The following is a 144,179-nucleotide window of genomic DNA, read 5'->3' on the forward strand; positions in this document are numbered from 1 at the left end:
ACTAAGTTCTTTACTGTTTATTTTACAACAATATTTTAAGGCTAGGTTTTGTTGGACAAGGATCTTTTTAAAAATATCAAGAATAATCCCTGCCTCAAGCAACTTATTCTGCAACGCATCTAAAGTAAGCAAGACTGAGTACCAGGTATGCCCTTATATCAGCTTCTGCTAGATACTAAACCTTTTTTTGAGGTAGCCTTACCTTAATCTCTTGTTTAGCCCGCAGAGCTTTAGTGAAGAAGCCAGTCTCTACCACGTTGGCATATCAGCTAGTTACTAGAGAGCCCACAGGCAGCAATATGAAAAAACAACTTGGTAGCTACTAATTAGAGCACACAAGGCAGCCCAGTCTGCTGTATGGACACCTGTGTGAGTCTCTTCCTAGACTAGATCTGCGTGTTAACCATCACACAGATTCAACACAGAAAGGACAAGGATTTTACTTCAAATGAGGTTTGATGAATCCTTTTTGATAGAATTTGCACAGTCTTCTGAGCATTCTGAACGCACAACTGAAATTGCGTGGATACAAAACAAACACTCCAAAAATACAGAACTTAAGAAGGGAGAAGAGAGACCAGGAAAAGGCAACACTATCACTTAGGAGCACTAGGATGCTCCACATAGCCCAAGAAGGAAGACAGCGTGTTTATCATCAAGATGATCTAGTTTTCTTCTGGAGTGGAAGTCTCTGTTCTGAAATTTAGCATTTTTTTAGAACTTGCTTTTTGCACATGCTATTTTTTTCCTACAGATGTCTAGGTGCAGAAATAGCAGAACTGATTCCTCACAGAAAAATAGTTTTGGTGCACTGTTTTATAACCATTTCCTTTTACCTTAAAGAAAGGAAGCTACAGAGCATACCACAACCTGAACCATTTTGGTTTGTTCATTTAACAATTGTCCTTTTACTATTTTACAGCATAACTCATGAATAAGTGTAAAATTTGACCTTTTCTACTTCTCCATTAACTCTAAATGGGTTTCTGATCAGATAGAAGGTCTCTGTAAGATGAAATGAAACTTCTTCTACAGGCAAACTTCACCTTTGCACATAGAAGCTCTTTTGCACAGAGCTAACTCTATGCATGGACTATTTTTACTTTTATTCTAGTGCTGTTTTGTAGGTGTTCCTCAGAAAGCATGAAACCAAAAGGTGAAATACTTACATTTGCTCTTGGACTTCTGTTGCCTCCAGGACAAAGACCTGTTGGTGGTCCTAAAAAAAAAGTCCTCCACGGAAAAAGATGTACGAAACGTAGTCACTAAATTATACATGCCTGTCATAAAATGTTAAAGGCTCATTGAATGACTGCTCCAAAAGTTAACAACTGACATTTTAAGTTAATGCTCAGATTCAATATGCCCCCTGATGGAACAGCACAGAGAAACAACTGCAGAAAGAAGTTGCAAAACCCATTTCAAAACAACTTCTAAAAACCCTTATATGCCTGTGGAGAAAGAAAGTCACTTCATCAACAGGCATCCACTCTTTCTAAGAAGATACATCTTGGGCATGTTCAGACCACACCATATCAACTTCCCCCTCCTCCACAGAAGGCAGCCATAGAGACTGCAGACACTTAATTGTTACCATCTGTTGGCAGTTAAGGGGAACATTAGTGGACATTACCAGACACCTGAACTCCATTTCCTGCTTTTAGGAAACTCAAGAAAGGGAAATCTGAAATGACCCTGTGTATTTTATTTCTAAAAGCTCTGAGCTTTGGTGTTAACCAGAGTCTCTGGAAGACTGCAGGATAAGCAGAAGGCAAACTTTTTTTTTTTAGTTTTTATTAGAAAAAATGAGAATAGTAATCCGGTCAATGTTAACATGAACAGCTTCCATAATGAATTATCTTAGAGAGCCCTAATTCAACATCCAAATTAGAGCTCAACTGGTGATTCTTTAAAAGCTATTCTAATGCATTTTTAGCACATATAAAACATGTTATATGCAAACAGTTATTTATTGAGCATTCACTGCAGAAGGAATACAGGTTTTATACTGGGTAGTCATTCAGCATAATTTCATATTTGGACCTTCTTCGTGGAATATGTAGATGTCTCAATTAGATAAATATCAGGTCAAATTAGTACACGCAAACTGGTGACCTGGTTCAGACCAAGGGCCCATCTAGTTCCATATGCTGTTTCCAGGAGTGCTTTAAGTGACTGCTGAGGGGAGAAAAAGAATAGGACAAGCATGTGTGATGCTTCTACAACATACTTTCCTAGCTTTCAGCTATTTTCAGCTAAAAATTTTTAAATGAAATGTTCATGTTTTCTGTAAATAGATGAAGTGTCTTAATGCATGAAAACAAATAATGTTGTTAAATAACGTGCATGAATTTATACTTCCTGTCCTGAAAAGCGTTAGTTTGACTTAAATAATGTATAACAAAGACTGCTCTTTCTTTCATTTAAGAATAACAGGTTTGTACTACATTTGGAAAAGTGCATATTATGCATCCTTTTTCTGCATTGTCTATCACTAAATTTCAGGAATCCATTTATTGTTCTTCGACAGGTTGTTTTAGTGCAAGAAGCATCCAAAAAGAGCTCAGCTCCTCTCCGTCTGATAATTCTCAGAAGATTCTGTAGTTTGAGCTAGATTTTTTTTTTTAAAAGGGACTCTAGCAATAGCACTGATGCTCTAATTTGAAAAGACTGCAGTATAAAGAGTTAGTATAAAGCTGCCACAGTAAAAACGTGTAGGTTTTCCAAAATTCCATAGGATCTGTGCACAACTGAAGTGATATCCCAGATTTACTTGGCCAGCAGAAAGAACATTTATCACACCTGCAAGAGTCCTTTGAAGGTCTTACAACCAAGCTAAAGGCAAATTCAGAGGATGTAGTTATATTTAGATTTTCAAAAGCATTTGACAAGAGATTTCAATTAAAGAAACAGAAGGCATAATGGAATATGGGGTAAAAAGGCTGACTGAAGAACAAAAGGCAAGGCCTCATAGCTGGAAGCTTTTCAGTTTGGTAGAGATGGCTCCTTTCCCCACATCCTTTCTACCCTCCTGGGCGGGGGGTATCTGGGAGCTAGTTAAAGATTGCCCACAGATAAAAAGCCAGCAGTTTCGACTAATAACAGGCTTTTTAAGAAACAAAGAGCCCATAACGCAATAACATAAGGAAATTCTATTAAATTTCAAGTAAAATTTCAGCATTTCCATGGCAACTGCTGCATGGTGACTCATGAAATCTTTATTTGCCCCATTTATGAGCTGTAAAAGAATTCATATATTATATACATTCTAAATGCTTAACTTCAATAAATCCTTGTCTCATATTCCTTTTGGGACAACGAACATCTTAGCATAAATGAAGATGTATTAAATAAGAACTGCAAACCCTGGGCTAAACTGGAGTGGGAGGAGTTATGCTTTCTGGCAATTGATTACCAGGATGAAGATAGAAAGAAGCCTGCATACACAACGCTGGAATAGACAAGCTACTGAAGACAAACAGAACTGTACTGATGAAGTTAATAGTAATCCAACTGGGTAACTTGCTGTGAAGCAGTATTCGTAGAAGTAACATTAAGAAAACAATACTATGAACAGAGAGATGTGCATTTGCCATACTAAGTGAGAAATGCTGAATCACAAAGAACTAAACTTGTAATTTAGTTCTGTGGTAATTTCTATTCAATTTGTCAACTATGTAGCACGACATAATTTGTTCTAGAAAAGAAAGAAATATGAAAAGAGAATCTGATGTTTGATGTTAGGGAACTTGTTTGTAATTCTCTAGAGAAGAGGGGAAAACAGATCAGAAATAACAGATGAGCATGAGAGCTGAAGGAAAAAAGAGAATATTACTGCCAAGCTTGCAAAGGATGTCGTCACAAGACGTGTGGGTGATTTGCTTTCCTGTAATTAAACTGATTTCAGTTTTGCTATTAAAAACAGATTTGAAAAAATCCACACGACTACTGACCCCTCTTATGTGATCATACTTTTGGCTGGTAGCTTTTGCAAAAGTTGAGATGTGTTCAAGCATCCGAGTCTCATATAAACTGTGGTCAGAAATCCTTAATAAAAGGAACAGTCCTGGCCAGAGTGCAACAGTAAAACCCGAAACAAAACTAACTTCCCCAAAACAGAGCAACTCAACATGAAAACCCAATGAAGCAACAGATAAACAGATGTCACTACAGAGATAGAAAGCATGTTGGCTGCAAAGCTGAGGGCAGACGAAAAGGGAGAGTTGGTGAAGCAAGAATCAGGGTCAGCCAAAGATACAGTTAACAGCAAGACAGAGTGGAGACTCCATGACACAGAAAAAAACCCTGATTCTTGGGAGTGATATTTAATAGAAGGGATGGAGTGGAGAAAGAAAATGAGTGTGAAAACACATCAAATCATATCCCGCAGAAGCCTTGCAAGCAGTGAGGGAGCAGAGGCAGGGTGGTGCACCGTTTAACTCGCACTTTGTCAAAGAGCTGGAAAGAGAGCAAACATCTCAAAAATCCTTTGCAAAGCCTATCTTCTTGAACTATCACAGCTGCCCAAAGAGATAAAGCATTAAGGAGCATGAGCAGCAGAACACGGCAGTCGAAAATGGTACATTTACCATTTTGGAAACTCTTGGGTGGACAAGGTCCCACTTTCAGAAGAAAAACCAGGCAGATGGCCCTGTGTCTCAGAATATGTTGAGGGGGTCAGAGTCTGCAGAGCCCCACGTAGCTGCCAGGCAGGCAGTCCTGCTGTATAGATGCCAGCGCTGCTGCCTGCATAGCTGCTGGGGATGGAGCAGGACAGTATGCGGGCTGCAACGCTCTGCAGCCTGCAAGCAAACAGCACAACACATCTGCCACATTTTAGGCAGGTGGTGATATCGTAAAACTAATCGTCTGAGAAATATAGAAATCAGCTTTGTATACACTTGTGCTAGTATAAAGGCAATTAAAACATGAAACCAGTTCCTGTCATTTTTACCACTGCAAAGCAAAGGATAGAAATTCCAATATATATGGCATTCTGTCTTTGTCTCTGACCATTAATAATAACTCTATGAAGATGCTTTCTTAGGAAGTAGTAGAATAATTTGATGAAGAGCATGATGTGACAGAAAGGTGGAATGAGATGACCTAAAAATGACAGCGCTAAGTAATTTTTAGAACTATACTTCTACTGCAAATCTACTTCATAAGGAAAATTTCAAATTGTTAAGACAGCAATTAAACATTAACTGTATTTAAGAGAGGTTTTTTTTCTTCCTTCAAGGCAAGACAAAATTAAAAATTGGGATGAAATAAATGGCATACATGTCATGAAGTGATAGCTTCACCAAACAGTAATTTTCTGTTCCGAAAATGTGATCGAAATAAACAGATGTCCTTGTTCCACACTATTAGAAGCTTGTTTCCTAGAACAAGCACTTTGTCATCTGAAAAGTTTTGTGATGGAAATTCTTGCTAACAGCAGATGCTTATTTACCCCTTGCCCCTCCATCTTATCCAACAATTCTTGAGGCAGGATTTGTCCTCAGAAACTAAACACTGGGCTGAGGCTCAAGTTCCTGAAAGAGTTACTTGCCTTTGCACTATTTCCGACCGCTGTTTCTATGGTTTAAGGTAGATAATTTTTTCAAGAGCATTTAGAAAATGTCTTGCCTGTATAGTACTGATACATCCTATCCTTAACAACCTGCAATTCCTAAACTTCTTACTAAATCAAAGTAAGCAATGGTTTCTATATTCTAAGCAGGCAAAGGAAAGCTTACATCTTTCAAACCAATCACCATCTGTTTCATTCCCAGCAAATATAATGTTTAACAAAATATATATAATTATTTCTGTTGTTATTAGCTTCCGATTGCATTTGGATAAGAGATCACAGCAGCGGATTCCAGAATGCCAATCTGAAAAAAATCTGAATCAAGACAAACTCCTGAACACTTATACCTCAAGTGGAGCTGTCAAATGGAGTGTTTTATTTCAGAAATAGATAAACCTGGAGATTTTTGTTGTTTTTATGATTTGTTTATAAAGTAGCCAAACAATCATTAATTAGGCAACTGTAACCCCATAGAGGCCACGGAACAAGTACCACATGGTACCTGCTGTTTTTACCCATACTGTTTATTTACTCTTTCTTAGCAGTGAGGAGAGGAAAAGGCCCGTAAAACAAACAAGCAATTGAAACCCCTACAATATTCAGTTCCTAAATCCATACAGAGTTGATAGAACTTCCGATGAAGACAAACCACAGATGATGCAAAATCTGGATACACTTCAAGAAACAGCTCACCTGGCACTGCAAATTTTCCATTTCTTTTGACATCTCTCAATTGACTCGCTACGACGCTTATTTTTGCCATTTGACAAATGCATTAGTTTCTTCAGAGTGCCCAAAGGGTTAGAGGAGGGTAAGCATCCTGGTCTATCACACCTGCAGTGTAGGACCAATCGATAGAAGAGAAAGAATCAGCAAGGAAGGCATATTATATGGTATCATTATCCTACATTGCCTGGTAAGGGATTATCTTTAATGTTTTAAAACACAGCACTATTCACATACTGGGCTACTCTTCAGAGTTACTATAAGAGAGGCTTTGTCTTATACAATAGATCCTTCTCTGAATGCATTCTGTATCGTTCCTCTTAAAATCGAATGACAAAACAGGCATTACTAATTTTAGCTGTTAGCTCTAGAGAGCGTATACTGCTCGGAGAAAGGCCCTGGATGTACACTAGAACTTTTTACTATATCTGCAAAACCTGCCAATTGTTAAGTGCACAGAATGCAGGTAAAATCCACTTTCTCTAAAAGATTATGCTAAAACCATGCAGGCAGAACAAAGCACAAATGTTAAGAGCCTAGCTGGAAGCCAGAGCCAGCAGCTTCTCCCTGTTGCTTAATTCTTTCTGTAGCACAATCCGAAGCAAGGTGTCATTTTAAAATTTCTTTACAAAGTCACTTTTCAGAGTAGAACGGTACCAGGGGGAGTACAGGTCCCCAAAATGTTTTCCTATCCTCTGTCCAAAGAAAAGGGTTCGCACCTCCACGGACATTAAACCAGGATGCATGTCTACACTGCTTCCCCAGCATAACCAGGTTTTTGTTGAGATCCCATTGCTGGTTGACTCTCACTCATATATACATTTGCTCTCACCAGAATGAGGCTTTGGGAACTAAAATTGTAAACATAATAGAAAGAGTTAAGTTCACTATTAGGCTGGGCCCAATAGCAGCAATCAACTGCAAATGTTTGCCAGAGATGATCAAAAAAATGTACTACCAGTTGATCACCAGAGCGAACTTTTCCTAGGGAACTAGCTGATAATTCTGGCTTGTCTTATGCAAAAAGATGCCGAATATTTTATTCTCTATAGCTATGTAGATACGTCCGTAATAATACACAGTAACACGATCACAAACATAAAAAGTCATTCAGCCTTTGCTTTCTACACATACTTTTACTGGGTCTGCTTGATTATTGTAGCAATGCTGAAGGGAGCTAGTGAGGGAACTTCATCAAAAGGACTCTACTGATGAATTGAAAGGTTGATTTTTTCCTAAGTCCTCAAGATTTTAGTACAAGTCCATATACCCCCTAGAGGCTCTGCTTTATACACGTAAGGACGATGTTTGAACTTTCCACATACGGCACATATCGGTGGGGGGAGGGCAGGAGAGAAGAACCAAAGCAATTGCCACATTACTGTAAACGTGGGGCCTAACGTCTAGCCCTGTCCCACGTTTCTTGTGGATGCTGTGTTTAACTGCATTCTTCATGCCCCTTTGCCAACTGTTCCTTGAAGCTTTTATAAACGTAATGTATTCAGAGAAATTCAAGCAAATGTTTGCTTTTTTAAATGGCAGCTTTTCGAAGTAGCCTGTCACAGAGGTGCTTTCTTTTCATATTCCCTAAACTAACTCCAGATCCCACGCTGGGTAGTGTTCAGGAGAGAGGAAATGACAGGACTTGAAGTGTAATAGATGATGGCCCATCCGCAGCAGGAGTGACTGAATCCTGCTGTCATCCTTCTTATTAAAAAGTCAGGAACGGGGCCCACAAATCCTACTGGAAGACAAAATGTGGCACTGTAGAAATGACATGATGTATGAAGAACTAGCTTAAGTAGTTCCAAAACTTTTCTGAGAGTAATGTCCCTAACTGGCATCACATTACTAAGGAAAATAGCATGTATCATTTCATACCTGGTATGTACTGAAGCTCAGTAAGTAAAATATTGCCATTGCTAATAACAAACCACTGGCTTTGTGCTGAGTTTGCAAGGCCTCAGGACAGCGAGTTGTCAACCCTACTTTGTCCAAACTTCTCTTGATGTGCCTGGAGCTTTCCCCCATGACAGCTTAACTGTAACAGCAACTCGTGTAATGATCAGGCGGTTGTGCTCGATTTGCTTTATTTTTACTTATCTTTGCATGGTATAACCATAGTTTTATATAGAGAGTTGTTATTTTTAGAAGATATGGTGTGATAGCAGAGTCCTTGAACAAGGGGACACAGGGCATGGCCTAGAAAAGTGCCACGGGATGGTAAGGGATGGGGCATAGGACATATGGGTAAGGGATGGGGGACACTGGAGGCCCCGGGACTAGAAAAAACTCACCAGTGGTTAGGTAAAGAAACGTAGACCTGGAGCTAGGTAAAATCACTTTTAGAGGTAACAAAGAGAACAAAGAGCAAGTATCCAACTTGCAAAAAATTCACCATATAAAGGAAATTCAGTTGCAATGTGAAGTAACCAAGAAAAGGACAAGGTGTAAAGCATGGTATCAAGCACACAAAAATTACCTCAGGCAGATCTTATAGTAAGGAAAAAGAAATCATCAACATTATATACCTCCTGGCTAAGAGTTTGAGCCGTATGCTCCCCACTAAAGCCAAGGGGCAGTGGAAGGGTGAGCATAGCGTCAGGAAAAGGAGCAGAAAGTAGGAAGTGTGTCGAGGACAATTTTAACTGTATTATTAGTAGCAGTATTGAGACTTTTCTTTAGAGCAGTATTGTGAAGCTGTCATTTTCCTCCCTTATCCTCTCTCCCCACCAGCACCCTCCTAAAAAGGCCTAACGTGATTTTTTGTTTCCCAGTAGTGTTTGTTGTTGAGTTTCTATAAGCTTACTGATCAGCTAGCAGCAGTTTGAAGGTACATACTGTTTTGGTACCCATTCGGTCAAAACTAACCTAATTTGTTCTTTCATAGAGCATGTTGTGTGACTTAAGCAGTAACGAAGTAGGCAGAATATTTTCTAAATATTAGTAATCATTGTGCTTTCTATGTTACAGAAGTCAGTACTTCTCTAATTATCAGTTAAGAAATGACTAACCAATAGAACTGCTTACAAAATGACATATTATGACTAAGCATGGCAAATAATTGAATATAAATATATTAAATACACACTTCTGGCTTTTCTTCCCACGCCATTGAATTCTAATACTTTTAGTAAGCAGTCACAGAAATATGCAGAGCTGTGTGTTTTTATGGAAGAAGCAGCTCTAGATGGCTTCAGGTCCAGCTAGCTTTCTGTCCCCCTGGGTTTTGCTTCAGAAGGTGCTCAGGGGAAGTTTTAGGACTTTTTTTTTATTGTTTTTATTTTTTTTAAAGACATCATGCATTGCAGAGGTTGCAACCTGGCATACTACTTGGAAGCAGAGCAGCATGAGGTTCAGATGAGCTAAAGCAAACATTGGCAAGCTCTGTTAGTTCAGTAGTTTGCGTGTGTCGCAGTGGGGACTTCCTGGCACTAAACCAGGATAAGCAGTAAGTGCTGTTGCTCATGTAAGTGAAAGATTTAGTTCTGCTATAACTGTTTTGCAGTCTTCAGTGTATGAAGATACATACCTAATAGGGAAAGAAAATTAGCTGATATTTTGGACTCTACATGAAAAAAAGTATATCTGAGATAGATAAATTTCAAATTGCATATACCATCTGCACATTTTCCTTTTTTAATTCTAAAGGCAAATTAAATGTCATGTTCCTTGCTCTTACTGTTATTACTAGTAGTCTTCCTCACGAGAGCAGACAACTTAATCAAGAAAATACTGTATTTCAGAGCCATTGAGGTGAAAAACCTTTTTACAGGAGCTTTCCCATAAAGAAACCTCTTATTAAGCTTTTGACATGGAGCACTTGGCCCTGCAGTTCTTCAGAGTGACTTGGGTTGCACTTGTTTAATTGCACCATGATAAACTGAGACATGGGATCACTTTCATGTTAGAAAGTCAGAAGCTCATGCTGGCATCCTGTGCGTAAAATCCTTATTTTACAGATGGCCTGGAAGTTGAGAGAGAAAAAAATTGAAAATTACACCAGAATCAAACTGGCAAGATCCCTCTCCACAGGATACTGCTGACATGAAGAGCACAACAAAACCAAAAACAACCTTGTCAGCTGGCCAGCTTGAGACTTGGTCTTTCCAGGCTGTAAAGCATATAGGATTCAGCCTTGTATGCCCCTGGTACGCAAGGAAGGAAGAGTGAGCAGATTTAAAATGGGAGCACACTACTATATGCTAATACTTGTAAAAAGAGTTTAGTGAGTTAATGCAAATAATGGTTAAGCTACAGGCTCATACTGAAAGGTTTGCCTCAGTTCCTTTTCTTTGAAATAATAATCAGGACTACTACAACGCACCAAATTGCTGTTTGAAGAATCTCATGAATCTCATGTTTCTTTAGGAACGACTAAACAAAAACGGATGAAAATGAAATCAGTTACAAAGTGTTGACATATTCTTTAGGCATAATGCAACAAATCAATGTTAAGAAGTAGTGTGTAGTATGTGTAGAAAGAAGCAAATGAAAGCATAACAGTGTATTGTCAAGGTGCGGGAACTAGCCGAAATAAAGGTGTTTTTTTTCAATGACTTTTTCTGGTATTATCCTGCTAAATCCCAGCTCTGTTTCACTCTCTATAGTTGCAATTATACTGGCTTAACACCCTGAGAAACGAGGGGCACTTTTGCTGCCTGCCTTCATTTGTAACGAGTTGCCTCTGCAGGTGTCACAGGCGTTCGGCGCTTAAATAACTAAACAGGCTCCAGAGCAAAGCTATCCCCTTTCGTCTTAAAAATTATACAGCCAAAGCTATCCTGTGCAGAGCAATACATTTAACTAATTTGCCCTGTTTGCAGTTCAAGAATGTATATCAGGGAAGCAAATCTTTTTTGCTCTATCAAGAATCCCAAGTGGGTAGGAAGGTAACCAAAGCAAGCAGCTGTGGCCTGAGTGATGTTGCACTGCCTTGAAAAAGATCTTTCCTTTTCTGAAAAGGCCTCTGCCTCCTTTCAGTTGACCACCTACCTGATATAAGGGTTGCAGTGAGGATTACCTCATCTTTGTGAAGTCCTCTGAAAATATAAAGGTGTTAAATGGATAGGAAGTAGATCTTCATTAAGCTTTAGGTAAATTATGAACTCCTGCATGGCAAAAATTTGGAGACACTATTGAAGTGCTCACTGCACAAAGATGTGCAGTTATGGGAGCGCACTGCAGAAATTAATTGTTTTTACTTACCAAAATTTTTTGACATGTCACCTGTTCGAAAGAAGCAACTGTGCTTAAATACTTTTCAAAACGCCATTCCCACCTGCCAAAAAACAAAATACAGCTGTAGTAAAAGAACAGATGTTAGCATCTATTTGTAAAATATACTCCCTAAAAAGATTCCAGTGCTGTTGAAGCTTTCTAACTATACTTAACTAAACTATTTTTTCCAAGGCTGAATGTACTGCAATATCCTGCTAAGAAAAACTGTGACAGAGCAGGCAAAGTTTCCAAACACAAAGGCCTTTAAGTTCTAAACACTTTACTAAAGCATACAAAATCAATTTATAGGAGTGCTCGTCAGTTTAAGAGAAATGCCATTATCAAAAGCAAATAATAGTGGAGCCCTTAAATTATTTAGTTGCTTTTGTATTTTTAATTTTAGGGTCTAAAATTCTACAGATTTTCTAAATCTACAGATTTAGAAACTTACTCATTGGCATCTAGATTTGAAAAATAAATTTTTGAAAATATAAAGGTCACAGGAAACCAGGAAAACTGACTTACCATTTCTTTATGCAAGCTCTGAGCAACACTCCCACAGAAGTAGAAGTATATGAATATATAATCAGAGTAAAAGAACCCACAACCCAAAGAAATCCACAAAGAATAAACAAAAATAAAAAGCACATTATAAACAAATAATAGAAAGAGCTATTTGGGTCATTCTGGCTTTTTTCAAGATGTTATTAAAACAACTTCTGTCATATTTCTTGTTCAAAAAGAAAAAAAAGAAAAGAAAAAGAAAAGAAAACTGCAATGTTCACATGTCCAGATCTGTTTCCATGAAAGTCTCAATATATTTTCAAGTTCAACTTTTTTTTTTAATACAGAAAAAACGGAATCAAAATCAGCCTGTCACAAGTAAGTACAAATAAGCCTATAGCATCTTTTGATTCTGTTGACTGTTGGCAGCATTGGCACTTCTGTATATACTAGATTTTCCCATTAGGTATGACTCTGATATGGTTCAACAAAAACAGCATTTGTAATATAAAGCTCAAGGAAAGATTCCTCACTTTTGGTAGTATGAAACCTGAAATAACTGATCTTTTCTCCATCTCCCCTTTCTGAACACCAAAGCTGGATCATCCGATTCTAGGTTCCCAGAACTGTTGCAAATAGCAACAAATGCTTACACAACGCTCTTACCTTAAGGGTATTGAGATTATTGCATCATGGGACTGGTCTAAAATATGTGAACATACAATAATTATGGTTGACATGATGAGTAAGGATAATAATGAAAAGGCCTGAAGTTTTCTTTGCCTTTCTCTTCCAAGTCAAATATCAAAGTTCTTAGCACTGTGTACTAGTGAATTTTATAGCCCATCTCATCCCACTCAGCACTAGGCAGTCACTACTTACATCATACAGGGAACAGCTCCCACTTTTCTTCTACCCCAAACAAAGTCAAGTGATGGAAGGAAAAATCCATAGAAGTGTGAGAGTCGTGGGGAAGAACTGCAAGAACTATGAAACTTCAAATGAAACTTTAAAAAAAAAAAAAGCTAAAGGATGTATTTTTTCATGCAAGGGTTAAGCTAGGATACTCCTTTCTGCAGACTGCCTTGGATGCCGAAGCTGTGCAGGAATTCAAAGGCATTTGGACGAACTGATGAAAGGAACCTCCTGAAAAGGCCATTCAGCACAAACATGCTGCCTCTGCTCAGGCACAACCTGAGCCGTAAGTCACAAGAGGCTACGAGAATGGTCTGGGGAACCCATCCTTATAGACCCGAGCTTATACTCTGCCCTAACTATCTGTTCTTGGCCACTGGTATGGCCACTCGGCGTGTCCACACGGGTCAACTGATGCAACTGTAAATGGAGGTAAATGCAAGCTACCTCACACTGGAAACATATATAAAAGGAATGTGGTGCCCTCCTCGTGCTCAAAACATGGAAAATTAGAGCCCTACGGACAGGAGAACAAGCAGCATAGAAAAAGAGGCCATATTGCTGCACACTGTAGGGATAGTGAGTGAGTAAACCTAAAATGGACCGCATGCTGATGAAACTAAAACATGCAAATACTGTAGTCACATTGGTTTGTCCTGGGGGGATGAGAAATATAACAACAACTTGGGGAAAGACTGCAATATTTTTTTAAAGAGATGACAGGGCACAGAGAAGAAAGTCATCATAGCTGAAAGGAGAAAGAAGGAGGAGTTGGCTAAAACCGAGCTGAAACAGTTGTGTATAAGGGCAGTAACATCAAAAAATACAGAGCTAAAAAAACCTCCAGAAGTGATTTCTGGCCCTCTCATTGTGCCCCACACAATTTGTCTCTGACAAATGGAGAGACTCTTGTATTTTGATGAAGCAGGCAGAGGGCACAGTACAGGAAGAAGTAGTAAAAGTCTGTGGTGCACATACGTGTAACTTATTTTCTTACTCTAGATCTGAAGCTTAGTGGAAGTTGGGGGAAGCGCTCTGATGCTCCTGGGTGAGCAGGCCTGAAGACTAAATGTTCCGTTATCTGCATGTCACCATGTCCAGTTATCTGCATGTACAGTTTATGTTCAGTACAGAAAGTGCACAATTACAGAGCAGCATAATGGGATGAAGACAGAAAGGAAAGCTGAAGTCTCATCTGAAAGCGGGGATGCCTTCCCTTGTTATTGCCACCCTTGCACATTGCGACCGCAGAAAAACTGGCAATCCAATACCTTGATCCAGTTCGTCTTCTCTTATTCACCGCCTCTAACATCTGACCACCATGTGCTTCAAATACATCTTTAGAAGCAAGAAGTCTGCTTCATTTTATGCTCCGCCAGAGCCAAATTCAAATTGCCTTTCATGCGCTCCATGTGACTTGGGAACTACCATCACTTTTCTAAATTTCATAAACAACAAGCCGTAGCACCCCAGCAGTAGATACTGGCAGCCTAAAATGTCAAGCGGCACCGTATTCTCCTCTGCGCCGCATTACTGACATCCCAGCATGTCCTTGTCCCGTACTTCCAGTCTCTCGAGTGATGTCCAGAGCTGTGGGAAGCAAGTCGCTGAAGGACAGCTTCTCATGCACTGTACGTGAAAACGGCCTTCACAGCTACTGCGGACCCAAAAGCTCAGGTAAACCAAGTTAGAACAAGTGGTTTATTTATATCTAAACACATCTAAATTAAATGCCACCAGAAATAAAAATACCAATGGAAACAAGAAAGAAGGAAAGTCCCATAAAATACTCTAAGAAGTCAAATCTACCGCTCCCATTATACAGAAGATCAACTGCTGGCTTCACTTCATGCTTGGATGACTCCTCATTTTCGAAAATAAGTAAGCAGATACCCCATTTAACTTTACGAGTAGCCATTCATACACTGAAGGGCTAGGAGTATTTTATTCTTTCTACCCTTCCTCCTCAGCTAGTGCTGAGGCCAAGGCAATAATAATTGTCTTTTCTTCCAGAGCCACACTAACAGACGAATCCAGCAAAGAAGGGAAAGATAGTTAGCCAGAGACAGACAGGGATTGTATTTAACACATGGAATCAGAAATGTGGAGTCTTAAGTCTATCAGTATATTTCCAGGGATGAGTATAATAATAGCAGTTGAGAGCTTTTATAGCTACACAAATCTGTCAAACAGCACTTCAGCAACATTTCAGGAGGGAATTGGGCAAAAAGCTTTTAGCAGAGAGTTAGGGGAGTTCTGTCGCACCTGATCTATTTGATACTACTTTTAAGTATTGCAACAGCACCTACACGCCCAAGATAGAAAAGGGAGTGCTATCAGGCAAATACAAGTTGAATTACAAAAGACAGCAACTCTTCTGAGGCAGCCTAAAACCCCTCCCCCCACCCAAAATCACACTTTTGGTAGTAGTGTTGGATGAGGAAACCAGACTTGGAAAGAAGCAGCGTTGAATGACACAAGACAGCTCAAACCATGAAAAAAACCCTCTAAAACAGAAGAAATTTCCCTTTTTTGAAGTGACAAATTCATGTTTATATTGAAAAAAATGACTGCCTTCAAAACAGAACCTAATTATTGCAGCCACCAGCACAGAACTGAGGACTTAAAGACCCTGAACAAAGCAGGGTAGCATGTTTTATTTATAAGAAAGCCATACTGAGATTGTTTATTACTTTCAATACTGAATTTTTATGAAAAAAGCTCAGGTTTTATTCACACTGCATGTATTTTGTAATACACCCTGGAATTACAAAATTCTACAAAAAGCAGATCACAGTTTTTAAAACATTGCTTTAACTTGGGTGCACCACGGGTCTCACCTAATTTGCATGTACGTGTAGGCATATTTTATTCAAAGATTTACATATTTTTGTGTGCCTTTTCTTTCTTCTCTCTTTGCTAGTGAAACAGAAATGGCTTGAGTACACTTACTAAAACCTTGGTGGGGGCAGTCCTTTCTCTCACCCTGGGCTTCACCTATTTCTTGAGCTGAGGAAGTGCGTAGACAGGCTGCCCTTTAGGATGACTTGGCTTCAGCATCACTCTGCAGCTAGCTGCCCATTTAGTCTTGTACTTGCTTATCCCAGTTCTGCTGCTTCTTGAACTAAACACTGTTTATGTCAAAAATAAGCTGGCTGACCAGCAAATGACCTTGCTGAGATCCCACTTTAGCTTTTGAATCCCCAAGATCGATCTATAACATGTGCCTCTTAAGAGGTGTTAGGGCACTTACTGATCTTTGTTCCCACATATGCTCCCAGACAAAGTGACAGCTGCACAGCAAGTGCATCAGTTATGTGGTTACCTTTTATTCTCAGCATGCAAAAAGTCTCCAGAAACTTTCTGATCTGTGGCCACTCCCTGTGCTCCCCCTCTGCTTCACCAAGTATATTTGATGGATTAGCAATGACATCCAGAAAGAAAAAAAATGCCATGAAAGAACAAAAAACAAACAAACCCTGTTCAGCTGGGCTAAGCAGCGCAGGCTTGCTTACTCCTGCCTCTTTCCAACACTGGACCAAACAACATCGCATGGATGCCAGTAAGTGGTTACATTCCCAACAATACCCGGTTTATTGTAAGTTGGCCTCATTACTTCTAAAGGGGCATCCACTGTACCCACTGCACCAGCACCAGATCTGCAGAAAAAAGAAAAATCAAACCCCAAAGCACTTTGAGCAACAAATAAGACAACAGGTTTGCCTGCAGTTGCACTTGACCTAATTTGCAAATGAGCACTAAACATCTAATTGAGAGGTATATAATACAAATCTTGTAGGATTGTGACAACGTGGCAAATCAGACAGGATGAAGCATAACTTAACTTGAAGCATAGTTAAACTTAGTTTAACTTGGTGTAGTTAAGATATACCTCGAACATTGATTTCAAGACCCTGAAAACAAGTCACAAATGAGAAAGGAAGAGACCTCAGAGTCTGTAAGCGTAACAGAGCTGTTACTCCAGCTGTTAAATTGCCCAGGCAAAAACTCCAACACAAAATAACTGAAGGGTTACATCTTTATAGGCAGGATGACTCGGAAAAAAGCAGGACTAAATGTCGAATAAGTTAATTCTTCCTTATCTCAGGAACAGCACTCCCACAGTAACAACAGTGTTCAGTCAGGGCATATATTTTAGGTTCCCAAATGCCAATAGAGGTCTTGCTCCCATCCAGAATTGTCGTTTCCTTGAGAACCATGTACAAGAAGAAGTTCTAAGCTAGGTCTTTTTTTAAAAAAATTAAAGAATATTTACTAAGATCCTGACTTCTCTTTGGGTTCTTATTTTTCACACGTTCTGATCAAGCGGCCACTGCTATAAATGAATTATCCATCCAGCCATTCTTTGACTTTCTTAATATTCTAGGTTGTGAAAAATGAACAGGCTGTTACTTTTCTATTTTTTAAATACTTAACATATTGCCAGCTTAATGGCCATTACCAAGCTGCACTTGGAAAGTGTTTGGTCACTGAAACTGATCTGTTGTAAATGACAAAATAATAGCAAAATCACCAAAAAATTGTACAAATTAATTCTCTCAGAAAACAAAAACAGACAAGGACTTCTGAATACTGGCATCTCATATAGTGAATATGAGATGCAAAATAATTTCCTACAGAAATCATCAAGATTAGGACACAAATCACTTTGCTTAAAAAAAGAAAGTAGAATTTTTGATAGATAATCGAGGTAACTTTAATTTTCAGGAGTTCTACTAAAGGACACAAAACCGCAGCTTTTTGAGAAGGAGACAAAATGATGCAGAATACTTACAGAACCTACCTACCTACAAAATACCTTCTACAGAATACTCGTTTCCCCAGGAACTATTTCCAATAATATCTTAGAGCTATTCTGAACGTGTTCAGACCAAGGAAGACAGCCAGAATCTGTATTCCCTTCTCACCTCCCAAAAGAATACCTGGAGTGGATAGACAAGAAAGCAGTTATTCCTAAATGAGGGATTATGAACCAAATTGTTTTAAATGAAAATCACAAAGAAGCAACTGAAGTCTGCTCTCAGAAACCATTGCAGGAAAATACTAGCTGGAATCTGAGAGCAGAATGTTCCTCTTGAAAAACAGAGTTTTATAGACTACCAACAGTCTCACCTCTTGTGCACTTGCCTTCCTGAGTGGCTCCGCTACAGGTATGGGCTCCAAAACTCCTGGCTTGATGTGGGGTTGATTTCATCTACTAGGAATAGAAGAGATTTTTCTCTAACATTTCTAACAAAGGGAACTGACGTTTTAGATATAGTTTTCACATACGCATTACAATCTCCTACAGTGTTTCTTCTGTCTTTTAAATACGGGATCCGTCCTTTGTATATCTTGTGTTGCGCCTTTTTTTCTCTCCAAGGATCTAACATGTTCTTTCTGCATTTGCCTGAGCATTCAGTAATACAACTTGAGCAGGCAATTTCATCGGGGAAAGAAGAGGAAAAATCAGAATAACTTTGCATCAGGTAAAGCAGAGCAAACTACATCCTCTTGCGAAGAAGAAAATAGGGTAGATCTCCTGCTGCTTCCAAAGCTGTCCCTTAATCTGAGAGCTGACTTGATGCTTCTACTTAATATTTGCACACTGGAAACTGAATCTGAGTAAGTTTAAAAGGTGGATAAGCCTTCACTCCCACAGGTTAGCAGAGGAGATGGTGCTGAAGGTAACAGCAGGATACTCAAACACTAGCCTCTTGAAGTGCTTTACTCTTTCACTTTCCCCAGAGGCACAATAAAAGTACAAAAGTCCTGCGAGATGAGAAAAACAAAAAAATCCCTGGGTTTGATAAGTAAGAATAAAACAAACAGGGGAACATGGATATCAACAGCAGACCCCTTCCAAATACTAGAAAATGTGCACACTGTCAAAATAATAACTAAAAAAGAAATTTAAGTTCAATGGTTAGTACCTTACCTACCTGCATCTGCTGCATCTCTTCCACATTTTTATTACCTTGGCAAGGTTGTATATATTTCCAGAGAGAAAGAGCCTTGCCATAACGACCCCTCAGAGAAATTACAGAGAATTCAAGTCTATGCACATGTAAAGAGGCAGAAGATTGTGGAAAGAAATAAACAGGAAAAAACATGTATTTGTTTTCTCCCACAGTACAATTGCTTTAAACATAAAGGAAGTATAAACAATACTGAATGTGTAAACTTAGGGAAGTATAATCAGCTAAATTGCTTAAAAAATCTTTTCTTGGAGGAGTAATAGAATTTAATACTAAAGCTACTAAGTACTTCCTCCTTGGTAACAGTAAATATGTAATTAACAGCAAGCAGTTTAGCTGATCTTCGCTATTGTCTAATGCTACCAGTGGGATAATTTTCAAAAGCCTTTCATTCAGTTTGTCCTTAACTTGGTCTGCAACAATTACATTAAAAATAAACTGGGTAGTTTTCCAAAAAACACAGCACTGTTGTTTTTCTACAGGGGTACCCTGGGTCCTATAAACCAGGTGTTGTTATAGCATATTGGAAATAAAAAGCAACATTTCTGAATTTGTTTAAGAGATATTATGTATGCTACAGTACCTCGCTGAGTTCATGCAAGAAAGCTTCTTCCCAATGTTTTAATTGGCACTTAGCTTCTTTTACAGCTTGTTCGGCTAGACGGCATACACAAAGTAGTTACTTAAAGTGTAGCTTAGAGTATTATAAAACACATCTTTACAGGAAATAAGAATATTTATTTGATAATTGCCATGACAACTTGGCCACGTTTTGCAGTCCTGAGACGCTGAGTGCTTTCCACCTGCGAGTGTGCGGAGCAGCAAGGAGCTTGCAGAGCCCCTTCAAGTTGCCCGCTATGGGTGCCCCGTGCCGCTGCAGCCCCCATAGTGTGTGCAGGGGGTGCAGAGCCTGCATCCCTGGAGGGGGCTCGGTCACACATCTCGAGTCACCTTTGGGACACTCACAAAAATTATTCAGAGCAGATTTGTCAGCCTGAGGTTTCTTGGGCTGAACGCCCACTGATGTTACAAGGAAGCCCACAGTAAGCCCAATTTGGCTGAAAAAATGCAAGTCAATTACAGACCGGAGTATGCGGGAAGAATAGAGAATAACCTAAACTGCAACAACCAGAAAATACTTATTCAACAGACCCAAAATATCCTATAGGAACATGCTGACTGTTGGCTCTTGTTGACAAAACTAAGAGGGGAAGCAGGACGCAGTCTTGAAGCTGTACAGATAAAAGGATGGCTGCTTCCCACGGTTAGGACTTCATAGCTCCCAGATGGCCAAGGAATAACTAAGATGTAATTTGGTTAGCCTCAAATTAAGTCTCCCTTCCAGGAAACCTGGAAATTTTGATCCCTTATGATAATTTTGCAGTAACAATATGTTTGTAATTAGTACATTCAGGTTTTGGGAAGAGTGTATTTTCAGGAGATGAGGAAGACGATAAGGAAAAAGAGAAGGAAACAAACATTCTTTCACAGAAAGGAGAATTTCCTTTTTTAAAGTAGTTTTTCACTGCTGCTATTAAAACTCAGGTCCATTGCCATGCAGAAATCAGATGATTCAATTAGAAAGTTTGCATACGTTTTTTTTTAACTCAAGACATATAGAACTGAATATATTAACAGGCTAATTTATTTGAGAATGTTTCTTTACACTGCTGATAGCCTACTCAGAACCACTCCCTCCTTAGTCCTCTTGTGTTTGCCAATCCTGAGGGCAATTAACGCCACTGTCTTCCTTGACAAGAGAGATTTTTCTTTAAAATGAGGTAACACTTCCATCCCTGACACTTTATGCTGTTTCTAAAAAGTCTTAAGACCTTGCAAGTTTAGAGAAAGTTTATGACAAAGTTGAACAATAAAAAATACTTCTTTTTATTGGCAAATAAGCCTTAGCACTCTGTAAACCACAAGCGCGTACTAAAAAGCACGCACACAGTTCAGCAAAATAGAGCCAGCAGGTTGATATTGCATACCAATCCTGAGCTATGCTTTTGTTGTTTAACTATATTCATTGCGGCATTTTTTTCACTGACAATGAGATGAAGGGATACATGCAATGGAGTACAACAAATCACTATAAGCTTTTCTTCAAAGGGTGGATTTTACACCTCTCAAGACAGTTACAAGCACATCCAGTGTTTTTTTAATACATTGAAGGCCATGTAATGACAGAGCAATAATACCTGGGTCTGCAACGCTCAGCACCTTGCTAACAGTAAATCTAAATAGGTTTCTTGAAAAACGATCTGCCATCCAAAACTAGCGTAGAATCTAAAAGTCATCTTTGACGCTCATCTTTGCAGTATTGCTTTCAGAAGTCCCACTGATGTGCTTTTGAATTTCAGGAGACCAAAGGAAAAAACCGTAACTTCTGCATCCAGGGTATCCAGCACGTATACCTAACAGATACCATGATGCCACAGCCACGGGCTGCTCTTTGATTCATCTAAATGGATTTCTGTAACTCAAGGTGACTACTCAACTGATTAGACAAAGTCTCTTGGATAACACTCGTGCTGGTAGTAACATTTGCCAAGTGGGACAGCTGCATTTTAAGCTGAAACTGAGCACGCAGTTGCAGATCCTTAGAGACTGTGGAAAAACTTGTACAAGAGTTAACAAGAAAAATAAAAAATTTTATAAAAAACTTGCGGTTTTCTCATTGCCGGTAGAGCACACAACTCAGCTTTCTGCATCCTTCGCACCCGGCTCCACACCACCTTCCTGCCTAAGAGAGTGGGCAAGGCCCGAGGACGCAGCTGTGGCACCTGAGAGCCTGGTACTGAAGGGCAGCAGCGGCAAAGGAGAACTTCATGTTAGGAAGGAACTCCCAGATCAAATAAAAGAACCCAAAAGCGAGGAAAAAAGGTTGTAAACTACTGGTTAATATCATACTTGGTGAAAAGATGTCACTGGCTCTCTATCAAAGCAGCTTCTGGAATGAAAAGGAGCCAAACTCAAGTCTGGAGCGTTTCTGACGCGCGCCTTGAGTGTTTAGCTGCAACTGCCAAGAGCCGGAAAGCACTTACACTGCTCAAGGGAGAACGCTAAGATGAAAGGAGGTATCATTAAGATAATTTTGCATACAAGAGATCATTGCAAGACAGCTCTTCCTCTAAAAAGAAATAGCAATTTTGCGATCTTTCAAATTAATTTGGATACTCTGGTTGCTTTTACAGAAAGCTTTCCAGAGAAAATTGAGATGGGAAAGGGTTCTTAAGAATTGAGAACGTTTTAAGACGACGGGACAATGCTCAAACGATACTGTAACGTTTGAAGAGTGAATTAGTCTCATTACCAGGCTCTTGTTTTCCCCACTAGCACTGAATTTTTATGAGCAATTTTGCAAAAATTACCAGAAATGTCCATTTATCTAATAGTGCTCTTTTAAAAAGCTTTCATTGACAGCATACAGTGTAAATTACTCATGAACATGAAAACTAACAATTGTCAGTAGATTTGTTATGATATTAAAGTTGAAAACAATTAATGAGATGAGTCCATGAATTCTCGACTGCTTCAAAGAGTCTGTTTCAAACTGGAGACTAGCAAGATGAGCAAAATGAACTAAAACAGAGATGATTTATTTTCAAAGTCTCAAATTTTAAAATTAAGCATAAACATGTTTTGTGTCCTATTGAGCAGTAGAGAGCAGCCATCCAAGAGCTGAAGAGTTTGTATTAGAAACAGAGATTGCTTGCTTCTCTCAGCTAGCAGATCGAGCGTAGAACTTTAGATTCCTTCTCACATGCAGTTTCAAAAGGATGCAGAATGCCAGCTTGTATTAAACAGATAAATATGTGCAGTGCTGGGAACCCAAAGTTAACGCTTGTCAGTGCACCCACAATGTTGCATCTTAGATAAGGGAAAATTTAAGCAGATGTTACAGCTCCACCTACTGAACCAAGAAGAAAGGATCAGAAGGGGTATAATTAGTCACTGTGACAAACTGGAGAAACTGAGGCTCTATGCAGACCCTGAATTTTGTCATTTTTTGTCATAGCCATCTGATCTGCACTTAGACTCAAGATCATGCAGTGTCAGATACCCTCAGCCATACTGAAAAAAAGAGGAAGGCAATCAGCTTGCCCTACTAGAAGCAGCAACCTGCTTTTGAAACTCCCAGACTCATTCTGCATTTACTTACAGTTCCTGGTTAGCATGAAAGCCAAGTTTTGCATGCGCAGCCTTTGCTTCAGATGGATGCTGCCACTCTGGTGATTTTGATGAAGTAACAGATGCTCTGCCTGTTCAAGGACGGTGGAGTAAATAGCCATTTTGCAGCCTTCTTCTGCCATTTTTTGTGTATGAAAAAACTAGAGAAAAGGCTGGCCAGCACCAAGTTCACATTAAACTAGAGGAACATTTGGGAGGTTAAAAGAAAATCAGTCTTGTAAAGAAAAATAAACATGTAGCTACAGATTTAGCAAATAGACAGCTCTACTCCTTAATCTGCCAGCAGTAATCATAGGTCAAAAAATGCTATTTCAATGAAAGTTACTCTCAAAGATATACCTCATATGTTCAAAAAGTGGCTCAGCCAGAAATTAGGCTTAGTGCAGACTTCTAAGACAACAGCAGACCAACCAAGTATTTCCTACACATTGACACTGTGGTGACTAGGGAGAAATAGCTGACAGATGCAGGAACATTACTTCTTAATCAATAACTAGTCTTCAGTACTTACTAAGCAAAATACAAAGGAAGGTGGTAACACAGTAGAATAAGAAAAGAGCAGTACAGATAGCTTAACTCTTTCTGATCTCGTGAAAGATCCCTGCAATGGGCAGAAAGTACTATTCAAGTCTGAAAGACAGGAAATTTAAATATTACCCCTGAAGCGGTGGAGTGCTTAACAGTATGATAGATATAATAGACTAATGATTGGACATTTGGTCCAAATGATTACCAGAGTCCAGATACCTAGAGGATACTGACAATAACGTAAGAGCAAACATGCAGAACCTGAAACATCAAAAAGAAATTCAAAAAATAATCTGGATCAGATACGAACCAAACAAAAAGTGACACTGATGACACGGGAGCTTGAACATGTGCCTGATGTTTACTCGTAATAATTAACCAACCTAAATTGCTAGAAAGATGATAGATAAAAGAAAAACACTTAAATCAATGGGTAAAGAGTTCGGCGTGAGGCTCCTTGAAAGATGGACTCAGGTGTGTGCTTCTTTGCCCCCCCTACAGAGTGTTTTACTTGCCATTTTTCTGTATAAAGGAACTTTCTTGACAAACCCAGTCTGAAGGGCAGTTTTGATCTCAATCCAGCAGAAAAGGTAGACAGAGGAGGAAACTAGCTAGTAAGGAGCCAATCCTGAAAAAGCCAAGAGTGGATGAAGACGGCAGTTTCCATAAACACAAAGAGACAAGAATTATGAATTGAAGATTTGTAGCATAAATAATTCCTCTTCATCTTTGACTCTTAAGAGCTCTGTGGATAAGAAAAAGAGGTTTAAAACCTGTGATCTCATAAAAGAAAAAAATCAAAGAAACCCAAACATCCACATTAAGGTTGTTGAACGGTGATGACATCAGCATTCAGTCTGAAGTGAAGAACCAACTTATTCACAGCAGAAAATGAAGACAAAAAACTTATTTCCTTCCTGATTTCAAGAGGCTGAAATTCCCCAGCACAGAATGGCATAATCAAATTGACTGTTTACTCCATTTCTATGACTGTAAAGGGGTACCAAACCAATACACAAACTAAAGGCAGTGCTATCCGGAATCACTCAGATGATTGATCTTTCTTTGCCATCTTTCAGCCACCTTCCACATCCCCCACCTCCAAATAAAAAAAAAGATTTTGGAACAGCAAAAATTGGTAGGGGGAGTATAAAGGAGCATTTATACACCATTTGCATGACACACTCGTCTCTTGGGTGAGAAAGCTATTGTATGGAATTGATTAGACTTCATTATACTCTAATTTCACATTCGCAATTTGTAACAAATTTAAGAATGTGGCAGCACATTATAAGATCTGAAGAGATTTGGATTTCACAGGAAAAAAAGGAGCAAGAGCAAATATAATGCATTAACAAAAAGAAATGGCAACTGGTACTTAAAATAGAACAAATCACAGAAAGGTCCATTAAATATAACTGAGAACCAAGATAACGGGCTTAATATTTAGAAGTGATTGGACAAAGAAGGGACACGCAAATGAAATGAATGTAGCACTAAAAGGTGATAAGACACTGAAAATGATAGGAAAAGTGAGTATTATCACTAAACACAAATTTAGAACAATAGAATAGTCATAGTTTATTTTCAGAAGGTGTGATATTTTTAGCCCCTCAGAAACAATTTTAGTATTTGTCTAGCATCTGCAACGCAGATGGCATTACACAGTTATTAATGTTACAGGAGATTCCAGTCACAACGTGGTGCATACTGCGGCACTGCAGCAACGCTGTGTCCCACAGCCTCTCCCTTCTCAACACTAAAGAATTGCAAGTGACTTCCAAAGTTTGCTTATAAGATAGCAGTTGACTTGCAGCAGGTATGCTTTTTGCAGAAGAAACTAGAAAGCTTATATTCCTGCAACCCTTTCTGATCTAGAGCACTTTCTAATCTAAAACAGGAAACCTGCAGCAAGTGATTTCTTGACACTACTTAACAGACAGCCACCTTTCTGGTTCAGCATAGTGTCTTGAGGCTTCAGGTAACAGCAAGGGACTCCTGAGAGCAGAAGCTAAAGACTTCACTGTGTTAATACTACAACACTGCCACATTTACTTTCCTTCAAGTCAGCACTCTTTAGCATCTCCTTATTCCTCTTAACTTTGTGCTTAGCATTTTACAGGATGTCACCCCCACTTTGATATCTTTTCCCCTACCAAGTGTCCCTTTCCAGTTCTATGCATAGCGCCTTCTACTATGCTCAGTAGTTCACTATATATATATACACATATATATCTATTTCAGCTTAAATGTTTACAAAATTCATGCAAATACTTCGTTAGGTAATGAATTGGCTTAAAAACTTGTAGTGACAAAACAAACTGCTCACAATAAGATTTGAAAACTTTGCCTAGGAGGATCAGTTATTTTACTCGCGCTGAACAGTTATCACAATTAGAAAAAGAAGTAGGAGAAATGGTTATAGCAGTGGAAAGTAAATTGTTATCATGATCCCAAACACCTTAGTACAGCTTAAGAAAAGTGAATTACTTAAGAGAACCCTTAGAAAAATGAATTACTTAAGAGAACCCTTAGAAAAGTGAATTACTTAAGAGAACCCTTAGAACCCTTTAGCAGGATACTGAAACAAAGGCATAGAGAGCAAGGGTTACTGGGGACAGGATAAGTCAGCCACTGTGCAAGTCTGTAACAACTCCATCGGTAGAGAAAAGCCACAAGGCTGTGGTCCACAGTTTCAGAAAGCTGAACTGAAGCACCTGATTCAGTGATATTAAAATTTTGTATTAAGGAAAGGTAAGGTCGTCATCTGACGCATGCAGCAGACCCCCGGTCCTGTCCTATTTAGGTTGTTCTTTGTAGCTGCTTGCTGAGTTTATAAAGAACTTACTACAAAGCCTTTTCCAAAAAGAACCCTCTTTTAAAAACAGTTGTGAATCATTTATGACATCCAGCTGTGTGTATGACAGGTAAAATCCGCATCTTACCCTGTGGCAAACAAGCACATTACAAGCAACAGGTAGAGAGAGGTTTTCAGGAGCACTCTGCTGGCCAAATGCTGTTATTTGAGAAGACAGGTAAGGCCAAGGTTAAGCACTTCTGAAAAATCTACTTTTAGACGCCGTACTGCAATGCCACAAAGGAAACAAGACAAGAAAAACTGCAGCTAAGTAGTAGTAAACTTAAATCTGATAGAATTGCAGAAAGACAGACCAGAGCAAAATGAAAAACACAGGTTTTCATCCAGGGAACATCAGCCATGGAACAGCATGCCAAAATTTGTAACTCATCAGTGCCAACAGTTTAAGAGGACTGGAACCAAATATTGCCAAAGCCTTGCTTAAAGCTCCTATACCCACAGGAGCTGCAGCCCCAGCATCGACCTGCCACAGCCACCAGCTGTAATGCAAGATGATCTCAGATAACACTTTTTTTTGTGCTGGACTCAAGTCTATCACATGTAGGCTGAATACCAGGGAAACCCTAGATTGCTCTATGCCAATCATTAGTGCTTGGTAATTCCAATATCTTTATTCAGAAGAGCTGTATTTCACATGCTGGAAGGATGCTGTACCAGAGCCCTTGTACCCACAGCTCACCTACAACACCGGTCAAGAAATATGACTCAGCAGTCTTTTATGTATTATCACCTGTAACACAGACTACAGAGCCAATGATCAATTGTTCCATAAAGATCCTGTGTTAACAACTTAGCTGCTAAATAATTGATTGCTTCAGCTTGTACATTTGGTAGGAGTTTCTTTGCTGATATTTGAGAAAGTTGGATCAGGTCCCCACATGAGTGGGAACTTGTCCACTAATTAGGCATGGAAAGATTTACTTTAGGAGCAATTCTGTGTAAATGATGTGTTAAAAGATTAAGGGTCCATTAAAAAAGAGCTGCATAAGTGACCTATAATCTTATATTGCAACTTTTGTACACTTTGGAGACACTCAAGAAAAAAAAAAACCAAAAGGACCTTTTAAGGTGATTATATTTTGTACCCTGTCTGCTGCCCTGGGTTGCAGTGACTGCCAAGCTTTTGTCACAGATGATTACACTAAAGCAGGCTTGCTTGCCAACGTGATTTGAACTTTGCTTAAATTATAAGTCACCCTGCCATCTAAGTCAATTTCCCACCATGACAAAAAGGTTATTTAGGCTTTTAAGTGCATTGGTTTGAAAATGAAAATATCTAAGAGTGCAACAATAATGCAGCCTTGCTCACCTGGGTCTATAAAAGAAATAAGGCATGTGTGTTGTCTCTGTCTTCTCAGCCTGAATAAATACTCCCATCCACAGGTCAAAACACAATATACTCCCTAAGCTCCTTGTGACCATCATCCTGGAAGGCTGAAATATTTGACACATAAGTAAGTTTATTTGCAGACCACAAAATATGAACTTTACTATATGGAGAAAATCAGATGCATAATAAGCAAAGAACACACAACTAACCCAAAGTCACTAGACTAAAGTGTCCCAGATTCCCACAGTGAGCTTCATAGGAAATTAAAGGATTTTGCGGATTTTCTTTGGAGTAAGTTTGTCAGATCTTTGCAAATAAGCTTCGGTTTGGGCATTTCCACTGGACTTGAAGCTAATGGAACTATACACCCATGATATTTGGCTATAAACAATTTTTATAATGGGTTACTGTGGCCATGCAGGATGAAAATTTAACCGTCAGTGTTATTTAATGAAACGCAGGTGTAGGCCCAAGACACGACTGTCCAGCAAAGTTACTAAATCACACACACCCCCCCTAGAGCATATAGGTAGTATAGACAGAAACTCTTTCTTGTTTGAAAAAAAAATCAGAACTAAGAGCAAGGTGGAAGTAAGCCTGAGCAGCTCGGAAAAATAGAGGCAGTCTTGCTTCTCTACCCTGATTATGTTACTTTATTAGTTCTTCCCTTTCCTGGCTCACAGCTTCCAGCCAAAGCCCTCAGAAGACTCCCAATGAAGGAAAACAGCCATGGTGTCTCCCTCTGGTGTCTCCAGAGGAGGTAAAGAAAAGGGCCTTTCCATAGATGGTCTTGGTGCCCTCCCTGCCTAATCTGAGACAGCAAACCCTTGCTTAGGTCAAAGAAAAGAAGAAAGCTGGGTAGCCCAGCATAGGGAGAGGACATTTAACTAACAGGAGGAAGGCTGCCTTCTCTGTATGAACCCATTAGCATAGCATGTAGCATTACTGAAGATACACCAGTACCTAAGGTACGCAAAAGCTATTTTGGAAATATTTCCACGTGCCAAACAAAATTTGAGTAGCTCAATCTGATAGCCATTGAGCTGACCTGAAAGTGGTAAAAAATAATGGTGTCTTCAGCCTGTTCTTCCTTCTCCCTTTTGCTGGGAGCTCTGCTTCGTGATCAAAAATTCAGCTCCTCCATTTTCCCAGTGCTTTGCTCTCACCGGTCCTTGCTGCTGAATACTGCACAAAAGCATGAGGGATTAAAAATGGAGACATTGTGCTCAGAGACCACCACCAGCTATCTTAGTTTCTCTGCAAGATTCTTCTTTCGTAACTTCTATTCCTTCTGGGTTTTCATACCTTCCCTTGGCCTCCAGATACCTTCTTTCTGTTTTGCCCATTTCTGCTCCCTGGAGGATCAAAATTTCTAAAGCATCTCGTCTAGGAATTCAGTAGCAGGATTTATTGTCATACCGGACATTCTCCCTGGCTAAATGGCAAAAAAAAAAAAAAAAAAAAAGGCAAAACAAACAAACAAAAAAATCCTATAAAATCCCAGCAAGTTTAAACGCTCTTTTAAAAATGTCACTGAATGATACATATGACAGAAGTTAATGATGCTCTACAAAAATTAACTGAAACCGTAGTTCTCATCCTGTACTGAAGACACAAAAAAACCCAAATAAATAAAAGATTCTGCCCTAAATAGAGGAAGCTTTATTTCCAATGGGTCTTCCTCTGTTTTTAGAGCTGAACTCGTCCCTTCCCCCCCCCCCAGCTAGCGCCTGTCAAAAATTCCTAGCTGATACAGGCAGGAGTAGATTTCTTTTTTTTTATAAAAACACATTTTCTGAACTGTTCACCCAACCTATTAAGAAATGGATAAGAGTATTGCCAGAATGCCATTCTGTTTCATTCCCACAACCAAGTCTCCTCACTACCTTTCCATATGGCTTTTAAAAAAATTAGCACAGCCATTTCTATGTTATTTTTCACCTCTATAGGTGTTACTAGTTTGCCATAACAGCAGACTCTTCCTCCTGCTGTGTCTGCTAGAAATATTAACCCAGTAGCCCAGTGAAACTGCACTGCTTGTCCGGCAGCCCAGCGTTCAGAAGAACTCTTCCATTAGTTTCTGTATCTAGTCTGGGCTCTCCATTGTGCTTAATTTTTAAATACTAAATTCAAATTCCTAGAGAAAAATATTCATCTTTTTAAACAAATAATTTTGGGGTGAGGGGTAACCTCTGAGCTCTCTTTCCAAATCTAGCCTCTGTTAAATCCCTGGGCCATCATGACTAGAATACGACACTCTTATGTTGATTCAGGCCAAGACACTGCGAGGAAGAACTGAGGAAAATGATGGAGAACTTCAAAATATTTGGAAAACAAATGAACAAATCAAAAAACCTCTGTCATGTGTAAGGCACAAAGCTGAAAAAAAAAGTTCTTGCATCATGTGTTAGGGTCTGTAAAGACACAAAAAAAGGCCATATCAAAGGCAGAGGGAAGGACACAAAAAAATGTCTATGTGGACTCGTCTCAGAATACAGTAGGTTGGGCTGATTTCTTTTGTAATAGCCCAAGACATCTGCTCTGGCTTTTGACTCAAGTATTTTACCGATGTTAAGCATGACCATATACAAATTTATGTAATTGAACTATAAAAAGCCATGAATATATGCCATCCCAAATAAAATTTTATTGTTAATGTGTGCAGTAACAACAGCATAAAATGCCATGACTGCACATAAATATGACAAAAATCATAGAATTATAAAATCATTATAAAAATTTCATCAATGAAATGGTAGCTTTTTGTACTTACCCTTTACACCATAGGTGGCATTAAACTGTTACATTAACTCAATCTCATTCTTTAAAGGAGAGTATTTCAAAATTACTGACATCTCCATAACACATTTCTCATGACAACCTAGTTCTCTGGTACTTGATGACTGGTATTGGGACAATTATCTAAAATAATAAAAAGTATAATCCCTGCAGTATTTTTTCAAGACTAGGGAAAAAATATTTTTGCTATTGGACTTGATTTTTTGTTTGTTTGTTTTTTGAGAAGTCATAAATGAGAGAATTACCCTCAAGGTAACTAGCCTTACAAAAGAAAAAAAGAATTGTAATAAGCTTTTTTTAGGGGAAATAAAAATCATGGAAATGATCTGGTGACAGTTAAAGTTTTAATTCTATTTCCCAGACCTGGAATCAATAGTTCTAAAACGTATGTCATGACTCCTATTTCTGTAGAGATCTTTTCAAGGGCTAGGTCTGGAAAAAGCAGCAAAAGTGGCGAACACCCAGCTCACAATCTATGAAAATCATCTGTGAACCTTGTCAAGGAACTGCCCTAACTGTTTTATTGTCATAATCTTGCAGTCTGAAGAACTACGCTCGGTTCCATTCTCTGCCACGTATTTCCTCAATGCATATCAGAAAGAAATCAAGTGCATGACTAAAGATCAACTAACAGTACCATACTTCTCACAGGAATGCTGTTTTGGAAGGCTATGCTAAAATTTACGTGTTACTCAAATGCTACAGTTGGCCTTCACTGCCAAATTTTCAAAATAGGTAAATCAATACTTAAGATAAGGAGACCTGTAACACCTGAAACAGCCTCACTGCTTCGTAAGCTCAAGGAGAAAGGACTAAATAAACAGCTGAGAAGGATAATTTACTTTTCTGACAAAAAAAAAATCTTTTTTTTTCTTATGAGAAACACAGGAAAACTACAGTGTGTGTTCAGAGCAAGGAGATCAAACATTCACATACAGAGAACTCATCCAACATTCCTTATCTACTATTTTGTTGGGTACTCAACAGCATCACAATGTGCTCTTATTACACATATTACTGAAATAAAATCATGCAGAACACCCTGGATCAGACTGCTGCTGCTGTCCACAGCCCTCTGTCATGAGAGCTTCGTATATCAATGGCCTCATTACCATGCCACATATTTGGAGCAGAAAAGTTACCAGAGGCAACATAAAAACACATAAAAAGCACATTTGAAGTCGAAGCCTGCGCTTCAGTGTACTGCAGCACAGGAAGCGCAGCAGGGCAGAAACCACAGCTTCTGAGGTGGAGCGAGCTCTGCTGCAGCTGCGGTTCCCTGTCCCTCGTAACCGCACTACGAGAGCGCTTTGGGGGCTCACGCTTGTGGGTTTTTTCCCCAGCACACCTGAAATGTTTTGGGTGTTTTTTCTTTTATACTTACAGCGTGAAGATGCTCGCCCTTTGTTTTTGTCATGCAGGGATCACATCTCTCCTCAGCAGATGCAGAGCTAACATTTACCACAGCAAAAGGCCATACTGAAAATTTTTCAGCTTTCTTACTTGAGGCCTGTTTATGAGAAAACGTCCATCAGTTGTTGGGGGTGAATATCCATTAATGGTCCTTTATACGCATCAGGGTATGAACTGCTAGCATTTAAACTAGTATTGCACCTCACCCATGGAGATATCCGATCCCTCCTTGGCAGCCTTCTGCCCTGCAGGCATTTCCAGGGGGTCGTTATACTTTAGCCACAGAGGGCTCCACTCTCGTCTCTGCTCGCCAGGGGCGAGAAGACCTCTTGTGAAGGTGTAAGAGTGCAGCTCTGCTGTTGTATAAATGTATCTTTGGCCATCTCTTTTCCTGCAGGAAAAGGTCTGGCACAGTCCACTTACTCCATTTGTTTCTCCCTCCTCAATCAGCACGGGATGAGCCAACATTTAAGTAAGAAGAGTTGTTAGAGTCCTGTCCCCAAAGCCAAAAGACCATACAATTTCTCTCTGGTCAGTCTGATTAGTTCTTCTTGCTTTAATAAGCGTTTCGGGTCTCCAAATAAAAGTTTGAGTTAGATGCTTTATTATAATTCTTCCTATGTTACTCCCTCCTCCTTTTTTTCTCACTCATTCTTTCAAGTCCACTTCTTTTTCATGTTTTTCAGCCCTCATTCTGTTGCTTATCCTATCAGCTGCATTAGACTTGGTGTGGTACCTTTTAATGAGGCAAACCAATGAGCCATTTCCCCTAGAAAAGCTGTTTGCAGTTATATCAGAAGTCAATTATTCAAGTTATATCAGAATTCAGGTATTCAACCACGGCTCTAGAAAGCTGCTTTGCTCACCCTTGAAAGGATGACTAGACGCTGCTTCTCGTGAGCATCACCCAGTTTGGTGAGAGGGAAAGCAAGAGCGGATGAAGCTAGGGGACTCTTGTAGGAGCTGCAGTTCACTGCGTGACACCAGGCCCCGCAGGGCAGGGCTGATGTTAGGCATCTTCTTAATTTTCAGGTATTAGCAAGTGACTCCACATAACAAACTGACCTTTCTGTAAAAAAGTAATCTTAGATTTATGAATGAAGATCGTACTTCACAGACATATTTTCTAAAGGAAAAAAAAAAAGACAAATTTAAATTTTCCTAAGTATGTTTTTATACATTTTTTATTCAGAATAATATAAACAGATGATTTAGAAACAGTCACTTTAAATATCTAAGAGCTTTAAATTTGATCAGATTGAAAGGATACTTAAAGCTTTACTGAAAGCGCTTGTATGACAATTAAAAAAAAACTCTACCTCATTAAGATCATCTTTCTCACAAAAAGTTTGAAAAAGTGTACGTTATTGCATCTTCTTTGTCAGTGAATGATATGAAATTTTTTCCTATTTGCATGCAATAAAATTAGAAAAGAGCCAAATACTTTTAAATAGCTTGTTGTCAAGATGTTATTCTGTTTTAAAAAGACAGAAGCACATCTGACACCCCTATTCTAACATACTCAGATTTAGTCTGCAGAACTAGTGTTGTTGGGTTCATGATAATTTGAGGATAAACACAGTTTGTAGAGAGAGAAAAAAATCATTTCCGACCCAGGTAGTTACCTGTTTTTCCTAACTAGATCAGTTGGAAATTATATCCACATGAAGCAAGAATATGAATGACAATTGTCAGCGTTCTTCTGAAAAGCTTTGAGACAACAGGAGGCAGAATGGTAAAGCAATACACTTCTGAAATATACCTTAGAGATAGCCAGAAAATAAGAATTCAGGAGCTTCATCTGCATTATTAGCAACAACTGTAAATTAAACAGTGTGTTAGATAACCCACTAGCTTTTCACTGCTCATGATTTTATAACTGTACTCCATTTAGTTCTTGGAACTGATCATCAAGTGAGCTACTATTTAAAATCAATTCCAGACCTCTGGTTGTGAGTCGATGATCTAAAAACAAACCCTTAGACTTCAATCTGTTGTTACAGAGTCTAATCATCTTGGAGCCTCATGTCCATTTAGCAAAACTTCCAGAATAAATAAAATTATTTCCTTCCTCTTAAACACAAATAAACTGTTTATTTACTGAATCGTGCCTGTGAGGCACTCATTAGATAATACGTTAACTTGCACAATGTCCAGTTTCAAAAACATACAGTTTTTTCTTTGTACTATTATCATTCGCGATACTTCAGAAAAAAAGTATTTATGAGAACTCAAGTATATATTATTAGCTGTTCAGTTTAATAGGAATCCAATACATTTTTCCCCTCCTCAGCTAACTTAGTCCAGTTAATATAAACACCCCTCCCTAACCCAAAACTTAGCTCTAGACATCGGCAGAATCTAGATACTGGATTTCAGAGACAAATGGCCTGACTCCAATAGCCTGATTAATTTTCTACACAAATCAGGAACAATACCAGTCTCAAATTTTACATCGAACTATAAATATTAACTTTATTTACAAATTAACCAATATTTGATTCATGTTTCATATGAGGATCTAGATACTTCAAAAGTATGAGTATATTGATGTTCACTATTCAGGAGAGGTAAGAACAGTTCTCCTGTTTCTAATATAAGGAGAAACGAAAGAGTAAGCGGCTTGTTGTTAATGGGATCAGCTACGTGGCAATGTTAAAATTACAAACCAGACTGAGATTCACTGCTCCATCACAAAATACTACTACTGCAAACACACATGCTCTTTGGAAGCTGTTTTTTTGTTACAGAACTAGTAGATCTGGTATGTACTGATAGCTTCAATAGATAATGAAGAGCTCTGCTTCCAGGGAAAATCAACTTGCCAGATGTCTTTCAAAGAATTAAATACGTAGAGCTGGCTTGCAAGAATACCTGGCAACAGCATCCCGGGAATGGTATATTTTCAGCACGCATGAGGTTTAAAAATACCAAGACATAGACTTTGCATTATCTACTTGGCAGGAACACGAAACAACCAAAATACCAAATTACAAAGATGCTTTTTGATAGCAAGGCTATTTGGCTACTCAGAAAAAAAGGTAAATACTGTCCTAAAAAAAGACACATCAAGACAATGCCAGAAAACAGTTTCAGAGAGCTAAGGACTCCCCCACTGCAATACTCTACTTACTTTCCTTGAGAGAAATAAGCCATAAACCAGAGCATTCTTGTACTAGAACACTTTAATGCTATCCTTATCTCAATTTGTAAAACATAATGGCAAAATTATGCAAATTCATACCACACAGTCTTCAAATCAATGGAAGCTACCACCATTATACTCACTTGTACGAAAGAGCTTTTAGGAAATATCTATGTGGGACCATGTAAGAAAATACGCTACGCAGAGAAGTGAGCACTGTTTTCCCATGAGCGGGTGGCATTGGAATTGAATTTTCTTAAAAATACTGAATTTAGAGGTTAAATGGCCTTATCCAAATAACTGATCACCAATGGTTATCCTTTACCTGGCCTAAGTACAATACTTGAATTGGGAATTTAGACACCACACTTAAATAACCAATAGCATATAGTACTTTATGCTTAAATCATGTTTAAATTAAAATTTTATTTTAAGGAAATGAATGAGTATTCCTTGCAAGTCTCTTTTTTCATTAGTTTCAAAACAAAAGTTCATATGCACTCACCTTTGCCAATATTATTTTGATCCTCTAACTGTGCTGCTGTTCCCCAGCTTTCCATGGCACAATGAAGTTTGCCGAATTCAGAGCAGAAAGTACTTTCTAGTACTCTTTTGACTTCTCAATGCCTGTGACTTAAGTGAAAGCTTATCTTAAGTGACTATTCAAGAGAACACGAAAGTCCCAGACTTTATTTTTACTAGTGTGCTATTTAAAGGGAAAAACAATTTTCAGGACATCAGCAAGAGGGTGATTTTGTAGCTAGATTTTTTACCTTACTTTCTTCTGCTGGAAGATCCCAACATGCATTGATAAACCTGAAAGGCTACACACGAACTCTGAAGTCGGCAAGGACTGCATCAGCCAACTAATGAAATGGGAGCTCTGGAGAGAGGGCAATGCAGGAGTCAGGAGAACACTGTAACCTTAAACAGTTTAGGCATGGTATGAGAAATACCATAAAACTGAGCAAAGGTGGAAGAAGAATTTTAGGAAGGTTATTTAGTAGGGAACTGAATCTGGCTTGGACACCGCGATGAATATGCTACTTTTACGAGATTAACAAGAACTATTTGATATTTTCCTTAAAGCAGGTTTCATTGAATCTTTTTAATCACAGAATTAAGAGTGAACACTGTGCTTTGGACCGCTGGCTGCTTCCTGACATGTGGTGGTGCTACTGCTTAAAGCAAGCCAGATAGGCTTTTATAAAGATCAATTTCACATTTTATTCCTCTAAGAAAATGCACAGTCATCTTAGAAACAATAAAAAACAATCCGCAATCTAATATTAATTTTTGTCTTCTAGAAAAATAACATGCAAATGTTCTTTATTGCTCTAAGCATATTTGTCCTTTTAATAAATGACTCTACATATATGGTATTCCATTAGTTTAAGGAAAATTGATTTTAACCATGCAGCTGAGCACTTAGGTAACTAGCTTACTAAGGGTCATGCCACATCCATCATCCAAAAAGCCCAAGAGAAAGTAGCCCACGACTACCCATTGGAAAAGAAGAAGAACATGTTTGGAAATTACTACAGAGTTCAGTCTTCCGGTTATAAGTTTTTCTTCACCCCCACAGAAAAGAACTGATAAAAATGTTCTAATGTGCTACTCTACCTCCAATTTTCTGCCATTTACTGCAGTTATTTTCTACATATGGACACATTTCACTTTGTTCCAAGCTGTGCAGAAAGGAAACTTGCCCTGGCACCCCTTTCAAACCTGATGAGAGCTATGCAAATGCTGGCTTCCATTCAAGGCTGCATCTGAGGCTCCTGGCAGCAAGGGAGGCAAATAACACATTCGGAGGAAGAAGGGAGGAGCACACTCGTTTCTGAGACAACTCAGTACTATATATATAAAGATTTATTTAAAAATTTCCCCCGTAGAATAATAAGAAAAGATGTTTGGATCTTCACTGCCAGAAACCTGCTGTGGTAGGAGGATTAGACCAGCTCAACTCCAGTTTCTAGCAAGATCAACTGCCAGAATAAATTTGAGAAGGCTCAGCCCTGTTCAGCTGACAGCCCTCTTCCGTCAGTGACAGAGAACAGAAAGGTCAGTTGAGAACAGCTCACCTGAAAAACACAAAGACCCTTTTCTGCAAGGAAGCTGAACTGACAATACGTTAACATGTTTACTGGCACTGCTTATGCCAAGGAATAGGTTTATGCATCCAAATACAAAATACCCTATTTTGCATCCCTTCTAGTTGAAGCATAAAGACAGTTCAAAAAAAAAAAAAAAAGAAAAGGAAAAGAAAAGAAAAGAAAAGAAAAAGCTTCCTAAAAGGCACGATCCATTTGACTGTGGGATAGTTTTCAAAGGGAAATGAAAATGTCATCATTTGACATTTCCAAAGCTGAGTTTTCAACTCCTGAGACAGTGTGCAGGCAAGAGCGTTAAATAGAAGAGCTGGCCACAGACCAGTGCACTCACTCTCCATATGTTTACCTGGGGCAATTAGCGTCACTTCCTCTATCAAGGGGCTTACTGTGCTTACGAGTATATATGTCAAGTCTGGTAGCTCCCAAGTCTCTGAAACTAAACAGAGCAAAGTTACTGACAGGGCCTCTAGGTTGAGAAATGAATCATTCTAATTCATACAACTGTAACAAAAGTTTAATTAAAAGGTCTTTTAAAATGGAGGACTATATTCTTCCTTGTGACATTCCCAGAGAGGAGAAGCAGAATTCATGCAACTAAAAACCCAACTCAAGTCTCCTTCTGGGCTGTCTTAATATATTTCCTCTCTGTCCTCCTTTCCTGTACTATTGCTAGATTCTCTCTGGAGGGGCAGGAGCTCTCTCTTACTGCAAACACACTGGGTGCCGTGTCGCTGGGGTCCTGCCGAAGGAACCTGAGGACACTAACCCAACCCGCTAACATGCCCCACGTCACCGTGATAACAGTAACATGCCAGTTCCTAACTGTGACCCTCAGAGTGCCCGAGACCACAGAAATCTGCTTGGAGGAACAGTTATCCAGTGCTGCATTAAGATAAACACATTGGTATAGAGCCTCAAGGCTCATCATCTTAAAAACGCTAATCAATCCACAGAACTATTTTACGGTTTTTAGAAATCGCTCTGTGGGTCATGGGAAAGAGTCTCCTCTGAGGAACTGTTGAGAAGGCAGCACTAAACAACCCCTTAGCAGAGGGAGTCCGAGCTGCAGGCCTTGGACAGACGCACACAGAAACAACCACGATAACATACCCCTGTGCAAATGGTGGGGGAAAGAGCCATTTCTTCCTTTAAAGCCCAGCGCTGGACATTGGGTCCATCCCCTGGAAGGAAGGGGGAGCAGCGGCAGGGATTGGCTTGGCTTCCTTCCCCACACGCTATCCTGGACCTGCCTTGCATAGTGATGGCATTGCCAGTACCGAGGAGGAGCGGTCAGCCTCGTCCAGGGGCAAAGGCAAGAGGGAGCAGATCGGGACTCAGTGTGCACAGGACCATCTGGCACATCGAATCACACAGGCAAGTGAACAATTCAGGCCCCCGCGTTACAACGCCGGCAGCACCTGGTGGTGGCCGTCCTGCGCTGACTTTGCCAGAATGCACAGTACCTGACTGCTGCAAGGGGGAAGGGACCCCCTGAAGAAAAGTCTTCCTTAAAAAAAATTAAAAAAAATATTGAAAAAAAGGTATGCACCCCCCAAAGCAGTAAGCTTTAGTTTTCACCCCAACAAGTCATCTGCAGGAGTGAAATAAAGTCCTTCCATGGAAGAGATGTCATTTAAACTTCAGAGCCATTTATATCCACTTGTAGCAAGCTAAGTGACACTGAAGGCCCACAGCAAATGGAGTTGACCAAGTGCAGTGAGCCCTGCGTGTCCTTCATGAGCTTTATAGAATTAAGTTGTCTTTCAGACAATAGTTTGCTTGTTTTTTTTTGTCCCCCCCAAACTCTGGCTAGCAAGGTCTTAATGCAATATCTGTTTACTACAATTCTCCAGGAGGCACGATGTTCCTTGGCTTTTATCCAAACCATTTAGTTCACATACATATTGGAAAAAGCTGTCATGTCAGCAGCCAAGGTTGATATCAAGAGAGACAATAAGAGGATTAAGAGGTGGAAAGCTTCAGAATGCAAGCAACTGAATATTTCAGGAGAAACGAAGCTGAGAGTGCTACTGATGCAAGGGGAAGGTCAGAAAGCTTAAACACGTCAGGGACAGTTAAGAAAAAATAAAATACCCATTAAGTATTCCAGAAGTTGATTTGCAGCTTTTAAAATTCTTGTATTTCTATCTGACTTCGTATCAACGTTGAGCACTTTGCTGAGCGTATATCACCGACAAGGAGCACTTGCACAGGGAATTTGCTGGGATATATCTACAGCATCAAAACCTAGGTACGATTTAACATTCACGAGTGCCTCAGAGGCTGTTACTTTGTCAGTTAATTGCTCATTTTTATTAACACCTGAATGCTACTGATGGGGATGGAATTGCACATCTCCAGGGTTTGATGACGGATCTTGGAGCCTAATTTCATGAAGACTGACTTTTTGTCACAGTTACCCCTTCCTGTTTGATTCTCTAATGATGTGGTTAAGCAGGTCTTTTCACAGACCTTTCCATTATATCTCACTATCATCAAAACCATGTTTCTGGGGGCAAGGGGGGCAGTAGAAGCATTTTATAGGGCATTATAAATGTTTAGCAGCAAAGGGACAAGACAAAGATTAGCCCAGCTGTTTTCTGTAGCCTTGTCAATGACAAGAGGCAAGGCACAGCGAGAATCTCTCTCTAATTGCTTCATTCTACACTTCAATAATCTCACCTATAAACTTCAAGACACAGCTTGCCAATGGGCAATTCAAAGAACATTAGTTTCTTGAAAAGAGGAGCTTTAGTATTACATTACCTTACATTACCCTTTAACTCACAAGTACATCTGAAATGACTCTTTCCTCCCTCCCTGCTCTCGAACCTCCCAGGAAGGCATTAAGAGACTTGGACAACAAATTTTATAAGACAAAAATCTGTATCTCTGAGTTCATGAAGCACACTGATGAACTAACACCTTGTCAATATTCAGTCCCTGTTATATCATGTTTTCATGGCATGTTTTACTTAATAGCTTCCTGGAAGCATTCAATCATAAGAAATTTTTCTCCTACCCCTAGTTTTAAAGAAAGAGATTCTACTGTAAAAGTTGAAGAATGCTGGCCATTTCCTTTCATCTTCACATGCCATTTCAAGTTTTTTCATCCAGGTATTTTGTATTTTAAAAATGCTTAAATATAAAGAATAGCTTTCTAGCCCTTATAACTTTACAAAAACCTGGTTTACATATCAGAAATGTAACTTCACTTTTGATTAGAAAGAACATTTCTATTATTAAATTAGGAACTACTTTTTTGTTGTTTTTTATTAACATTAGAAATTATTATATTTAAAAATTACCATTTCCCCACATACATCTACTGAGGTATTGTGGCTTAACCTTATGAAGTAACTCCAGCTAATGACTTAACACACAGTAAAATTTCCCTTTTATCCTTGATAGATAAAGTATTAGTCCTGTTAGATAAAGAAATGGAAGAGAATAAATCTGCATGTACGTGTGTGTGTGTGGTTTAGAAAGCGTATACTCTATGATTGCTGGAGAAGGTAAATTCACAACCAGCCAAAACTACTACTTTGAGGAACAGTGCTGAAAAAACAAGTTAAATCAACATCAATTGGCAGCTGAAAGCTGGATCTTCTGTACGCTAGTTGGAGCAACTGATGGGAAATTTGTAGTGAAACACTTAATTGCAACAGATTTGTTTAACAAGAAAATGTCGTTTTCTCTCAAAGTAGCATGTTAGTTTCAACAAAGGCTTTTGCATTTATAAGCGTTGGATCTAGACTATGGTCCGCTAGCTAACATGAGAGAGAAAATCTTAACTTTCTACCCCTACAATAAACAGTAACCTGGAAATTCAGACATGAAGATTGGAGACTTCAGCCTATGTTTCCATCTGCCGTCTCAGCTTTAGCTAGCTTACCAGTTTTAGTGCTGATTAAGCAATGTATTTCTTTCACGCAGTCAGGCAAACCATTACAATAGCTTGTCATTCAGTTTTGTTCTATTTTCCGATGAGATACACAGAATGGCTTTAATATTTTCTAGAGAGAGAGTAACCCTAGACATCAGTCATTGTTGTGGTAACAAAGGGAACACAACAATATAGGCTTGATTCTATTAAAAAAAAAAAACTTTCTCTCATTAGCAAAACAATGAATTTTATTTAAAAAAAAAAACGAAACTTTCCAACTGCTTCATTCAGATAGTGTTTGATTTTGCATCCTCCTTAGCACTTTTGTAGAATATGGCTGATTTGGTCACAGGTTTTACCAAATGGCTGACAGACTATCCTCCTTACTTAGGCAGTCACTGCAGATTCCACAAAAATGAAAAATATTTGGTTCTTAAAAGCGTAATATTTACCAGTCATTGTCAAACATCTCAGCAGTTGCTCTGAAAAAGTCATGAGTAGACCTGAAATAAATAATTGTGAACATTTTTAGGAATGAGAAGCAATTAGCAACAGCAAATTTACTGTGTCTTGTAATGAACATGAGCGGTACTCTCAGTTTCAGACCTACCATGTCGGGTGAAAGCAGCTCTGTCTGATGATTCAGAAATGACACACAATTGTGAAGGGGTCTGCTAAGGACTTCTAAACACTGAAATGCTGACCGAGGCATCTTAAACCCTTGATCATGCTACATCCTAAGCTTTCATCTATATTATATTCTGTACATTTATTTCCAATATTTTAAGTGGTGATAAAATTTCCAGGGCTGTTCTCTGCTGAGATACAAGACTAACTTTTTGAATCTAAGACGTACTTTTTGAATCTGGTAGAAAACAAAACCATTTTGTGGTACTATGACAGCACGATCTATGAAGAGCCAGGAGCTATGCAGACACATGTATTTGTAATTAGTAAGGCCAGCCCTGGTTTCATACCTGTGTAACTCCAGTCCTAGTGGATCCATTCCTGATTTACCACTATAATGAGATTTAAAACCAGGCCCTATCTTCCAAGTGCGCATAAGGATCAGTTCATCCCACATTCAGCAACAGCAGGTGATAGGAGGATTGAAGCCAGATTAACAGACGGACTCCACAGAACAAGGATTTAACTCAACTGTGTTAAATATACCTGTGGCAAAAGTCACACCAATAGCAGTTAATTCCCACTGCAGCCTATGAGAGCGCTAACAATGCTCCTCATATTGCTCCAGTTACAGAGTTTGTCGTATTTCTCATCTGGACACTAACTTCCCCAGTTTTATGAGAATACAGGCTACGGTTTGACCCTTAATCCTATACGTCAAAGCCATTACTTTTGGCTGTACGTTGTTCAGCTTTTAGAAAGAACTAATAAAAATTGACGTTACCACAAGTTAAAACATTTGTTTGCTTCTATACATTAGAAACTGCTGTGCTACGTAAGTAAAAAGGGGATGACAGCACAAGACACTCCCAACAGCTTTACTCTCTTAGCTGAGAAAAAACATGCGCATATCCTCCCTCCAAGGGCTCATGTAAGAGGAAACTGAACCATCAGGTCGTGTCTTGACCAGCTCAATCCGACTCCATCAACACGACCCCAAATTGATGCAAGGCTGGCAGCAATATGTATTAATTTCCAGAAGAGAGAGGACTTGAAGTATTCTGCATTTGAAATTGCTTTAAGCTACCCAAGTTGCACCTCAGCTCTCACAACACTGCTGGCAGGAAGGCAGGAAAAACACACAGGATATTCTGGATGCAGCCTTATACTACATCAAGAGGAACATTTTTTTTTTTTTTGTGCCTGAAAGCCCCTGTTGCTCTGTCATGGATAAGGAGTGATAGATTAGAACAGCTCCAAGAATTGTCAGCTAATATCTACACCGTGGCAGGATCAGACAGCAGCAACCTGTCTTGAATGCTGTGACAATTTCTGGCTGTCAGACAGAAGAACTGCAGGTTATGCTGCCGCAAGGAGATTTTAAAGCAGAAATCTAAAATAAAAAATAAAAAAGCCCCAAGACTGCATAATCTTTTGCACCATAGGAAGTAAGAGTTCAGAAGATAAAGTACTGACAGCTTCTTAGAGATTTTTCACATTGCTCCAGCTTCTTGTGCGGTCTTATGCCAGCATGTTTTCCTCTTACGCTGGGGAGCTGTGTTCGGGTGAGTTGAGAGCAAGACTGGTATCAGGGAGTTATCAGTGGCGCTGATTAAGCCGGCCACGCGATTACACCCTTGGACCTATGCTTGAGTTCAATGATAAAGGAAAAAAAAATCTTCTGTGCAATCCAGATGCTTGTAGCTCATCTAACGTCACTGTTTACTGAGGACACCAATTATTCCATGAAAATAGGACACTCAATAGATACAAAAATCAGGTATAATGTAAAGCATAACAAAGTTGCTGAAAATGTAGACAAATGCTGTATGTGACACAGTAAACACTCTAAGAAGGACATTAGAAGGACCTTTGCAACAAAAGAGATGCAGTATTTCTTAGGCATTACAGTCACATCTGAGGCTGGATTTCCCTTTGTAAACAAGGGGAACACTCAAAGCAACAATTATTTAAGTTTAAGCAACAATTATTTAAGCTTTTAGGCCATTTCTTTGAATTTCGGCATCCTTTCTTAAGCTTTGTACTGATAACACTATATATAACTATAAAAAGGAAGGATACCGAAGTCCCTGCTTGTGCTGACCACTCACCATGTGTTAGGAACAGGGCTAGGAGATCTGGTCCTGTGGGTGGCACTTGCCGGGGTGAGACTCGCTAGCGGGGTTTGGTGAGACCGGCTAGGGGTGCAGGGGGAAACAACCCAGCCTTACTGCACCCCAGAAACGCAGCCAGAGGGGGGGTAGGCCGGTGTGACCACTCTGCCGCCTGCCCCAGACACAGCCATGCTGCCCAAACACCAGAGTGCAGGTGCTTCACCCAGTGGTACACACCCAGTGGTACCCCAGTGTGGATGCTGCTGGGGTACCCAAAGAGCAACCGAAGTCTCATTGATACTTGGTGAGGTGCCACGGCCACAAAACGGAGGCAGAAGCTCCCAGATGCTCTCCGAGTCCAGCCCTGAGAGACTCACGAGTTGAGAGGAAGGTACTGCAGCCTGGCATGGGGTGTCGTGGCAGGGGCACATGGCCACCCCCAAGCTGACTGGGGTGTGTTGGCCACCACTGTCCACAGCTGAACCATGGCTGTGCCCCAATAGGTTGCTTGCAGCTAGTGGCGAAGATGATGCTCTGTGGTTGCAATGAAAAGCGCTCCTGCATGAAGAAAAGCTGAGGCCGATCTTAAACAGCCTCTCTTGTAGGAGGAGGTGGCTCTGTCACTTGCTCTCAGCTCTACCTCCTGCCTTGGGATGCTTCCCTGGAGCAAAGCTCCTCTGCAGGCACCAGCACTGGGGCGCGAGGGGGTGAGCTCCCAGCCCTACTGTGGCAGAGCGCTCCCAGTGCAAGCTCCTGCAGTCCTGCAGACCGCGGAATTTTTGTCCTAAAGAGAAGGTGGGAGTTTTACGCGATGCAATGCTGGGAAAACACGGCCAGTTAAAACATTCACACTTTTTTCCCCCTCTGTTGAGGGATCTTCAGGCCTGCACTCAGGGTCCACAGAGATGAACAGAAGAAAAGTGCTTGAGCACAAAACTAGCCAGATTGGCAGTGCTGTTCTGCATAGGCGAATGTGGGCTCAGCAAGAGCTGTAACTGACTGGAGTAAAAAAACTGAACTAAAATACATCTCCCAGCCAGAAAGCGTAAAACGCACAATCTTGTGTTACCATATGACAGCAAGCTAACTTCAAAACAGACTAGGCATTTGAACTGGGAGCTAATAAAAGGCCTGTTAACTTGCTCGCATTAGATCTCCCTGTTGCTCTTAGTTCAATCCCGCGGTGCAAAGAGGTACAAAAATTACCTTTACACGATCACCTTAGAACAGAAGGGGAGAATGTACTCCCCAGCAGCAGGAACACTTTGTAAAGAGACAGGAGAGTCGACAGGCTGCCCATAAGCCTCCTAGCACAGCGCTGCTGACTTCGGAGAGGCATCCTTGCCAGTTCTGCTTCTAGCAGCTGGAGCCAGAGTGCTGCCCCTAGCCCATGTGTCAATGCCCATCTCCAGTGCCAGGCTCCCAGCAGGTGCCTTCCAAGACTTGCACTGCTTGGAGATGGCAGGACAGAGTATAGAAAACTAATTGGAGTAATTCCATAGGGAATCAGCTACTGACCCAAAGTGCTGGGAAGCCCCTAGGACCTTCCCAAAACTCCTGCCAAAGACCATCTTTTGTGTTGAGCTGCTTGCGGTGCCCAAACTGCAGACAGTCCTGATGTCAACGCTCCTGCCTTCCCACTAGCTGAGAAAACAGAGAACAGAATCACGTAGCCAGGCAAATATTAGCTCTCCCCATGAGACCAAAGGAGACAGAAGAAACTTTCCCAAATTGTTGTCAGCTGCTGGGTTCAACACTGTCCCACACAACACTAGTTCAACTGTGGATTGCCACGGAACGTGATAGATGTTGAAAGCTAATATGCATTTAAAAGCTGATTACAAACCTAAGATATTGAGAATCCATCAAGAAACATTAAACATTAAGCTATTGCTGTGTTCCTAATGCATGGACTCTCAAAGGGCACTGCTTCATTTAAGTGGCTCAAGTTTGCCTTTGCACGGCATCCTTGCTGAATTTAGCTAGTCCCAGTCACACAGAGAATACCAAACATAATAACAAGACAAAATGAAAACGTTCTCAGGCTCTTTAGACCGCTAATACACACCCTGTTTCTAATCAGGGTGTAGAGTAGAGTAGATTGTCCCCAGGATGATGTACGACTTTTTCTACACGTTTTTACTGTTCCATTTTGAGAAAGAAACCTTCCACACTCTGCATATTTTATGTGCTCCTAAAAACTACTTGCACTTATCTGCATACCAAAAAGATACTACAGCAACACAACCGACATTTTCAAATACCTTAAAAAAATAACGTTGAATTCAAGACTGGTGTAAGCAGATGCACTTAAGTCAAAGGTGTCTTGGGGTTAAACAAACACAATTGGTAAATGTTAGACAAACTGAAACAAATGAGGCATTCGATATTAAATCCACACAGAAGATGATGGTTTTCCAGAGTTACGTAGCACTTTGCCAAGAATGAGAAACTATCATTACATTTAGATGGCAAAACTAGATCAAGAGAGTTAAGCTCCCTGTTGTGAGACACAGGTACAGGGGTGAACGAGGTGCCAAGGAAGAAAAAGAATGTGGTATTTTTGAGCTCATGACCTCATACTTCTCAACTGGATCTACCTCTCTGCTCCCTAACCCAGTCTTTGTAGACTGGTTTCTTATCTGTTTGCCCTTTCCCAATAACTTTACCATGTGTTAGCTGAACTCAATGAACCTGAAGCAGCAAGCAATCTTAAAAGACAGTCAATTCGAATATATTTCAGATATTTTATAAATTAGCTATTTTATAACTACTTCATTCATCAAAAAGACCTTGAAAATTTATTTCAGGACAAAGAGATCACATTATAAAGCCAATGGTCATCTGCTTTCCTAGTATGTTTTTGAGATAGGCCCTATTTTTTTTGTTCCACTTCTTTCTAAAACTGTTCCAGCCAAAATCAGCTACTGTTTTAGTTTTTTTTACCCTTTTTCTTAAAAGAAGAAAGGAAATCTTTTACTTGGTACCAGTAGATGAAGAACATAGACCCTTCCCCTGAAATAGGGATTTACTGTCTAAAATTACTGAAAGGTAAAAGAAAAAACGTTCTGATCTTTCCCTAACTTAGAGTTCTGCTGTTTGAGGCCTATCTTACACCTGATTGATAAAGCTGGTACCATTTAAGATTGCCTGACATGTCCTTTTATATAATCCTACTTTCACTTGGTTGTAACTTAGTTAAACTTTTATCGTTTCATCTGATTTTTTTTTTTTTAAAAATGTGTCAGGTGTCTGCCTCAGGCTGAAATTTTTTGGAAGCATTTCAACCAATATCTCAGCTAATTCTGCAAATGAGACAAGGACATGTCGGGGGGGAGTTTAACTTGTACTGAATATTCTGGTGACAACTCCTTTGAATAAGCTTTCCGTGCTCTAAAGTAGGGAACAGAAATTTGACAAGAGAGGGAGGGTATCATATGAGAATGATATGATGATTCATTTCTCCATATGAAAATTTGAGCCATTGGGCCAAGTCATATATCTTCCCCAAAAAAGTGCAGTCTGCATGTCTGTTAGGGATTGACAGCTAAAATTCTATATTCACTGAACACTGAACATTCGGCTTTTCATGATTTTTAGTGATGTCGAGATTGCCCTCAAAGACAGGCTAAGAGCACATCTGTCTCTGAAAAACTTTTCTGTGTGAGACAGCTGGGCACATACAGCCCTCAGATTGAATATACTTATTTTTTTCATTAGAGTGTCAGGGAAGGACACTGGCTTCTTCTCAGATATCCTGAGCTGAAGTAAGACTAGGCAATAGCAGGATTTGGGGAGGAAGCTGGCAGGTGGTAACCCTGACAACTGTATGCCTACGTGGAAGTGGGAAGCAGGATAGAAATTAGAGGAGGAAAAGGCTTGGGTGGGGAATGGCACTGGGAAGCCCCTTTCTATACAGGGGACTAATAAACTCTTCAATGTAAAGAAGTTCATCTTTATGGGCACAGAATCATTTCATGTGAAATTGCACAGCACACAGCAGGAGGGAAGATAAGTCTTGGAAGAAGACAACAGAGCTAGGCAGGCTGGAAAAGACAGACTGGGAGGGCAGGAGGGAGACTAAAAATCAAAGACGACAGGATGAAACGAAGAAAGCATCAAGCAGGACAGGTGTTCAAGTGTCACGGATCTGTATGACCAAGAGGACTTGCTATCTGTAGTTCTGCTGCTTCCCAAATCTTATTGTATTATCACTCCCTAAGGTGCCCAGCCACTGGTTCACCCCCCCCCCCAGCAGACTAAGCCTTGCGCTCCTTTGAGCTCAGAGCCTGGCCCTGGGCCCAGCAGCATCCCAGCTGTGTTTCGTGGCCCCTGCAGCAGGACTTTCTGTGCCTCTCAGTGAAGACTTTTCTTGTAAGAGAATCAAGGTTTCATCAGCAAAGGACATAGTCAAGTCAGATTCTCCAGCACATAAGAGACGTTTATTTGGAAACTGCAAGTACAATGATTAAATTTTAGGTTTTGCAAGCCCAGACTTAGCATACTCAGGGTCAGTTTGAATCCATGGCCTCTACCTGACTGCTTGAGCTTTTTTTTCAGTTCCTCCTGTTCCTAAGAAAACTTTCTCCTGTCTAATCCTCTGGCTTCCTAAGATGAGATAGGAAGAACAGGTGTTTTGGGTCTGTGTTGCCAGTCCAGCAGTGCCCCTCTCTTCTCTATTCCTGCGTTAACAGTGAAGCCACCTCAGAGGCTGTTATCTTCTCACCTGGCCTAGGCCATATCACACACACTTTTCTCTATGAGCAAACTTCACATTAAAGAAAGGGTAACTGCAATAAATATGAAATGACATGCCAACATATTCCTCCTTATGTCACGCTAGGTAAAGAGACAGGAACTGGAAGGAAAAGCCTGTGGGAAGGAAACTGCAATAGAAAGGCAGGTCCATGGAAGAGAGAAGTGTGTGACAGACTGCAGAAGATGGCCCAGAAAGGTTTGTGAGCTAGAAAAGATAACTACAGCGTGGTCCCCTGGAAGCTCTGTTGGGAGGGTCTACGGTCCCTGAGAGCTTACGTCTGTCACAGACACCTGGGCCACCCACTGGCAAAAGTCCTATTCCTTTGGCCTTTAATGCTAGTCCACAAAAAGGGTGGTATCTCACATTTAATGTAGTAGTTCAGAGATGGAGAAGGCAGATCCAAACATTCCAAGTTCAGATATTAATGCTTGTGGTCAATGTGCTTCCAGAGTGCAGACTACCTGCCTCCAAGCATAATTTGCTAGGGGTTTCTTTTTTAAAGAACAATGCTAAAATAATACTTAAGTTGCTAGATGACCTACCGCAAAGTTACAAATTCCACTATTAGGCCTGCTGTTCAAAAAGCTCCCCTTCTCCCTCCTGTCCACCCTTATAGGATGATAACAATGATGAGGCTCTATAATTACATAAGCAAATGCTATTTCACTTCCTAACAAACTTTTGCTTCATCCACTGTCTAGACTGGGTGGTTCTTACCATGGTTGCCCTCACCCTAAGAACGATATACCTCTGCCCATAAGCATGGAGTCTGGTCCCTGGAACTTGTAAAGTTGGCAAGGTCTAATTCTCTGACATAAAGGTCTTTGAGTTTATGTACACTTGGGCTGGTGAACTGCAGATCAACTCACCTCAACGTGTGATAAAGCTCAGTTTTTCCGTGGGCCTGTTCTCTTTGATGTATATGAGTTTATGAAGATAAACTGCATTGCAGTAAGGCAAAACAATTACAGGCAATGAGTTATGTTAAAAATAAATAAAGACAGACAGACAGACAAAATTTAACTGAAGACATGAGAAAGGTAAAAAGGCATGAACTCTTGGTGGCCCACCCTCTGCAGATTCCTGACACTTGAAAGAGAAAACAAAAGACCATGTGATCCTTGCCTAGGTGGCAGGAACCCAGCTTGCTCCCCCCTTCCCTGCACTGAGGTGCAGCCTCAACAGGTTTTCGCAGAGGTTTTTCCTCAGTCGAAGCATTATGCAGCTAAAATACACTGCATAACTAGGCACTGTTCTCAGAGCAGGTTGATTCAAACACCATTTCTCACCATTCATATCCACAAACTATAAAACACATTATAGTCCGTTACAACCAGGGGAAAATCGTTATGCAAAAGCCTGATTCTCTGACACCTGCCATGTTCAGCGTGCACAGAACCAGCCCAGTATGCTATTTCACGTTATAAAGCCTAAGCATAAGTGGATGTATCCGCGCAATAATGAGTTATTGTGCCTCATCAGAGGATCAGCTTGCAAAGTCCAAAGTATACAGAGGCATACAAGACAAATCTGAACTAAGCACTGTACCCTGCCCTCTGACTGCACCAACAATTCAGAGGTATCGGGTAAATGATTTATAAACCTAAAGACAGCAAAGTATAAAACCGTATGACCGTCCACGCTTTACAAAGGAAATGCTCTCTGGACAATTTGCAATGTCTCTGAAAACGTTTCAAATTTTGGTGCCTGCTCTGCTGTTTACAGGTAAGTGCCTGGCACCCTGTCTCCTGTCATTCACTTCTGGCTTGTTAAATAGTCAGCTGGCCAAAAAAAAAAAAAAAAAAAAGTTACAGCCAGAATAGCACTGATGGAAGAGAATTAACTGGAAATCACTGCAGCAAGGACATATGGGAGAGTGGGCGAGCACAAGGCTACATAGCAAAGCCTGTGAAATACAGCCTTGATTCTGCTCCTTCTCGCTTCTGAAGCTCTTTCTGCTGCACCTCTTTCAGCTCTCAGTGGTGAGAACACATTCCTGGCTGAGAGAGATGACTTCCTGAAATGTTAAAATTGTCAAAAGAGCTTAGTGTGATTTTTCTAGAATCTTCTCTAAACATTATTCTGATCACATCTTTAGCATTTGTAAGAAACACCAACAATTCACGTGTGTTTATAAGGGCTCAAAATGATCAATTTTGCAAGTGATTTCTGCGATGTCCGATTTGAAATTGCCTAAGGGGGCTGATTTTTGCAGAGCTCTCAGACTGTCTGATCATTAGACCTTTTTAACACCCTGCAGCTGGGACGCCTAAAAATCAAAGATCACTTTGTAAAACTTGGCCCAGCGTGCAAATGGATTGAGCAGGGCTGCAGCATCACTAAGGCTAAAAGACTGTTCTTTTCAGAGAAATACAGATTGGTATGGTCCATGCTCAGTGATGTGCATGCTGTGAGACTAATTTATTCCATATTAAATTAAAACAAAGCAGGCAGGCACTAAGTGACTATAGACTTCTCGGGTGATTGCCCGAATTATGGAAAGACGCTCCATCCGCATGAATGTATTAAAGGCATTTCTTGGATCCGAGTGCTACAACACACACGCAGCAAAGACAAGGGAAGAACTAAGGCACGATGATGTGAGCAGACTTAGCCAATACTTAAACATGAATTAATTAAGCCTCCTTCCCACATGAGGGAAACAGCCCAAGTATTTCACTTTTTATACAGAGCAGTAAAGAAAAAGAGGAGCAGCAGTAACATTTTTATGAGATCACTCATTTTTCTCAGTGGAGAAGAAGATGTCTGAGAAATGATTATTAAAAAAGGAGGTTTTTTTTCCTTGTATGGTACAAAAAAAGATGTGCTGTGGATTGGGGCCACCTTCAGGTATACTCTCTCTTTTGGGCCAAATTCTTCCTTGTCGTATGTCCCTAAGGTTTGGTGGCAGAGAAACTCTTCAGGGAGGAAGGAGACAAAGACCCTCTCTCTCTGCTGCATGTTAGAGCACATCTAGAAACCTTCCCTTCCCCTTATTTGCACTCCCTGATCCGTTGTGCACCTGAGCTTGGCCAGTTCCTGGGTCCTTGCCTGTCTTCCTGAACCTCACCTCTTTTCCTTCAACTGGAACGACACATCCAGTTTCACCTGAAGCCAGGCTGTGAGCAGCCTGGTGACGCTCCCTTGGAAGAATGTTATCTTTGCTCTTATCTGCCTTTTCTTCCTCTCTCTTTCACAATAGCTTCATTTGCCCTCTTTCCAAGGTTCTTTTCTTTAAAAGACAAGAAAAACTATTTACTACTAATTTTTCATGAGCTCTGAAAAGCTGCATTGACCATTGGCAATGTGCAGTTCAGCTTTTCATTAACTGTGAAACCTCTCAGCGAATTAAAAAAACAGCCCGTAAGCCCACTAATGAGAACCTAACACTTCATGACACCCTCAGCTCAGCCACTGCAAACGAGTACTGCACCAGGCGCTCTGGGCTGTTTGCTGGAGCTTTTCTTCAGCCTTTACAGAGCGCTGCAGCAAGGAATGGAGCATTTTTCACCCTCTGTTGCCCAGAAAGCAGTTCCTTCCCTAGGATTATCTGGGAATTTTGCCAGATTTCTTGCTATTACTGATACCTGAGAAATTTCCTGACCTCTGGCATCACACCAACAATGTGTTCAATCGGTGATTCTGTATAAAGTGTCTGTCACTTGTCTGCCTTTGCTGATAAGGGTATGAGGCTAATATATCTCTAAGGATTGCTAATGACTGAGATCTCATCTCCTGAATTAGAGACCTCTTGTGTCCTATGCTGTAAAATTAAGAACTGCCAAAGAATAAAGACTACTATGCTTCAAATTTGAAATATAAGCAGATGAGACCAAAATTTCAAAGACTAGCTGATAGGAACAACATTTAATCACTTAATGATCAGTGACTTAAATTTTCCAGTCAACAGGTATTAGCAAATGTGATTTAGTTTTATTATAAGGCCTATCCCCGCCCAAATATATAGGAATACATAGCCAACGCAGAAACACCTCTCTCTTTTTCACCATTGTCAAAGGCAATATGTAGGTGTTTAATTTGAACATAATTGTGCTTTTTAACTGAAAAGATGGTGACACGTCATGACACAAAGGTCATCCGCAGTACCCAAAAAGTATCCCTGCAGCAATCTGCCCAAATCTGTAAAGTACTGACAGATAACTATATCCTGATTTTCGTAGTGTCATATAATCTACAAAAATACTTTCCTAAGCCAGCTAAGACAAAATCAGCCACTTCCATGCTTTTCTTTCAGCACTTATATTATTGCCTTGTGGTATTCTGCATCCTTGCATGTTTCAGAATAAATTGACCAAAAATTAAAATAAAATTTTTCTTGGCATAATGCATCTTTATATTCTATAACATGTCTGTCCAGGATATGCTTGGAAGTCTGATGGGGGGAAAAAAAAAAAAAAAAAAAGAAGAGATGACCATGTCGTAGTGTATGGCTTTGTCAATCTTTTCTGGATTTATAAATTCAGATAGCTGAAGCATGGGGGTTCATTCTAGCTCATATCTAACTTTAAGAAACACACCTGAGCTGCAGCATTCAATTTACCTTTTCAAAGTTCCTAACACGTCAGCATCAGCAACTTCAGCAAGGTTAAAGTGTCGAAGGTTGAAGTTTCGCTCTGTCCAGTTGCTGGCTTTAAGATCTGATAACACAGGCAGGCATATCCCTGTGGTCTAACATTTTGACCAGGCACAGTTACCAAAGCTAGTGATTAGAAGAATTACTAGACTAAAAGGAAAGGAGCCAGAGCAACTGCCAGCTTACAACATTTAAGTGCCATTGATATAAGTAACCCCGGCAATAGTTTTCAGATTGTCAGAAACATGCAACGGTCTTCAGAAAGCAGGGAGAGAAACAACAGCTCTAGTTCATATAACAGCGGACTGAAAGAGACTGAAGTGTTACTAAGTAATTGTCATATTTTTCATAAGCACCCCAGCAAGTCAGACATAATCCATTCTTGCCTATAACGGATGCATATCGGGGTTAAAGTTTAGTCCCAGGCCTTGAGATCACTCCTTACTGCTTACACACTACTGCTGATCCGGATAGCAAGACTCCTTATGGGGAAGGCATTCTCTATACTAAAGCAGATTTAAAAGTTTGTCCTCTTATCATTTAACTCTCTCATCAGACAGGCAGAGGGTGGCTTCTCTGCTCTCCCCAAAGACTGCTAAGCCCACAATGGTTTTTTAAAAAAAGAAAACGTATCAACTAAGTGAGTGCCTAAACAGACAAAGGCAAGTATGGGATTAAGTTTTGACACATTTTTGTTTTTGTGACAAAGTGGATCATTAGACATTCAACTAACTGAAAAAGATGTCTCCCTATACAGTTTTTGGAGTTGCACCCAGCTAAGTATCCTGCTTTCTAAAAATCTGTTTGTGCACAATACAGTTGTGCTGCCACATGAGTATGGTATGAGTGGATTTTAATACACAGTAACTTAAGAGCCATGCAGGCTGTTTTTATCTTTTTAGTGTAATTTGCTTGCTATTCTATGATACATTTTTCTTATTAGCCTGATATTCCAAGCTATTTAATATGCCTTCCCCATAATTAGGTTTTATGACCTTCAAGGCTGGATTAAGTACCCGTTTGCTATTTTGATAAAAGATGACAAGAGTCTACCACCATCTCCTCTCTGTCAAGTTTAATCTTATACCAATTCCACTAATCCAAAATGAGATGCTCAGAAGACATCGTAGCAGTAATGATAACTAATAGTTTTCCCTGTGGACACTGTGTACAGGCCAGACAAAACTATCTGTTAAAGGCAGAAATTACACAAGCTAAGTATCTGGCATGTGAAAAATGGCTAATTTTTCTATAATTTGATTTTCATATCAGAATGCTGAGGGAATCTGTAGAAATCATGAAAGGAAACAAATACTGTAACTGGTAGCAGCTGATACAGCCCTTACAATAGCTCACTCCCTACACACATTCCTCCCGTTTTCCCTCTGGACCATTAATCTCTACATGTGCTTTTTAAATAACATACTCATCTTGGAGAAAAGAGGAAAAACAGAATTGAATAAAAACGTTTTTGTCTAACACATTCAGCCTTCTTGCCACTGACTTAACTTTGTTTCACTAGAACTTGAACTTCTTTATGCTTCTCAGCTCAACTTCATGCACTGTGAGCAATTTCATTAACTCTTACCTCAGTCTGCTCCTCAGTCTCTCTCCTGGTTTCTGTGCGAGTCTTCTGTGAGGTGGAGGGCTGTGCGTGCTGTCCAAAGGCCTTCAGTAATACTCGATGGTTATAAAGCACCTATCTGAGGAACAAATAATTCCACAAATTTCTAGTAAGCCACTGGAAAGGTGGAGAAACTCAAGCTGAGGCAAGACGTAGGTTATTCACTGAAGACTATATGCTGTATTCAGAGGTACTGCTTGACCCCACTCCCCCAGGCCTACATTTAAGCTCTAAGACCAGCCTTCCTCTGAGCTCTGTCAGGGCACAAACAAACATACGCTCCTTTTTGTCCACGCAGTCCCAGTGAAACACCTCTCAAATACTTACGTGATCATTGCTGGAGAGTCAGTAGTTTCACCAGAGCTCCCCTGCAGATGAGTGAAGTTTGCCCCACTCAGGGACACACAGTGATCCTCACAGTAGGGCTAAGAGAGAACGAGCTAACTTGAGTCTAAAGGCACTTACCTCTTTGCCCTCCCGGTTACTCCTGCATCTTCGGCGTGCCCCGGCATCTAGGGACAAGCCCTATCGGGATGGCTCCCAGTTGCACATGTGAGAGGGGGAAGGATTTGAGGCAGCACAGTCGCTGGTTTTCAGGATGGCTTTTAAAGCAGACAGAGAAGAACAAGAGCTTGCCGTGAACAGGGGTGGAGAAGCTAGCAGCAGAGCTGACACCCCTCAGTCAGAAAAGCTTAGTTTGGGTCCTTTCTTCCCCTTAAAGCAGGCAGGCACACTGTAATCAAAGTGAATATTCAGCCCAGTTAGGGATGGCATTTCATTTGGATACAGGTGCAGTCAGAGCAGACGGTGTATTAAAAATTGAAAGTTAATACCCTTAAAAGAAGCACTCCGCACCATACGAGCCAAGATAATACCTCACTGTCCCACCGGGCGGCAGAGCTATGAGCTCATCCTTTGAAGACAGTGGCAGTGGGGAAAAGAAACAGAAAAAGCAGAGCTGCTTAATGATCTTTATTGAAGCTCACTGTGAAGCCAGAAGGCCAAAGCACATACCAATGATAAAATTTAATGTTTAATGACCCTTACTAAGTATATATATATTCAAACAAAAGTGAAGACTTGCTGAGCCAGTTTCTGATCCCAGTTCAGGTATCTTAGTTCAGAAGAGTAATCAGGACTTTACAAAATATTTAATATATAAAAAAAAAGATTACTAAAGGGAAATTAACAGTTCATAGATTTTCTACTGGCTAATAGTAAAGTGCCAGAGAAATAATGAAATAATGAAACTTGGCATAAGCTTTGTTTTTTCTCATGCAGCTATGGAACAGATTCTTGCCCCCAAGACGAAGAGCATTAGAGAGATGTCAGGGAGCCAGCCGCTTGGCTTGCAAAACTCCTGTTACCAGACTTGATGTACAAGAGTTCAAGTTCTTGGCCTAGCTGTACTAAGTTCGTACAGTTCATCTTGAGGTGTTTATTTAAACCTATTTGACCAAACTGGAGCAAACTTGCAAGCAAACTTGTTTTAGGACAATGGCCTCAGGTTGGGCGACTTGATTTGAGTTTAAACCTAATCAGCCACTCATTAAAGATTGTACCATTTGGATGGAGATGCTATTTCAGACCAGTTTAGCCCCAAATGGATGTAAATCTAAACCACTGGAGACCAACAAGAGAAGACTCTTCCCCTGCCAACGCCTTTCATATGAAGCTAGTGAGGATTTTAGCCTTTCTTCTTGGGAGGAATTTTTGGTTCAAGAAGATCATCTGCACCTAGGATGACCTCAAAAGCAGTCTAGAGCAATGTAGTAACAAGATTATCAGTACAATATCCTCTGTCTACAGAATAATTTCCATGCAGGTAATTTTTGTGCTGCCGCTAAGGAGAATAAAGACTGTACCTCACCTTTCCAGAAGGTTTAGGGAGTGCAGTTAAATTCAGAGGTAGCTACTGTAAAGTTCACACTGCTTCAGGTTTCTCAGCACACTCAAGATGAGCGTAATTCCAGTCTAAATTTTTTCTATTTTAAAACACTGGTATTAAAAATAAGATAAAATCTGTAAATCTATCCACTTTGGATTCATCGGGAAAACAATGATTTGTAGGAGCCGTTTTATTAGTTTCAGGCTATAAAAAAATTCTTTCTGAAGATCTAAGGTAAGTCCATATTTGACTTCTTTTAAAGAAACTACCAGTCCAAAGACCTGCTACGTGGATATAACTATTTTTTTTTTTAAGTGCACATTCTAAAGTATGTTGCTGATATTATAAATACTGCTCAGCTTCCATTTCAGGTGTCCTCGGAGCACCATTTCTGACAGAAGAATCAGCAAATCAATTCATACGACTTAAACGACAAATACCATATTCTCAGAACTACTGGGACCCAAGCAGCAGCCTGAACGCACAGGAATATACTGTGGCAGAGCAGGTACTTCTTCTATGATCTTGCAATATCTACGGAAAAAGAAAAAGAAAAAGCAGAATAGGAATTAACACATAACAGAAATCCTTGGGGGCAAGCACGAAAGTCTATTTGTGTCTAACTTCTCAGTGTAGGCAAGGTTGCTCAATATACTGTTATTTAATATCAAAGCTAAGAACATTCTTTTCTGTTTTGATCAGGTTAGTGAATCATGGACGTCTTTGAGAAATACAGCACAATACTACATATACTTGGGATCTTATGCTTTGGATCCTTCTATTGTCAGGTAACATGGAGTTTCTCCAGAAGGGAATCAGAAGGGGTATGGGTATCTAAGTAAGCAAAATTGACCTAAGAACAAAACTGGCAAGTGGAGCCTAGTAGCATAATATGACACGATAATTTTAAGAAATATGATTACATTTGTCATACATCTTGACAAGTTAAAGAAGATTTGTTGTTATTACTCTCCAAGTTTTATAGTTACTTAAATGTAGTCACTTTATTGGGGTAAGTTCTTTTTATTTTTATTTTTTAAGAATGCTTTGCAAGACCTTCATGTAAAGCTTTTATACATATAAAAGTCTCCAAAAGTTAAACTGTAGAAATAAATAGTTGTTTTAAATGCTGACATAAAGTAATTCCTAAGTAGAAAAATAAAAAGATAAGGAAAAAATAATCTATTTCAGTAACAAAATGGTATTCAATGTAGAATGAAAGCTCATTTGAACAAAATGGAGAATGAGGTGTAGCAGTTGGTAAAAATCAGTATTTATAGATTGGCAGACAACTACATGAAATAAAGTATCTCAAATTGTCATCGAGAAATTGTTTAGGACTGTGCTAAAACATGCACACATTTGAGAGATAATTAAGTCAAATTTAGGAAACAATTGCTAAATGATTCAGTTTGCAAGCATAATGCAGAATACACACATCGCTCCTGAAAAAAACTTTTCACACGAAGATGCTGCAGTCCTTTAAAAAGGACAAGAGTGGGTAGCACTAAACCCATAAACCTTCAAGTCTCAGTGCTTAAAATAATTACTAAGAAATAGCAATCTGATTAGTCTAGCTGTAACCACTAATGTTAAAATGGGTAAACCTTTTCTCATGGTATACTTTGAATATAGTTTGAATTTTGTTGTTTTAAAAGTAGACTTTTTTTCGCTCGTTAGCACAAATTTTCGTTTTGAAAAGTGATTTTTGAAGCGCGCTGTTCTGCAAGGTGAGAATTTGATTTGGGGAGTCACAAATTGAATTTCTTAAGAGTGTCCCACGTGAAAGGTGTTGCTGGTTTCACTCACTCAGAGCAGAAGCAAAGTGGAGAAGAAACAGCTAAAACACACAATTTCCCTGTCCTCCTGCCAAGGCTAGTGTTGGGGTCCTTGGGCAAGTGGAAGGAAGCATCAGGATATTATCTCACAACTTCCAAAATTGATATGGGCAGAAACTTTCTTGCCTGGCAACAGTCATTTCTGTCTTAAACAAAACTGAGGTTACCTTAAGATACTTTGTATGTTCTTCCTGAGCTCCCCCCCCCACCTTTTCCATCAGAAAAATTATTCATATAGAAAATGCCTGACAACCTCTAATTATTAGCTGTCCACAACGTGTCTGAAAGCAGTGCCAGGTGGCATATTGAGAGATGAATTATGCCTGCAGAATGGTAATTCTTATGATTGTCATATGACAGGAATTAAAGTTAGTTTACAGAAACATTTCTAGGCACTCCCACTGAAGCATGTTTCTGATTTCAGGAGGAGGCTGGTTAACATCCAGACTGAAATAAAATTCGTAATGCTAACATGACACAAATTAACATCCTGAGCTTTTACTAATGCATATGGTAGAAAGGACATCAAGCTAGAGGTTATGAAAAGACAATGTGGATAACACAGAATAATGATTTCCAGCGTTATTGTTCATGATTAGCAATATTTTCTAGATGGCCAAGAAAAGCAAGCATATGCAGAAATCTGATGCAAATATTTTCTTCTGGAAGTACAGCATCTTGAAAGGACTGGCAAATCTGAAGACTGAACTTGCCAACAGGATCTTTAAATTCATTTTGCAGAGAGTGTTTTAATGCAATTTATTCCATCTTTTCTAGTGACAACATCAAATCTTACATGGATATGCTACAGCAGTCCGGGACTCACCTCCAGCAACAGACAAGGATGAGCACTTAAATCCTACACATCTGTCATATCTGGCAATGTTAGGATATGGCATGTCATGTATTTGCCACAAATGACTATCTTATCCCATTGTCTATTATTTGGAAAGCTTTGCTTTCCACGTTTAAAGTTTTGGACTTGGACTTGAACGCCAAAAGTGATGGAAACCACAGCTACAAGAGTGAGCTGCTTTTCCTTACGCTGTAGCAGCAGGAGCTGGTGAAAACATTTATTCACCACTCCTTTTCTAATAAAAGAGGTGATGACAAAATGTTCTTTATGCCAAGTCCTTGAATATGGAAGTTTTCCCATTCCCATCTGCTACCTTGACTTATTTCAGGACTTCTGGGACATCTCTGAAGAAAGAGAAAGGGGTCTCAGATTTCTTTCAATATATTATTAACAAATTCCTAGCAAATAGTTGTAAGTTTTCAACCCTAGTCAAAATTTCCACATGGAAAATGAAAACTTGTTGGTGAGACCAAAACGTACGGTAACCCTAAAGGTAGGGTAGGTGAAGGAAGGCAATTTTTCTCCCTTTTCATCCTCACAGAACAGGTTGTATGTGTTGTAGGTCCCAAGTCCTTTGTGAATATGGACTGTATACCAAATGGAATGAATATGAAGAATATATTGGATCTTCTAAGGAGGAATATGTATTCTGACATCTCAGCTATCTCTATCACCCTGCTAGGTATGAAAGTATCCGTAGGCCATTATTAATTTTCCTGCCTAGGACAGTGGGCCTGAAATCTCCATTATTCATTAGCTAAAACTGGAAATTCATTAAGTACTTGAAAAAGATAGATGAGACGCACATTCAGTATTTACTATGTAGAATTTTCATTCATAGTACTTAATTATGACCTGTTCATTTAAAGATAAGGGGTGACACATGATGTATAGACCAAAAGACCCCAACAATTAAACATACATTTGTGTCCTGGCTGCTGCACTCCTCTTTCCTTGCTGCCCACCCTCAGATAAGCAAGCTCTTCAGATCCTCAATCCTCCCACTGTTTTCCTTAGTAACAAAGGCAGGTATTACAGAGTTACTACAGTAAGTTAAAGGTAAACTATAGAAACTGTAGAAATGCACCATGCTGGTCCGACTGATACTGCTGCCCTGTAGACAGTGATGTCCAAGACACTTGTACATCAGCTCTTGAAGCGCTGTTATTTTCAGCCCTGCCTTTCTAATGGATGTTGTTGCCAAGGCAGGGGTGTTGGATCTGCTTGAGTATTAGCTCCGGTTTTAATGCCTACCGAGTAAATTAAACCAAAATGGACATTAGTTCGGGAGTTGGTTTACAAATTAATTGGACAACAGACATCCCCAGAGCGTGGATTACAAAGTCCAGCATTGAGGTGGAGGGTAAAATGAAGTGCATGTTACCTCATTTACTGTCACCTGGTGAGGTACCTGTCCAAACTTTATGAACCTTTTCATGGCTGTCAGTGACATAAAATTAGAGTAACCACTGCCTTAAGCCTATTGCCATGAGGACAGTCTTGCATAAGGCTGGTTTTGTGACCAATGTGTCAGACAAAGCCAGGAGATGCAATTTGACAGTTCTGTTGTATTTGGACATGACTAATTCCTTTAAAGAAGTTGTTCTGAAAGCCAGAACCTCAATCTGCAAAGCCATAGCTTCAAGCTAATGCCACTAATTCAGATAATTAGTCCTACTGAATTAAATGGGAAGAATCGTATACGCATGAGCGGCAGTGGAGGACAAGGCGCTTATTTCATGTTATCAAACTACATGCTGCTCATGACACTGAGTAAAAGGCTTTTACAGGCATCCGAATGTTAAACTCCTTCCTCTGCAGTCTATTAAGAACCAGGAAAAACGTTTACCTCCCAGGTTTGTTCATCTTATTCAGCTTCACATAGTGTTCCAGCATAGGTAACATTGGACTCTTCCTTACTGCCTTTTCCCATACACTTTCAGGTTGCCACCCACAGGCTTCTTCCCCTTGCTTTTTCTATGCAGCACAGATAGTATCTTATCAACAAGAAATTCAAAGCACATGGTTAAAATAAAGAGAATTTCAAATGCAGGTCTGCTGATTATGAAGATGGAAATACCGGCATCAGGACACAGGTTCTTCACTACCAGTACAACGGGCTGCAATTCCTTTCTATGCCTGGAAGTTTTCTGTCTCAGTAGCAGAGCAGGAAGGGACTCCTGTCCTGCTACTCTGTGAAAATTGCACAACCTCTAGCTAGTTTCCGAACACTGCGACTTCTTGAAAGAAGAGTACAACCCCGCTAAGGCCGGTCACAGTATGGACGTCATGGGGAAGAGGGGGAACGGGTGCTGAAAGAGAGGAAAGACAGCTGAAGTCAGATTTGCCTTTGTATAGAAGCTAACTAGGAGGGGATGCGGGACACCGTCTGCCAGACGGCCCTGAGTTTCCAGCCCTTTTCTGAGTGACATGGGCAGCACGAATTTCTAAGCGGACCTACAGAGATCAGGATTCCTCAAAGTCTTGTGGCTGGTTAGCAGTTCCAGCTGAAGGTCTTCCTCATCTGTGGTGCTTAGAAGGTGTCTCCCCCAAGGGGTTCCCAGGTGTCTAGTCAGATCTGAAACATGCCACAGTCCTTTCCGCAGTCAGACCACTCACTCGGTCTCTCTGCCACTTGGATCCCTAAATCTGCAAAGTTCAGAAGAACCAGATTATCTTTGTCATCTCTGCCACTTTATTAAATTCAACTAAGAAGAGGCCACAGTTTAAAAATTACTGAGGCTGGACATAGAGGACAAACAAACAGATGCACACCCAAACAGCATGATTGTATGAGCCTTGCTTTGTTAGAAAACCAGATGAAAGATTCAAGTGTTCTTTGATGTGACAGGAGAAATAAGAAAACACAATTCTCCAACAGTAATTACAGAAAAGATTAATACTACATGGGCTTTCTTTTAAGGAGAAACACAAATCATTCCAAGCAGAGCAAACAGTAGATGCTGCAGAGCCTAAGCAAGCTATACATAACCCATGCTACAAATGCTGAACGTGGGATAAGCCTGAAGTACCAAGAAACACCATTTTCTATGACCTCAGCATGTAAGAGTACATAAAGGTAATAAGAAAGAAACCCTTATTTTTGAGCTGAAATGCTTTTTTCACATAGAACAGTGGCACCTGGTTTTCAAAAACAGATCTACCACAGTACTTCATCGCTACGGTAATTCAGATGATTGAATCGGGTCTCATTCGATTTTAATGCATAACACTTTTGCCCTTGTATCACACTATTTTTATGCACCTGCTTTACACTTCGTCTTCTGTTGTCTAAATTTTAACCAAAACTGGGGAGACAGACAAAACACTCATCTAATCTGTATCTGCTGCTGCTATCCTCAGCGTCAGCATAAGCGAACTGTGTTCATAGTGATTTTATGTTGGCTGATTAAATATACAACCACCCAAGGCAGGTGTATTGCCATAACCACTCCATGCAGAGTGGAAAATAAATGATTAGTGTTTAGCATCACCCATAGGAAGCAATAAGATCAGAAGTTAGCACATAACAAATGTAAAATTATCCACAATTGAAGAATTCAGTCAGGAAAAGAAATAAGCACTCTTTGTGTATGATTAGTGTCTTACAAAAAGAAATTTCAGTAACTACTTTTCTGCTCCAAAGGCTGTTGAAGAGATCTATACTTCAGACACTCAATATCATATCAAGCATGATCTGTGGAAAAAAATGACAACTCTTTGCACAAGAAGTGAGGTGATCAAGCTGGCTATCTGTAAAGGCGATTGGCACATGGAGACGCAGCGAGAGGCTTTTCTCTTTGAGACCAGCCTGCAGCAATGCCCTACCGCAGCACCAGGCAGGCTATGTGCTGTAGCTGGCTATCTTTGAAATGAAACAAGTACTCACAGAGTTCAGTAGCTTCAACTCTACCCATCCCCTCCGTGGAGGAGCCAGCTCTCCTGCATCAGTGTGAATCCAAGCAACGGTCAAGAAGGAAGGAGGAGAGATAGACCAGTGTATTTCAGCCTTTGAGGACCAAACCGTAAAAGCTTTGTTCCCCACAGGCATTACCAGATAGCCCTTGTGGGGTGACGCTTTGTATTCGGCTGCTTACTCCTGGTCACACAGCCACTGCTAAGGCGATTTCATGCCAGTCACTGTCTCATTGGCAGGACTGAATAAGCATGCGAGGCCCTGTCTAAGTAATTCAGCTCTATCCTGACTGTGATTGAAAGCTGCTGCGCAGCAGGGAGCTAGTGCAGGGAAGGCTTAAAAAAACCATCCTTACAATTGCTGTCAATATTATTAGCACAAATCCAAGGCTTGATTGTGCAAGATGCCATTGGAAAGCAGTCAGTCTGCCATCCTCAAAATACAGGTAGAACTATCTAATGCTAAGAAAACAACCATGGGAAAAGAGTGGCTAGAAAGGCAGCCACCTTGCACAGTGCTGGCTGTTTAGCCCTTCAGAATAACTGGTTAGGCAGTTATTTAGAAAGATATGTTAAAAAGGAATCTGTAATTTAAAACATGATTTGAATGAACCTCCCGCAGAAATGCGGATGTGTTTTTTATTTCAGGCATGAACTATAAAGGGTCACTTCCTCTTGGTGTCTGTGTTTTAGTATTTATAGTGTCTTCTGTGCAGTTCAGACAGGAGGCTCTGTGTTCAAAGATCTACCAAAAGCGTTCTGATAGAGCAGGCCTGATAACTACCCAAGTTACACCACGGGCATGACGTAGTCTGAATTTTGCTTTGGCACCCCAGAAGGCAGCTGCCATTGGACTGTACCATAGCTACATGATCTGTCTTTGTTTTATCTTTTAGAAGCGCTTACAGAAATGAGGAAAAGTCTGTAAGTGTGTTTATAAACATTTTCCATAGTGAAACTGAGAAATAATCCCCCCCCACACCCCCAAAAGCTTTTACTCATATGTCATTTGGGACAATTACATTTTGCTAAGCATGCAAACAATTGAATCAGTCACAATACCTTGCGGACTAAGGAAACAAATCAGAACAACAAGAAATCCTACAAATCAGAAAACAATCTCCTTTTTAATTACTCAAGGTTACAGAGTTCCCTACTGCCTTCTCATCCTCTCTGCCCCCAGCTGAGGACTATTTTCTTTGCCTCAGTAATTGCCAAAGGATTAGATCTAGCCAAGGTCTGTGCACAGGTCCCAATTACAGCAACCAGAGATTACGCTGCGCCTCACTAAAACGTTCAGGCTGCCTTGATCTACCAGGTCAGTTGTTCCAGGAGCAGCAAACAAGAGGGTCTCTTGTCTCTTGCAGAAAAGTCTCTTTGCTTGAAACAAGAGGCTTCTTCATTAGGACACGCTAGTCTGAAACCAGGAGCGGAAGCTGAAGGATTTTCAGAGAACTCCTTATCTGCCAGCTCCCTTTTTCCTACAGTGAGTGCCTCTAAGTGACCCGTCTAATGGGAGCAGGGACAAAGCAGTGAAGGGAGGGAGGACAGGGGTGGGCGAAACCTTACTTTCCAGGTCTAAACACCTAAAATTGCATTACTGGAAATAAAGGGATAGCCAGCACACATCATGAAAACGTTAGGCACACCTTCCTAAGATCAGCTTCTTAAGGAAGATCTAATGGGTAAGCAGAGATTAAAATAAAAGAATGCTGCATCATCTGCTTTTCAGCCAGTTCATTAGAAGAAGTGATGAGTCCCAGGAGAACCAGAAATAGATAACTACATTTTTCTCAGAAGCTCACCGGGATAGCTCAGGCCAGCCAAGTTTTCTCTAAATCTTTTTCAAGTTGAACTAATCTGCCCTGAAACCTGCTAGCTTGAAACTGCTGCTACTGTTAGTCTGGTAGGGGAAATGTGAGAGAAATGCATTGAAATTGTCAGTTTTTGTTCTGAGCAAAGTCTGAAAGTAGCTGACCTACACCAACGAGCTGTCTGGCAAAGGACTGGATCTGTCCTTTGAATTTGACCCCGACAAGTGATCTGTCTTCTTCTGCGAGTCCTGCAGCATCAGGACTCAATCAAATTAAAGAGCTGTTTTTACCATTCTCTAAAATTGAACACCCTGAAGCGTGTATGTTTATGCAGAAAATGCCTCACAGCACTGAAGAGTACAGACATGAAATCATTATCTTTCCAGTACAAGATCATATGATGTGTAGCAGCACTACCAATCATTATGTCCAATGAAAATAATGGATTATGAGCGTTCCTGTCTCATTATCTTGCGACAGGATCGTTATTAACTTGTGACAGGACAATGGTTTTACAGAAAGACTCCTTGAGGAGAGGCTACATACACATATGCTTGATTCATTTTCCTTTTTCCTTCCACTGCTTAGATCACATAGCCAGCAAGTGTCCTAGATGGAAAGGATCACTCAGTGACTGCTAAACTGTAGGCTTCTTAGTTCTCCAAACTTATGCAGCCCACTAATGAATACATACCACAGCAGTTTCTCCAGACCAGAAAAATTGGCTGTTAAGACAGCATATGTATTCTCACATAGTCCACAGTGAGAATACGTTTTTCCAGAAAGGTGAGAAAACATTGTGGATTTACAAGGCAGCAATGAGATCCGAGTTAGTTTTTTCAGTGCGTAAGGAGACCCTGCTGATCTAATATGCCAGTCCCACAATGTGCTTCCAGAAATAATCAACAATAGCAGTTGCATGAGTACTTCTTCGGTAGAAACAACAGAAAGTGATGAATCTATGCACAGACTGCGTAAATAAAATAGAAATATATTAGAAAGGCACATTAAGAGCCTACCGGTGTATTTTTAATGTGTGAAGTTCAGGTTTTCAGTTTAATCTCTTTCCTGGGCTCAGTATGAGTGAGTAAGGTTTGAATAAATTCAAGAAAATCAGAATTATGATTTTGGTCAATTGCTTTAATACTTTTTTTTTTTTTTTTCAATATTACAATTGGCTTTTAGAAGTTAAAGGATCATATTTTGCTCCACAGTGCTTAACTGTGATTTTTCTCGCTTATCATATCGTATTGTCTTTGTTTCTAAGCTGAATGAGCACAACTCCTCCTGGGTATTCAGTACAGAGAGACCAGCGGAAAAACAATTAAGACTCTGAGCCCACAAATATTCATGCACGGAAACTCGTGCCAGTCGAAGTCAAGCTGAAAGTGAGCACTAAGAGACAGTGAAGACAGATTACTCGAATTTATATTTACATATGCATGAATACTCTTCTGAATTCTCTGAACGCCTTCTAAGTCCTAGCAGAGCTGCTTCTTAGTGGAAGCCCACAGCCCTGTGGCCAAACTTAGCCTACTTACACACTAATACTTTCATTAAGCACTTTCCAAAGGAGATCAAAATAGTCAAAAGGCTATCAACTGCTATTGATTGTGGAACACGATCTTTTGAAAGACCAAGGCAGTGGTTTAAAACTGATGTTCTTCCCACTACCTCTCTAGCACTCATCCGAAATTAAAGAGCGGGAAAAGAGGGCAGGAGGCAAGCTCTGCACAAATGAGAGCAGGGCCACAGCAGCATTTCCACTCAGAAGACAATTTGAACAAATTCCAGTGCAATCAATCTGCCTAGCTCCTTGCATATCATTAAATCTCTCTCTATAAACATTTAAATCAAGTGTTACTTTCTTTAAAGAGCATCTGGCTGCAACAATAAAACCATAACTTAACATTTGTAAAAAGGCTGATCACCACCAATGCCTCTCCAGGCTACAATGGCTTCAGGGCAGAGTTTCATTTTGTCCTGTAAAGCCCCAGCTTGTTTGAATTAAGTGCACGACTGACTTTTTCTTACTCTGTGTAATGTTACCATAGCTGTGAGAGACAGAGATCCTTTCCAGAAGAGCCTCAAGTTTTAAAAATAGAACGGGAAGACTCTTAAGTTTCTCCTCCTGAGAGACTATCAGTTTTGAAAAGACATTCATCTATACTTTACCTGATAAAACCTAAGTTTCATTCCTAAAGCTTTTCTTAAAGCTCAAAGTTACCTCTCAAAAGCTTAGTTTTGGCCAGTCAGCCCAAACTGGTTGTTGATTACCATCATGTCTAGTCTTAAGAGCTGCATGCATTTCTCTGATAATAGAGGTCTGGACAAGTGCTGTGGTCAATTTTTGGACTGATATCTAATAGAAGGTCCATCAAACGGAGACATTTCACATAGAAAAGTTAATGCTGATTTGTCTTGGAGGACAGTTACGGAAAATGGAGGTGTTATTCCTCCGTAACTCCGGAAACTGTTAAACAAGCCAGTTAAACAGCAGATATGAGACATGATCTGCTATAGCAATACTCCCCCAAACCCCTCCAAAAATGAGATGGAGTCTATATTTAGTGGGAACACATGCTCCTGAATACATCAGAGGAAAATATGATTTGGGAGGGTAAAAATGAGTCAAAAAATAAAACAAAACCCGTGTCTGATACAAGACGAGTACACCGGTTATGCAAGCTAGTACATTTTGCCGTGAAAAGTATGTCTCCAACAGCTGTAACTTGAAGCCTAAGGCACACAAAAAAACCGAACCACTGAAGAGTCAGTCAGGAAAGTTGCTGTAAGAGGTGGCTGAAAACACAAAAATTGAGGGTGACCTTTTAGATTTAGTTTCAGTAGATTTACAGCAATTTCATTTCCTCAAAACTTGTCTTTCCTAAATGTTCATGCTGGTGCTTTCTGTTTTGGCTGTTGTAAATAAATCCTTTCATTTAGGCTTCACTTTAGCCTGGTTTGTATGGAAAGTGATTGCTAGACTGCAGATGAGAGCAAAGGTGCTCCATACCAAGGGACCATGGTGTGCAGGAACGCAGTGAGCAGAAAAAACCTAACCTGGGGAGCGTGCGTCACAAGAATGAGCTGTTTTCTGGATTTTGGAAAGTGCAGAGTGAGAAAGCAGTTTGGGGAATCTTGTAGAGCCCAGAGACAGACGTCCCAGAAACCACAGGAACAGTCATAGCTGGCAAAGGTTCAGAATCTGTCTCTGAGCAAAGGAGGAGAAAGGCAAAAGCAACTCCTGAAGACAGCCTCAAAAAAAAAATCAATTGCTGTTTAAGGAGCAAGAGTGGCCCCAAGACTGACCCTTAGGTGTTAAGCTAGAAAGCTATAATCCAAGCAGTGAATGACCACACTAGTGACTGTTCTGATAAAAATAATGCTAAAAAGGAGCCCCTCAACTCATAAGACTAGAAGACTGATAAAATCTTTAATAACTGAACTCAAGGGTGAGAAGAATTAACTAATTCTAGCTTTCTTACCTTCTTTGACATACATTCACATTTATATATCTGCTTGTTTTAACTGGCCTCCATCTTCAACCCAATAAAACCAGATGAATGGCATTGGTCCGTAATCTACAAGAGGAGTGAAGTTCAGGTGCTGAGCTATAAACCATGCAGGGGAGCAATAGACTCCCTGTGTTTGCCTCTCTCAAATAGCACTACACTGCAAATTAAATAAACATCTATCACCTCACTGTCAGAGGGCAGGAAATTGCCAAAGATAAGCCTTTCCTAGAGTGCTAATTTAGTCCAAGTCCCAGAGTCTGAGGATATATGTTATTCTTCAACCCGAAACTTTGATTCCAAAGTAAAATGGAAGATAAATCCAGGTTAATTTTACTTTGATTTTGTTAAACAAATGCTTAGTTTGTGTGGCTTGCAAAGCGAAAAATAATAGCCTGCATGGTCTATCTGCTACTATACTAGCAATCCATTAATGAATCTATTTGACTATAACCAAAGAGAAGAAACTGAGCTGGAAAAATGACCAAATTAAAATGCTTGTAAAAAATCTCCCTTTTCAAAAATAGCTAAATTTTTGTCTAATCCCTTTTGCATCCTGGCTGCTTCGTCAATGTCAGCCTTTCCTGCATTTAAATTCCCCTTCGTTTATTCTTTTTTGAGTTAGTGAAACAGCTCTGGCCTTTGGCTTTTAATTTCACACCACCTCGAAGCGAGACTCAAAGTTTCTTTTCACTGCAGCCCGGCTGCAGTCTGATGCAGTTCAACAGCTCCTCGACAGCAGGGTTGTGACCGTGCCCTTTAAAACCTTCACAGTTTAAAGATCTCACGCACAGAACACTTTTTTTCCAGAAAAACTGGTTTGCACACTAGCCCTCTGAAAGTCTTCTTTCCCGCTGCCTGTTGTGACTCACATTAGTCTATCCCTTTTTTTTTTTTTCCTTTCTTTCTTTTTTGGCTCAAGGTTAACGCAGGGAAAGCTGAGCAATTTAATCACCCAGCCGAGCGCTTACCACTACACTAACAATGATAACAGCGGGTCACCGTGCTGCTTGCCGTCCTAAGTGGGATTAATGGCATGAGGCACACCCATTGAAAGGGCATCACAGCGGAGACTCCGGACCTTATCCAAAGAGGTCTCGGCGCACCTCTGGGATTATCCACCCAGCCACGGCTGCTGCCATAAATAGCTGCCTCCCAGGTGGGAGGAAGCGAACAGGAACCGAACGTGGCATCACCCTGGGATAAAGCTTCACCTGCTGGCTACCCGTTGCAGGAACCAATGGCAGGATTCTGGCACTTCATTTACTTGCAGGCCTAAAATGGAGTGGAAACATGTCACATAAGCCTGGACAGAGCAGACTATGGTAGTATCAAATCAGGATATTTCCTTTTAACCTACTGCCATGGTGTTTCTGATGATTTGGTTTGTGGTATTACCAGTCAGGAGAGAAGAAAGAGGAGCCCCCTGGGACCAGAGGGGAGAAGCAGCTCAGCCCGCAGTCTGGAAAGTCCACAGGTTCAGAGGAAGCAGGGAGCACTCACCCTTCATTTAAACTCACAGCATTTGCCTAGAGTTTTGTTTCCAAAGAAATCCAGTTTGCAAGGGCTCCAAGAGCAACACCAACATAGACCAGAAACCTTTGCTGGGGGGAAGAGAACACCCCTCTGTTACGTTCCTCACGACTCTACCGTGTCCGACCTAAAGGACGCTGAGCAATCACACACGAGGCAGTTAGGCATGCTGTGGTGACGGAGGCGCCGTACGCAGGTGCCCGAGGGGCTGCGGAGCGAAGCTCAGTGAAGCGGAGTCAAACATCAGGTCTGAGCCCAGATGCAGCCCTGGTCCTGGCCAGGCTGCCTCCTACTCAGCGCCCCCTCCTCCATCAGCCCTGCCACACAGCTGGCACACATGGCATGAGCAGGTCATGAGCACCCAGTTCAGACAGTTGATTCCTAATCTAATAACTGGTGAATAACCTCTAACTCTGCCTTTGACTGAGTTAGTCCAAGTTCACAGCCCCCTTGGGCGGTGCAGGACCCTATTCGGGCCTGACCCACAGGCTCACTGTACTGAGCCACGTCATCTACAGCTCGTAGCTTGCTGACTTCCCTCCTTGTTCTGCTGCTCTATAAGCAGCTTTCATTACAAAAGAGGGAGCTCAGCTAAAGCCGATCTACCTGCCTCTCCCACACCTAAATGCTCACTGCTGATTAAGACTGAAATTAGCTAGGTCTTGCACAAGCAGAACTCAAGCACCTTGTCTAAGAGGAACACGGTAGGAAAGGAGGTGCAAGCCTGGGCTCATTTCAGTCCTTCCATCAGTGACAGGATTTGCTCTAACCAGCTCAGGAACACCATACTGTCCTCATGATCGAAGCAGCTTGTGGATCAATCGGGGTCTGTGCCCAGATGGTAGCCACCAAGGTCGTACAAACATTTGCTTTTGGTGCAGTGACTAGAATCAAGATGCCGTTGTAGGGCACAGCTCCTTCCCCCTCCCTGCTTCAGGCTCCCAAGCCTCTTCTGGGGAGTTCATCTCCACTCCTTTCCCCTCATCCCGCTGCTCCTTCTGCTCTCACCACTCCCCCATTTCCAGCATTTGTGCTGAAACCTCACTTTCTACTGCAGCTGTCTGGCACTGCCCTTGTCCTGCGCTGCCCTCCGACATGCTCTGCCAGGCTGCTTCCTGCACCCCTCTTCCCTCTGTGACCAAGATCTTTCCTCTGTCACCTTGCCCTTCAGCCCTGGTACCCGCTGGCTTGCAGATTCCCGCTTCTGTTCTCCATCCAGTCCTACTCGCTGTCCCCCTCCAAAATCACCAGGCTCTTTCTGCTCACAGTCCCTTATCTTCCTTACTCCTACTCCCGCTGGGCACAGTGTCCTTGTGTGCTACATGCAGACCATGGACCACCAGCTGGATACTGCCAGAGCTAGCCCTCATGGCTAATTGAATCCTTACAGTGTTAATACATAAGGGACTCAGCATATGAATCTGGTCACATCAGGCTGTTTTCCAGGTAGTGAAAAAATAGGACATTTTATAACTCTAGAAATTCTCTCCTTTGGAAATCTCTGACAACCTCCAATGCTTAGTTCTCTGAAAGCAACTCCACCTCAAAAATCACATCTTGTTAGAATGGTTGTGGCAAAGAACAGACTCCTCATTTCTTCTCACACCTCCCACACAGAAATAGCAGAAAGGTACTGCCAAAGCATTTCCTATGATGACTAGCAATGTGCTTGCATGCCAAGAAAAAGGAATGTGTAAGAATGTGTAAAACTGTAATCTTGCCTTTCCCTGCTTAAAAAAAGTTTAAAAAGACAGTACCTACTTTCAGGTGAGTTTGAAGAAAAGAGCTGTGCTATACTGTTTTTTTTTTTAATTAATCTGAAGCAGCTCAACCATATCTAATCTATGAATGAGAGAGAATACACAGGTAAAATTTAGTTAGCGAAGACTCACGCATTACCCTAGACTGCCATTTGCTTTCCCTGTGCTCTGTTTAGGAAATGATGTTGTTTCTTCTGCAATTTAAATGATATTTGTGTACAGTCCCATCATCAGTTGGTCAAAAGCAAATGTCTGAGGGGAAGAGTGAGGTTTACAGTGCACTAATTGTTCATCAATACCCTAGCTGGGCTTACCAGTCATTTTAAAAACAGTTATAAAAGACCAGTATCTCTATCCTGCAAGAGTTATTTTAACCATTTCTTCCTGTTGATGAGCAGATTTCTCACACAGAGAAGAAAGAGCAGCTGTTATCTAAGCTTTAAGGTATATCTTATAAAAACTGTATTCTTAAATCATGTACAGAGATGGGCAAGGTCAGTGACTCAGGCGTGAAGGCAGAGACAAGGAATCTTATGTTAACACCCTTTGTCCAAATCCAGTTTGACAGCGATGAAGAGATGTCACTTGGTGATCTCGCTATATGAAATTAATTTATGATAAGACACTTGATGGACAGGTACTTAAAACATAAAAGCTTTTCTTATACAGTGGCAGCTTCAGCTGCAGTTTTCCTGTGGATAAACAGAGTACCAATGATACCAATTCAAGTTCAGACAAATAAATCAGCCCATACCATAGGCTGAAGGGATCATTCAATCAAAAAAAAAAAAAAATCAAAGAACTTGTTCCCTCTACTCCTCTACTCCACCTTTCTGAGATCACAGTAGAAACTTCTGAAATATAATTCTGCCAATAAACCCCATTTCTATCCCAGAGAAATAGCAAGCCTTCTTTGCCATACCTTACAGAAAAACATTCTCAAGTGACAGCAGAGGAACATTTAGAAAACTAACCACAAATTGCTCACCTTCTAGATGCTGCTTCACGGTGTTTTGTTTCTTTTGAAAGGTCACTTCATCCTTGAGTTCCTAGCTAGACATTAAATCAATTCTCTAGCACTGGGGTTCCTTGCAGGAAGAGATGCAGGCACCATGCAAATGGGAAGAAGTCAATCACCTCTCCTCCCATCCCGGGCAAGTTGTACAACAAGGCGCATCCATGAACCATGACTTATCAGAGATACGACTTCAGGAACGTGTTTAGGTACACTTGTGTAACTAAGCTACAGGTGAGGTGAAGCAATACTCTTCCTGGTGCAGCCTGTTCCTGGTGCAAGCTTCCTCATGGCTTTTGAGAAGTTAGGGAGACATTCTGGCACAGTGGAGCAGCTGTAGAGCATACAAATCAAAAGCAGGAAAGGAGAAATGGAGGTGAGTCATCATCTGATCTTCGTTTCCAGTCTGCCTCGCCTTGACCAATTCCCCCACAATGGACACAATTAACATATGAAAACGGAATTGACGTTATGAGTAGCATTCCCCATCCTGCATTATATGAATACCACCTCCAGAGGTGCAGAAAATAGTGCAGCTGAGGTCAGTTTGAAATTAAGGCACACTGAAGCTACTTGTGCTGCACTGATAGCTTGAAAAAACTTCAGTGTAAGCCACTAGACCGAAGCATGGTCTTCATGGGCCTTTTCTAGGCAGGGACATTCTCCTTTAGGCTGAGCAGTAATTAAAATTGCAGGAAGAGCTCCAGGATATTAACTAGTCTGTGCTACCTCTCAAATGTTAAGGGGGAAAAAATCTGAAATGTATTTCTGTGTGCTTCTACTCAACTTTCTGGTCCCTTTCGGTGAAATCAGTTGGAGGGCAGGTCTGACTGAAACCCAGGAAACCCATAGGAAATATCAGATGTTCGAGAGTGTGAACAACAGGCAAACTATTTGCTCTGACAGTGGCTGCTCTACGTTTGTTTTGTCTTCCCTACAGGACTTATATTTTAAATGATTTATTTTTAGGTTTGGCTCATGCATCTAGCTGCAACCAGAGAATTCCAGCTCACAAATTTATGTGTGTTTAGTATTGTTATGCTTTTCCACGTGAGGCATCCTGTGGTGTAAGAGGCAGGGGAAAAAAAAGGAAAAAAATGACTTGAGTATGCTGCCTCTCTGAAGAACTGTGTTAAGATTGTTATGTTTACTCCACAGATCTGCTCCCTGTTAACCATCATAGTAGCAGACTGCCATGACTAGAAATCTCTCCCTTAGTTTTTCTTCTGCATTGTCAACTAACTGAGGCCCCACTGCAGAGGGAAGGATGCTGTTTGCTGCTTGCCTACCCGTGGCCCCAAGTAAACATTAGGAGGAAATCAGTCCCTCTGCAACCCACTGTCAAGTGTGTTTGTACAGGTGTCACCAATCACGGCAGAATTTGGCCTGCAGAAAATGTCCAGCTGCACACACTGGAGAAAACTGACAGGTTCATTTGGGGATTTCACAGGGAATCTTGTAAGGCAGGCTGCAAAAGGGCTCGGGGTTGGGGGAAAGGGGTTGTTTATTTCTTTTCCTTGTGACCTGAACCTGCTAGATACGAAAACTAACAAAGAGCAAAAAGAATACCTCTTTTTCAGGCTCACTTTTCAAAGCTGTAGCTATATCCTTCTTCCCCTATCCCATCCGGCATCATGGATCTGTTTGTCACAGCTGTCATACCTGTGTGAGGGCTTCTCTACTCCACTGCACTTAAGAAGATATGGATGAACACATCAGGCAGTTTGTAGCAACTTTTTGCAAATAGTGAGGAACGGGGCCATATGGAACAGCACAAAGAATAACAGACTGGTGTGAATCCACTTCCATGAAACCAATTTCTCTCTCTGTCAAGAAACTGCAAACCAAAGAAACTGAGCAAACATGCACCTAGGATTCTCCAGCTAATAAAAGCTCAGAATAAGTGACACTGCTGTGCATATGCTATATGTAAGCACAAGGACAGTTACTTCAACATGGTTGGCACAGAGCAACTTGTACCATGATAACCCAGTTCTGCACTGCAGTTTGCAGTCAGTAACCGTCTGGTTGCAAATAAGAGTTTCAGCTATGGAGAGATTTCCCTAAGGTTTCAACCACGGGCAGCCCTGCTCATCTGAAGGAGCACTACCTCCTGCACTATCAATGATGCTTTAGATAAATATTTAAAATATTAAGTTTTTTCGTGTTCCTAGTACTTATCAAAGGACTAAAGATGACTGTGAAGATCTACCGTGGCATTTGATTAACAGGGGAGAGGATGACAAAGGATGTATAAATCAAGGAGGAAAAAGTCTTTAAAGACAGGATGAGAATGTAAAAAACCATGCTTGAGTGAAGGAAGATGTCAATAGTTACATTTCACTGAAGCAACTCCGGCTTTAAAAGTCTGGAGAACAGTTTAGAGAGTGTTTCTAAATTTCAAAACCAGCTACTAAAAGCTAATCTATTCATATTAAAAAACATACCAAAAGAAGGAATTTTGAATAAAAAGGCTTTTAACCAAGAGCAGCACCTGTTTGAGTCGATACATCATGGTAAACCATCTAAGAATATCAACACCTGCAGTTTGTTTGTTGCCTCTTTTTTTCTTATCTGTGTCATTTCCACATTGGCCTGAACATTATTTCTGTTCCCCCACAAATTCACACAGACCCTACAAGGAAGACTAGAAAAGAGCTGTACAAAAGCTATACAATGACATTTTAAAATAAATACTTGAGCAAGCCTCTTATCCTATTAGTTATTTTTGATAAGTGGTAAACTATCCTCATATTCATTATTCTGTTAATTATCGCACTACAAATCAGCAAATAATCACATCTCCAGTTGCATAAATCCATTTTTCTAGCATTCTATTGCTGGCTACACAATTCCTAACTTCTCCCTCTGATAAAACCCTTCCCTTTCTTCAGTACAGGAAAAGTAAATCTCACAAGTTTCTATTTAGAAACTACAATCTATTTTACTTTTAAAATCGGGAGAACTATTTCCTGTTTTTCAACTGCCTGAACAGGACCTAAGACTGATAGTTCCAGAATCAAAGAAAAAAAACAGATGCACCTAGGAGTTCAACCTAGTATTCTCTCACTTTTGTATCAGCATCCAAAAAAATTCCTTTGCTCCTCACAGCACACAGCTGCAGTTTCTCAATGAGAGCAACTTGATTGTCTCATAAGGTACTTACATTTTCACTCACAGAAGACACAAATGCACATCCTTACTAGCAAATCTATGCTTAGTGGTAGGAGTCACTCTTACGTAGTTTCAGATACTCCTATCATATTGTGCTATGAATATCAAGAATAACATCTATTCATTTCCAAAATCCCAAAGCCTTCTCATCTTCATGCTGTGTGGTTCATTTCCTGTAGCTGCTCCTCTTTCAACATCAGTCGAATAAATCTTTATTCGGTCCAAGCAAACAGCAGAAAAATATAATTTAAGGAACAACACTGCCTTGACCACCGAAGAAGAGGGAGCGCAATCGATCTTAATGACCCTTTTTCTGTGTCTGATTCCAAATGCTGCAAAGTTATAATGCAAACATTGAATTGTCCTGAATTGAATGAGGTCAAGATAATTCAAGGACAAAAAGTAGCTTGCAGCCAACATAGATATTTGAAATCTTCTCAGTAGTTCTTCAAAAATCTCATTACAAGCCAAATGGAGTATTATTTCTTGCAGTGCTCCTACAATCCACTGAGTTTCTTCATTGTTTCATTATGTTTGTGCTGAACAGGGACATGTGTTCTCACACAGATAAACTACAGAACTTTGTAGGATATAAGATACCCATAAATAATGTTTTTGTTAGTTTATTCACTAAATGATCACTTCTGCATGACATACTTAAATCTTGATTTCACTCCAAACAAGGAGCTCCATACAAAGGGCTTCAGTGAGTGCTGTAGCATTACGAGAATGCTATCACTACTCCTAATTCAAACCCAGTGTTAGTACTTGATGTTTCAATTTGATAACAATGACAGGTAAGCTAGAATATATGGTATGTGAACTTCTTCTGCTCCTTTCACCTATTATTACAGTTACAAGCATCCCACTAAAAAGCAAAGTATCCAAGCCACACTTTTAAATAAACGGCTTAGTTTCATACTCTGTATCTATATCAAAAGAAAAAAAAATTAGCAGGGAAGTAATCAAAAGGATAGTTTTAGATTACAAAATGCTCTTGTCTTGCTTGGTGTAAACAAACAGGACTGCTTTAAAAGAGAAAAAAAGTGACTAATTTTCTAGCTACCACACATGCATTCAGAATTTCTTGTTAATTACCTACTCAGGAAGATAGTTGATATGTTTCCATATTTCTAAGGAAAAAATATAGCTCAATCGAGAAAAATGGCTTGGGAGCCCAGTGGAAGAGAAGATGGAAACTCCTGCCTTGCAGAAGTGTGGCTTTTACATATCAGCTTAAACTAAGCTCTTAATAGGGACAGAATATTCTCTAACAATCATGGCAAATTACGTGCCATTATTAATACAAATGTTTTGCAGAGATAATGGCCAGTCCTGCTTATCTGCCATAGTAATTAAAAAGCTCTAATAAAATAATATTGAGATAAATTTCAGTGCTTTATGTTATGGAGCTCCTCACTGAAAATCCAATTCTTACAGCTTTAGCTTCTACTTGTTAGGCAGTCATTTTTGAAAGCTAATGCCATGATAAATTTTAATAATATGGCTAGTGCACATTTCTATGCTGCATTAATTATACATTTAAAACTCCACAGAAGACACTCACGAAGAGGGTAAATACAGAAAATATCATCTCCAACATGAGCCGAATTGAAACGGTGCCTATCTCATCAACAGCGTTTGTGTTTGATACAGCTATTCTAGTCCAGCATCTGTACACATTAAATTATCGTCATGCTTCCTTTCCTCACCTTCCCTAGAGTGGTTTGTGGATCTAGTTAATGCTCTTGTAGGACTCACCACTTCTACAGAATACTAACTAATGATTTAAATACTCTTTTTCCCCCTAGAATCTTAATTAGGGCAATACGAAGTGCTGTACTTCCAGAGTCTGAAGTGACTGAAGAACAAGCATGGAATTTGCTCCTTCACATGGGCAGTTACCTCTTTTTCATATGCAAAATGGCTTTCTCATTCTGCTTCAGAATTAGTGCAAAAATCTACCCTATTCAAATTTGTTTGTGCAAAGGTATCTCCAAAATCAGAAAGGCAGATTTGTTCTAGTAACACAGGAATGTTTGCATACATGGGCTACTGTTGCTGGAGAGCCTGGAAGCTTCAGTTCTGCTGAGCTGGTTCACTAGCGGAGATGGGGTAGGGAATAGAAAGATGCATTAGGATACACAGGGAGCATGGAAGAAAACATAGTCTCAATGCCAGCAAGAACAAACAGCTGATAGCGTTGATCTTAAAACTTCTTCCTAGGTGGGAGGCTGTAATAGAAAGCAGCTGAGATTTTCACTTTGGAAAATGCTAGTGAACCAGAAGGGGTATTAGAAAATGTTACAACACTAGAAAATTAAAGCAGAATGCACTTCACGGATATGGAAGTAAGCAAGATCAGCAATTAATGTGTGCCTCTACTGAAGTAGCTGATTTTTTCTCAGGCACTAACAATGGGTTACCTAGCCAAAGGTATTGCAGCCTTTGTAGGAGAGAAAGAATATTTTAAAGAAGATAATATTTAGCAGGGGATCACCTATAAAACTGACCGTAACCCTAATTCCTAGTATGGACTTTTGTGTACATACCATCTGCCATACTCAAGTTTTGATTTAGCAGTTAATGCCAACATAACTCTTTTCTCCATGAATCAGATCTGTTCCTCTTTGGATTAGAGTGACAAGGCAGCACTCTGAATGAAGAACTCAGATGTTGCTATGAAACTTATTTATGATTTTTCAGTGAGCTCTACTCGTAATAGACGCCAGAAAAATACTAAGCGTTGAAAATACAACTCTTAAATTTTGTGCATTTTTTTTGAAGGTGGAATACAGAGCTAGTTCTACAGTTCCAAAAGCAAACTATATTAAGGGCCACACCACTAGAAAAATTTCAATCCTTAAACAGGTGTTTTTCAATTTAAAACAATGTTGCATGAAAACCGAAGTCCCTATTAGCAAAGATATCATTGTTAAAGAAAGGGATTCATTATCTTTAGCATGTAAGATTTTTAGCACTAATTTTATTGTTTTTCCCTCTATAATTAAATCAGAATCTGTAAGCAAGTCAGTACCATGCTGTAACCAGTGGTAGGATTTTAGGTCAGGAAAGAGCAGCTGAAGTTTTTCTCCCTACAAGAGTTTTTTCATCCTCTACTATTTTTAAGCTGTGCATCATTTTTAATATGAATGAACCTAAGGCTTTGCACAGCTTTTCAGTTTGATAGGTGGGTGGTGGTAGAAAGTCTGAGAATTAGGTGTTACCACACCTCAAAATAGTCCTTATCCACATACCTAGGCCAATCACTAGCAGCACACAGAACAGAGAGTCCTTATCTAACAAATGTACTTAGTCTGCTGATCTCCTAGGCTAGGTCTACTATTGTGCCTGTCTCTTTTTCAAGCAGAAATTCCATTATTGACAGGTAATTCTTTACCAATTGCACTAACACTAGAGAATTCCAGGAAGATATTTCGGCAAAGTTTTGAAAACACCTCCCACCAGCAATTTTTAATGAAGTTTCTGACTAGCCCCAGCTATTCTTTCAAATATAAGAAATGTCCTCTAGGAAACAGAAGGCATGAAGACCAGCTTGCATACGCATGTAGTGGATTAAGGGTTTTTTGGCTAATATGGAACAGACCTCCTGGATCATGAAATCCAGTTCCAAGACATGAAAGAACTGACAATCCAATGAGATTCAGCTTCTAGATCTGAAGCCCATTCACAAAGTGAACAGAAAGCTCTATGTTCCATCATCAAATCCTCTGCAAGAAAACTGGCAAGGACTCTGAATTCAGCTAAAATAAGAAATCTGACTCGGATGCTGAGTAGCAAATATACCTTGGCTCTTAATCAACCTCATTTTACTTGACTCCATTTTTGCTGGTACAGATGGGCCTACAATGCATTATAAGAGCATATAGGTGTTCTTGGATTTCCACCATCATCCAGCTCTCATAATTCTGATTACCACCAGAAGCATGCCTTTGCAATATTTGTTTTGATACACAGGTTCAGTAATACCTTACCATACCAAAGTTCCTTACACTCCATCTCCATGCAATCTCATTGCAACCCTTCCCTAAGGCAAATTAGTATTATACACGCATAAAAACACAATCTGCAGCTGAAGAAACTGCTGATTTTGCATCTTTTTGTTTTTCAAGCTAGCCTTGCACTCTTTTAGGTATTTACCAAGGGGTGTATTTTACCTACGTTCTTCCATCGTCCACAGCATTAGAAGACTAATCACACTAGATACAATGCATGTGCTCCCCTCTACTTCATCATTATTCTGGTAGCAGATAACAATGAACAATAGCTGCAAGATCCTCAAAGGCTTCCATTAAGCACTGATCAAATTTTTCAAATAGAAGAGTGTATTTGTGATAAATAAGTAATAGAAGTAACACAAATTGAACACGGAGAAGCTGGCAATAGTCTTTGATATGATCAAAGTTATACTTAAAAGGAAACGATAAAGGCCTTATTGGCTTTGAGTTGAGACACAGGAACAATTTTTATCCACGTGACTCAGTAAGTTCATTAACTATGGTGCAGGCTTATGCACACAGGCACCTGCGCTCAGACTTGAAATGGGGTGGATAAGTAGCCTCTTGAAATACATACACCCGTACACCAAGTGATCAGTTGCTATTCGGATGGCATGAGTGTTACCCCCTTTGAAGGCATCCATGGCACCCTTCACTGTCACTCCCTGACGTGGCAGGGGCTGTTTTAGAACACTGTTTGTGCTCAGATTTAAGTGTGGTCTCTCCAGAAGCACTTTGGGAGCTTCGAAGAACAACATTTGACTCAGAGCAGACTGCCTTGCATGAGATAGTGACTTTAAGGGCAAGCAGCACCTGTAGCCCTTAATGAAACAAAACTTACGGATTGTTTAAAGAACTAACAGATTGCTGTTAGAGGTTTATAACTAGAAATAGGAGGAAAATACAAAGCTGGTATAGTAGAGCTTGTATAGTAGAGTAACAAGATTTTCTTCTAGAAAATCAAACTGACACTCTTTTGATCTACCATCCTGAGAGAATTCCTCTTCACTAAAGTGAGAAACAATCCCAGTTCTCCAATCACACTTGAAAGACTCAGAGCCTTTCTCCAGAACATCTGGGACAGGCGTTTTGGTTTATGCAACACGTCATTATTGCCAATTTTAGTCGAAACACATTCTGCTTCCAATCCCTATTAGTAAAAGGAAGGAGGTAGGTTCACAGAAAAGAGGTTTGTGGTGCAAAATTAAAAGGAAGTAATTCTGGAGGGGCAGGAAAGAGGAAGATAATTCATGAACGCTCCAGGAATAGCTCCATGCAAGATGCCTTCTTGAGATTAATGAATTTGTTGTACATGCTCATAATTATTTCCATTCACATGGAACAGGTCCAGCTGCTTTCAGCATCCACAAATGAGAAGCAGAAGGAAGTAGAAGAGAAAACAACCGTATTTTGTTATGTCCAACAGTTAGAATCACTGGATAGCAAATAAATTATGCTAAGCGCAATTAAACACAGAATTAACAGCAATCATTTGTAACATAACACAACAAGACAGCTGAGATAAATGAGAAAGGGCTTGCAAGGCATCGTATTGAGAAGCTGAATGATACGTTGCCAAGATACATGTTTACAGAAATATAAACCTGAGGTCAAATAACTGATTTGCTTCTAGCAGTACATGTATTCATCCAAGCCGTATTTATGGCTGATTATAATCCTTCCCCCGGCTTTGTGTGTGCTACAAAAACTCCTACTGTTGTATAACTACTATTTTAGTGGTACTGGGGCAGGAATGCCAGCATAAATCCATACTCAAGGGGCTAATGTTTAGTTAATACCAAGTGAGTTACTTGCCCCGGGGCCAAGTGCGAGGTGGCACAGTGACACGTAACAGCCACCACTCTACTTTAGATCACTCTGATCTTTAGAGCTCTGTTAATGACAGCAATACCACAGGGAAATATTCCCGAAAAGTAAATTCAGTCGTGGTATGCCTATGTGGTACCTTTTAGGCAGATGTAAACTTGATCAGCATGTGCTCCCAAGTACTGTGCAACCAGCTGTAATCTAAAAGCTCAGTGGCCCAGTTAAAGCAATGCACTGGCTGGGCTGGTAAATGCTTGGCTCCTCAGCAGTTTTACAAGCTTGGGCTCATGACTAGAGCAACACAGGCACTCATTTTTGGTCAGCTTGAAGTGCAAACACAGCAAACACACGCACACCTGAAAAGATCCCATTTAGACTTTCTCACAGTTACAGCTACATTAGCTTTCCTAGGCTTAGGTGCTTGCCATTGTTATAAAACATCTCCTGCTTCTGTTGCTATAACGACTCTGTTGCCTTCTTCAAAACTTTCGTCAGCAGCTGTATTGGCCCAGGCTTCAGTCTTACTAATTCCTTTATCGCACTTGGTGTTGTCTTTCAATGATATTTTGACTTGCTGTGGTTTAAAAGCAAACTGTCACCTGTTGTTGGACAGTAAGTCTCAGCCACAGAAAAGGGTCATAGCTTGCCCTGGCTCCCTTGGAGGGACTGTGCCCAGGTCTCCTTTGCATGACAATCACTCACCAGGACTACAGAGTTGGGTTACTGCTGTAATGTGCACCCAAATCTAGAAGCTGACTAGTACTCCTGGGGACAATCTAAGTAGACACATGGTCTTTGCACGCCAAAAAGATGACATGAATAACCTCTAGTGTGTTTACAGCTACCTCACATGATACTTTCGCTTTGCCTTATTAAGTTGCAGTCATTGCTGCTCAATCAAAGAGAAAAGACATCAGCTCTCAGGACAAAACTGTGGAACGTGACCATGACAGAGGTGATCCCTGGGGACATAAGGGAGCAACTCTGGGTTAGGCAGAGATGTGGAATCTGAGACCAATTACATCCACAACAGGCCTCCCCATCAGCAGTGTCTAGGGCTGCTCCTGTGGGAACAAAATACCGCTCAGAGGAAGTACATTCCAGCTTCACTGCTTCGTTAAGTATCCACCAAGGAGCTGTTGTTCTTGTGACAAACAGAAGCGCTCTTTAGGCTCCTGCTTTCAGCAGTGTTTTACTTCCTTTAGTGCCATCTATTGTGCTAGTGACACTGAGATACATTCTCTATTTCAAAACACATCCATACCACAGACTTTCCATATTTTTTAACCTTTGAAGGAAGGGCCGAGTCTGAAACTTGATTTCTAGCACCGGATACAAAAAGACTGGCAGAAAATTTTCATAATGGATGAGAGGATGGAGCAGGATCTCTTAACAAGATGCGGCAAACGAGGCCACGATGTAATTTTATTTCCTTAGGATGCAGATTTGGCCCTTGCCTATAGATTTCACTGAAATCCTGGTTCAAAGCAAGCTAGCCTAATTTTACTTGGCTTCTCCCTGTTCTCTTTTCTCCTAAAGAGCAAAGTAACTGATGGGCAGAGACTAAGCCAAGTGAACACAGTCCCCGTATTAAGCATTAATGGAGACAAATGCCAGGTTTAGATGTCAACTGCAATTTTTCATTCCCTGCTGGTTGCAGAAGGTTCCATAGAACAAAGCCAAAATGTTAGGGTATAAAGTGCACTCATGACTCTCCCAGCCCTACTGTAACTTTTTTACAAGCTTTTTGTTTTCAAAAAGCAATTTCTCTCTGCTATTTCGATTACTCCATGTAGTTTTGTCACAGTTGATCTTCATTAAAACTGAAGACACTGCAAGAGAAGGTGCAATTTTACAATAAAGGTAATTGTTTCTGTAGTCTGATCCATTGTAAGTGCCAGCATGCAAAATAATGCCATGTGCTCACACACGCTGTGTAGCATTAGACTGACACAAACAGCAATGCGTTTCCCAGTTTGTTTTGATTTAGGAATACAGTGAATTCCGCTTTGGCTGGAGGCATTTTTCTACAAAACAGGCATGAACAGTGTGTTAGCCATAACCAAGGCTTCAGTTTGCACAGTGGAGAGCCTTGAAATTTTTCTAGGTGTAGCATGAAGATGGTGAATGGTGTTTCACTTTGCTGACTGCACTGAAAGCGTGTCTTGCTGGAACAATCATTTTTCTTTTTATTTCTTTTTTTGTGAATCAATATGATGCCACTTTTGTGGAATGAAGGAGACCCTGAAGTCCCATGCATTTCTGTCTGAACTGTTAAATGTGGCACTGCATTTATACTCTCTACGACTGTGCAAATCATACAAGGTTGCTATGATGCTCCGATTTTGTATGTTGACCATACTCATAATGAAGGGAAGACAGAACAATTTAAGACAATCAAAGTTCTCCCAACAGTTGTGTTTTGGCGTTACAACTCCCTCTACATGAAAGCCTCAGTTATGGTCTCCCTGAGCTGCAGGTTTGTCTCCCTGAAACCCTCTGTCATTCCAGAGTGGTGGATTAACGGAGTATCTGTTCTAAATCAAAAAACAGTAAAGGAAGGCATGTGTTCATTTAATCGGTATTGTTTGCCTTGAGTATGTCTGTCAATTTACTGGTTAATAATAAAATGCAATGTTTAATGGCCTTTAGACATTTCACACTTAAATGTACCTGCTGAGGGACTGTGACAGCAGGGGTGCGAAGGGAAAGTATTATGCCCTTAATGAGTTTAATAGAACCTGTCATGTTTACGAGCTAGTACCTGATCTGCAAAAGTGATATAAGTTTCTCCAAAGTGGGGAGATGTCCAGTAATTGTTTCCTGGAAAAAAGTGCTAGATTATTTCTTTTTTGGTCAATGTATACCTGATGAGGAAGGAAATGAGAGGTAGACTTAAACAAATGTGGGAACCCAGGAGACTCCAAGAAAGAGGAGCTACATACAAAGGCTGACAGAGTTGACTTGGAAGATGTTGTATGCATTGGTATTCATTAGCATACAGGAAGATAACGCATCCTTGACCATTTGAGTCAAAGATCACCTTGAACAGGTTGGCTAATACAGAAGGTCTTTTATATTTGGCCTTAATGTGAACAGACTAACAAAACAGCTTCCTTTTCACTCCTTATGCATCTTTTATCAATATTTAAATGATTCTGTATATTTTGGATATTGCAAACAAGCTTCTATTTGCATCCAGCTTACCTTGCTCTGAATTAAGGGCAACTCCTGGGTACTTGTTTAACCTAAAGGTGCTCCTCCTTGCACTGCGACGATCCTTTAAACTGGAATACCTGAACACTAGCAAGTGAATGGTTTCTCAAAGGCATCCAGAGGGTAACAATTTTGTCTCTACTGAACTCGCGCAGGCTCTAACTGCAGTAGATGTCCTGAGAGGTAGCATGAGAAACCAAATGAGGGTTACTCTACAAGCCCTGGCAGCTTAGGCCAGGCATGTTCCTTACTTCCTTGCCACGTTCCAGAGAGCTTTCCTAGTCATTCCTGCTGCTTAGGGGATGCTTCTTCAATAACGTGAGTCCCCACATGTCCTCACAGAGCGGTGGCAGGCAGCCCACAGTCTTCTCACATCTTCTGGACTTGGGAACCCTGAATGATGGCTTACTACATGATTCCACAGCCTTCACAGCATGCTCTTTCCTTCCTGGGACCCCTTAGAAACACCTACCAGCTGCAACTATCTTCCTGAATCTTTAATATATAAAGACTACTACCAGTGCTTCCCTAGCAGCAGAGCCCAGACATCCTCAGGCTTCTCTTATTTTGCTGGCAGGTTTACTTTGATGGCATTATATATCTGTCTCAGGGCACTGCTCATTGGGAGCTGAAGTGATAGCAAGACAAGTCTTACTAAATCTCGACACATTTATTTCACAGAATATTATTTCACAGCATATTATTTCACAGAATCATTGAGGTCGGAAGGGACCTCTGCCCATTGCCTAGACTAAATCCCGTGTTTAAAGCCAGGTCAATGGGAGCAGGTTGCTCAGGTCTGTGACCAGTCAGGGTTTGAATGGAAGGATGGAAACTCCACAACCTCACTGAACAACCTCTTCCACTATTCAGTCACCCTCAGAGTAAAAAATTTTTGTCTTATGTTTAAATGGAATTTCCTGTATTTCAGTTGGGGCCCACTGCATGTTGTCTTTTCACAGGATACCACTGAGAAGAGTCTGGCTTTAGAGAGTCTTGTTTACTCGCTCCCATCAGGCATTTATGTACACTGATAAGATCTCCTGAGCCTTCTCTTCTCCAGGCTAAACAGTTCAAGCTCTCTCAGCCGCTCCTCATATTTCAGATGCTTCAATTCCTTAATCGTCTTTATGGCCCTTTACTGGACTTACTCCAGTATGTATGTGTCTTTCTTGTACTGGGGAGCCCAGAACTGAACACAATTGCTCCAGATGTGGTCTCATCAGGGCCGAGCAGACAGGAAGGATCACTTGCCTCAACCCACTGGTAACGCTCTTTCTAATGCAGTCCAGGAGGCTGTTGGCCGTCTTTGCTGCCAGGGCACATTGCTGGCTCACGTTCAACTTGATGTCCACCAGGAGTCCCTGGTTCTTTTCTGCCAAGCTGGTTTCCAGCCAGTCACCTCCAGGGTGTACTGGTGCCTGGGGTTATTCCTCCTCAGGTGCAGGACTTTCATTTCCCTTTGTTGAACTTCATGAAATTCGTGCCTGGCCAGTTCTCCAGCCTCATGCAATCCCTCTGAATGGCAGCACAACCATCTAGTGTATCAGCAGCTCCTCCCAGTTTTGTATCATTCTGGGGTACGACACTAGTGGCTGGTCTCCTCTGGACTTTGTGCCTCTGATCACAACTTTTTGAGCCCAGCAGCTCAGCCAGTTTTCAATGTACCGTCTCTTTATCAGGTCTGTGCTTCATCAGTGTATCTATGAGAATGTTATGGGAGACAGTGTCAAAAGCTAGCTAAAGTCAAGATAAACAACACCCACTTCTCTCCCCTTGTCCACCTGGCCAGTCATCTCATTGTAGAAAGTTAAACAGCTGATCACGCATGATTTCTCCCTTCATAAATGCATTTTTCAATATTCAGAATTAAGTAAAGATTCTATGACAGCTCCTTGCAAAGATCTCACAATATTCTTGTTGGGGAGGGGAGGACAAATAATGAGCGTTCTAGTACAGCTTTACCAAAGATTATTATTAACAGATCACGTGCAATGACTATGAAAAAGGAATGGCAGGGAAATATTTTAATTCTTTATCCAGCTTTGCCTCTAGTAAATTCATTGGGCTTGCAACCTAAGACGTTAACTCTTTCAGCTCTGCTGTTCAAAACTTTGATCAGGCAGGGAACACTACAATGGTGGATGCCATAGAAAGCATTAAGATAAAGATAACATCAGTTTGGCAGAAAATCTGTCACAGATGTGTACCAGATAGAAATGATACAAATTTTGTTACTAATCAACGTACTTTCAGCTCCTGAGAAGCAATTACACCCACACATATACCTTCTTGTAAGGTCCATAGTCATTTATAATGATCTGTTTATAAGCCATGCACAAGAAGGAGGGAGGAAGAGTTGCTCTTATGAGAGGTAAGGATGGATTACTATTTCAAAGGAGTGAAAAAGGACTAAGATCTCCAATACCATTGTCCTCATTTTGTAAAAATAAATAATTTTTTAAAAAATTAAGCAATGAGGTAGACTGGGATTTTACAATGGCATATTGCCCTTGACTAATACAATTTCAATTCATCTCAAATGGAAGCTGCTTGTGTGAAAAGATTAATTTAGCTCTAGCATTGATATAGTAGATTGAGCTGACCAAATCAAATTCACACTTGAAATGGCTTAAGAATTCTTTTTCTTAATAATAAAATGAGTTCCCTGTGTATGTTTGGTGAGCGAGGGCAGCTCAGTAACCACTCTAAATAATAAAGTATCTTGCCTGCAGGCAATTCTCATTGTCTCCAAAACACTGCACACTTTAAATTTGCTGTTTTGTTCATCAAGATTCAGAATGGTTACCAAGTACCCACCTAAGAGTTACAGATAGGGCCCACAAATGACAGGTCAATTAAGAAGACAGTATGAATCCCTGGAAATGCTAGAGAACAAGGGGTGGACAGAATACTTTATGAAGAAATTATGAAAGTGACTTACTTTTTAAAGAGAAAATCTGAACAGAGCACAAAGACACAGGAAAGCATAGAAAACTGGATATTAAGCTGTATTCCTTCATTAAATATTTACCTCCCACTGTAGCTGAAAACCTGTCAAATTCAGAAGAAAGAAATTCAAAGTCACAACAGTATGTGTAAGTTGATAGCAGCACCAAAAAGTTAAGTGCTGTCTGGTTTTACTTAGGTAAAGAACATTAAGTTGATGGGACCATCATGGCTGATGGGACGAAAAGAAAATAGAAAGCGCAAAGGCAGTGAAGAATCTCCTGAGAGGATTGAAAGAAGCAACATAGATGAATATAGAGACTGCTTTCATGCAGACAACAGCTTTTGAAAAAGGTGCTACACTGGCTGCAGAAATTGGCCATTGCCCTACCATCAAAGAGGTGTTACCTTTTTCCTCACTAGTACCAGAAGAAGCAATGGAATTTACTTGCCTAGTTTAGACTGAGCAGAGAAAAAGATTCCCAAACCTCATAGAATTCAAGCTGAGCAGAATATTTTCAGCAAATAAAATCTTTCAAAATATGTGGTTCTGGAGATAACTTAAACTCATAAAAATGTTTTAGTAAGTTTAAAGAATATTTTCAGAACAGCGTAAGTAGAAAACAATTCAAAAAACAATTAAAAGTCAATGTTTTGAAATGAGATTATACAATTAGGTAATTCTGGGTTTAGAAATAGGATTTTTCAATTCTGATATTGAGGTAAAATAATATTTCTAAAAACAAGATAAACGACACATCTCAGAATTAAATACAGAACAAATCGTTTCGTTTCTAGTCAAACAATACATGAACTTCTTGTTTTGTTTTCATAGTGCAGCCTTACCACTTTTTGCACTTCCAAACCACATTTAGTTGCGAAATACTGTGATTTAAGAAAAATAAAACCAAAGAAATGGGAATAACCTTCAAAGAAAACATAGACCTTGTGTACTTTCCAGTCTGAGTGAGGAAAGGCAGACTAGAGATTCTCAATAGCCCATGGGCAGACTCTGCCAGCAGAATTTAAGGAGGCTGCTTATAGTTGCTTCCCCTTTCCAAACCCAAGTCACAGAGATAACTCCTGGCACGTAGCAGAGCTCTCTGTACCTTCATCAGCATCATGGGGAAACCAGTGCTTTGGGAACTGGTTAAGTTCTGCAATTGCTTTCAACAGGTGAGTAAATTAAGTGATACACAGAGTGGGAAGAATGCCTGCCATGTGCTGACTACCATAAGGGTAGAGTTAAATAAAATAAAAAGTTGTTTCAGTTTGCTTGTCTCGTAGCAAAAGTGGCCTGAAGCCACAGATTAAGATAAGGAGATCTGGTATGAGCCCTCAGCAGGGCTGGGCTACCTGAGAAATAGAGGTTATCTTTTTTTCACTTCTCAGGCTGTACAATGGAAATAACAGCATGTGAGTTTATTAAAGGGATATGCAATCATGATTTCAAGGCACTCAAATGGGAACCATATAAATCCCAAGACTTGAATAAATATAAAGGTAACAAGTTGGTCAGAGTGTGCTTTTTCTGCTACAAGGAAAAAAAATAAGGAGTTCTATGAGTTCTATTAACATGAACATAACTAATACAATCTTGAATTATTAACCTGTATGAGCATGTCAAAATGATTAGCTCATTATTAAGGTCTCCATACCTGCAAATTTGTATAGAATATTTCAAAAAATAATTTTGTACTTTCAGTCTAGCTCATTAAAGAATAGGTAATAACAGTAGTAATGTAATAATGGAGGATTACAGAATCACAGAATGGTTGAGGTTGGAAGGGACCTCTGGAGATCATCTAGTCCAACCTCCCTGCTCCAGCAGGGTCCTCTACAGCATATTGCCCAGGATCGCATCCAGACGGCTTTTGAATATCTCCAGCGAAGGAGACCCCACCACCTCTCTGGGCAACCTGTTCCAATGCTCTGTCACCCTCACAGTCAAGAAGTTTTTTCTCAGGTTCAGATGGAACTTCCTGTGGTTCAGTTTCTGCCCATTGCCTCTTGGCGTGTCACTGGGCACCATGGAGAAGAGACTGGCCTCATCCTCTTGACACTCCCCCTTCAGATACTCGTATACATTTATGAGATCCCCTCTCAGTCTTCTCTTCTCCAGGCTGAACAGGCCCAGCTCTCGCAGCCTTTCTTCATAGGAGAGAAGCTCCAGTCCCCTCATCATCTTTGTAGCCCTCCACTGGACTCTCTCCAGTAGTGCCATGTCGTGCCATTAATCACGTGCCATTAACCACGTGCCATGTCGTGCCATTAATCATTAATCTCCAGTAGTGCCATTAATCAAATCTGCTCACAAAAAACCCAAAACGAAAGAACAAGAAATGTTCCACGCGTGGCATTCTTATCATCTCAGTCTCTTCAGGAATAGGACTATAAGAGCCTGATTTAAAAAGTTTACAAATTTAGCGTGGAAATATCACTATGAGCCTCATCTATAACTGCCTATAAATAATAACAGTAGGTAAATTAAAATCTTTCAATCTCTTACTTAGGGATACAAACTTTGACTAAATAATTCAATTTCTGGCAAAAAGCTTGCCAAGAATAGTATATATTGTGACATGTAAAAACAAAACAAAACAAAACAAAATCAAAACATGAAAAACAATACATCTTTGAGATGGTTTAATTAAACTGTATCCAAGCACGATTAATTTGCGCCCTGTCATCAGCTCAGGTAGGAGCTCTAAAGGAAGGACAGTATGTCAGGCCTAATTGTGCTTTATTTAACATGAAAATAGCAGCTCTACGGGTTACCAGAGTAGTAAAGCAACCTCTTAATTACTCCACTGGTCTCATTTCACAGTTACTTGGAGAAGTACCCTACACCTATTCTTTGGCTGTTGTCTCAGTACAACACCCATTCTTCATGGCAGCAACAGAGCCACTGAAGTAGCTATCCTCCATGTTTTACATATTCCTTTGAAACATCCAGTATTAGCTGCTATTGGAGGGATGATATTAATTTATTGTGAGCACACCTTTTTAAATAAGCATATGGGCCAAAAAGATTCCTAGGGAGAGCGAAAGGAAGAAATCAGATTCCTAACTCCTGCAGTAACACCTATGTAGGCACTGCAGGGGGAATTGTCATCCCAGCTTCCCTATGGAAGCTCTCACAAGGGAATGCTATGAGGGCAGCTGGTAAGGAAGGGTATTCAGATCTTCCACTAACTGGCACCCAACCCTAATGTCATAAGAATGTGAGGTCATTTGCGTGACAACGCAAGCGTGGAGTGCTATGGTTCAGTTTCTCCCACTGCCCATGGTGCAGGGCCAGAAGAGGAGGGCAGGCAACAGAGCTGTCACCTTTGCAATGGGGCTTCAGGAACAGAGAAAAGCCCAGGACTCATCTGCAGGAAGTTCTCACTTAGTGTATTTTCTCCAGCCTCAAGGAGTCAAGAGCAATGGACGTAGGGTGAGCAGGAAACCTGGCAGAACAAGAAGATACTAGGTTAGTTGCATACAGAACCACAAAATGACTTCAGGAGGTAGAAAAGGCCTTGTTCTTATGAAAAAGCAACTTCCAAAGGGGGGAGAGCATGGCTTGACTTTTTATATCTGGGGCAGCAGTATGCATTCTGGGACTGTCCTGCCTGCTTGTGATTTATAGTCACACTATAGTAGACTGGCTTGGTTTTAAGAAGATATGGGAATTTCAGATAGAAGTCAATTAAAGCTAAGTATAGACTTCAGGATTTGAACACACTAGCAGTAACAGCTACAGCTATCTCACAGATGAAAGGCAGCCATCTATAAGCACACTGACCATGAACAAATCCTCTTATCAAGATACATTATACTATTTGCTGTAGTGCAGAAAAATGCAAACATACAGTTTGTATCATCTGACCTAAAAGATCCTTTCCGGTTTCAGAAGTTCATCCTCTGGGACTCAGCATGTCACCCTCAGAGGACTAGAATGCCTGAATCAAATATTTTTGAGATTCAGCTCTGTGATAGACTATTAACACAAATATAACATCCCCGTTTTAACTTTTCACAATCATGCCAACTCTGATCACTCAGTCCTGATCTTTAAAGAAGATCTGCAAAATGCCTTCCAAGGAAAACCCTGGAGCTAACATTTTAAACTCTGCTGGTCACTAAAAACCAGGGATTCAATAAAGATATTGATTTTAGGGCACAATATAATTTCCTTTCCCCTCCACTAACCTTTCCATGTTCCATAGGCTATAAATTATTTTTTCCTCTTTTTCCCTTGGAGAGATAACTGCTTTCTCACCTTTGTCTATTCCACACGTACTAGCCGCCTTTCCTTTTGGAGGCAGTTTAGCTGGTACATGCCTGAACAACTGCTTTCAATTTGTATTTGGCTCTGAAGTTTCCTAATTCTGTTTCAGACCTGAGGAAGGCTACTGTGTCAGAAAATTTGTCTACCTTTCCCAATTATGCTAGTTGGTTCAATAGAAGATGATATCTCAATGGACAGATCTGGTTTTGCCTCTTGTCTTCAGATAACTGCTGCTACAATAACACTAGCATGTCTCCTTTTTAAATACCTCTCACTCTGGCAGGCTAAGAGAACACAGTAAATAAAACGTGGCAAGTTAAATAAATTATGAGACATGATAAGATCCTGTTCAATTAAACAGCAAGGTGGATCAACATCTGGCACTGGAAACTTAAATAAGGGATCAATATGACAAGTACTCAGGTAAACATGAGAAAACATGCATGTAAACATATTTCCTTTTTCAAAAAAACACTAGATGATTATGATAACAATTTGCTGTCTACGGACAGCTTCATGAGAGTACTGGAGTGAGAGTGCTGCCTTCCTGTACAGCACTAGCTAATAGACTGCACTGAGATCATCTAAACATAGGCTCATAGAGAGCATATGTTGTGGCACCTCCAGCTGATTCAGAAGCACAAGGGTCTCCTGCGGGTTCTGCATCATGTTAGCCAAAGTCTTCCAGAGATCTGGGACACCCTAAGACACCCAAAATAGCCCTAGATGTTAAGGAAATTGGATCTCGCCTAAGAAATCCATATGGGAGGAAGAGTTCATTCAGGCTCCCATTTGGTTAGACTCAGTAAAAAAGCCAAAGCCTATTACAGATATTCTAAGTCAATGCTAGCTGAGAACATGGAACCCGAGATGTGCACCACCATTTCATGGGCAACAAAAGGACAATAACATCTCATCCTAATGCCAAAGCCAGCTCTGGGTGATGTGAAGGATCACTGCTCCCAATTACCTGGTTAATAGAACCAGTTTGTGATGTTGTCTTCCCTCTTTACTGACTTCATACAACAATGAATGATGAAAACAGACAAGATATTCATAAAAAATTACTGCTGATAGTGATTTGCAGTTATTTAGAAGCCTCATGGTAGTGCAAAAATAGTCAGACAGTTTGAAAGCTCCACATACTTGTTCCAGAACACTGGTATTTATTGTTCCTCTGAACACTTTTTCAGCTAATCATTAATAACAAATTATTTCACAGAACTTCATTAACAGCTTTAGTTGGAGAACATCACTGGCTATGTCTCTCATGAACTCTGACCAAATTTTTGGTCCTTCAAAACAAGTGAATATCTAAAATAAGAGAATAATATATAATAATTCTATAATGTTTTTGATGGACGGTGTCCTTTCTTACATAAGATAGTTCCAATTTACCACACAAAAAATAACATAAATATCTCATACCACACTATGAGACAGTTGTGATAAAACAAAGCTTTGAGGCAGCCTTGATAGTATTTCCAAAATTCAAAGGACTATAGCTACCCATGGGAGACATTTCCCCATTGAAATTTGTTAGATGATCTAAGTGAATTGCCTGTTACCTCCTTTGCTTCAAAAATTATTTTTGCTGTGTCATTATTTTGTATCCTGCAGGAGTTATTCGTAGAGAGTGGACATCAGAAGTAATGGCTATGTTAAACTAAATCTAATGAATACAGGAAGCCAGCTTCAATATTACCTAGCAGACAGGCAAATTTGAAACTCAGAAATCTTTAGCACTGTATTTTGCTAGCAGATAAATACTTCTTTTTAAACATAGAATTTCCTGATGGACATTATTTCTTTTTCTTTTTTTTTAAAAAAGATTCCTTTGGAATCCATACATTTCAGTAAAAAACTACAACCTGTGCTATGAGCTATTATTACATTCGTTCAGGTTAGTAAAAAAAAAAAAATACTGCACGTGATGTTAATTTATTTACCTTGTTGATGCTGGTATGCTTGTTATTATTATTTTCATGCAGCCCTAAAGAGAATCAGATATGAAATTAATTATCAGAGTTGCTGAACATCCCACCAAAGAAGAATTTAAGAGAGCAAGAAAATTGAAGGGAAGATCTACCACTCATCAGAATCAATCTGTTAGTGTTTTGAAAAGGTGCCATATAAAAAAAAAGGCTTGGCTTATCCATCGCTATGAATCTGCATCACAGAATGCTACGGACTCCACAAGAAAATAAAAAGGCCCTATCCTTCCTCCCCACCACTGCTGGTGTGAAGAAAAGGTCAGGAGTAAGGGATTGGTAGACATCACTCTCTACTTGAATCAGGCTGTCTGTTGTGTAGACTTATCTGAAAGGAGCTGGATCACTCTTCTCATGAGAATAAAATTACTAAAAGCCACCACCTCAAATATCAAAACTAGCTATTGCAGCCATATAAATCTTCAATGAAGCAAAGATTCATGTTTCCTGTGTCATTAGTGTCACATGCAGCGACTGTAAGGATGGATTCTGCCCCTCAGATCAGAATATAACTTATATAATTTATTCAAACATCCAGGTAGTATCAGAAGTGACTTTAAGTCTGCACACTAGCACGCGTCTACTTCCCCATGTCAAGATATCCACTCAAAATTATAAAGTTTTTAACTTGTTTGTTACCTGCCATACACTTTACCTCACTGACTCAACTACTTGTTATTCACTAAATGAAGGAAGCAAATGGAAGGGAATAATCTCTTCATCTTGATTTATTTAGCTTACTAGATGTCAGCTCAAAAAATCCTTGTCTGTCCTTCCATCAGTAATGTAGGAGCAAGAAGCGTAATTGATCTGACTTTTCTCTCACGTTGATGAAAAATAGAAAATAACCCTGCTGACATCAACAAAGCATCCAACTTCTCAGAGTTTAATGAGAGATGCTGATGCAGCTGTTGTCTTTCCTGCACATGACAGCCAAAAATGAACATAAATTTTAAAGCAAAACGAGGAGTCAAAATCACAGACTATAACAGAGAGGAAAGTTGGTGAAGCCCACACAAACTGTGAGGCACAATTTTGGCACAACTCCGCCAAAAATGCTGGATAATTGAGACTGTGGGCTTACGACCTCTAGTCAGAGTACAGAACTCTTGCTTCCTGCAGACAGCACCAGGAAATAATACTCCCTCCCTGTTGAGATTCAGCTGAAATTTCTTACTCTACATCACTATGTTATGCTACTATTTCACAAGAAAATCACCTTCTTCTCCATCTCTTTGCTTGATGAGAGACCATGGAGAGCCCGTGCTCTGAAGAGAAGAGGAGCAGCCATGTGAGGTCGTGTACCATCCCTAAGGTAAAGGTTTCAATATACAGCTCCCGGCAGATTTAGCTGTGGCAGCTGAGGAGATTTCTGTGTCCAGAGGTTTGTCCTCCTCCTTGCTATGGTTTACTGCTTCCCTAGCACAGAGAGAGAGCAGGTGTCTGTGCCTTGGCTATGCCAGTTGGTACTGGGAGCGTGGAGTGATGGCCCACTAAAACCACCTGGCCTCACTGTCCTAAAGGGAAGAGATACAGTTAGCGACCACTCTTAGTCCTTTTAGAAAACCCTTTCTAATACCAGCAGTCTTCAATAAAACAGCTGTGCACATCCAGAACAGGAAGTACTATAAAACTGAAAACAAACATCAAGCTGTAAGGCTGTAAGGATAGGACCTCTGGCTCACTTCTATAAAACCACCTAAGACCTTAAGGGCTGGTTTTTCTAAACCTTTTTGACTCTCATTTCCTCCCTAGTCTCTGTCTGTTTGACTAGTGGTGAAGCTTCCAGCAACAAAAATCAATGCAACTTTTTTCACAGTCACAGTTACATATTGTTATTTTAAGTTACAGGTACTAATCCATTAGCTAATGACTCAGCTTTTAAGAACTTCTCCCCAAGTCTGCTAAGTTCTGTTCTCTCATAGCGTGAACGAAGTATCAAAAATAAGACGAGATGCTTCAAACCGCAGACAGAAGCAGTAAGGTCAAGGCAAGCAAGAGCTTTGATCTACGGCAACAGAAGACAGGGGAATTAGCACAGTAAGTGAAAAAAGTAAGAAAAGCAGAACAAAACAGTGATGATAATTAAAAGGTGAAGTTTTTTTTTTAACTTTTTTTTTTTTGCATCCTGGGTCAGTGAACTAAGCTCTCCTTTTTTAATTAGTGAATTTTGTACTGTTATTCAGCTTCTTCTTCTGAGTTCTGCATGAATTGCATCCAAAAGGAATTCAAGGTGCTGTGTGCATGATCCAGGAGCAACAAGGATAAAAATACAGCTTTCATGTATTGATCATTATCTGTCCTCAGAGGCAGACATCCTAGCACACTCATTTAAAGCTATTTTCCCTCTCCAAGTGCTGTTCTAGGACTGGGAGAGCAATCAAAGCACACCCACACTGTGCTATTATTTCAACTTTGTCTTTTTCCCTGCAAACTGTTGAAGAATCTTGGACAGATACTGCCACCCTTCACTAAAGCGCAACTGAAAATCACTTCATTTACCTGGCATTATCCGAGGCAGAATGACCCCTCTTATACTTCGACGCTTCAGAAGGCTGTGAGAATCTGCCTGTAATGAAAAGAAAGAGATTAACATTTACGCCCAATTTTGCCATAGCTTATAAGCATCTATCTAACACACAGCAAGAACTGACAAAAATCTGGGGAGCGAGTGATCAGGAGGCTGGGTTAGTGGAGGATTATAAAGGGCAGAAGACTGTAAAGCTCCAATGGCAACTGCTTAATTTTACTCAAAAAAGGAAAGGATGAAAATAGAATACTAAGAGTCCAACTACCCAAAACATGTAAGTCAGGGCCATAACATTACACATGCAGTAACCTTAAGCACAAAGAAATATGCTTTTCTAATATGTATATGCATATCTCTGTATATTTATGCATGTATCTATCTATATATTTATATACGTGTGTATAGATATGCAAATAAACATACATGTTTGTATATGTATGCTAGAGGCTAGACAATACGCTAGAGGGGCTAGAAATGTTCACTTATGAGAAAAAATCTGATTAGAATTACTAAAAATTGTTGAAATGGTGGGAAGATTAAAATTAATGACTAACACATGCTACAGAATGAGAGAGGAGGGGGTCTTGGTCGTTTACCTGTCACAGCATCTTTATTATTTTTAACTTCATGCTGCATGATGGGGTTATTTTTGCAGTTGCCCCTCTCTGTTCTGTGCCAGAGCACATACTATGCAATGCATCCCATCCCCTGTGGCAGCTCAGGACATGAGCCTTCCTCTGGTTCTTGAAACGCGCCAAGGAAACACGTTCCAACTTCTGGGACGCTCAGATTCATCTGGGATTGCAGGCACCCTGATGAGTTTGTTTGCAGCTCTGATTTATTTGAATCTATTGTTCTGGAGAAAATAGGAGGTGCTTGAGCCTGTTACGCTTCATCTGAAACTCTTAAAAACACAAAACAAAATCATCTTAGCAAAGCTAAGGGGTTAGGCTGGAAGCAGTTACAAAGAAAAGGCAAAGAATTACTAGCAGAAACACAAGCCTACTGCCAAGGCATGGCTTAGAGAGCCGAGAGGCATTTTGACAAAGGCAGCCTTGAAGAGCAGCACCACAGGCCCGTGTACAAGATACAGCCCTCCATATCAGACCAGGGTCAGAGTGAAGGGACCTTTTCTTCAGGTATATCTGAGGACAACCACAATATCAATGCGTGGAAATTACTTCTCAAGTACTTTCCCCTTATATTTTTTCGACTATTTAATTGCAGGAAAATATAACAATTGTGATGAGCCTCATCTGTGAAAACGTAAAAGAAACATTTTTCAGGCACGTCTAGAGGTTATACAAAGCCTTGACATGCTAATTTCTCATGCTAGAGACAGACCTTAACTGGAATTTGCCTGACCTTCCATGTCCCAGGCACCATGACTTTCATTCATTGCTTCATTTTTCATAGCTTGATTACAATTTATAAATATACCAGAGAAACCATTATCATTCAGTTGCTCTGTTTCCACAGAGACACTTAAGAATAAGCTAACATTACATATGACCAGGTTGGCACGTTATCTCCATTTTCCAAAGTAACTTTGCAAGCTGGGGCCCATTATACTTAGCGCTTATCAGTTTAATTTGAATCAGATTAAAAAAAATGCTCAAGCATTAATGTTATAACTGATTGAAATAAAAACAAGAGATGGGTGGACTCTATCCCAGATGAGAAAATCCCACCAGAGAACTAAGCACATTATTCTTTAAACTTCCAAATGTAACGCGTGGAAAGAACAATTCATGGCTGTTGTTAAGCTGCAGAATTTTTGCTGAACATCACAAACAGCTAGAATTCAATATGAATTCAATAGACAAGAAAAAAAAAGGAGACAGATTTCTTACCAGAAAGACCTATTTTGTTTAATGTAAGATGATTCAAAATTGTATTTTGCCATAATGAACAAAAAAGAAGTAAGCATTAATTAAAACTGGTTTTTGCCCATGGAAGAAAATCTCAATTAGGATGCATCTATGCTGTGTACACAGAATATAGAATTAACTTTAAAAAGCCATTTCTTTCTCAACTTAGAACTGAGTTGCTAACAGAATAACTAAAAAAAAATTCAAGAGATATAAACCTGGAATTATTCATATGCTACTGGAAGCCTCCAAAAGCCACAGTTTTATCTAAGAGAAAAAAATATGTTGCCAGGCAAAAATCATCCTACTGAAAAGGAGACCTACTTACAAAAATATAGAGGAAAGTAATTTTTAAAGAAAGGAAAAATTGCAGGAGTGCTTAAAACGTGTCAGCAACTTATACAGCAAGCTAAAAACTCAGTGAAATCTTAACAGGCCAATTGTCAACAGGACAATAAGATGGAACGTTTATTAAGAACAAGAAGAGCCTGACAAAATTTTAAATACATTTCAAGATACATAAAAATCATAAATAATACTGCAGAAAAGTTAGAAATGTTCAATAGATACTTGCACTTTATAGTGAGAATTAAAGACAATGCAACTGTTCCATATAACGCCAAACACTGAGAAACAGTTAAAAAGGCCACAACTGCCAAGACTAACCATAGGCATAAATAATAAGCAAGTCTGGTTAACTTATCCTCAGCCCCACAACTCTAAAATGTGTTAGCTAGAGAGTTCTTCAATTCATTAGCTTTTATAAATTATTTTTATTATGATAAACCATGGAAAACTGGAACAATTCCAATGGATGGGAGTACTGCCAAGAAAAAAATCCTGGGGCTGGAAAAGAAAAACCTGAAGCATGAGGCTTCAAAAACTCAAAAGATCTCAATTTATTGAAGATCAGCTCAAAACATCTTATCACCATGTGCTTAAGCACGCAAAAAAGGCCTGACAGTGGATAGATCTTTATTCTGTAGTAATTTCTAGCAGGAAGAATAAGCACTAGAATAGACAACTATGCAAGCGGAAGGATGCTCCCAGCATGAGCTTTTCTAGATGGTATTTCTTTCTAAAACATATTCCTTACTGCAGTTTCTTAGGCTGGGATTTTTTGGAGTCCAGTCCTCAGGCTAGGGGCAGTTACCTCTGACCTTTCTGTGGAAAGGTCTCCATATCTCTTCAAAGGGCTTAAGGCACTGATATGCCCAAGGGTAAAAGTATACAGTCAGCACACAGGCAAACCATCACCACAGTCACCAGGAGGATAAAAGCAGGATTTGGCCCATGGAGATTAAATGAGTGTTTGCAGATTCTTGCTGTATCTCTTTCAGAGTGAACAAAAATCTGAAAATTAATTAAAAGCACGGCTTCACAGCTGAGACCTTGATCATGGCATTTCATCTCGAGCTAATGTTTACAAGAAGTTGCACTCTCCCCACCTTGGCAAAGGCTATAAATTTGCAATTAATAATAGCACTGCTATTAATCTTTGAATGAAGTGGAACATAGCCATTAAATGGAGAATGCCTTCAAAAAGTAGATGCATGTGGACAAGTACGGAATGCTTTCAGGGATGAAACAGGAAAACTGGCAAGAGACATTTTTAACTTCTTGTTATTAAAATGCTGCAGTTCTGATCATGAATTAACTCTTGAGGTTCCCCCAAACGAGCCCTCTTCAATTCAGCAGCAGCAGCGTAGGGTGTTCCCGCCTATCCTTCCGAAGCAGCATCTGCTCTTCAGCTATAGTAGTTCAGTTTTCACTGTCATGATTCCAACTGTCCCCATCAGCACTTCAAGTTCATACACCATCCTATGCATTCACCATGAGGAGGTGATGAGACGGCACGTGTTTCTGCTGCCACTTGCTGAGGGTCAGGGTGGAGAGCTAGGGACAATATCACCCTTATAAGTCTGGAGCACAGTGGTCTGTCCAGGATCTTAGTCCTTCCCTTACATTGCTTTTGGTCCAGTGCTGAGGCAGCCTCAAACCAGGGCACAGGACCATTAGGGAAACAGGCTCAGTTCCTACCATCAGCGTGCACAGTGAAGATCAGCATCCCAGAGATGCTTTGCCTAAACCATCTCCTTCCTCTGTGTTCTTCTGCAGTCTGCCCCCACCAAAGGCTGGAAGCCCTTGCGATACCTATGGCCCACACTAGTAGGTGCCCAAGTGCCCCCATTTGATGATAAAAGGGCCTCCAGCTCAGCTCTGGTGCAGAGCTTCCAACCCAGTCTTTCCTGGTACCCTCTTTTTCTTGCTTTTAAAAGTAACCCTCCTGAACATCATCTCCATGGAACTTCCTTCAAAGATTTAACGGGCTACAAAGAAGGAAGGTTCTAGCTTAGCTTACCTCAGCTTCCAACCTTAAAGCCCTCAAAAGCCTTCTGAATTAATTTTACTGCCCTTACTAGACCCAAGTCCCTTGTTCAGTGTAAACAGGAAGCATTTTCTGTTTTATTTATTTTCCCTACTGTTGCATGACATGGGGGAAAAACACTAGTTTCTTTTAAACTAAAGGTAAGTGGGAAATTAAAAATGGTAAGTGGCCAAGTTCAGCCTTCCATAAGGCCCTCTGTTGGCTACATCTTTGGAACCATGTGAATAAAGCAAGTGCTTAATTAGGCTGCATACTCCAACGAAGCTTAACGTGGGGCAGCCAAGTGTAAGTCAGTTCATTAAGTGATGCAGTGGGAAGTGAAGCTGAAAATATTTATCAATCATTTTCTTGAAGAAGGTAAAGTAATGGATAACTTTGCTGAGTGTGATGGGCATTTCTTTTCAAAAGGCAATTTATAACCTAGGAGTGTGTGCTTTTACCTCCCCCCTCCCCCCAAAAGCATTTTCTTTTGTTAATGGCTTTTTAGCAATAAACACAGTGTTTTGATATCAGCATAATTACTCCACTGTCAAAGACAGGATCTCTGAGTTAACAGAAGGACAAGTAGTTTCTACGCTTCACAGCCTAGAAAATCCTAATGTACCCTGATAGTACCAAGGGGAAAAAAATTAACATCATATGTAAGATGTTACACATCTGATGACCATCAGAACATGATATTTTAGTATTACATAAAGACATTTGTCAGGTAATTTAAATAATCCTTTTGCTTATGATACAAATTTGTTATTAATTCCACCAAGTCCTGAGGCAGCTTGACTATAGTTAGAGAATAATGTGGCTGCAGCTGTACATCATCTTCTTTTCAGAGGAATCTGCCTCTCTGTGTTTGTACTATATCTGTGTTCCCTTGGTGGGGATCTTTTCTCACTCTTATGGTAAATTTTATAATAGGGTAGGTAAAGACAAAGATATGCCTCTAGGAAGTTATTAAGTTCCAATCCTATATAGTAAGAAGCATTCAATTAAGTCATCTTTCCCAATCATTCTGTGAAAGGATTATAACATTTTAACATGTTAGCTTTTAGCACCTTCATAAAGAGTTTTCCCCCCGCTTTCAAAAATCTTCTCAGCAGAAGCAAATGCATTCTGCTTTTTCTTTTACACACCCATTCCTTAACACGTAGTTGTAGGCAGTTAGTAGTTATTAGGCTGCACTGTGCAATTTAGAGCATTAAAAGAACATCTGCATAGTGCCAACACCAGAGAAGGCTGTTTTATTTCTCATTTCATTTGTTAAAATATAATAGAAGATTATTATGGAGACTGATGGAGATGATCCTCAGCTTAATTGTTAGAACCAAATGAACATTGCCCATTGATGCATAAAATGCAAGGTGTTTCAGGTCAGAAGTATGCACAGAAGCAAAACCTTGATTTTGCAAGGCCAGAGCAAATCACATTAAGTGTGGCAAAGCAACTGATTATTTTTACTGACTGGCGCTTTCAAAAGACTCAACTTTCACTTACCTGCAGCCATGCAAAGACCAGAAAGTTTAGAATTCCTATCCTGACTTAACTGCCTTAACTGAAGGAATAAATGGAAGACAAAATGAAGGGGGAAAGCAAGTTAGAAACTGCAGAAAGCTAGTCAGAAAATCACAAATTGGATCACCGAAAAACTGGGCAAACAGCGTTCTCTTCTAATATAACCTCCTGGCAAAGGCTAGAATGCTATACTGATAGCAGCAAGTAGAGCAGCCCAATAGGAAAAGATGTAAAGAGTGAAATGACTGGTGCTAAGGACCTGACATTGAGACTGTACACGCTTTGGGGAGGTTTTAATTCAGAGTTGCTCTAGTTTGTTCCCATGGACTAACCCCCCATTAGCTGCTGGAGTGCATCTTCCAGTTAAGGTTCATCTGAAAGGAGTTCAGTTCATGTGCTATGACACCACTCTGCAACAGGAACCAAAGCAAGGTAAAGACTTCGAAGTAAACTCCTGATCCAAACCAGAACACTAATGTGGATGTACCCACTGTTTCTATACATAGAGACACACTAGACAATATAGAGGCACCTAGTGCTCATTTATCATCATCCATGGTAGTATGTTTCCGTGATTTCTACAGCAACTTTGACAGTAATATTTGTCCTGCGCATTTTATTTCAGCTTCCACTCTGCTAACATGTGGGTATTGCTGCTGCATGGCCTTTCTATTCCAGGAAAGGGGAAGCGCCCAAGATATCGAGTTCCTCTGAGTTTTCCTTTCCATCAAAGGCCCTACTAGCAAAGGATGCTGGCGTCGTGCCAGCCCCTCTCACCTGGCACCCTGAAGAACCAGCGTAGCTCCTCAAGGTGGCAGTGATGCCAAGTCCCATACCTAAAGGGGCAAGAGGGAAGGAGATTATTCCACTTCCACCTTGTGTTAAAGTGAGCAGACAGATCCCTCCTCTTGCCTACAACCTCTCTCCACCCCCAGGTTCTACAGACCCCAGCCAGGCCAGCAAAACACCTGCGCTAACAGCATCATGGCAACTGGTGGCCTGGTAGCTTAGGAGAGGGGCAGGAACATCACTGTCATGAAAGGTTACAGCAGCACTTGCCATCACTAGTGGACACAGCATCTCCTCCAAACAAAGCTTAGACAACTTGTGGAAGTAAAAGGAAGAATCTCACTTGTCTTTCATGAGTAAGGCGACTTTCTTACCTTGGAGTGGAACAATTTTTCATATGGGCTCATCTGGAGCGAGTACCATTTTTTCCTGAGTCTGTGTTAGAAACAGTCTAATTTAAGTAATACGCCTGGTCTCCCCAGTATACTTTTGTGTTGCGCACCTCAATAACTAAGAACTAGTTGTGAGAAGCAGGGAAGCAAAATTTAACCTAAAATCATTCCAAACTCACTATCGGTTCTCTGTAACGCAGATATCTTCATCTGAAAATGGAATGAGGAGGGCTTAAAACTCATTTTACTAGAGAAACATGCCTATTTCTTCCTACCCTCCCTTCCGAGGTTTCTTCTTGCTCTTAACACACCATAAACATGGAGCGGACTGCTACCCACGATACTTGCTACACTGCCATGTAAGTTTTATCTGCCCTTCCTATAGAATTCAGCCTGTATTGGCCATAGAGAGCCCACGTAGAGAAAAATTAAAGGTGCAGTACACAGAAAATCTCTCTCACAAAAAAATGTATATCCTACCTGCCAGTATTTTACTTCCTGAACCTGGTCACAGAGGTGACAGTATATTCTGTCAGCAATGCATCCTGTAAATAACCAAATACATGCGCAAAGCTTTGAAATGTGGACCAAATTTCCATGTGAACAAAATGCAGTCAACTGCTCAACCTAAAGAGTCAGCTGGTGGAGAATGGCAGCTTTATTCAGCTAGCCACAGTAAACAGACTCTTATTAGCTACTGCAGCAAATGTTTGTTTTTCCATAATTAAAAAGATATTACTTTACCAAATTACCACTTGAGTTTACAGTTCACTAAACCTGATGCAGTATAACAGCTGTATCTGATAGACTTATCTACTGAATAAGATTAATGAAATTACTTTCACACACAGCCTAGCACCATGCTAGCTTTAAAATTTAATGCAAAAGCCAACATGTGAGTTCTTTTTATATTCATCTTATTGTCATATATGATAAAAACAAGTCTCTATGAAGGCTTTTGAAAAGGACAGTTTTTAGAAACTGTTATAATTCTTATGAAAGGCTCTACAGTAACTGCTCTGGAGTCTGGAAGTCCTTTCTCCTCCTTTCCCTTCGAAAAGCAGGTGCAGCATGGGGACATGATAGATACGAGGCTTTCACAATACTCTTTCCCCATATCCTTTGCTTGTGAACTGCAGATATCAGATCTAGGCATGAAAAAATAGTTGGCTTCATATCCATGCACATTCACCTCCTGACATCTTTGCTTGTAAAGCCAAAAAGGTTGTAAATAGTGATGCTTAGCCTGTGACATGGGCACCTGTGGGGTTAAGACCCTAAATTATTTCTCGGGTTGCTGAACAGCTGCCTAAAAATATCCTTTCCCCCTCCCATCCCTTTTTCTCACCCCTCCCCCAGAATTGTACACAGAAGAGCTGAATTTAAGCCAGCGCTGTAGATGAGATCTGAATCTTAATGAGCACGAAGCAGCATTGCTTTTCCATAAGTAGATCAATCTACAACGACAAGTTTTTTCTCTCTGGCTGGGAAAGTGTACGGAGAAAACCACAAAATTTGTTTAAGGGCTGAAGGAAAAGAATGCCTCACAAGAGAGCATATTTAGCTTACCAGGATGGGCAATGCTGCCAGGAAAAGAAGAACCTTCTCTGAAATCAACATCTGTGACACTGTGACCCTCTCCACGTACTCCAAAGCTAACAGAGCTCTCCCTTGTAAGAGGGTGCTTTGCAGTGTATTCCATCTGTCCTCCCCAAAGGTCCTAACAGCCTCCAAGGACACTTAAAATAAAGAACTTGCAGCAACCTGTTCTCAGATGGGTCCACCAGTATGTCACATTACGCATCTTCCTGCGCAGCTTCAGGGCTGAGGCTGCGAGCAGTGCGTAAAACAGCAATTAAAGTGTGTAAAGTGGACAAAAGCCAATACTGAATCGCAATTTCTTCAGGGCCACAAAACAATTTGCTCTGTCTGAGGAAGTCTGCTGCAGATAGCAGGTTTAAAAGGAGAGAATCATGCACAGATGGGAGAGTGTAAGGAAGGCATTTCCCTGCCTGGAGAGCATCTGGTATACCAGTACGCTACACTTAAATAACTAATCCAGCTAAACAAAACTTTTAGGTAGTGCATGAGGTGTGCTTTTTGGAAGGACCTGAAACGTAACAGCTGAAGACAAGTGTCAGGAGGCATAACTACCGGAGATCCAAAGCCGTCCAAACAGATGTTTATGAACCAAAGGAAAACAGAAAAGTAAAGAGATAGACAATTCAAGTCCAAATAATGGATATGATAGAAAACTGGATTTGCTAATCTGTATGCAAAGCCAGAAAAAAAATTAATGCACTGCAGACTATAGCACTTAAAGGAAGCAGAGAAGGATGAGTAACTACCAGCATTAAGCTTTATTTCATTATATTTTTCTAGACTTTAAATTTTACCCCTCTCAGACAGAATGTAGCTCTGCAGATCCACTATCATCAGATAGTTTTGCCTGTGGGCACAAAAGTTACACCACAATAACCAGCCCTTCAGTCCCCTAAGACTTTTACGTTGAAGAATTGACATTTATTCTAATTTTTAAAAACAAGAGACACAAAGCAGCCTTCCTGCAGCTCTGGAGTCCTCGCAAATCTACATCTCTGTCTGATCCTGAGGAACGAGCCTCTTGGGATTGCTTTTCTCATTTGTTACTGAAAACTAATGCTTGCCTTCTTTCCGCAGTCTTCCACATTTGGTTGTACATTCATTATCTTGCAAAATACAGTCACAAAAGAGAGAGGACTGTAATTTTCTTCCGTACACTACTGAACTTGGAAGAGTTTGGCACAGAGGACGGTCAGTGCACCGCATGCAGCCATAAGGAAGGCTAACATCAGTTCATTTCACAAGGTTAATACGAAAGAGGCACTCAGATGAGAGTAATCTGAATGTAACTAGATGTAGCTGTGTGCTAGAAAAAGAGAGCAGGTAATATATTTCAGGACATTGCCACAGGAGTGAAAGAATATTTCCCAGTGTTTACGTTATTTGAAATATAACATACCTGTTAAAACAGTCTTTCAGACAGAAAGATTCTTTGGTGACAGCCTGTACGTGAGAGGCTACTGTATTTCACCTGATTAAACAGCCTACTCACAGGTGACTAAAGACCATCACCCCCAAAGACAGCTGGCCTTAATGTCAAGAAATCACTGCCTTGCCTTTGTTGTCGTGCGTTCTCTTCCCCAGTGGCTAACAACAGCTAAGCAAATATAACACAAAATGCCTGCCTAATATTGCCTTTGAGTTATTCTGGTTGAGTTTCCATCTATTAGTTCTTGTTGTGGTTTTCTCTGCTAAATTAAGAAGCCCGTTTGTATCTACTTTTTCTTACCATGGAGCACTCGCGCGCTAATCAAGTCACTTCTCAATCTCCTCTAGTATAAAGAACAACTTGGTCTGCGAGTGTCTCACTACACAGCTTTTCCTCTTCTCCTTGAATAATTAGCATTGCTCTCTTCCTCGCTTTCTATAATTTTTAATATCCTTTAAAAAATATGAAATGGAAACAATATTCAATTCTGTCTTATACTTACTCAGAAAATTACCTTGCTACTTTCAGACATTTTTCTCTCTGTATGTCCAAGCTGCACGCTGACCTTTCTACCATTGAATTCCACCGGACCCTCACGATGATCAAATGTCTGCTCTAAACTTTTCTGTCCGCTCTGACTTTTCAGAGTCAGTGCACTCCTTTCCTTCTTTCTGTTTATGCCGCTCTTTGTTTCTAGACACATCCTTTGCTTTTTCTTGTATTAAAGTGCCTTTCATTCAAATGGACTCTGTTGCTTAGCATTCCTGATCTCTGTGAAGGACTGCCTCTTCTTCACTCTTTGGCAGAGCACCTCTGCGATACATCTGAAAATGTTAGCAGCACCAATTAAACATTCACTGCTGAAAATAAGAAATAGTACTGAACTCAGTTGTGACCTGTGCAGAACATCCTTCTTGTATCTTCACTCACTGATTACACTCAACTCCATTGTTCAAAACTGGCTAATTATTTTACTTATTTAACATGTTCTTTATTGAAAATATAATGGAACTTTTCCCCTCCCAAGGTGAGACTGGCAGAGACAGTTTGGGAATGGTTTTCGCCTTCCTCTGCAGCATTACATATGAACCACTTTCTAGGAATATCCAGGCGCTTTCATCTAATAAAATCCCTACTCCTACTGTGCGGAGTGGGACACAGCTGAAGCCCACAGTAAGTCTTGCTTTCTCCCTGTGCAACAGTGTAGGATAGTTGGCATCTGTCCAAATGTCTAATGCCCACCCAGCTTCAATTGCAGGGACAAGACTGACTGACAGGACTATAAGGCATACTTGCTGTCAGAGATATTATTATCTTCTGGATTTCACTGACTGTTTCCCACCCTCCCAGGACTATTGTCTCCAGCCCTTTTTGAAAACTTTTAGAGCTTTAAAATATCCCTCTAGAGATCTCAATAATCCAAATTTTAAAAATAAGTTAGAGCCAAGAGGGGAGAGAGCTTCTCAGTCCACGCCTTTAGGATACCTGGCAGCAACCTCTGTCAGCCTGCAGATTATGAAGTAGCGTTCTAAGTTACTAATGACTTAGAAAATACATTTTCACCCTTAGGCGATACAAGTATACCAATCTGATAGTTTCCAAACAGAGAATAGAAATGTTTATTGAATCCATCTGCTTTTTCTCTGAAATTATTTTTATTATTTCCCTCTCCTCGGAACAGACATGTACAATTACCAAGATTCCTAATAGATTTAAAAATCTACCAAAAAAACCTTCTTGCTGTTCTCAGTCTTACAAGACACAAAATTCTCCATGATTTTTTTACGTTTCATAACTTCATATCAATAATGATTGCTTTTTGTTTCCTGGTCTGTATTCTTTATACACAGGGTTTTTTAATTTCTAATTCTCAACTCCATTATATTACTGAACCAAGACAGGCTTTTCAGCAAAGCTGCTGTATATCTTGACAATGGAACACTACATTTTTGGACCATTCACCTAACATAAATCCTATCTTTATTTATGCTTTCTTTCTGATTTTTTCTTTGGATAATTTCTGTTCATGGTTTTCCCTTAGTGCTCAGAGGATTACCTTGGTAGCAACAACTATTCATACTGCTATTCAACTATTCATACTGCTATTAGGATCATTTTTCCCTGCCCAGACTGGACATAATTAGATTCTGATCACTGGTCACTATCCAGTTTTAATCCAACTATTAATTCCTCATCAGCCATCACAGGCAGTTTCTTCATAAAATACATTTGTTTTCTCTTCACCTGTCACTCAGGTATGAACTTCCAGGTATTAACGGCAATTTTCCATAACTCTAGTGCTTCTCTAAATGGGAGAATGAAGCATTCTTGCAGACTCTGTGCTTTCAGGCACAGAAGCTATTCTTTGGCCAACAGCGCAAATCAGCCGCATCCTAACTCTTTACTGCGGTAGACCTGCTGTGTGTGTTAGCCATATCTCACTGCCATTTTCTACAGAAAGAAATTCTGAGAAGAGGACTGGACTGGACTGCTAGACATGTCTGGATAGCTAATCCTATTCCTTTTCCTTCCTGCAATCTTTCTGCACTCCATTTCTCAATCCTTTGAGGAAAACCTTGTGGGAGGAGGCTCCTGCTTCCTGTTTCTCTCAAGCTACCCCTTGTGATAAAGTACTCCCTAGCTCTTCCTTCTCAATGCACATCCTTTCATCCTGTCCTGCGTTCATCTTCCCCTCAACAGTATCATGCCATTTCTCTCCCTGATCTGCTTGTCTCTTGTTTCTTTTTGTCACATTTAGAAAGTGTGTCCTGCAGAAGATTTGTGTTTGTAATGGGCTCTGTGTATTTACACCTCTATTAAAATTTTCAGCACAACACATTGAAAAGTCAAGTCTTACCTTGCAGTATAATATTGAAAAACAACCTGGCCTGAGGTTCCTCAATCCATCACTACTCTGCGGGAGACAAGTCATCTAAACATATTACTGCTCAGTTCTGCTCATCCATCTTTCCCCCAGGAGCCAGGGAAAAGGGAAGTCAACAGTGTGTCTGATAGCAATTACCAGAGAAGTATTCCTGCTTCTCCCACCTTTAAATCAGCATTTCGTTTTATTTGCCTAAAATACAGCCTGAAGAGGAAAAAAGAAAACGCTAACATTAAGTGACGTGACTGCACCATGGGCACGGATTAGCTGAGATAAAACAGGATTTTATTTTCAACCAAGTTTAGGCTGTCTTGTATCTGCTATCCAAAAGCCAGAGCAGGCTTAGCCCGACAGCAGGGCCCCGTATCCGGTGCACGGAGCTGCCCTGTCGAAGCACCCTGCTCGACCTTGCTGCAGAGCCCTGCAGTCTCCTGCACAGCAGCAGTTCCACGTTTTAAGCCATGACTGAGAACTTTTTCTTCTCTCTTCCCTCTGTCCCTTCCCTCACTAATGCAACCAGCAGGAGCTATGTTAAGCTCTTCTAATGAATAATACGTGGTTCTTTTCATCTTCAAAGCTTTTTACAATCATTAACTAATTAATCCTCACAGAAGCCTAAGAGAATTTATGGTGTTTTCTAAACAGCAATTAGCTCTCCGTGTGTCTTGTTAAACTCGACCATTTAGAGGGAAGGATAGAGAGAAGTACATATGTATTTATTTTATTTTTTACAAGACCAGTGACCAAAGCAGCATGGGAACTGCAGCTATGGCACTGTGGTTTCTGGTCTCCACGTCTAACCTGGAGCCCTCTGCGCCGTGGCTCTCACAAACCCCCATCTTTCCCTCCTGTGGTAAACTGAAACCCCTACAACACAGAAAGACTGAAGAAAATATTTTTCGCAAAAGGATGTTCCTCTTGTAGACTGTCTCCCTGATTAACTCCATCCCAAAGCAAGGGACTGATTACTTTTTAACCTTTACAGAAGCTAGAACACAAACTTACCATGCACTGCACACTTGCACATTTATTAAAATTTGATTACAAAAACCAAAGGGAAACACGCACTGCATCTTGAACAGCTTTACAAAAAGTCAGTCTAGACAGTCCTTTATGAATGACTCAATCTGCGCATATCATGAAAGAAAACATGCTACACTTTCCAAGTGTCATTTCTAATTAGAAGTGGCTAGAATACATGTAGTCTTAAATAAAGAAAACAGAAGTAGCAGGAAGGTATTTTATAGGCAAAAAAACAGTACGGCTAAATACATTCAGGGGTGATTGCAATACATAAATGTAAACTTGTTTTTCAGACTTCAGGGATGACTTTGCAGTGGTTCTCAACATAGCTAATCCTCCCCAACCTCAAAGAAGCTTAAAGCAAAACAAAAAGGGTCTGCATGTTTTTTTTTCCCCCAAACCTCTGTTTTGGAAGGGAGGGGAGGGCGTTAAAAATTCTTACTCTTTCTTGCTGCTAGATTCACGTGGCAGTCGCTGTTTCCCTGCAGCGGGGAGCCAGCCGGCAGGCCTAGGCCAGCCGAACCTGCGAGCTCTTGGCAGGAGCAGCCCGGCCCCAGCGCGGAGCCAGGCGCCGCTGCCAGGACCGGCAGCCCAGCGTCACCACCTCCAGCAGCTTGAGCTGCTCAAGCGTAACTGCCTCGCAAATTCCCGACCGCGGCGGACGTCTCCCCAGCAGCGTAAGCTACACGTTACAGCAAGGCAATCACCAAGCAGGGGGAAAAAGTGCATTTGGTTAAAAATTCTTAAGCCATCGCGACGAGCAAGGACACCTGCCTCAGGCAGAAGGTTAACGGCAAGATACGGTTGTTTAGGCTCAGATCACCGCCAAAAACCGTGCCAGCTCCAGACACCCCAGAGAGATGGCCACAGCCCCCGTGAGGGCGCAGGGGCAGCGGGGCTGCCCCACTACAGGTGGCTGAGCCAGAGGTGACCCCAGCGCAGGGCAGGGACCCCCTGCGCCAGGCTGGGGGCAGCAACAGGTCCCATGGCAGCCCCCCGACGTGGTGAGGAGATGCTGGGGAGCAGCATGGGGACAGTGGGGCTGGGCACCCCCACAGCGCCGCTCAGGGCAGGCCCTGGGGGGTCCTGGGTGAGGCTGGCCAGGGCAATTGGTGCCCACAGGTGGCCTGACAGTAGTTTCCATGCCAGGTGGCCGCCCACAAAATCTTCCTTAAGCCAGCTGTGGGCCGCATGCAACTTACCTAACTATAAAAGCAGAGCACCCCATCACAAGGACTGTGGTGGCCCAGCTTCAGAGGTATTTTCCTGCAAAGCGCGTGCCCATGAGCGATGACTGCAAGAGCAACACAGCAGTTACAATTTCATTTGGTGAAATGAAATCATGTGGCGAATTTTTGGACACAAAACCACACAAAGTTGTGGTGTTTGCTCTAAAATTCACAGTAAACAGAATAAAACTCACTGTATATGTTTTTCAGACCTAAGAAGCGAACAGAGCTTCAGTCTGGCTCATAAACAGACAAAATCAGATCACATCTCTACCTCAACCAACACTATTATAGTACTCACGAATGGATGCTGAAGGGAAGGGATATCCGTCCTGCTGAATCATTTGGCACGGCTGCAGAGAGTTTAAGCCAGCCTCAGTTGCACAGCGAGCAGGCTGAGGGAACCGATCCATCTGAAAATTAACCATTTTTGTTTAGAGTTAGTTTTCGGCCAGCTCAGCTCCCTGAAACAACAGCACTGGCAAGCATATGAGCTGAAGGCAGGGAGAAGACAGGGTCACCACAGCCCTGATTTAGATCAGCGCACGCTGCCCCAGGAGCTCTGTTCCACGATAAAGCATCTACACTCACGGAGGTCAAGCCCTATTACAGCCAACTGCCTAAAGGTGCTGCATAATTACAGCTGAACAGCTGTGAAAATAAATCTCATCAATGGTAACTTCATTTATGGAGAAAGTTGTCTTAAACTGGGGTCAGGTCTAGTGGGGTCTTCCAGTAACACCGAGTGCAAACATGCTGAAAGGCTCTCCTTAACTCTCAGAGCCAAATTCGCATGATCCCATCCAGTCTGTCACCAGCATATGAAAAATGCCAGAAACAAGATAGAGTGCCTTGCACGCCAATAGTCTCCCGCTACGAGGTTACTCGCGGAGAAGTTTTAATACCAATGTCAATTAATGGAGTTACAGTCACACCCCTTTCATCAATCTTGGTGCCACTTAGCTGTACACCTAGGATCCTCCACGTAAGCTGCAGGAATAAACTAAAACCCACATAAATATAAACAGCCACTTTTTAATAAATGGATATATTCATTAGATGTGGAGTCTGCGCTCCTAGCAAGTTCCCAGAATGGCCCTATATTAGAATTTGGGAAACATGCCCAACTCCTAACCTTTTAAGAGCCTCATTTTATTACCTGTCAGCTATCTAATAAGTCTTGTACAACAGAGGCATAAACAGTATGTTAATGGTATGGTTATACAAGCAGTTACCTGGCAGCAAAGCTAGGTCAAGAAGTTCTCCCACTGCTTGGTTCAGCTCCAATCACAGTTTTACCGCTTCTTGGGCAGTACCAACCAGACTGTCTGAGGGATCACATGGCCAGGGTTAAAAAAATAAAACAGACAAACCTCTTCCCTTACACTCTCCTCCTCTCCATCAAGGAAAAGGGGGTGGAGAGGGCAGGCGGAATAGGAACTGAAATTTGGAAATCAGGAAGAAGTTTCCAAATATTAAAACAGATTCTTGAACTGACTTTACTAAAGAAATCATACTGATAACTGCACATAGATAAACACCTATTAGCAGAACAAACCATTTACATGCCCTTGTCAAGGCAGTCGAAAGCCCTTCCAGAGACAGCTTGCCTTGGAACATAGCACACATTCAGATTGTAACAAAAGTACAGTTTAAAGTCCAGGGAAACTGAATTTGAGATTTGGCTTAAGATATTTTCAACAATAATGGAACCAATTCCCAATTGATTTCTGGGCCTTTACTCTGTTTGAACAAATTCTTTTTTCCTTCTGAGTTACAGTTTGAGGGCATAGCTTTCAAAAGAAAGAATTACCTCCTTATAAAATTACTACTTTATCATATCCAAAGGCAAACGATCTTGCAACTCACCAGCACTGGTGTGTTTATAGGGACGGCTACATGATGACCTCATGACTGCATCGCCAGGGCAGACGCCCGGATGAAACAAGAGATCCCAGCCAGTCCCAACAAACACGCTTGAGTGATGTGACCAAGTTTCACTGTATTAAAAAATCCTGCTTAGAGATTCACTTTCACAAGTCAAATGGCCTTAACTTAGTTTAAAGTAGGGAATGTGAACTGACTTTAAACTCCTTTAATTTGGAATAAATCCACAGATGGTTTTATCATTGTTTACAGGAGCAAAGGAACCTCCAGCCGATTTCATTATATGCAGCGTCATCAAAATTCCCTGTCGCATTGATCAAGGTCAAAGATTTTTGACCCCACTGCTCTGTAACTTGCTAGAAATTTGCTTAATTTTCATCCCAAATTCATTCATAGCCAATTTATTCCAATTTATCCCCATAACAACACTGTCCTTTGGGTTAAATGTGCCTTCTCCATTTCTGCTCCATATATTACAGGCAATATCTTATCCTCTTGTAGGCATCATTTTGCTAGATGAACAAGCCAAGCTTCTTATTTTTTTCTTTTAGAAGGAAGAACAGCTTTTCTCTGAACTTTTTCAAAAAACTTCTCTTCCCCTGTTCTAACTACAGTTCAGCTTCCTTGGGCTTGGATGACCAGAATACCCCACAGTATTCCAGGTGGCATTTCACTGCTGCCTTGGACAAAAACTTTACAAATATCAGAATCATATTTTGACCTTAATATTTTGACATAAACTTAGGAAAATTAAGACTAGAGAATGTTTCCCCTCTTACGGCTTTCTGAGGCAACATGATTTGAAATGCAGACTAATAAAACTCTCTCTATTGTTAAGTCAGGATCAAAATAGTAATAACAGGTCAGGACCTTAAATATCAGAATTGACAAAGAAATAACATGCTCTTTAGTCTCCATAACCTTTTCCAAACATCCTATTCAAGCTTATGGTTAGGTTATAAATATTGTATCTGTTTTCCAGAAAATGGAACTGCTAAAAAATATAATGCTTATGGAATACATGACATTCTAACATCCCTTAAAGAGCACTTAATTTTATCTCTATGTTTAATTATCTCTTTTCAAGATTTTTACTAGAGTCTCAAACTCCTGATGCTTTCTCATTAAAGCGATAAAATGAGTCAACTGTTACTACTTTAAATTTTGTTAAGTAGCCCCAGGATGGTGCCAACAGCCGTGCAAAACTTAACAGCCAGAAGATGTTTATTTATCAGCTATGTTTCTTCACTGCTACAAATGCAACCTGCACCTGTCATCCAAGCAACAATGCTATAGCACATTTTTAATGGAACCAGGTTTTCTGCCCCTACCCTTTTTTTACAGTAAGACAGCTGGCTCCATGAGAGATATGTATATATCCGTGTGTGTGTGTGTGCGTGTGTGTGTGCGTGCATGCATCTGTGTGTATCTTCAGCTCAGGCAGATACCTGTGAAAAAGCAGGTCAGGCTTGAAGATAGACAGAATGCTATTCTGATTTATATCCATTTGAACCTAGAATGACTTCTTAAAAAGTCACTGGACAGACAAAACAGGTATCAGTTTGACTACATATGAATTCCATGGCTATGCGGTTGAATGGGCACCTTTGGAAATTAGAGACGTTGAATCCCAGCACTGCCATTTTAAAATGTGCAGAGTGACTTTTGTCCCTGACCTCAATATTTCACAGATGTTAGTTCTCAAAATACATCTGGGTAAAAATTACTATCCCATCACTACCCAATTGTTTTTCTCCTTCGTACAATGGAAACGCAGGTAGGCTGAACACAGCAAGCCCTAGCAGAGGTAGGAACAGACTCTTGGAGTCTTGTCTACTTTGGAAAAAGCTCTGGAAGAACTCCCTCCCTATTTTATCTATGCATGCAAAATTCAAGCCAAAGCTACTTTCAAATTCCTAGCAGTTCAAATGTCTGAAGCAGTGTTGGCACTCTGAGTTATGTGTGGTAAGTGATATCTTCAGTGACCTGAGTCAGTGAAGGGGAAAGAAAAATAAAAAGGTATGTTCTTACAAGTTATTCTATGAGGATTTATATTTGATTCAGTTGTCCCATCTACAGCTCTGCATCCATTCACTTGTATGGTACAGCTGAATAAGACTTGGCAGTTAAAAAAAAATCTCCTGTCCTTCTTAAAAATTAATTTTTTGGTTGCTTCTCCAGTCTTCTCGGACCAAATTTAGCCTGCTGAAAAGGTAACAGGAAGTCTTCCATGTTACGCTACCTGCACAAGGCACTAAAAATTCAGCTCTGTGAACATTCTGAATAAGAGAAATCATACATTTTATTTTATTTTTAAATTGCAGCCTGTCAAGGTGAGCTGCCTAGAATTGTGGGACCCATTTCTTCATGTCTACCTGTAGTCACTAACTTGGTGTTCTCTAGCTATCTGATTTCCATTCATGCAGACTTTGTAACAGTAATGAGTGAAACGTAAAGAGGTAGACAACAGGAACTCTGAATTCCACAGTGGCAAACTCTGTTTTTTTATTTATTAGATGCTCTAAATAGAGCACCTGAAGTCTACAAGTTAGCTGTATCAATGTGTTGGTCTGCAGTTGGATTGAAGTTTTAGGGCCCTATTTTAGTAGCTCTCCATGCATGCAACTCTCTTGCAAGTTAATGCAGGCTTTGATATGAGAATTAAGGTAAAACACTGGAGTAACGCTTAGCTTACTACACTTCCAAGAGTGGTATTTCAGCTAGCGAGGCAGAAAAGATGCCCCTACTCCAAGCATAACTGCCTAGTCATCTCCCATCTGGTGGGCCAGAACTTTCACATCGTTACTTAGAAGAAAATTCTAGCTACTCTACGCAAAAAGGAAATAGCACAGTTGCAACCCCAAATATCTGTGGTTTCCAGGATGCCTTGAGCATGTAGCCAGCAGTGGGCAAACACTAACACTATAAATCTTCCAAAAGGTAAATGTACTTGCTCTATATATAAAAGCTTTTTTAAAAAAAAATTAAGGCTTTTTCTCCTGTTGTAAACTGAATAAAGACTGTGTAAACAGCTCCCTGTGCCATCAATCGTGGCTGAAGTAAGAGGAACGCTGCTGACAGCAGTTACTATTCTTTTGATATACAAGATACATGCCGCACATTCCTGCAGCAGCTGACACCACAATTAGTCCTTGTATAGCCAAGGCGGGTGGGGAAGGAGGGAGTTCTTCTGGAGAATATTTGGTTTCCATGGATAAGCCTACTTTTTTCTGCCATAGAACTGTCAGTGGTCTGAATCATGAGGTCTTTATTCTCTAATTTAATTCTGTTCATATATATATATATATATGTATATATATATATATGTACCTTTTGCCTTTTGCAAAGGATTTCTGAGAGAGGGAAGGCTTAACGAGTTTCAACCTAGTTTTGTGAAGCTTCATTCCAGAGAAACTGAGGAGAAAAAAAAGTTTTCTCAGAGTCATATTATCTAGTACTGGAATGAAATGTCTGCTCAAATCAGGAAAAGTTTTGCCTAGGAAAAGATAGTAAGTTTTGGCTTTCTTTTTACACTCCCCTTTTTTGAAAATGATTTCTGACTAAGAAAGCATAATGCAAAAGACTGGAATGTTTACTGAATGGCTGAGTCTATTTAAAGCCATATATAGCAGCAGAATTTATGTAAAGAAACAATGGGTGCTGATTACTAATAGAATTTGCTGTGTATTTTTCTCTTAATGTAAACTAAATCTAGTGATCACAGCAATTTCACAATCTTCAATATCCAGAAACCAATTAAAAGGTTCCGTCTGGTCTCCAGTAACAAGATTTGAAAATATGCCCATAACCAAAGTGCTCTATAAACTTTAAATAGGGCAGCTTTAGATAAATCTTTCTATTGCCTCATGATGAATGGATAATTTGTGCCCTGAGGTCAACATCTTTTCCATTCCCCACACTTGGAACAGAACCTCTGATGCAGAGCTGCTGAGACCACTGCTTCCCCTGCAGGCTACATATTTTTGGCCCTTTTCAGAAGCCTAAAGGGGAGCCAAAACAATCTATTGGTTTTCCTCCAGCTTAGAGCTCAAGATGTATTGGGGAGTTAATAAGAAATCAGAACGGTTTGTGTGCATTACGAAAGAGCCTCATCAATAATATGTTTTAAATAAAAGCCATGTTCTGCCTTCCTGACTTAACTCATACTTTGATTATCCAAATCCATATATCCTAGGGGCTCTCGTAAGACATTCTAAACAAACATTTCACTCCTTTTCCTCTTATGCCTGCATTTCTCGTATTATCCTGTTCAAGACTGACAGAAGGTACCTTTTGGTCCAAGCAGAGAAAGAAATAATTTCTGCAGAATCCTTTCCCTTCCATTGCGAACCTAGAACCTGTCAGTGCTGGTGGCCCTATAATAAGAATTGCATGCAGCTCTTAAATGATTTGAAACTCTACTTTTACTTTTCAAGTTTTTGAGATCAGATGATAACTGGAACAAAACTACAATATATTTCCCCTTCTTCTCCTTTGTACCCTTCCTACTCACCATGATGGAGTAGAGCCATTTCTGACATGTAGCAAGCTGAATTTACCACTTCGCATTTGAACTCCTATGTGGTACGTGACACGTATACCCTGGGCTCTCCATAAGAGGATATGCTTAATCTGTAGACCACTGAAATGCAGAAATTTACATTAAAAATTAGATTTTGCATTCTATTTTCTATTTTCTCCCCCTTCAATATGAATATATTAAGCAAATATTAATGGAGAGTCAGTACAATCAAAAGGGTAGAGCAGTAGGTCACTTGCGAGCAATCTACCATGAGTTCACGACGCTGCAGACAGGGTTCTCCACCATTGATTAATGCTATCCAGGGGAGCATTTCCACTAGAAGTTCCTTTTACCTGAGCAACCTCAGGTGCTACATAGACATGATGTCAGTCAGTGCTCTGCTCTTTCTTATTTGAAAATTGCTGTTTGTTGAAAGTTGAAAGGGCTGTATAAGGAAATTGAAAAGGATTTTCAGAAGTGTTGCGTACAAGCGTAGAAAAGTCAGACAGCAGCTGATCTGCCTAGCAAACCCATGGCAGAGCTGTGGGAGAATCTGACATCTCTGCTCTCCCCAACAGCGACTCAGCCTAAATAACCACTGCTGAGAAGTCAGTGTGTGGCGGGCACCCCAAGTGCTTTGCCTGAAGCATTGGGAGCTCCCCAAAGAAAGCTGCCAAACCAAAACCACATCTCCTTGGACAGAGCTCACTAGAGGGAGCACACACTCCACTGCCTCAGATTGCTATCACTGCTATCTGCTGAAAGAGATTGACTTGAATTTTCAAGTATCCTCAACTGCTGAAAGCTAAATGAAAATAATAAATCCTAATGAACAGACATAAAAATCACCATTGCCATTTGCTGGGGAGGGTTTTCCTTCAATGAAATTTGGCCTTAGAAGTCAGTCTGATCATTCTGATGGGCAAAATACAATACTAATAAAAAGATGAACTTATTGCTGCATAAATCCCATCTCCCTTTCCAGAAATACAAAGTTAGTTTTTCACCCCTTCCCATTTTCAACAGTTGCACTGGGATAATAAAATAATCTAGTTACCATATGTTCTGAGCAAAGAAGCGAAACTAGGGAATCTTGACAGCCTGTGAAAGGAAGATTTGCTTATTTTTCCCACTTTTCATGAGTTTGTTTTCCTAATCCTGTATTGCTGATAATTCTGGTGTAAACAAGTGTATAGCCAAAATGGTTAAACACAATCACCAGGGTCTGCTGAGCAGCAGCAGCCCTTCTGGAAAAGACTGCTGCAAACTCAGTTTGAAGTCATAAAAAGAGAAGGCTATGCTAGGGAGGAGTTATTCTCTGCTGTTACTCTTATTCACCTTTCCAAAATAGACCATCTTTGCCCAATTATTTCACAGAGGTGAAAGATAGATGCAGGCACAGATTTCAGCCAATCTGTTGTTAATCCGTTTAGAACACAACCACTATGTATGTCAACTTTAAAAAAAAAATAGCATTGTTGCAAATTAGCATTATTGCATAATTAACACACAGGTTACCGGAGCCTGATGTGACTGCAGTTCATAGCAGTCTAAAATGGCCTTTTGAAGTACAAGGTGCACGTCAGCTCCTTCAGTCTGCACATTTAGGCATCAAGGTCTCCAGCTCCTCACACCAGCTGTGGACACTCCATATAGTGCTCTTGGTTTTCCTGCTAATGGTTGCTTTTCACCTAATCATGCAAAAAGCCTGCAAGTGTCCTTCCAGAGCCATCAACAGCCCCCCCTCAGTGGTATCACCCTTGATTCTCTCTTTGCTCTGAATAGTTGAAAGGTCATTTAGACCTACCTACATGTTTCACTCGCACATTTCTTTAGGCACTGCTGCCTGAAAAAATTTTTCTTCTAATCCTCGAGTAGTGTGTATCATTCTTAATTCAAAGGAGTCGGGAAAACTGGTCTCCTAAGGAGAAAGGCCAAAGTCACACTTAATCAATCCTGCAAGTAGATGCACATAGAGAAAGATTTGATGACAATTTCAGAAATGTCAGGAGGCTAATAGCAATCAGCTCTATTTGTCCAGGCATGCAAAAAAACATCACACATTGTGAGCATGTGTGTGCTGGGAAAGAAAGGAAGAGAAGAAGAAAAGCCTTTAGAAAGGACTAAAACTAAATTCTTTGTCCTAACAGTTCATAGAGAAATATCAAGACAACCACCACAGCCTGCAAAATCCAGTAACTTGGCAGTATAGACGCAGTGTTGCCAAAGAGACAACCTTTAAAAAGAAACTTCTGCAGCCTTCTGTAGCAGAGCATGACTTTCCAGCCCTGTCAGGCTGCTGTACGTCATGAGCGGAACATATTGAGGGTTTATTTCTCTCATAAAGGGAGTTAAGTCACTTTCTCTGCATCTGGATTAAAGTGATCTTTCAGCAGCTGGCAGAAAATCCTTGCTTCTTGCTAGTAACTGGGAATCTTTCCCCACTGCTGCTCAGCGGTTCTAGTAGGCTCATACAACATGCTTTTTCAAACAAATACATAAAACAATTCATAAAAAAAACCCAAACCCAAATCCTAGTCAATATAAAAAAGAATGCCAGTGTTTTTCAATATTGATGACAGTTTTCTCTACATGCATTTTTTCTTCTTTTTTCAACAGTTCTTTGACATTTTAAAATTCTCTTTAGTGCCAAACCTTCATTCCAAACAGATCAATCCAAACTGAGCATGATGCAAGAATCAATATGACTTGGGAAGAATTAAACCCATTTCTCTTTTGAGTCTTTGAAGGCTCTTAAAATGCCAAATATTTTTCCTGTTAACGGTACTGTGGCTATCCTGATTGGCTGGAAGGTGCTTCTTAATTTTTTAGAGCATTGCTCTAAAGTAGCAAAAGGTTCATCTTTAAAAATTAGCTGCTACTAAGTTAACATGATAAGCTACCTCCAAGGACACAGGGATCTGTAAGACCATTGCCAGGGGAATTCTAGATGTTCCACTTCCAATGTTGCATCCTCCAGACCTGACAGATAATAAGCCTTTCTGTGGCAAAGATCTCACTTCTACTTCCAGTGCAAGGAAAATAGCATGATTTTCTAAATCACTGTAGAGGCAGATCATAAAACAATGTTACTTCATTTTTCACTGAAATTCTTTGCAATTTTTGTGCTAGCACAGTTTCTTCCAGATTTGGTAACTGCAGAAATACTTGTATCAAGCACACCAGCTACCGAGTTGGCAACACTGCTTGCTGAGACACTTTTCTGGTGATTCCCCTCCAAAAGCATGACAGCTTATTGTAAACCAGGAAGAGAACATATGAGACATCAGCATGATTTTGGGAGAGAATTTGGATAAGACAACATAAGATGACACACAATTTGGTCTCCATAAAATGACAGTTTGCGTAATAGTGTGGAGACTATATATTTGAGGAAAGACAATACAACAGGAAAATCTTTGTCTGTTAGAACTAAGTTTTGAATCAGGACTAACAGCGACATTGACCAGGAGAATCCACAGAAATAAGTCAAGGTTTTCATTTAGAAAATAACCAGTAACCAGCTGCCATAAATCCATAGCCCCAAATCCCTGCAGAATATACGTTCTCAAGCAACAGGCAGTGAAACTATACTACAAAGCTGGGAAACAGAAGCTCTTCCTCCATCATGTGCAGCTCCTTGTCCAGCAATGAAATAACGTAACACTTTTACCTCAAGTTTTTCCAGTCACGGAATCAAGCTCATCCTGCCTAATCGCTGCAGACTGTTACAGAGTTGTCCACTTCTCTAATTTGAGAGGTCCTTAAGTGAGTTCCTTTCACTGCACCAAAATTGCATTAACTCCTGTTGAATCCATGGTGAAATTGTATGAACTATTGGAAAGGCCAGACCTCACATAGTCACAACTCATCTGCTGCTCCTCACCTGAAAATGAATTTTAACCTTGCAGTTTCAGCATATGTGGGCTCCTATGATAATAAAGCTTTAATAAACACCATAAGCACTACTTTGAGAGTCAAGTTGATTCATGCTGGGAGGGAGAAGAAGAGAGGAGAAATACCATAGGAAATTCTCTTGCTCCCAGTCCATTAGCGAAAGGTCTAGATAATCTACTGTATGAGCACTACTTGGGCCACTGAAATGCCTTTAATTACAGCTTTGATAATTGGAGTCACCACTATAATAAAAGGGCAAAAGTTAGATCTGGTTTGCTTGAAAAATTTAAGGCCCCATTAAAATTTAATTTGTAATAGCAGACTTTATTCTGATAAGGGCACTCTTTTTCCGAGTGATTTTATGCAGTACTGACAGATTTTCAGTCAAGGAATGGCTACTCCCTGGGGTAGCGCTCCTATGGCAGAAGCGGGGGAGGCACTTTGCTATATCTGTGGGCAGTTGTATGTTGTGGTTTGGCTCAGTCTCTTCTCTCGCATGTAAGATAGTCACTCTGGTAGTGTTTGGACTGTTTTTGCACAGTGTGTAATGCTTGGCTAGGTGCTTTATTAAATTCAGAATCAACGAATACATTCAAGACACTTCCACAAAATGCTCCCCTGAGTCAAAGAGAGACACTGATATCACATTTGACAAACTAAAGAAATTTCCAATCTCACTTTACAGTTTCTGCCCCTCAGTTGGAATTTATTTCACTGAACGACATCATGTTAGATTAAAAGAAGCAGCAAGAAATATCCCTTGTCTCAGAAATGATTTTAAGGCTAGCTAAATGCACATGGGAGGCAGAGGGAAGTAGAGTTGGTCAAGAAACTTTTGATAAACAGACTTCATCAAAAATAAACTTTCATAGGAAAGGGACCATATTCCCAGTATCAGTGAAGGTTTTTTACTTAAATATATATCTGATTTTCCAAGTCCTCAAGTGAAATGTGATTTAGACATTGACAAGCAATTTAGACATTGATAATACAAAAACGGAAAGAAAGTATAGGTAGTAGAAATCAAAATGAAAGGATTAATAAGTATTCAGCTGTAAGTGTGCCTTGATTAAACTATATTCTTCCTTTTCTCTCTCCAACATGCATGCAAACATACAGAGTCAGCTTAGGAATAGTTACACAGCTCTAAAAACAAAACAGTTTTTCTTTCTCTCTGGTCTAACACCAGGTTTCTACAGGTCCTTTATAAGGGTTGCTATGCCTTTACATGCTTATTTAATAAAATATACTAACCCTTGTTCTGAAGAAGACTTCTGTAAGGATAAACAGGATTCAACTTCCATGTTCTTCTTGGGGATACCCCATCTGCCTGGATCATGGACGAGGAATATCTGCCTGTTAAATATTTGCTTGAACCACCAAGTCAGCCATCAACAGTGGTTAAAATATCGGAATAGCTACAGTTTCTGGCCTGGTATGAACAGGCAGAAAGTTAAAAAATAATTGCCACAATGTTAGTCAGAAACTGCAAATTTTGCCTCCTTGAAGATTCACTTCTGAGACATGCTTGTTCAAGTTAAAAATTTCTATGTGCTAGACCAGCAAACACAAGACATCTTAATCATTTATCTGATTCTATAGTGTCAGCTTTTAATAAGAGACTTGGGATCGCAGTTAGAAATTGTGATGTAAAAATGGCATCTGTAGCCAAAAGTGTATATAGTGTTGCCCTGGAATGCATCAAAACCTTTAAGTCTCTAGTTCGGTGCACTCAAAGAACAAGAGGAGCTAGAATTAGTGTCTAACATAATCTGAATACCCAAAATTATTATTTCTACTATTCTTGCCTACCCAAATCCAATAGCTCGAGTTTTACGGGCACCTGGGCAGGGTCAGGTAGCAATAAATGGATTAGCCTGCAAAAAGATACATTACCTGGACATCTTTAAATTAAACTGCCTTCTACATCAGATCACTGCCCTTACAGAGATATGCTTTTAACGTAATACTCTTTTTACGGATTTCCTGTGCAACTCTGGGCAAACTGCTGAGGTTTTCTGTGCCTTAATTTCTCTTCTATGTAACGGTGACAGCCTTTTTTTGCTTAAGAAAGGTGTCCTGGGAATATGCAGGTTAAAAGTTATGAAGCATGTAGGTACTCTAGCAGGAAAACTTGTGCCAGCAAAAGAAAGAGGAGGCAAATCTGAAATTGCTCACAACTCTTTAAATGACAAGCTCTTCAATATTCAGGCAAAGGCTGGCAGCCATAAGCCATGTACCGCATTTCTATCTCACGCTTTTCTGAGGCTGTGGGAATGAACTGCATAATAGATATATACCCACCAACATAGCTTAGGATCCTTAGCCACAGTGCTTGAACAGGGCAATTTTCAGTAAAACTACCACAGTGATATCATTGACATCTTCACAGAGGTCAAAGAGCTGTCAGAGATCATCAGATCACATCAGCACCCACGTATAGTGAAAGGAGTTTTGGGAGAAGCTCATATGCTATAGCAAGAACAATAAGCTCAAGCAAAGCTTCCCTCTGAACAGTTTCCTTACTTATATTGGATTATCTATCTGGTGACAGCAACAATCACTTGGAGAATCATAAAACCCGAGAACAAATACTGTCCTTGTAGAATATCTACAGTGAAGGTCATATAAAAGAGATAACTGGGTCCCAATCAGTGTGGCCATTCTCAGTGCCTCAGGTTTTACACCATCGCTCCCTTTGCCCTGGCGCTCAGTGCAACTGCCTCTTTTCATCCTTCGAAGCACTAACCTCTAATTTTTCTCCCCTCTGCTGCTGGTGCTCAACTTACCTGCCCTACAAACACCTCTGTTTTTTTCTCTACCTTACCCCTCCCTCCTCAGTTATTCCTACCGTTGCAACTGTTTCCCCATTAAACCCGTGAAAATCAGTACATGAAGGAAGTCAGTCATATATGCAGCTACGGGTTTTTTTTTCCTGAAATACAAAGACTAATTTGACAGATGTGTATTTTCACCAACTGTCTTAGCAAATCACTGCTATCCCACCTTGCTCCTTTGTCAGCTCGCTCCAGCATTTTCCTTCATCGTTTCCACTTGCTGCTATAGCATCTGATTAGGCTGTGAGCTCTTCAGAATAACACCCTTATTTTTCTGGACAGCAGGGCAGTTATTATGTGTAAGGTTCTGTAAAATAATGAAGATTTTTTCTTCAGCCTTTATTAATACATTGGTAATTTCAAAGCAATTCCAAACAGACAAGCAATCACATAAACACCTAGCAGAAAATGAGGCTCTCAGCAAGGAGGTCAGGGACTGAAAAGGCCCTAAAGGCTAGCCATTTTGATGCATTTGGGAACAGCCAGCATGAAATTGGTTCCGCTTTCTTTTAAAGCATGACAGCCTCAGCTTCTCTAAAGCACCTAACAGCAGCCAAACTCTGCTCCCACAGAAGTCAAAAGCTTTGCCTTTTTTTGCATTTATGCAACTAATTAGACAAGCGTCAAACGCTTTCCAAACTCCTGTCCTACCCACCCCACCTCGTTTATATTCAACAAATATATTAGATATATGTATATATCTTAATGGCTGCACTTCAGCCAGCATTACTAGTAAAGAACAACAAGTAAAGCCACAGAAGAGTCTAATATTTTTCATTTAGTTTTTATGATGCTTATTTATTAGCCTTACAGTCCTGTAATCATTGCAGTATTTCCCAGCGTGAAATAAATAAGAAATATAAACGTAACTGAAACATAAAAGCATAAAATAAACGAAACAAGCAAAAATGCATTTTTAGCTACCGCTGAAATCAGAATGCAAATTCTACACATGAAGGCATTAAACTTACTTTGCTATTTGTTCTACATCCTCCCTCTCCGGCATTTCAAGGACTAGATACTTTTGAGACATGTGCTTTCAAGTGCACAGATGAAAGTGTGCGGCCTCATGTCCAAACCCACTCAGTGCTAGCAAACGAGTGGCCATGAACTCAGCACCCGTGTATGCTGTTGGGTTAGTGGAAAAACAAGTTCTCATTAGCCTCACATATTTGCTGTGTTTACCGCAACAGAAGTTGTCACATTTGCAGATCAGGCAGCATGTGCCTTAATGAAAGGCAGACAACGCCCGGGGAAAGCAGAGGCAACAGCGGCATTGACTGCAGCTGGTGGGCAGGATGTATGCTTACTGCTGATGTGACCTGTTTCTTTCTCTGCAGCATTCTTTTAATTCTCAGGTTGCTTTTAATTTTGAAGGGAAGTGTGACTTTGGTAAAACTCATACTGCAAAGTGCTTCAGATTCAGCACTTTGTTTTTAGCAATACAGAAAGAAGAAGGGCCCACCAAGCCCAAATTGCTATAACCCCCAAATACAGACCAGGGAAGAAATCTCTGTCCAGTTTATAAACTGTTTAAGTGGCACTACCACCCATTGCAATATAGGGAAGAAAGGCAAAGGGGGACTGGGAGCTCTTGGGTGGCGGAAGTGAGGAAGGAGATGACATTTCCATTTGGTGGTAGGCATCCGGTAGTCAGGTGGGGTCTGCCAGGCTGAAATGGTCTGCATTTCCAGGGGCGCTCTAAATTGCAGGCCACTTTAAAAGATACCTCAAGCTGGGTACCCAAACATTTTTGAAAATGTGAGCTCTCAGCATGAGAGGGATCAGCCATCAGTTGCAGAAGCAGCCAGGCAGGGCTGGGGCAAGGAGCAAGGGCGCACTGGCACCTGATGGGTAGGCAGAAAACCCACCCAGGGCAGAGGGAGACATTTTCTGACCATAAGAAAAAGAAACAGAACAACCCCTCAAATGTCAGCTCTTCAGGACAGGGCTGTTCTTTAACTTTCCAGCAAGTGCCAATGCAGCAGCTGAAAAGATCCTTTGTGACTGTTTTCCTTGTCCTTTCTTTAGACTAAGCTTTCAGGTAACTGTGGTGTAACACTGTGTTTTGTGCCTCCTGCGAAGACGTATACATCGCCCTCTTGACAGCACCTGCTGCGAGAACATGACACACTCTAAACTAATCTTTTCTAACAGGAAGAAAATGACCTCCTGTGTAAAAGGTTTTCTTAAATTTATGCCTCAGTTTACCCAGCAGGACAAATACGAATGCCAGGAGAAATCTTAAACTAGTTTAAACTAAGAAATGACATCAGCTCCACTCCTTACTCTCTCAGCAAGGATCCCTGCAGGAGGTCTACCCAGAGTCCTTTGGTGAAGGCTCAATGAGATGTTTCAACTACACTCTGTCAAATGTCTTAAGTACTGCAGTTAAGTGTAACAGGACAGAGGACAGTGCCTGGCGATCCTGTTACCTTGCTACATAAGCTTAAACTTGCCAGCCCTTTTGGGACACCCCTAAAACTCTGCTGTCCGGACTTCACCACAGCACCAAGGGCTGGGTTTAAACGTAAAGGGCTCCCTATAAAACACAGCCTCACCGTGAAACAGAGGAACATTAAACTGAGCTTTGTGGTGCTTAATCAGCTTCCCCCACCCTGCTCCCACGTGCAAGCGTCGATCAATTTGCTCAAGAACCAGCATTTTATGAAAGGGGAAAAGAATCAAGCAAGGCAGAAAAATGAGCTGCAGGACCTAATTCTTGGAATTATTTCCCAGCCCTTTTTTACATAGTTTTGCAACACATGTATATATTATAGACAGGTATAAAAGGCTTGGGCTAGCTACTCTTTTCTTTCCTGTTCTCCCTTTCCACTCCCCTGATGCTGACGGGCCAAACTATGGGCAGATCGTCGCTGTCCTCACAAATAACTCGGCTGTTTTCAGGTGCTACCCCAGCTGCTTTTTACCACTCTGTCAACAAAACTGGCATTAAAAAAAAACAATGCACACACACAAGAGCACTCCTGAGCCACTCAGGTGCAAATCCTGGCAGCGCAGCTCACACTAAAATCACTGGCAACAAGCTGCCAGGTTCGTGCGGCTTGTTCGGCAGGGCCCATTGTGGGGACGGGAGCCTCCAGCAGAGGGTGGCACCAAGCACCTGCAGAAGGCAACGTTTTAAACTGCTGCAGCTGTTTTGGCAGCAAGCATCGTTCCTTCCAGGTAAGATCAAAAACTGTCCTTTGGTATTTACAGATAGAGAATTTTTTCCATTTGTCCGTCATCTGTTTGCCAGAGACCACTGCTTGTGTCTTCGGGGTTTTAATTAGTACTTCGCTTGCAGGGTACAATGCGCTGCCACCAGTAATCACCCAGGGGCAAATACACTGTGCTGGAAGTTAACTTCCCAAGGAGCTCAGGCACTAAAGGTCCTAATAAACTGAAGTTCCTCCCCGAAATTCTCCAAAGGCCTGTTCTCAAGCGGAAAGCAACTGAATTTCACGTGGAACATCATAGGGATAGGAAACTACCTGAGGCCACGAGGAAAAAAAATGTCGAGAGAAATGCGTGCCGTTTTCACACTGCTGTACTCCAGTCACGACTCTTAAGCTATTTTCCTTTATTGTGCTTACTCATCATTTGCACTGCAAAGGGTATGCAGCTCTTTTGATGTTCTTATTTGTAGGCCGTTCGTGCTAAAAACCCAGGCGCAGTTCTTTTGCCTCTCGCAGAGATCATGTTTCCAGTTCTTCTTGGCAAAATTTCCATTTGGTTTGACCATTTTGGCATTAACGGAAAAGAATCCTGTTAATCTGAGATGGATTCTGCTTCTGCTACCTCACAGTCCTAAACTCAGTGGTTTTGTCTTCTTTAAATCTCATTTGGATTTTCTATTTCATGGTGAAGTCATATACCTCAGTTTAATAAGTCATTATAAACTGCCATTTGCCTTTTCTCTGCCTTTTATTTTTTCAAATCCTACAAGGAATTGTCTAGTTAGTTAAACTTTGTTCAGTCTGTTTCTGAATTAGGAAGATGCAGATGTCAACAAACGGGTGAATCAGGCTCAGATGGCTCCATAAGGCATCGCATCAAGAGAAGAACGTCTCCCTGAATAGCATGGCAGTTTGGGTACGCTCCAAGACAACAGAAGGGCCAGCATCATGGCTTACCCTGTTATATTGCAACACCACGCCTCTGCTAAAATAAGTTTCTTTCTGATGCTAGAGAAGTAGCTTAAATCACAGTTTATCATGAACAGTCATTAAGTCTGAGGTATTCCATTATCTGGATACCCAAATTTTTATGCTCAGGTTTGATGCTGAAAATGGCTGAGCGCTTGAAAGTCATGCTGACATTCAAGATAGCTACAAACATGGTGCTATGCAAGAGTGAAACGCTCTGAAAACTCATTTCCTAAGCATCTCAAATTGAGTGCCTGAAATAAGTTGTACCTGGTGACTTCACACAGTAGCTTAGCTGTACGCCTGTAAAATGGGAGTGACTGCTTCCCCACCGTGGGATTGCAGCTGCAGGAGAAAGCATGAGGGGACTGCTCAGACGTTCATGTGGAAAGCAACATAGCGGAGAAAGCACATAACTATTTTCTTAATCTTCATAATGAGTAGCAAAATAGTGCAAACAGCAGAGAAGGTATTTGCACTCTGCACTCTACAAGAGGCCTGTTAGAGAGACAGAATTGTGTGGCATGACCTACTTACTAAAGCACTGACAGCTTTTAAGGTGAAGTGGAAAGGTCAGCCTCTATACAAGACAATTGTTCTTTGTTTCCAGAGAACCCAGAAGGAAAAATTGTTACTCTCAGCTGAAAATTTAAGCTGAACTCGAATCATACCACCAGAAAGCCTGTTTGCACAGTTCTGCTTTTATAGTTACTGTCTTCCGTTATTTAGGTGAGACAGTATTAATGTGCCGTGGTGTACAGGAGCCCTCTCCAATTTATCCACTTGACTCCTCAGATCTTTTATTCCCATCTGAACTCTTGCAATGTTCTTAATCAAAGGTCACAAGAGACACTGAGGCACAGTCAAACCTTATATACAGCAAGACAAGGTTATCACACTTGATAAATCCAGGACCTCTGTAATTCTTCAGAATCTCCCAGAAGAATGCATGAGAGGCTGGACTTGAGGAAGACCTCAGTCATTTTCAAGCAAATGCTTATGTGTCCATATACATACATATGTATGCATATATTTATATATGTATATCTATTTATATGTGCACATTCGTGTGTGTGTGTGTGTGTGTGTTTTAATTCAGTAGATTCTAGGGAGACCACAGCTATGTCCTAGTTAATTTTTTCAAGTAAATAAAAAGCCAACGTTGAAAAGTAAAAAAAAAATAAAATTAATGTTTCCCATTTCTAATCCAAACGAAAAAGTTCCCTCTCCCTTTCACAATACAAAACTGAATAATTCATTTTCAAAACAAAAAACTTTTCAAGTGTGTTTTGAAATGCTCATAGGAAAGACTTCATCTTTCATTCTGCCCTACCTTTTGCTGTCTTGCTCAGTATGACAAAAGTCATTGACAAAAGAACAGGAATAAAATGTTGCCTCTTGAAGGATAAATGCCCTCACCTCATCCCTTCCATGCATTCTTAAGTATCTTGTCCCTAAAATCAGTATTAAGTGGCTGCACAAAGCATGTTTCTGGAGGCACTAAGCATTTCAGGCTTTTATCAGCAGATTGGACCCACTTCTGGAAAATAGTACTAAAATAGCCCCTTACTGGGACTAGCTAGAAACAATGGCCATGTATTTTGGAAAAGGGTCACCAAGGTGTGTTTTTTATGGCGGTGCTGACTGAAGCCTTCAATTACGTTTAGCAAATGAATACCTTACATTCACTATCTGAAAATTTAAAAATGCTTTTAGCATGAAGGGAAATATTTAACAGATGGAGGAACTGAGGCACTGAGTAGGTTAAAGAATCCCTCAGGCTTGCCTGCCTAGTGCTAGCAGACCTGCAGAAAGGGAAGAAAGCCCAGAGGGCTGTTTTCTCCATTCCCATGGATTGCACAGCTCAGTATATAACCTCCTCTATCCTCCACTGCTCTGTTCTTCAGAGAGAATCATACCATGTTCCCAAATTCAGGGGATGATCTCAATGGCATTACCAGTATGATGATATTAGGCCGATAAAAAAAACAAAAACAAAAACAACAAAAAAAAAACCTCATACACATGGTAAAACAAACCATTTCAGATCACAATTCTGACAATGCCATGCCAATGAGAAAAATATTAGAAAACTTAAGAACATGTGGTAACCTTTTGGGTCCTTCGATCTTCTCTATACATCTCATCATAGTATATCATGCAGGTGTCCCCAATCCAGGCACTCTCATTAAAGATGAGTTGCCTTTTTTTTTAAAGGCATTTCCAGTTTATTTATTGCTAAGAGAAGAGAAGTACATTTATTTTTCTATGTAACACTTTCTATTTCTCCTCTGTGTCCCCTATTGCTTTCCTGATGCTTCTTTTTTTCTCATATTCGTTCCACTTTTTATTCCGCCTTCCATCCCTTGTTTTGGGGCTTGCTGTGGTTTGAATTACAGAGAAAAAATAAATCCTATTCACTGCTGTTATAAAAACGTTCCATTTCGTATCCTGAAGTGCTGACCCCAATATAGCAGAAAGCTCTTTTCAAATCTACACAGCAATTTTTTTCCAATTTGATCTGCTGTCTCATATGGGTCCTTTACTAATAAAATATAGAGCTTAATTTATGAAATTAAAGCCGAAAAGACATCAAGATCTCCTACGGGAAGAAGAGACCGCATCCCTAGAAATCAAGTTTCTTATAAATTCCCTTGACTAAGTGTGATTTTGGGGGCACTTCTTCCTCTACAGGACTACCCACTGTCGTGTAGGATTTCCCCTCATTTGAAGAACTGCTTCCTGGTAACATGGAAGAATTTGCCCTCTCCTCCTCTAAGCAAATGACAAGACTTCAGCTGATATTGACTGCAATAGCAGGAGAGTTAGAATCTGATACTTGTGTACATAGACAGATATTTAGACACACAATACGTATTCATATTGGGAGGCACATAAAGCATATTATAAACCTCTACCATATCCACAGCTCAGCTGCTGACTTCATTTGCACCCAATCAAAGGAAAACAGCATTTCTTAAGCCACATTCAAAGGTTCAAGCAGAGGGTGGTTCGATCCCGGGAAGTTATGTTTCTAAAACACGAGACTTTTACTTCCTTCTTTCCCATATTGCCCCCATTTCCAATAAAAGGTTTTTATTCAGAAAGATAAAGTGCTCATGCTATAGTCTATCGCATTGATAAATCATCTGCCTTCAAAGAATAAGCAGCCTCTGTTTTCACTCTCCTGGCTGTAACACCTCTAAGGCAGCTGCTACTGCTTCAGACCTTACTACTCCTGCATTAGAAAACCTCACAAGACCAACAAAAAGAGCAGAAAGGCTTTCTCCGAGCCAGCTAGCATGGCCTGGGAAAGAAGGGTACTCTTTGCCTATTCAAAATTCACTTGTTTGCTCATCAAAAACGTCATTATTACATGTTCACCTTTTCTGAGGATGAGGTTTCTCTTCTGTTCTTATTCAATTCTCTTTCAACCTCTAGCCTTTGTAATTTATTTAGCCTCCACTAATTCTTAATCAATTAATTACTCTAGCCACCATACAGTAAAAAAATGCCAAGTAAATACCAAATAAGCACCATTCTTACAGTTGTCTGAAAGGCCAGCACAGTTATTAGGTCAAACTGTCCACACAGCAGCTGATTTCCAGCTGCCCAGGTTAAAATCCACTGGGGAAACTGTTTCCCTGGAAACCCATCTTAACCTTCCAGCACGACAGGGATCATCAGGTCCAAGTATCTGAGCTTTCTGCTGGACACTTACTTTTGCCCCCAAAACATGCTGATCTGGCTAGCATTTCTGTGTGCTCCAGGGATATAGCACAGGTACAGGCACAGGGCAAGAACTCACTTGTTGAACATGTGGTAGAAAAATTTCTTGAGCTAGAAAAGAAGGCAATAGTTAGCATGTGACACCTTAACTGTTCCCTCTCCCTTCTGCAATGAAGAAGGTGTATTAGTCAATGGCTGTCATTTAGTCAAAGAATCGTGATAAAATGTTTTGGTTTCAATCAGGTTTACAGTACTCGATTATGTGAACTGAGAAACAGGCTGAAAACGCATTGCTGAGTTTCTTGTTTGCTCCCATTCATTTTCACTGCTGGGAAGTGGCAGAGTCAACATAGGTCAGAGAAACCTATTTTCAGTATGCAGCGCAGAAAATCGTCAAAAGCAAGCACAACACCAACCCTGGCCCACATACAGTAACTGATAGGCGAAAGTTGCAGTTTAGGTTACTCTTTTTGGTCTTGGGACAAATTCACTGTGGGGAGGAGGAGAAGGAGAAGAAAGGGAAGAGAGGGGAAGAAACAAAATGCTTAATTTTGTCACAGACTTGCTCTTGCTCTAGTGAACAGCAAAATCTACAAGTGTTTCCATTATTTGTAACTAGCTTTCAGAGTACTGTCTCACTGTGACATTTCCCATGTTCGAAGGTCACCACTGACTCATGCAGCCAAGCCACAATGAGCCAGCTGCCGGGACCTACTCTTAAGATGGGTGAAATAAATGCTTTGAAGGGAAGAATAAGAAGCAGCTCTAAGCATAAGCATAATTTCAGGGACCTAGATAAAACGAGATCACAAGCGTGCATGTATGTGTGTATGTGTTAAAGAGAGAGGGAGAAAAGGAGAGGGGGGAGAGGCAGAGGGAGTGCGAGAACCCCCCCACCTCTAGGTTACTTCGTAGACTTCCTAGTATTCAAATAGTGCAAATACTTACATCCGTGACTTTTGGATGCAAAGATGCTGACTATCGTTCAAAACTTCATTCAAAACTTTGAACTTCGTTCAAAACTTCATTAGGTAGCCAGTAGACATCTAACTGCAAGGAACAAGTAATGATGTTGAAATCTGATAGGTCGTCGGAGAAGCAGCCTACCAGACATGCAAGCCATCCCTGCTCACCCTGCACCTTTAACCATTCATTACCTCACACCCGTGTATTTGTACTCTCAAAGCGAGAGGGCAACATGGGCAGAAGGAAACACCTGAAGAAACAGAGAAGATAAATGAGACAAGGCACGGTAACATGAGCATATCTGTACTGAGTAGCACACTTTTTAATTAGCTAGTAATAAGCACTGAAGTCCAACGGCAGTGCTGAGGGTGCTGATGAGAACATGTATAACAGCTGTAGTCAAGTGAAGTTGCATAGCAGAAGGTGGTGGCAACTGGAATCTCATATTAGACATGGGAGAACGTCTAATAAATGCAAAAAGAAAAATAGTACGAGGCAATAGTTTCTACCGCCAAGCCCAAACTGGTATCAAGCACTCTGTCAGTGAATATTACAGTGATATAATTTCCAGTGTAAATTACTGTCCTTACCAAAAAAAAAAAAAGTTTCAGCTTTCATATCCAGTAGTAACTTTTGCATGTCTCTTCCGTGTGTGCACTTATATACATATACGTGCATGTGTGTATGTACTAGATGCATGCATTAACATGAGACTATTCCAAATATACGGAAAGCTGAGTTAGAGAAAAACTCTTCTACAGCACTGATATCATGCATGAGGGGAAGCAGGAGCTTCTTGCAGTTTATGGAGAACAGAATAAAATCCAGAGGGGGGAAAAGAAGTTAGAGATAAGGAAGCCAGTATACTGTGTATACCACTTGTGTGAAAGAAGGCCCATGCACCTAGAGCTGAAACCAGGACTGGTGTTTCAAAATGCATCTGTAAAACAGCTCAGACAACATCTCTGCACACGTTGGTTGGGGCAGCCAGCAGAACTCTGCCAGCAGCAGCTTTGCTCTGTTGAAGCCTGAGCTAGCACAACTATACTCCCAGTGTGGGAAAGGCCTTAAGGTCTTTGTAATTCTCTGATTAGATTTTTAGTGGCTTAACAGATTTCATCGTTTCAGACAAACAGCAGTAAGCATCTTGCTGTTCTCCTTCCTGGTGTTCTCTAACTCATTGAGCTTTTTCTAAAGGAGAAAAAAATCCTCTTGGCACACATTTTAAAAAACTGATTAATTTCTCTTCTTTTCTGTTCCAAGGTAGCAAGCAGCTCTGATGTCTACAGACGGCTGCAACTGTTGAGACAGTTCAGCTGGCAGAGAAACGACTCCCATTTTCTGTATATGCAAAGTTGGACATGTGAGCGTGCAGTATCCTCTCCTTGCTCCTTTTAACTGAATCCCTCTGACAATATTTTCACAGAATAGACTGAATTAGAATTGCTGTGAAATCCGATGTTGACTTGTTTTACTTGTGAAAAGGTTTTCATAGATTTGAAATATGAAGACAAAAGTAGTTCTTAAAAGCAGACTGCTCTCCACACCCACACATCAGTAAATTTGTCTAACTCATCATAACCAAGGAGTTAATCTCTGTTTTTTGAGAAAAAAGATTATGATGCCGCTGTTTGCAAAACCTGTGGAGAGTCCAGTCGAGAATGCAATGCCTTATTAATCCAACTGATAGAGCTGAGGAAAAACAGACAAATGTGGGTCTTGATGTCCTTCTTCTATAAGACTGTTCTCAGACATCAGAAACTAACTCACACCATTCCTCCACATGCCTGTATGTACATCAACAATCTGTAATCAGAATCGGCTCAATACAGCTTCACCATTAAACCACGTCTAAGCCTTAACAGAAGTATAAAGCCTGTTAAAATGTAGGGCTCTTGCTTTGAGCCATCACAGGGAGTTTTCAGGGCCTATTGTAATAAAACCTTATTACTGAAAAGAGGCTGTAAACATCAAAATTAAACTGTGATTACATGCCATCCCCTCAAGAATGAGATAGCAAAGGCTAAGGTAAATGATAAGAGAAATTAAGAATCCTCCAAAAGCAGGAAAGAGGAAGATGCAGAAAAGCAAAAACCAGTTAAAATATGGCTCATCTTCTATACGCTGCTGATGCACAAGATCTGTCCTGCTTGCCTCACCCGTGTTCAAAAACCCAGATTAAATTACTGCTAGTAGCCTAAGCAATGCACATTGTGCTTCTTTTAATGGCTTCTTTATAGTGCTTATAAAATGGGAACCCAATAAACCTGAACCTGGTAGCCACCATCGCCATAATAAATGTATCTCAAAGCACTTAGCAGCCAGTTTTTATGATACAGCTGAGGAGATTTAACTGCAACCTACCCCTGAGACAGGTTGTCTTACTTTTCTTACACAGTCCCATGCTAAGCAGAAAACCATTTCATTTATTTTTGGTAGAGCTAATTTTCTGCTACTTTAGCTCCTTGAACTATCTCCCCAAGGGCCCAGCCACTATCAATGCCAGCCCGAGGGAAGGAATGGGACCGGTTTGCAGAGGTGAGAATAAGTCTGTTTCGCCTAGAAGCGCCTCTCGGGTCACAAGTACCATAGAAGTGCACTGTCAGATTGCTCTTGGGTCAACGATCTGCCCAAGCACCATAGCTTTGTGTCCAAGGTAGCTCTTCTCATTTTCAAGGCAACAAGCCTGCATCACAAAACCAAAGCTCTGCTGCCTGCGTACTTCAGCAGCACACCGGCTTCGCTGCGCCTGGCAGGCCAGGAACGCTCCTCCTGCCAACGCACGCGCACGGGCTGCGGGCTGGGCAAGGGCTTGTCTGCGACTTGCACCCTTCCACAGGAAAAATGAGGCTGAAATGCGCAGCGCTAAGGGAATAGAAACTTCCAGATTCCTTCTTGCAATGAACTGCCGTGCTGCGCACACTGCCTATGTAGGCCGAGACTTCATATTTTTTCAAAAATCAACTAATGGGAACTGCTTACGACTCGAAAGCTAGTACATTACTGTTCTGGTTTTATAGCTAGGCACCTAAATAAGTAGTAAGGAAGCTTAGAAATACAGCTTTGGCAAGGATAATTATATGATTTCAGATTGCTCCGTGCTGCCAAAATGTACACTTCACTCAGACTTGTAACAAAAGTTAGTATCACTGTAAGACCCTGCTCTGGTTAGTCCAAACTTTTGCTTGATTTTCCAGGACTTCCCTGTGTTACATCATTTTCTCATTTATACTGGAACCCCCCCAAAATGTGTTTCCTGTTGCACACTGGAGCTTCATTCTGGTAAGTTATTAGTGAAGATGTTCAATATTTTAACCCTGAGTGACCAAATCCAATTTTATGCCCTGTACAGAATGTTCCTCCGAAACTATTCAAGGAAAATTAATTTTATTTAGCCTAGGGCTGGGAAGCAACAAGAGAATTAGCATGCGTGTCACTGTGTTCAAATCGCTATAACAGTTGACAATTCTATTTGCAAGTATAATCCCAGACCGTCCGGGGAGATGACAGACAGACAGACAGGTGCAGACCAGCCCGAGAGGGAAGCTGCTCGAAGGCAGCATATGTAACTAGAACAGAATGTATCTTCCCCTCCTCCCCGGAAAGATTTTAAGGATATACTTTAATAAATCATTTGACATGAACCTGAACGCATTAAAGAGCAGAGACAACAGAAGGCAAGCAAAGTGTGCCTTTTCCGAGTCTTCTTTTTGCCAAGGCAATAGCCTAGTTGTCCCCACTGGAAAACTGTGGAACTGAACATTCACATTACAAAGCAACGAAAGGAGTACTCTTGCTATAATAACACAGGAAAAGTACTGACGGTGCTGGAATTCACTTGCAAGGAACAGCTTTTGTAGCTGGCTGAATGCTGGAGGGAGGCCTGACAGAGGCCACTTTGGCAGAAAAGCTGGATGTTACATTCAGTGTATTCTGAACAAATACTTGGCACACAAGATGAGCTCAACTGAATGTATTCAAGATGCAACAGGCTGTGAAACATGTATTTAGCCTAATGGATTGACAATAGTAGCTTTAGTGAAAAAAAAAAAGGGACCACCTAGCCTCTCTGGAGTGTATCTCCTGGTTTGGAGATCTTACTCCTTATGCTTGTCACACCTAGTTTATGTACAATTGATACAGTTTAGTTTTCCGTAATTTGCCCAATTCATAAAAATAGGGCTACTTTTCCTGTGGAACATTGATATCACGCAGATATTAACTAACTTGGTAAACCTCATTAAAAATTGTCAGTGCAGACCATGGTACGTTTCCACTGACTAATCTGCCCAGTTCTGTCATTCACCTCTGAGAGAGTCAAGGCCAAGTCAATGGTGAGTGTGGTTAATGGGTCCCTCTGCCATCCCTAGTGTATAATGTCTGAGGATCTGGGAGCCAAGAATAAAGAATGTTTTACCCACTGACTGCTTGCAATAAAAAAGGCCTTTAAGGAAGTTAAAATTACAGATGCCTATGTGTTCCTCCTCATATCTGATTTGTTTGGTTAACACTACCTAATGGAACAAATTGTATGTGAAAACAAATACTAGCTCACAAGAAAGTTGAATATGACCATGTACTAGTACAAACTTCTAGGAGCTCATGCCCATATGATATACAGGTAACAGCCTGTAAAACAGAATACCATCGGGGTTGATGCATGGACCCTTTTTTAACAAGTAAGAATACAATGTGAAGGCTCCTTGATTCACGGAGATGAGCAAATACAGAGATGCATTTTGCCCAGGACCATTCCTTAATGCTTTCTTTATGTTTATGGTTAGAAGAACATATTTATCTCATCACTTTTCTCCTCCCCTTTAGGTAAAAGGAAATGTTGCTTTTAGATTTTTTTTCAAAATTTCTATCCAACATGATTGTAACATAGGTTTGAGTAAACTGTAATATTAAAACAACAGATAACACAAGTGTCGCATTTACTGGCATCCTTTTTAAAGATGTATTTCTGGATTTTTATTTTTTTTACATGAGAGAGGTAACTTTTTTTCTTCACACTTTTCCCTTAAATTCTCCAATGCCATCATTAGGTGCATTTATTTTAGAGCTGCCTATTGATCCCAAATGGCTAAGGGCTGAAGTTACTGGTTTAGACTACAAGAACTAGCTACTTTAGATGGAGATATTCTTCTTCAGAATACTATATAACTCCTACCTACTAATAAGCAAGAACATTTTTACATTTTATGAAATGTAAACTATTGCCCAAGGCTGCACAAGCTTGAGCTGTGTGGGTTACCCTTTCTAGTTGTCCCTTCATGTGGTGCTTTCTGCAAGCAGTGACTTCAAGAATTCAAAATCATAAATGGGCACTATCTTCTCCTCCACTCCCCCAACAAAACATAGACACGCTGGCATAAAATTAGAAACTGTTCAGAATAATTCAGGTGAGATTCTTTGTATTTGCTTTCTAGTTTCTCAGCTTCTGTGGGGATCTAGTGCATCTTGTCCTGAGGCACATTTAGGTGACCACTTGCTTTAAACTTATATCACAGTGTCTAATCTCACCAAGTGACTCAGACAGCAAGGACTCTAAATACTCTAATATCTGCAGTTCAAAAATATGTGACATAGTCATGGGCTAGCAACAACCGAAAATAGGCCTGAACTAAGGCCCTTTCCTCACAACTCTAATGAATTGCAGGTGAACAGCACCTGTTGCTTAGTGCTGGGACACTTCTTCAGCAATAGTTACCAGGAAGAGTTTCAGGTCTGGATCGCATTGCAATTCATTCATATTCCCCAAATTTAGCATCCAAATCTCATTTGGCTGCTCTCCTAAACCTCTGCCTTTGTAGTATGCAAATTAGGCCTATTATTAGCTGACTGACCTGCCCTACTATTAAAAGTTTAGCATGGTTTATTCTGTCCTTGCAAGATACAAGTTGTTTATCCATTTGTTCTCTAGTTAGGAGGCTGATCACTACAAGCAGATGGATACAACAGCCAACAAGAGGAATCGAAAGAGGCATCGTTCAAAATCAGTGCTGTTAGCAGATTTCTAATGAAATAGAACTGTTAGCAGATTTCTAATGAATAGAATTTGCACTTAAAATGCAAAACATTAAGCACAAGAACAGGAAAAAAAACATCAAATATTCGGTACAATGTTTCTTCCCTTAAATGCACTAGACCCCAGTGCTATTGACATGCCACTGCATGAAATTGTGTTATTCAGTGCTCATCCTAGATTAAGTGAGAACAAAAAGCGCGCTCACTCCATCAAGCAGGAGTTCAGCTCCTCTACTTGAAATAGCTCAAATATACTATTTCAACCAAAAAGCAAAACCAGACAGAGACTACCTTAAACAGAGGATGAATTGCTGAAAAATCTCATTTTTAAGTCCTACATAACCCAAGCCAAGGGCCAAACTCACCCATGGTGCGATTCCTTTGACTTCAATGGAGTTGTGCTGGCAGCCACCTCCGCTGTACTTGGCCCAGTGCCATTATTTATGCAAGGCTGGGCTGTGTGTCTTCTCTCGATAAATGCAAGCACTGTAGAGCTCTCAAAAATAAAGAAGAAAAAAAACCCCTCAGTAATCACAACATGACAAGAAATGCAGACACACAAACTGCAGCACAGCAGATAAACAAGAATTTATGGCTATACTATATACAAGTACTTAGCAGAAGACTTTTCTTGCATTTGAAAGAAACATTTTAGAGTCCTAAATAGCACGAGCTTCTTTCTAGTAAATGGACTACAATTTGAATCTTTCATCTCTACTTTGAGTCATATTTTTTCAATTAAAAATAAAAGAGGAGGAAGAGAGATACTGTCTCCATATGTAGAGCCCACAGTCCTGGGGTTAACAGACCTCAGTAGGAGTAGGACTTCCAAAATGCTATTATGACTTTAAATTTGAAATATTTACCACAGCTACATTAGATATGGAGTAAAGCAAAAGCTTAAAGGCTCAGAGAAATATGGGTATCAGTTTACATTGAGGTAACGTGCCCATCAATTATAGTTACTAAAGGCTTTAGAAATCCTTTAAAAGTAAATGCAAAGGCTCTAATCTACTATTTTATTGAACTAGTGTAAATTACCTCCATACACCTGCAAGGCAGTAGAAGGTACTAAACAGCGCTTACAAAATAAGCTGTAGCACCCGACTCTTAAAGCTGACCAACATGAAAGAATGGCTGTTATCAGCACACAGCTTGTCTCAACAGTAAACATGCATTCCTCCAGTAGCTATTTAAAGTCAAATTTTTCCAGTTTTCATAAGCTGGAGCTCTTTTTCAACAATTCAGTCTGCTGTGTATATACAAAAAATGTCATTTTAGCTTTTTTCCCCCTCTACTTTTCTGAACAAAAAATATTTTATAAAAATTCGATACCTGCTGGGACCAATGAATACATACGTCTCTGTATTCTTTTGTCTCCCTAAAGACAATGGTTAAGCTTGCACATCAGTGTAAGCAATCAAACTCTCATGCCTTCCTGACCCGGTCACCTGCTTATTGTGATAAATGAAAATATGCAAGGGCTGTTCTCTTAAAAATAATTGACTGAAGCATGTAAGTAGGGGTATATTCAATATTCCTTAATAACTCATAAAATAGCTGGGTAATGTGGATAGGGAAGATCATTAGTCTGCTAAAACAATGTTGTTGCAGTAAGTTCAGACCAACACGGGCTCTATGACGTTATATGAATGCACAATGCGAAGGAAAAGGAAAGGCTTAAAGTAAATAATTACTGAAAGCTGATACCACTAAATAGCTTTATTTCATTTGGTGGCCCATTTAACTGCTATCTCAGTTTACCCATTCGCAAATAACAGAAAACTTCTCCCTATCAGAATGAATAATTTTCACACAACAGTGGAATAATTTAGGTGGGAAAGGACCTCTGAAATCATCTAGTCTAAACTCCGTCTCTCAGAGCAGGACCAACTCTGAAGATCTTAGATCCAGCTTCAGAATTACATGAGGCTGCGTAGAGCCCTACCCAGTCATGTTTCCCGTATCTCCAAGGACAGAGGTGCCTCAGCCTCTCTTGGCAACCCACTCCAATTCATTGCGAACACTTTTTTCCCTAATAGCTAATGGGAATTTTCTGCACTGCGATTTGTGTCTGTTCCCTCTCGCCCTGTCACTGGACACCTCTGGCTCTGTTTGCTCTGCAGCCCTCCAGGAGGCAGCTGCAGGCAGCACCAGGGCTCCCCCAGCCTCCCTCCTCCCAGCTGAAGGAGCCTGGCTCTGGCAGCCTCTCCTCCCATGCCCTGGGCTCCAGCCCCCACCAGCTCGGTGGCCTGCCGCTGGGCTCGCTCTAACACGTCGCGGGGTCCTGGGGGAGGGCTAGTTGAGGAAATTTAGGCCTGCCAGTGCCCCTGAGCCCCAGCACCCTGAGAGGCAGCAATGGCACCCAGCCTCCAGTTCAGCTTCACATTGCTGATCACAACCTGGTGGTCCAGCCAGTTTTCCACTCACGTTGTAGTCCACCGATCTGAACCAAATTTTGAAGTGCTCAAAGCCTCTAAATAACTGTGGAAATTAAGTAGTATTTATGTAAGTAACAATGAAAAGTTTTGTGTTATTCTGCCTGAAAGATTAATTTAGCTTAATTATCAAAACTGGAACTTTATCTGACAAAGAATTCCTGTAGAGGGATGCCAGAGACCTTTCAGCAAGAATATATTTATTATCACAATGTACTTACATTGCTACCAGATGGAAGATTTAGATAGAGAATAAAAATTTAATATCATCAGCTGATGTGACACTGAGTTGCTTCTTACTATTTGAAAAGAATAAGTGAGAAGATGGTATATTCAGCTAAACAGCAAATCGGCATCGGTGATTTTCTTCAGTTTAAGCACAAGTCCCTTTCTCCCTTTCTTGATTTCTATATTGCCGTCCTTCACCAGATCATCCACCTGAACTATGGTTATGTATCGCTCCTTTAACTCAAGGCTGATATCAGCACAATGTGATCACATCACTTTCTTGATGTTTTAGCATGTGAAGGGGACCCAATGCTGCTACTGCAACGTGAGAATTTTAGTTCTCCTATGTGGTATACTCTCCTTGAAACCTGTAGGTAGCCAAGATGGTGTCAAGATACAGATGCTGTCGGCAGAAATGTGACGTGGCCCAATAAGAATTAAGAACAGAATATCAGAAATGGAGGACAGTCCCAAAATCCACTGATGATCCCACAAAGCTTCTGAAAGCAGCTTCTTAAAAATAAGTTATAGCTTAGGAAGTGGGCTTCAGGAATTCTGAACTTACTGCAGACAGGTCGAGCCAAGTAGCTTTGTTCATTTTCACAGGGTCCAGGTCTCCCATCTAGCACCTGTGTAGCACCACTCTCCCTTCCTCTAGCTCCCTCCCAATTGCTTCAGCTCTAGAGCTGTGCCGCAACTGTAAAAACAGATTTGTTTATTTAACCTTCCTTTTACTAAGCTCCTGAAGTGCTGCCTTGCTGTGAATATTTCAGACAGGTTCGCCATTTTCATTATGTCAAATACCTGCACATTATTCTTTTCTATCTTCTGGCAGCCAAGAATGCGCACCTGCCTTCTAGAAAGCTTTTTCCCAAAGGCAGTGAAGGCATTCACATCTGAACGGTGTCAGCTAGACCACCCTAACAAGTGAGCTGCTCTTCTGGCTGCTAGTACTGTCCATCTGTGTCAGCGTAGTACTCTATAACAAAACATGCTTTTGTATTTTATGCGTTTCTGGTCACACAAGCAACATAGTTAACATATTTTATCTTTCCAGTGATTTTGACAGAAGTAATTAAACACACCTTTCAGACCTTGTGCAAATAAAACTTTTATTTTTGATGACCATATTAATGGTGTCTAGTTTAGAAATACAGGACTGACCTGAGACCACAGGGTCAATGAATTCGCTATAGCAAAGGAGAATGTCACGCAATCCTGCTCCTAAATACATCACATTTCATTTTAAATAGTTTTTCTTTTTTAAATCCCCCATTACCAATGAAAGATGTAACTGAACTTTATATTATCTCCTGATCTCCAGCCTAAATGTATTCAGAGCTA

The 144,179-nt window shown here is 40.4% G+C and overlaps 1 protein-coding gene and 1 long non-coding RNA gene across 3 annotated transcripts; one reads left to right on the top strand and one right to left on the bottom strand.

Annotated features, from left to right (window-relative positions):
- Positions 1 to 6,274: 6,274 nt before the first annotated feature.
- On the bottom strand, positions 6,275 to 57,161 carry LOC138061052 (uncharacterized). Its single transcript, XR_011134659.1, has 4 exons — positions 55,386 to 57,161; positions 54,885 to 54,999; positions 11,510 to 11,582; positions 6,275 to 6,409 (listed from the first exon to the last, which is right to left on the bottom strand). It is a non-coding gene; the product is annotated as an uncharacterized lncRNA (long non-coding RNA).
- Positions 50,256 to 69,019, top strand: C1H3orf85 (chromosome 1 C3orf85 homolog). Of its 2 annotated transcripts, none has more exons than XM_068908281.1 (4): positions 50,256 to 50,427; positions 57,180 to 57,316; positions 57,511 to 57,596; positions 59,424 to 69,019. In XM_068908281.1, the coding sequence occupies exons 1-4, from the start codon at positions 50,358 to 50,360 to the stop codon at positions 59,500 to 59,502; spliced, it is 372 nt and encodes a 123-aa protein (XP_068764382.1). In that variant the 5' UTR covers positions 50,256 to 50,357; the 3' UTR covers positions 59,503 to 69,019. The 2 variants fall into 2 exon arrangements, with proteins under 2 accessions (XP_068764382.1, XP_068764373.1); XM_068908272.1 differs by having other exon boundaries at positions 50,302 to 50,427; positions 57,168 to 57,316.
- The last annotated feature ends 75,160 nt before the right edge of the window (positions 69,020 to 144,179 follow it).

Source organism: Struthio camelus, chromosome 1 (assembly GCF_040807025.1).
Source record: "Struthio camelus isolate bStrCam1 chromosome 1, bStrCam1.hap1, whole genome shotgun sequence".
Lineage (NCBI taxonomy): Eukaryota > Metazoa > Chordata > Aves > Struthioniformes > Struthionidae > Struthio > Struthio camelus.

Excerpts from the sequence above, each read along its gene's own strand:
- C1H3orf85 (XM_068908272.1), top strand. The coding sequence starts at position 50,358 with ATGCTCTCTGGACAATTTGCAATGTCTCTGAAAACGTTTCAAATTTTG. Across the intron at positions 50,428-57,167 it reads GCCTGCTCTGCTGTTTACAG|CTTCCATTTCAGGTGTCCTC; the intron begins GTAAGTGCCTGG and ends AATACTGCTCAG. Across the intron at positions 57,597-59,423 it reads TTGGATCCTTCTATTGTCAG|TGACAACATCAAATCTTACA; the intron begins GTAACATGGAGT and ends CATCTTTTCTAG.